Source organism: Spea bombifrons, chromosome 3, assembly GCF_027358695.1.
Source record: "Spea bombifrons isolate aSpeBom1 chromosome 3, aSpeBom1.2.pri, whole genome shotgun sequence".
Classification (NCBI taxonomy): domain Eukaryota; kingdom Metazoa; phylum Chordata; class Amphibia; order Anura; family Pelobatidae; genus Spea; species Spea bombifrons.
Window position 1 is genome coordinate 114458874 of NC_071089.1, and position 121896 is coordinate 114580769.

General features: G+C 44.8%; 7 protein-coding genes across 12 annotated transcripts; 4 read left to right on the forward strand and 3 right to left on the reverse strand.

The window, feature by feature from the left end:
- Positions 1-7027: 7027 nt before the first annotated feature.
- PLA2G7 (phospholipase A2 group VII) lies at positions 7028-17009 on the reverse strand. Of its 4 annotated transcripts, none has more exons than XM_053461238.1 (11): positions 16856-17009; positions 16201-16341; positions 15598-15748; positions 14912-15005; positions 14191-14259; positions 13158-13305; positions 11492-11605; positions 11222-11313; positions 9445-9615; positions 8480-8628; positions 7028-7943 (listed from the first exon to the last, which is right to left on the reverse strand). In XM_053461238.1, the coding sequence occupies exons 2-11, from the start codon at positions 16297-16299 to the stop codon at positions 7828-7830; spliced, it is 1203 nt and encodes a 400-aa protein (XP_053317213.1). In that variant the 5' UTR covers positions 16300-16341; positions 16856-17009; the 3' UTR covers positions 7028-7827. The 4 variants fall into 4 exon arrangements, with proteins under 4 accessions (XP_053317213.1, XP_053317212.1, XP_053317211.1 ...); XM_053461237.1 differs by having other exon boundaries at positions 16201-16338; positions 16824-17008; XM_053461236.1 differs by having other exon boundaries at positions 16824-17007.
- A 6712-nt stretch (positions 17010-23721) lies between these two features.
- Positions 23722-26331, forward strand: ANKRD66 (ankyrin repeat domain 66). Its single transcript, XM_053461245.1, has 4 exons — positions 23722-23781; positions 24464-24626; positions 25175-25403; positions 25809-26331. Exons 2-4 carry the CDS (start codon positions 24479-24481, stop codon positions 26017-26019), a joined length of 588 nt encoding a protein of 195 aa, XP_053317220.1. The 5' UTR covers positions 23722-23781; positions 24464-24478; the 3' UTR covers positions 26020-26331.
- A 457-nt stretch (positions 26332-26788) lies between these two features.
- SLC25A27 (solute carrier family 25 member 27) lies at positions 26789-35033 on the reverse strand. Its single transcript, XM_053461241.1, has 10 exons — positions 34833-35033; positions 34091-34276; positions 33318-33402; positions 32847-32969; positions 30575-30687; positions 30072-30156; positions 29161-29253; positions 28748-28850; positions 27763-27841; positions 26789-27089 (listed from the first exon to the last, which is right to left on the reverse strand). The coding sequence occupies exons 1-9, from the start codon at positions 34921-34923 to the stop codon at positions 27770-27772; spliced, it is 951 nt and encodes a 316-aa protein (XP_053317216.1). The 5' UTR covers positions 34924-35033; the 3' UTR covers positions 26789-27089; positions 27763-27769.
- An 801-nt stretch (positions 35034-35834) lies between these two features.
- Positions 35835-57284, forward strand: LOC128484725 (24-hydroxycholesterol 7-alpha-hydroxylase). Of its 2 annotated transcripts, XM_053461234.1 has the most exons (12): positions 35835-36101; positions 36849-36984; positions 37524-37698; positions 37867-38016; positions 38876-38969; positions 39618-39713; positions 40326-40416; positions 42341-42471; positions 42864-42959; positions 47257-47345; positions 51090-51177; positions 57181-57284. In XM_053461234.1, exons 1-12 carry the CDS (start codon positions 35889-35891, stop codon positions 57250-57252), a joined length of 1431 nt encoding a protein of 476 aa, XP_053317209.1. In that variant the 5' UTR covers positions 35835-35888; the 3' UTR covers positions 57253-57284. The 2 variants fall into 2 exon arrangements, with proteins under 2 accessions (XP_053317209.1, XP_053317210.1); XM_053461235.1 differs by lacking the exon at positions 47257-47345 and having other exon boundaries at positions 57181-57271.
- Positions 57285-61411: 4127 nt separating this feature from the next.
- On the forward strand, positions 61412-99640 carry RCAN2 (regulator of calcineurin 2). Of its 2 annotated transcripts, XM_053461242.1 has the most exons (5): positions 61412-61475; positions 69091-69317; positions 85392-85565; positions 85654-85825; positions 99312-99640. In XM_053461242.1, the coding sequence occupies exons 2-5, from the start codon at positions 69093-69095 to the stop codon at positions 99470-99472; spliced, it is 732 nt and encodes a 243-aa protein (XP_053317217.1). In that variant the 5' UTR covers positions 61412-61475; positions 69091-69092; the 3' UTR covers positions 99473-99640. The 2 variants fall into 2 exon arrangements, with proteins under 2 accessions (XP_053317217.1, XP_053317218.1); XM_053461243.1 differs by lacking the exons at positions 61412-61475; positions 69091-69317 and adding an exon at positions 80902-81153.
- Positions 99641-108186: 8546 nt separating this feature from the next.
- On the forward strand, positions 108187-111559 carry ENPP5 (ectonucleotide pyrophosphatase/phosphodiesterase family member 5). The gene is made up of 4 exons (XM_053461244.1): positions 108187-108998; positions 109730-109906; positions 110898-111122; positions 111205-111559. The coding sequence occupies exons 1-4, from the start codon at positions 108455-108457 to the stop codon at positions 111210-111212; spliced, it is 954 nt and encodes a 317-aa protein (XP_053317219.1). The 5' UTR covers positions 108187-108454; the 3' UTR covers positions 111213-111559.
- A 3838-nt stretch (positions 111560-115397) lies between these two features.
- Positions 115398-121645, reverse strand: ENPP4 (ectonucleotide pyrophosphatase/phosphodiesterase 4). Its single transcript, XM_053459908.1, has 4 exons — positions 121587-121645; positions 118046-118896; positions 117551-117721; positions 115398-116051 (listed from the first exon to the last, which is right to left on the reverse strand). The coding sequence occupies exons 2-4, from the start codon at positions 118872-118874 to the stop codon at positions 115690-115692; spliced, it is 1362 nt and encodes a 453-aa protein (XP_053315883.1). The 5' UTR covers positions 118875-118896; positions 121587-121645; the 3' UTR covers positions 115398-115689.
- Between the last annotated feature and the right edge of the window lie 251 nt (positions 121646-121896).

The window sequence follows — 121896 nt, forward strand, 5'->3', positions numbered from 1 at the left end:
AGATAGCCGAGTGGTCCCTTTAAATGTTCATGTTGCCCCCTTTCCAAACGCACACAATGTACAATAACGTGGCTTACACTCTCCTGTTCGGGCTGACAATAGGATTGTTTGGCTTTGGGACATCAGAACTTAAAAATAAAAATCTGAATAACTTAATAACAAAACTAAAGTAATAAAATGAATTCCGTATCCAAAGTGTATGCAAAGTGTATCTATGTGCGTTGGTTTGACCTCCCACTGTGTCTGTACTTTGTTGCACTTGTCAAGCAAACTCCGTGGGTTAATCTAATTCCAGGCTTAGCCGGGTGTACAGAGAGCGAAGCGCCATCCGACAGCCCCGACAGCGTCCTCGTGATCCGTGAGCCAGAGTCCGGTGACCCGGAGAGCATTAAAACTCAAGGTGAGTGCAGTTTGTACGCCCTCAGCAGCGAAGGTGATTAGTTACGCTTCTTCATCCTTACACAGAATTGTTATGTGAGCTATTGATTTTGTTTCCTAGCATGGGATTTATTCAATATGGCAGGCTTTTGCAGTTATGATGTCAACTATATGACATCACTATGCATGAACCGGCCCTATTGAGCTGCTCCTACCAGCAGGACTGAGCTTAGCCCTAGATAACGCATAGGTAAATCAGTAATCGCCCCAAATAGACGTACCGGGTCAGCTCAGACCCTTGTGCAGCAGAAGCATGTATAGCGAGGTTATGGAGTTAAAAGCCCAACTTTAATGCAATCCCCTGCTTTAGTGAATAATTCCCTAATTGAAAAATGTTTTGTTGTATACTGTCAAAGACGCGTAACAGGCAGCAAGCAATGCTAAGTATTTCCACTCAAAATGAAAGATGCTCAAACTTAAATATACTTTCCCCAGAGGTGCCAGTGTATCCAGAACACCCGGCAGCTGGTAGTACTGTCGGCGTATTCACGAGTGATGTCTACGAGCCAGAATCTGGTGATTTAGAACAGGTGGAAAGTCAAGGTGAGTCTAATCTGATACAGCACGCTTCTCTATCCCACCCCGCTACAGTCAATTTAATGGATGCCATGGAACCTGCTGCATTCAAATATAATGCATGGAATATGTAGCGCTGATAAATATTGTGATGCATTAGAAGTGATCTCCTGAAAACACATTAAAACTAAAAAGCAACACATGTGTCCTTGGGGCAAGTAGCCTGCAGCTGCGTTATGTGAGCGTTCATTAGTATTTTATACCCAATGTGCGTCTCAGTGCCTTTTATTTAATGCCATAAAAATAATAAATGTGCTTACTTGCAGACGCAGCAGTTTGTGCTGAGAGTCCTGCACCAGTCAGTACCACTAATGCTGTGTACATGAGTGATGAATGCGAGCCTGAGGCTGCGGTTCTAGAAAGAGAGGATAACCGAGGTGAGTCCCGAGAGGGATTACAGAAAGTGAATTGATTACTTTGACCTTCTCTGCGATCGGTGATTCCCCCATCAGGGTAACAATTGCCGAATTCTCCAACAATTGTGTTTTCTTCCAGAATTATTGTACACGGAGACCCCGGCAGCAGTTGATTTCACTGACAGGGCGGCTGCAAGTCCTATCTGTGATCTGGAAAGAGGTGATGATCAAGGTGGGTATGAGGCAGGTTTGCCCGGGGCACATTTCTTCACAAGCTATCCATAAAAATGTCGGGGTACACGGCTACGTCCGGCTTTACCTTAATTTACTGGCTCTGTGCACTCCTTCCATTACCCTCCGTGTAACACCCTCTGCGTCTTATTAAAAGAAAAGGAAAAAACATCCTAAATTAGTGCACTAATATACAGCACCGTATACAGTAATGTAGGGCGGCATCGTCAAAAAAGGGTTTTCTTTCCTTTTGCTCCAATAAACTTCCTTTTCTCTGGAGAGTTGGAGGCGGCCATATTTGGGATGACTCCCCGTACAAACACCTCACTGAGCTGATTCTTTATGGCAGTGCTAATGAAGTCTGTTGCTTCATAGATTGTCATTAGTCAGAGTATTCAGCAGGGTTGTTGAGGCTGAGCCATTCTATTATTCCCCACAGGCAGCATGATAAGGAGTCAAGGATGATAAGGGTGTTTTTTCTTGTAGATTGGGCTCAGATAACAGCCAGAATGCATACAAACAGCTTAAATGCATCTGCCTGGAAGCGTGATATTATGGAAAAACTAAAACTGATTTTTAAAAAGCTGAATATTTTTGAATATGTATTTTTAATCTGGAACTAGTGTAATAAATTGGGGTGTTTGTCTTTAATCTAACCAGTCAGCTGGCCTCCATGAATTAGCCATTTGCTTGGTTTCCAGATTTGTTAGTACACTCAGAGAATCCTGCGCCGGTGGAAGCCGCTGATGATGTAATCGCAGATGATGTAATCGCTGATGATGTAATTGCAGATGATGTATACACCTGTGATGTCTATGAATGGGAAAGTGGTGATCCGGAAAGAGCAGAAAGTCCAGGTAATTGCTTCTAATCACTTTCCATGTGACTAGTCTGACAGGAGAGGTTTTAGTGATGTCATCAAATGAGCGGAGGTGGATTGCTAAAATAAGTGAATAAAATACTACAAGCAAAAATAGCGGGATCTGCAAAAATCATCTTCTAGGACCGTCCCCATCCTTTGGATTACCCTATCCCAGTTTATCACATTTCCCAGCCTCGCTCCTGCCGTACCCTCGTCATATTGCAGATGTGACGCTTATGCCTCGTTGCACAATACGATGTATAAATAATAATCATTAGCGCTTCACAGCGTTCATTTACTGCGGCGTTCGGGAATATCGGCCAGCTAAAAGAAATACTGAATATAATTGTTTTCTGGGTCTCTTTACATCAGTTTCGCCGAGCTTTCGTGCCATTATTATACTTTTTGGGGATTTCCTTTCAGACGCAGCACTTTACACAGAGGCTCCGGCATCGGCCGGTATAATGTGCGTGGAAGATGTCGGTGAGCCGGACTCAGAGACTCTACAAGAAGGAGATGATCGGGGTGAGTTCCGTGCCGTAGCTTTCCCAATTCTCCCAGCAGCACGGGCCTTAAAACGTCGACAGTAACTGAAAGCGGGCGTTTAAAGGTTCTGTTCCACCTGATCTGCGAAATTACAGAGAGGCAGGGAATCAAATATACGTTTAGCGAAGCACACGGGTATGATATCGGGCAAAATGTAAAAATAGTATGAAATCAGAAAAACATGCTGGATCCCGACTCTGACGTCTCTGACGTGTTTCTTGTGTCGTCACACTTAGTTCTAGGCTCTGCCGCCCCATCTCTGCTGGAACCGAATGCAGCATTAGTAACATCTGTTCTAGAACGCTCAAACCTTTCCAAGAAATAATTTGTTAATCGAGTCAAACTTTCCCTCTTTTAGGAAACGCCTTTAGAGGAAAGTAACCGATCTGCCCGGATTTATTTGCTCAGTGTATGAGAGACTGCATTTTAAGATAGATCAGCAACTTTTAAAGCAAAGCGTGTAACTTGGGAACCGCTGGCATTATGTACAGTGCGAAGTTACAAAGAAATGACGTCTCTGGAGCTTTTAATAATAGCTCTGCATGCGCCGCTCATTCCCCCCTATGTTCTGCCATTTCGGTCTGTATACATCTCTCTAATTCTGAATTACACTGAATTCTCCGGAAAAGGTAGATATCTGCAGGCCTGGGGTGTACTTTTTAGTCCCGCTGAGGCCTTTTCCGTGAGAGGCAGCTGAATTCCACGTACCGCGAGCCACCGCTCGCTTACTCCATATGACGGTGCAAAGGAGAATTTTAAGGCCGTTACAATCTCCGTGATCCTGCCCTTAGAACCGGGATCTCATTATGTGTTTCATTCCTTCCAGATTGTTCCGCGTTTAAAGAGGACTCGCATCCGGGCGACGGCGCCAGCCAGCTGCACGAGGGAGACGCGGAGGAGACAGAATTGCAAAGTGTCGATAATTTTGGTGGGTTTTTCCCTCCATCCTGATCTAACGAGCCGATGCGTTTTACTCTTCAGTACAGGCGATGGCACGATGTCATAGCGCTTGCAGGTTCAAATAAGAAATGTTTATGTATTAACCCCTTATGTGTATACCGTGGCTGTGTTTTCAGCCGTCTGTGATACACAGATAGCCTTTAACCTCCAGCTCAGTGTTAAAGGCTTTTGTACACAGGCGGCGATTATCTCAGAGCCCGGTGCCAAAGACGGCATCTTGCGGTTACACGCGTCGCGCATGGATCGTGTTGTGTAGTGAATGCTGGGTGCATGCCGTGTCCGGGAGGTGCACGGGATTCATGGCTGACTCGTTACCGGCCGGCATTCTTTGTTACCGTCTCTCTCTCTCTCTTTAGGTCTCTCTCCGAGTTGTGACCCGTCATCTCTTGCATAGACGGCCGGGCCGGTCTCCGGGTAAGATCCGTCTGTATGCGGTTGTTTATCCGTCAGTTACTATAATATATCCGTTGTCTATGCGTAGGTATGGATTTTTTTCCCCGCTCCCTTGCAGGCTGCTGTCGAGATGTTCTTGGTCGGCGGATGACGTTTATTATGTATCGTCGTGGATTCACACGAGCAGCGGATCGGAAAAGAAAATGCAATTTGACATGTTGGCGACGTCTGCCTTTTTCATGTTTTTTTTTCTTGCAATTTTGTGATATCTAATGCCTTGTTTTTCAGAGATCATCGGTAATTATACCCGTAAACACTTAATTTCTGCATCGTTTATATAATAGCACTTACGTTTTGTTTTCTATTGTGTAATTATGAATAAATGTGTGTTTTTGTGGCAAACCTGCATCAGCCGTGATTACTGTCTGTATGAGTATTCCCCGACAGCAATCAGCAATTCCCCGTCAGCAATTCTTTAGGGACTTGGAAATCCATCATCAACATATGTGTTACACGTGTCCGTGTCCTAAATATGTGTAAATAATACACGGTGTAAAGAAATGCATTTACTTTAATAATAATAACTGGAAAAAAGTGACTTTTATCATCCCTTGGTCTTGTATCAGATTCAGGAAAGCTTTATGCCCGTCCCATGCATGTTTAAATATTCCCTGGTCGTGCTGCCTCTACCATTTCTGCTGGGAGGATGCTTCATTTATCTACCACCCTCTCATTACATTCTATCTAAGCCTCCAACCCTCTAGTTTAAGACTATAACCTCTCGTTTTAACATTCCCCTTTTTAAATATAAACTTCTGTACTGTAAATCCCTTTGAGTATTTAAATGCTTCTATCGCATCCCATCTCTGTTCTTTCCTCCAATCGGTCTTTTCTGATCGTTTAGATCCTGCAAACCATTCACCGGTTTAATTGCCCTCCTCTGAACTCTCTCCAGTATGTCAATGTCCTTCTGGAGATGGGGGTCTCTAGAACTGTCCCCAACACTCTAGGTGAGGTCTGACCAGAGATCTGTGAAGTGGGAGAACCACCTCTCTCGTCATGCTATTAATGCCACCGGCCATACACCCCAGCACCCCGCGACGCTTTTTCGGAAACCTTTGTTACCATAAATAATTACTCCTAAATGCTTTATTCTGCGTGGGGATCAACATTAAACTGCAGTTGCCCCGCTCTCAACCGTTCTACTAATTGATTTAAATCACATTCGCCATTTGGTTAATCTTCATCTCCAGATTACAGAAACACCCCACACGCATAGGTTTTATATAGTTTTTTTTTTTTTTTACTCGACAGGGGTCACTACGTGACACGCAACAGAATAGGGCAGGGTAGGCACATAGAAAATACAGGGTTAAGCGATAATACACTATACAAACACAAAAGCAGGAATTGTTGGGGGGGGTGACTGGCTGAGCTGGAATGTCTGATCCCTGCATGATTGTTTTTTAAGCGGGCACAAAAAAAAAAGAAAAGGTGTGATCAGCAGCACTCGCTACACATGAACGGAGCTTCGCGTTCATTGAGAACGTGGTGCTTCACTCATAATGAAAGTGTTGTGCGATTGCGGCGCACGGAGGGTTAAGGGGGTTCCGAGGGCTGCCTTGGGGTACCAGGCAGGCCCCTGCACCAGGATTTGTGCAGCGCCATTCAAACGCTGTAAGAATAATGGCGCTCGCAGGGATCCCCCGAATCTGCCGCCACACAGCCGGCGATGCTGCCAAGGAGGAGTCCCAGCTGTCGGCAGGCAGACTGATCTCCTGTGTCTTGGAAGGGGGATCCTCCCAGTGGTCGTTATTTGGGATGTAACAACATCCTATTAAATGCGTCCAAAACACTTATGTCTGGGCTCTCGTGGTGAAAGGGTTAATGTATGATGCACGTTCTGGACGTATGTAAGCTGTCATTACTTTATTCTATATATTCCGATATATACTTTTGTAGAATTCTGTTTGATATGTTGACACTTTTTCGGTCAACAAAAAACGATTGTAACATAAATGAGTAGAAAATCCTTTATTAGCACCCAGGATACATTTATAAACCATCCGCCCACCCGCATCATGTATGATGTCATAGTTAAGTAATACATGTTTTGTACACCTATTGTGTGCTGTGCTGCAGATCATGATGGCGCCAAATTAAGTAAAAAGTCGCATTTCAGATAAAAGTAATTCTCACAGCATGTTTATCATATTTACCATTCACTGAAATATTATTTTTCTGTTGCGCTGCATACAGGGGCCGCCGTCTTTACCGGTGTATTGGGTTTTTAATGGCTGCCGTTTTGAAATAGTCCTGCCCGGCGGCGGATGCTCATGCGCAGTCTGCTAGAACATTGGGGGCATTTGCATAAAATGCCCCGGCTGTGTCTTCTGTTAAATTATTTAAATCGGTATTTTCCATCCAATCATTAAATAAAAAACGACAAATAATTGATGTGTTTCGCTGACAGATTCGCTGATCTAAGGAAATCTTTAAGAACGAACGAGGCGTCTATCCCCCGCCGGCTTCCTAACATTGTAGAGGGAATTGAGGCAAGAATGAAGTCAGTACTGGGGAGACGGGGAAGATTTTCTATGGGGGAGGGGCTGGTCTTACATTATTCTGCTCATTTTATAGTTTTTTTTTTTTTTTCTTTTCTTAGTTTTCTGTGTCCTGTTCACACGAAACACTTCAGATTAGCAGCACCTTTTTGGAGAGCGCTCTGACTATTCTCCCCAGCGCTGTATACAGTAATACCCTCCCAGTGCTGTATACAGTAATATAACCCCCCACCCAGAGCTGTATACAGTAATGTCGGTCGATATTGACAAAAACCTCTATCTCATTTTGTCTCAATAAGTTCACTTTATCTGCAGACCCAGAGGCCGCCATTGTCAGTCGTGTTCATACACCATACTGAACTGATGCTTTATGGCGATGCTAATGAAGTCTGTTCATCCATAGACTATCATTAGTCAGAGTGTCTGGCTGGGTATTGAGACTGAGCCGTTCTATTGTTCCCCACAGACAGTATGATAAGGAGTCCTGGTGTTGGTCCAGAGGTGTCACTGTGTGACTTGCGGTAGGAGCAAGCGAGCATCCGCAGGAAACACAGAAATCAAAGAGAAAGTTACTATTTACAAGACTTTTTGCGAGCGTCTCATAAATATATATAGTCTCACTTTTGTGTGAGCGAGGCAGCATACAGAGCAGATCGTTTACTCCTCAAATGTGATGTAATAAAAAAGCACCCGCAGTAAAAGAGTGAAAAGTCATGGATTCTGGCTTCTTGGCTTAAAATCCCTGAGGAAGGAAGAGTTTAATAGTAACGATGAGGTCCGTTCGCTGCCCGGGATCGCAGAGCTCTCCGCGCGGGTAATAATAATAATAGTTTGTGGCACGTCAGAGGTATTGGTGGTGCGATGGTGGCCGTCCAGGGCCAGGCCGTGTTCTCGTAGCGTGTCACGGGGCAGCCTGTGTCTGCGCGGTCGGAGGTAGATCTAGGTTTGTTCCAGGAATCACGTGTTCCCCGTCTCCTTCTATAAGAGAGTCCCACTGATTGAAATCTTTCTGAAGACCTGGATGATAGGATTCATAGTGAATGCACGTTACGAGGACAGCAAGAAATAACATTATTTACAAACAGACATAGCGAGCGTCCCGACGACCTCTGCGACAACCTTGCAGGCTCAGTATGTACATAAAGTACAGCAGCAGCCCAGGGGTTATAAGCAGATAAATGCGTTGGACACGTTGCACATCGTCCAGTTTGGGCCCACAGTGCTCTTATTTAATATTTTTTGTCTTGGACCCTTTAACGACATTATTATTTTATATAGCGACATCATATAGGCAATAGGATGTAATAAGTAGTATATAACATAACAATTACACTTACAGAAACAACAGGTAAGGAGCGCCCTGATCAGAGGAGCTTACAATCTAAAGGGTCTTGTTCACTTTAATTCATGTGATGGCTGAATGAACCCGGTAAACGCACGGATTCCACCTAAATCAATACTTCTGTTCAGGGGTTACAGAGGGGGGTGGCTGGGGGGGGCCCCACATGGCTCAAATCCACGGGACCCGACGCCATTCGCCCAAAGTTACTCACCCAGATGTCTCTGGAGGAAGGCCAGAGTCACGTTAATAATGATGTCCATGCAGATGTACGGATCGATTTCGCCTTTCAGCTTAAATATTTTCCCCACCAGGTAGCCGGTCAAGAAAGTGAAGTCTGGAAAACTCTGGTGTACGGAGCCCCTGCGGGGAGGAAAAAGATAACCCCTCAATTTACAAATCAACTTCATGATAAACTCGCTATTCGGCTCCTAAATATTATATTAAACTAGTCTGCTGGTGATGCGGAGGGTGGATGGTAATAAATAAGGGGACCCTGTAAATGTGGAGCCCGTTTCTCCTGCTGTAAAGACTCTTAATCAGTAGTTGGTCCGGTCTTAGATTCAGGAGCCATAAGCCGATCCCATGCATTTTTAAATGCCCTCACTGTATTACCCTCTGCTACTTCTGCTGGGAGACAGTTCTGCTTATCTACCACCCTTTGAGTAAAGTAAAGCTTCCTTATATCTAAACCTCTGACCCTCTAGTTTTAGATGTTGGTCTCTTCTCCAAGCATTTCTCCTCCTTTGAAATAGCTTTCCCTCCTGTACTGTTTGAGGTTCCCTCCTGCTCTAGAACTATAGTAACTGTATATGAGATCTGCATTCTGGGTCCATCGTCCTCTTTTTCTTCCTTTTTTTCTTCTCTCTATCATCTCCATAAAAGGGGCACCTTTGACTTAACATTAAGGTCTGGTGTTTAATTATCGGTTTAGTCTTATAATATAGTATATTATAAGTAAAGGGGGGTTAAACTCACACTTAATTATTACATGCGATGCTATAATTGGGCAGATGACCGAATGGGCTGCACACCTACCAGTACTTACCAGTACTTACCAGTACTGCCGCTCCAACACACGGCACAGGGCTGCGTGTACCCAGACGGCCGATCGGTCACCCCCCAGTCTACATGTAATAACTGGGATTACAGACAGCAATAATATCCCGGATCACTCACTTAATGGTGATCATCTTTCTCTCCGCACTCGATGAGTCCATCTTCTTCATGATTAATATGTTCTCCACCCACTGGAACTTCTCTGAGTTCACAAATAACACCGGCTGCTGGATGGCGGAGAAAACCTCATTCTTTAGGGAAAACATCCAGGCGTCCAGCGCAATCCCGCACCTAGAAACCAACGAGAGCGTCACGGAGTGTGGGGTCCGGTGATTCTGCCGCGTTACCTGTGTGCGGGGGACTTATACAATAATATAACCCCCCCCAGCGCTGTATACAGTAATAACCCCCCCAGCACTTTATACAGTAATATAACCCCCAGCGCTGTATACAGTAATATAACCCCCAGCGCTGTATACAGTAATATAACCCCCAGTGCTGTATACAGTAATATAACCCCCAGCGCTGTATACAGTAATATAACCCCCCAGCACTTTATACAGTAATAACCCCCCAGCACTGTATACAGTAATATAACCCCCAGTGCTGTATACAATAATATAACCCCCAGCGCTGTATACAGTAATATAACCTCCAGCGCTGTATACAGTAATATAACCCCCAGCGCTGTATACAGTAATATAACCCCCAGCGCTGTATACAGTAATATAACCCCCAGCGCTGTATACAGTAATATAACCCCCAGCGCTGTATACAGTAATATAACACCCAGCACTGTATATAGTAATATAACCCCCCAGTGCTGTATACAGTAATATAACCCCCAGTGCTGTATACAGTAATATAACCCCCCAGTGCTGTATACAGTAATATAACCCCCAGTGCTGTATACAATAATATAACCCCTCAGCACTGTGTACAGTAATAACCCCCCAGTGCTGTATACAATAATATAACCCCCCAGTGCTGTATACAGTAATATAACACCCAGCGCTGTATACAGTAATATAACCCCCCAGCGCTGTATACAGTAATATAACCCCCCAGCGCTGTATACAGTAATATAACCCCCCAGCGCTGTATACAGTAATATAACCCCCCAGCGCTGTATACAGTAATATAACCCCCCAGCGCTGTATACAGTAATATAACCCCCAGCGCTGTATACAGTAATATAACCCCCAGTGCTGTATACAGTAATAACCCCCCAGCACTGTATACAGTAATATAACCCCCCAATGCTGTATACAGTAATATAACCCCCAGTGCTGTATACAGTAATAACCCCCAGCGCTGTCTACAGTAATAACCCCCCAGTGATGTATACATCAATATAACCCCCCAGTGCTGTATGTATACAGTAATATAACCCCAGCACTGTATACAGTAATATAACCCCCAGTGCTGTATACAGTAATAACCCCCCAGCACTGTATACAGTAATATAACCCCCCAATGCTGTATACAGTAATATAACCCCCAGTGCTGTATACAGTAATAAGCCCCCAGCGCTGTGTACAGTAATAACCCCCCAGTGATGTATACATCAATATAACCCCCCAGTGCTGTATGTATACAGTAATATACCCCCAACACTGTGTATAGTAATGTAGGTCGGCATTGACAAAAACCTGGTTTTATCTCATTTTGTTCCAATAAACTACGCCATGTAGCTAATCTCGTTACACAGTGAACGTCATTTACATTCAGTTTGTATAAATGTCGGGGTCTTACAGCAATTTCTGCGTTGAAGTTGGGGCCCGGGGCAGGCAGGCTCCACCGGTGAAGTCTGGGGTTTGCAGACATATACTAACCATATTATCAACCTTAATAAATAGATTTTTGCATTAAAAGAACAAGAAGTCTGGATTCCTACCTGAATCGGGCGTCTCTGCCAAGAGCTTTGATTGCCGTAGCCGCCCCAAACGAGTGTCCGGCTACAGAGATCCTTCCGACGTCAAGCGAGTCCTTGGGAAGAACACGTGAGGTCGTTTTGTATTAATAACAGAACATAAAAACACAAAACACTTGAAAATATTACTCAGAGGTGTATGAAGGTTATAATAATAATAATTCCCTGATACTCCGGGAAGGAATAGAATGGACGTGTCCGTCCGTCGGTGGAGCACCGTGACTCTTTACGTACCTTTAATAAACGCCAGTCAAACGGTGACGGTAATGAGTTGGTAACACTTTTTCCAGCATTGATGTCAAGCAAGAGATCTAAGGCCCTTATACACTCGTCTGCTCTCTTCTGCACCTGAAAGATACATTCACCAGTGTCAGTGATCAGGACTGAATAAAAAAATAAATGATGAATAGATTTTATGGTATTGCAGTTCACCGTTAATCATTATACGGAACCAGACACAGACCGTGGTGCAGAATGACTCCTATTACTATTATATAGTGATTCCTGACACTGAGGGTGGTACGGGATAATTCCTATCATTATATAGTGATCCAGACACCGATATGGTACAGCATGACTGCAAGCCAGACACAGGGTGTGGTACGCGATAACTCCCATCACTATATACTGAGTCAGACATTGATGGTGGTACAGCATAACTCCCATTACTATATTCTTCATACATCACAGCTCACTCCCTCAAACCAACTAAACCTCGCTTAGATCACACCTCACACCCATCATAACCCACTAACATAACACACCACTCCTATGAAACCCAGACATCACAAATAACACCCATTACACCTAGCCATCACACCTCACACCCATCATACCCAGCTATCATCTCCAGAGCGACTTGAGGGAGCTATTGGTGCTGGCAGCTGAAGAGGGAGCGACGCCATTTTGAAAAGGCAAGTCCCCCCCCACATTGGTTTCGCATTGTCAGCATTTGCTTCAAAGGGCTGATTACTGGCTATGAAGGTAAGATACTGGCCAGGTGGCAACCCTAACCCCGACACATCTCAGCACTTACCGATTTATTTATTTTGCTGTTTGATTTGATGATGAGCATTATTTTTGGTGAATTGCAGGTCACAGTGCAACGAACATACACAACGAAGAGGCAATAAATATTAAGACAAATAAATGATTACGGTATGTCTCAATACAGCAACACTACACTGCTGATGGGATCCGGTAGTCTCAGGCTTTGTATCTCCTTTACCTGCCAATAGGTGTCCATCTACCAATGGCTAAACCGGGAATTACCCACAATCCCGTGTGGCTATATTTGTAGGCAAGCACATGCAGACAAGGAAGCCCGTGTTCCAGCCGTTCGGGAATCAAAGCGTGACAGTCACATACCGCGTCTCCCTATTTACATGTTTCTGCTTGGATTCCCTACAGCTGTTTGGAAACGTTGTACTTTTTTAACTTTGAGCAGGATGTTTACACGTAAAAATATTAACGCAACAGACAGCTGAACAAATGTAAGTTAAATGGAAAATTAGCGTTTATTAACACTTCTTCCCCATGGATATTTCAGGAAACCAGATACAATGCCTTCAGATTTCCATCTCAAGAAGAGACCTCTGAGGTTCCAAAAAGCTTATGTAACTTTACATATTTTTCTTCCATCTCTTAGACTGTGGGGATCAGACATTTCTCTACAGTGTTTTACCAATTTATTTATTATTCAGCTACATACTGCCCACCCTTACGACCCCACATTTCCAGCTCTAGGTATAGTATTTCTGTGCTGGGGGTATAAATCGTTATTTTGTTTTAGTCTCACAGAACGCTAATCCCGCTTAGAAAAACATTATTATTATTATTATACCCAATCAAAGAAGGTTATTTCTAGTGTTTGCTGATCTCTGGGTTCATTGGTGGCTACCTGTTCAAATCGGAGGGGGAATTCATCGGAACCCGCTTTGGGTGTCTTATTGTACAGCCAGACCTCCTCCAGACCCCCGCAGTCCCCGTCGCACGGGCCGTCAGTGGACTTCTCTCGGAAATAAAATGTCGCGGAGGCGGATTCATCTCTGAAAGAAAGAGTGAGGACTTATCTGTGGGGAACGGAGATCTAAAGCATCAAACAATATTACTGGGTCAAGCTTTATAAGCCGGGTCAGGTGGGTACACGTTACCGGTATGGCAGCTACACTACAACGAAAAGGTCCTTGATGAAAAAGCTACGTTTGATACAATGAATGACTGCCGTTTAACTAGGTAATGATAATAACACTGATTTTGCTGTTGCTGTGAAGCTAACCATCCTCAGTAACTAATCACGGCTAATCACTCCATGGACGTCTGGGATAGGCAGAGATGGTGGAGGCCGGTCCATGTAGTTGGAAAAAAAACAACTCTCTTTCTCTGCGAATCTGTCTCCAATATTCTGGCTTCTTGGAGTACTTCTGCAAATGGGCGGAGCCACAGCTCGCACCTCGGGGGTGGCCTCTCCTCTGTTCCTCCAATCAGGGGAGAGTGTGTGTGCGGAGGCCCCGCCTTTTTGCAGAAGTACCTAGATACGGAAAAAAAAGACAGAATGAAGAGAGCTGTGGAAAAGGAGACACTGAAGTGGTCGGTGGAGAAGGTGGGGAGACATTGAGAGAAGCGTGAATGACAGTGTGAGAGATTGCGCAAGAGTGTGAGAGCAACTAAATACAAACGTTAAGATTGGTATGAATCCGAATGCACGAGTCTAGTAATTACTGTTGGCGGATGATCAGGGACATCACAGGCCCAAGATCCTAGGCAGCAGGAAAAAGGGAGCAAAGAAGAGGATATAGCTGCTAGACTATCACAAAAGGCGCCCACTGGTAAAATAAGATGGACGTTTCACTGAGAAGGAAAGAGACCATTCAGTAAGTTAGAATAACTTGCGCTTCCCATCTGTTGGTAGATGAAGATGCGGTGTCACCTACCTGTGCTCAACAGCAGCCACTACAAATCCCTGAGAAGCCAGCCCGATGCAGACGGCAGAATACAGGGTCCTGCAGAGGAGCACAGTCTGTGTTAGATAAATGGACACGTGTGCCACTAATAATGTGGCTGCTCCCCATGAGTCTGATTTCTGCAAATAAAGTATATAAACAATTCAGTCTGCCCCAAAAGGCCACGTATCCCTGTCTAAAACTCATCAGCTCCTTTCCGTATCACCCCTTGGTCACATGGGTGGTCCACGTAGCCCCTATCATGTTACCCCACTCTTGCTGCAGACATCTGTATGGCATCTGCCCTTTCTATTTGTATCCTTAGGTAGTCAGGCCTGTGCCCCTGACTCTACAGCAAAGGCTCCTAACCCGCTCCCGGCCTCCCTGTTGGAATATAATGAGGTAAGAATAGAACACAGAATGTGACGGCAGATAAGACCCATTCGGCCCATCTAGTCTGCGCATTCTGGCCTGTTTGGCGCACTTCGAGGAACCTGACAATCCAAAGAATTTTATGATCCTTTGAGTGGACCATTGTTCATCGAGAAAGATGTCGAGTAACATATGATGTCATAAGATGACCTCAGAGCTGAAGAAGGGATCTCTGAAGTCTTGGAAGCTCACATCTTACACTATGAACGTTAGACCACAAACTTCTCTGGACCTTCCCTGTTGCCGATATGATAATATCCCTATTTTTTGTGTTTAATACCTGAAAGCTCCGAGTCCGTGTGAGAAGATAACCAGCGGATATTTCTCCCCGGGTTTGAAAGGTGCATTCCACTTAGCCGGACACGTCACGGAACCTAAAGGCGGGACAGGTTCTCAGTACGAGGATTCTGGGCAGTGGTATGTTCTGTATGTCTCCTATGGGGGGGGGTTTATTTTTTACATATAGGAGCACATCACACATTTTAGAGGACAGAGCTCCTTAAAAAACACCGTCATCAAAATATATTTATATGAATATAATAATTATAATAAGATTTAATATTATTTAATATTTATCTTACAATAATTATTATTAATACGCAGATCCAACATGTCACTGCTAATGGATTCACTTTTTGTTCTTATACTGTATCCCCCCGCTATTCCTGTACAGTTATTCATGGTTCTCTGAAATGTAATAATAAATATCGTTTAAAAAAAATAAAAAAACTCATGGTGCGAAGCAAATCGTTACTTTAGGAGCATCGACCAAATTTGGATAGCCAATGTTTGCAAACAACGTATAGATCAATGTATAGGTCGAGAGAATGTTTTTGTGCCTGAGCTTTAAACCACCGGCTCTACTCGGACCGCTGTAATATTTGATGTGATTACGTTCCACCGAGCTTTAAATAAATCTCTGAAAGAGGAGCGATGGTGGCACTTGGAATGCGTTTGGTATCTTACCGAAATAGTAGCTGAATATAACATCCATCACGGTGCGGTTTAGTTTGAGGGTGTCAGCCAGGCCAAGGTAATACTCCCTCTTGGGAATCCATACTGCGTTCTCATGTTGGCCGTTGTCGGAACACGGGTAGAAGAGGCGCAGGAAGCTCCCCTGTAAGTAATAATTATTCTATGTTATGCCGCTGTATGAAGATCCGCCAGTCTGACCCGCAGGAGCTACAGCTTCATATCCCATCATGCTCTACAATGATATGATATAGGAGCGGAGGTCCGCGTTATTACCCCCCGGCTGGGGCCACATCCAGCTACCAGTCCAGGTAGTACAGATTGTGCACCTACACGTCTGTTCAAAAGTTTAGGGTCACTTAGAACTTTCCTTGTTTTTGAACGAAAAGCACATTTTATCCATTGAAATAACACATTCCTATATTAGGTAATATTCACTACCTCTTACTGAAATAATGTCACACTTTAAAGGGACAATTTACTGTCCCATGCATACTCCGCTTAGTAGAAGCTGCAGCTCCAGAGAATTGCGACAATATCGAAGCCTGCAGAACGTCAGAGCGATCCGGCTTTCTTAGTCGCTTCATCTCTAGATACCTGAGTTGTGTGATCGCTCATGAGGTCTGCGCAGCCGACGCTGTGGGGTCCTCTGCCTGCAGGGACGCCGCGGAACTGGATGCTGCTGTAACTGCCCATGCCTGCCGACGCGTCCAAGCCCCCGGGGCACAGAGTCTTCTTCTGGGTATAGAAAACACATCAGTTATTGGTGTCTTCGCACATAAACACTTCACAGAAAGGGCATCAAACTGCAACTCTGCAGCTGTGTATCTACCCCGGGGCATACGCACTAAAGCGTGAGCTGAGTTGTGATGCTGGCCCTGTATGATGTATAGTTAAATCAGGAGATACCGAACGTGTTCCTCATTCCCCTGGGACGGGGTACGGCGTTCCCAGCTGTTAGGAAAAATGACATCTTGCCATACTGGTCGTAGAGAAGACAGTACAAGGGATACGTGGGGCCCAAACATTCAGACAGTGAGATGTGGGGTTAGGTGGGCTTCCAAGACCCCAGAGGTCTCGCTATATTGGGGGGGACCCCTGAGGCTATTTGTATTCTTCTCGCTCGGGGGGTGTTGAAAGGTATCGAGATTCTAAGCAGGTGAAGCCGTGTGTTGAGTACAGGTGAGGGGTATCAGGATAGAGACGGAAACGTTCCTCACCCAATGCAGAAGGCGGCTCAGACTCAACAAACCTCTTGGTAAACGAGTCCAACGGCTCATCACAGCTCCGGCCTCTTAGGTTGATGGCCGCGTCGCCATCGGTGGTCCGGTGACTTTGGGTTGTCCGCCCAGGGGAGATCTGGAAAGAGTTTTAATGCAGGATCTTAGCAGCTGTTGCATTTTATGTATAGTTTATCGCAGTGAATGAGTGTCTCGGAATTCTGAAGGTCAGCTGATTAGTAGTAACGTGAAGCCGTGCTTTACAAGGACCTACAACTTCCCACAACACGTCACGTCAATTGTCACTAACTGGATGTTTGTGCATGACGTGCCCAGACTGTCAATTGGGGTTAATTGGGGTTAATCAGTCATTGGTCTCATCTTATATACAGGAGTCATATGTCTATCCCATGCATGTTTAAATACCCCCACTGTATTAACCTCTACTGCTTCTGCCGGGAGGCTGTTCCATTTCTCCACCACCCATTCAGTAACGTAAAACTTCTTTACATTACAAACATTGCATATAAATAATAATGTATTAAACACATTTAGCGATACATCGAGATGACAGACTTTGCTGACAAAGCACCGATGGAGATAAAAACCTCCCGCCTCCGCGCCCTACGAGCCGTCCAAATAAATATACATTTTACCGGAAAGCTCGGGAGGCTTTGGAAGCCCTCGTTCTTTTGTGAGGCCCCACGGGACAAAGTGCCCTTTCCAGCTGATTACGGCAAATCATTATGTGCAAACTCCAGAGGCTGCAATGTTCCCTCGCGGCCCCCGCCACTGCCGAACGAATGCACACGTGATTAATGAACTTAGATTTATTCCGCCCCGTGGTATACTGATTTGGTTTTCTATAGGCTGATATGGGGTGGTTTATTGCAGGCATATTAATGTACTATATGGGTACTTTAATAGAAATTCGTAAATTCCTTTCTGAGGTAGAAGCTGCAGCTTCCCTCCTTCTCCACGATCTAATGATTCTTGCCAGTGATTGGCAGTTAAAAAGGCCAATGAAAGCAATGGAAGAAATTTAAATGCACGGCGGTCCGAAAATGGCAGCGAAGGGCTACCGAGCCCTGCTTACTGATCACAGTGTGATGATCAGCACAGATCCGGGGGAGGGGAAGCCATGAAGACGTTTCTCCCTTTCCAAAAAAAAAAAAAGAACAGGGAAAAAGGAAATAAATAAAACAAATAACTAAAATTCACCATGACATCACATCACTCGCATACAAAATGTATGAGAATTCTTAAAACGGGTCTAGAGCCATACTGCACTTGGAAAAGTCCGAAAAAATAAAATAAAATATATATTTTTTTAAATTCCAAAAAAAAAAAAAACTGCCATTAAACCCTGCCACTAGGAGTAAAAAAATCACTACCCCCAAACCCCTATTACACCAATAATTTTATTACATAAAAAAATGTAATATGGGGTAATATGTGAAGCTTTACGTAAAAATTTGTACGTGGGGTAGGACTGTAATCCGGAGATGCCACTGAACATTGACTGGGGTCGTTGCTCATCTGCGGCGTTTACAGTATAGCAGAAAGTAAGATTGCAAAAATGTGATTTTTTAAAAATATTTTTTATCTATTTTCACTAATAATTATAATCACTAATAACGAATAATAATAATAATAAAGTAAATCCAGCACAGCACCGCTGCTATGTCTGTGTAATATTACAAAGCAATTAGACTTTTTATTAGATCATTTATTAGATAATTAGCAGCCTATCAGTGTCAGATAATTAATTAGCACTCAGTCATTAGCAGTCTAACTGTCTCTGCTAATTAGCTTAGCAGCATCACAGGACTAACCGCGCATGCGCTTTAACCCAGGCCCAGCAGCGCTGTCACCCCCCCAGTCACCTGATTAGACCCTTGACCCCGTCACGCGATAGCCTATAGCGTTTGGTTGCCTAGCAACCCCCGGTCGCCGTCCCAGCCGGTATCATCTTCCCGTGCCTGCCAGGCCGCCCTGCGAAGAAAAGGGGGCTGTCCGTGATTACAGGTCAGTGCAGACCCCCGGGAGCAAAAACAAAGGGGGGAAGAGTATGTGTGATGCGCTTCCGGTTTCCGGGAGCCCCCCCTCCCTGTATGATTCTTGTCAGTGGCAGGTAGTCCCGTCAGTGTGTTATTCTGCCCCAAACTACCCCAATATCTACGTCCTCTTAACCCAACGTGTGCCATGCCCTAGTGCAATGCCCCGCAATACTATGCGCTCGCATGATCTTCAAAGGGTTAAACAAGGGGACATTAAATCAATTATATATTTAGTGGAATTTATATTCAGTTTATATTTACAGGAGTCCAGCAGCTGTTCGGTAACATGAATAATAACAACATAATACTTATTGTTAATTTGATTCTAAAACATGTTACGTAAGGAAGCTTTACTTTGAGAGGGTGGTAGATAACTGGAACAGACTCCCAGCAGAGGTGGGACAGGCATATGGCTACTGAATCTAAGACGAGCCCAACTACTTATGAAGGTCTTTACAGCGGGAGAAACGGGCGACTAGATGGCCTCACGAGTCACGACGTGTGTAACTTATATAATTAATATATGTCGCGCTTTTAAATGCCCTGCTAATTTACATAAGACACGCCCCACATGGATCCGGCGTCAGCCACGGATTCCGCGTCAGATTAGAAATTATTTGGATTCTGCAAATAAATTTAAATGACCCCCCAAGTCTTATTACCCAAAAATAATCCGCAACCGCAATTCTCATTAATCCCCCATTTGTAAAATATTTCCACGCGCCATAAAGACACCCAAAGACACACATCCCAGCAGAAGTGGTAGAGGGTAATACAGTGAGGGGAGAGCCGTATGGCTCCTGAATCCAGGTGGAGACCAGCGTCTGTGTGCCTGCCCTGCCGCCAAATTCTATATTTCTGCGTTGCCACCTAGATGGGAGAACCCCTGATCTCTCACGTGAGTGAGTGCCTGAAAAACGGGACTGCCAAGCTTAAATAAAGACAGCTGGGGTGTGTGACTCACTGCCTCTGTGATGGTAGAGGGGGGGTCTCCTCTGTGTTGGTAGAGGGGGGGTCTCCTCTGTGTTGGTAGAGGGGGGGTCTCCTCTGTGTTGGTAGAGGGGGGGTCTCCTCTGTGTTGGTAGAGGGGGTCTCCTCTGGGAGGGTAGAGGGGGGGGTCTCCTCTGGGAGGGTAGAGGGGGGGTCTCCTCTGGGAGGGTAGAGGGGTTTCCTCTGTGTTTCCGGTGCGCCCTCTAGTGGCCACGCAGTAATGATTGCTAGGGTATGACTTCATATTCCAGGTGAAGGAGGTTTGTGCCATAGGGGCTACCCCATCATCAGTGCCCTGCTGTCCGAGGGGCCTGAGTTCATGCAGGAATCCTTCACATGCGACATCATCCATAAACATTCAAATTATCTGGACGGCCATCGAGAGGAACTTTAAACGCATTCCACTCCACAATAAAACTGCAACTCCATTATTCCCGCGCCGACATCAGCTTCCCGGACACAACGATCAGCGTCAACGGCCCAAAGAATCTATAACCTACAGCCACGCCATAAAAGCATCCCAGGACAAGGATACTCCTGAAAAATGGAACGAGCCCGTAGCGGTCACCTACTAGCCGCAGCTTAACGTCCTACATGAACATACCTGCTTCTCGGGGTCACCACCGGAAAACTCCGGCTATACTTCACACTAACACTCTAAGGAAGTCGTATATTTGCATTTCTCTCTGACATCACTATGATGTAATCACGACCCCTAATCTACGTATTATGCTGTATACGTTTTATAAGCAGGTTCCGGTTCAAACGATAGTCTCGAAATCTTACGATCTAATAAACTTCAGTTGGCTGAGCAGGGAGTTCTAACCAGCGTTACCTGCTGATGCCCGGCTCAGACCCCCGAGAGACCCCCTCAGAATGTCGCCTCTGGAAATAGTTTGGGTGCCACCGTATATTCTCAGGTATCGGTGATCGCAGAGCACAATATCTCGTTCAACCAAAGCTCCGTATTCAAAGTTGTAGGAACCGGGGAGGAATAATCAATAAACCTCAAATTGCTCCAAAAAGAGAACCAGCAACAAACACGCATTGTGTTCTCAGCCGGGAGCCGAACGGGAATTTCTACCTCCTAGTGTTGGCTTGGAGTGGGATGAGGGGTTTGGAGTGCACTCGACCGACTGGATCTCTGCCGCTCACCCAGTCCGACAGCTTGCTATATAAAACAAGAGAGTGATTGCGGCGCCCCCTACCAGCCCCGTGCCTTAGGCAGCCACCTACTTTGCCGATATGCCAGCCTTGGCTCTGAAGCTTACACTCTAATACAATTCGCATATATAAAGTAAGCGCTCATTCACCCCAGTCTGTTTCTTGTATGGCTCCGAAAGTTTAAGGGACCCCGGGGGCTCCTGAGGGCCACATTTGGCAGCCAGGTAGCGGTGAAGCGTGTACTCACCTGCCTGTTCACCTGCGATCCGGTGTGCACTGTGTGCGGCCGGCACCTACCATGGCACTCAGCTGATCCCCGCGGCTACCGTTTGCCTTCACGTCACGAGGGAGGGGACGGAGTCTTTTTTTCCTGACTTTTGTGTCGAGTCCGCGGGGAGGAGCTGAACTTTACCTTCCAGTAAAACCTGCTGATACACAGTACAGTCGCCTGTTAACCCCTTACTAGCCCGTCTCTGGATAGAAAAAGGGTTTCAAGGGGTTTCAAACTAAAAGCTCTGCATTAAGTAAGGCTGGTTTAACGGCCGTCGGGGTGAAAACAGAAGGCAGCCGTTTGTTACTTCTCCTAAACCTCTGTGGTTGGTGTGGTGACATCAGGAAATGTTTTCAAGAAAAAAAAACGTTTAACTCCTTGAAACATCAGAATCACCCAATTGTGTCTACCGCGAGTTATATGAGAGTAATGGGAGTTATGGTGCAGCACGTGGATGGTTGGCTATTCTGATGGAATGTTATAGGCAGACCGCGGCTACGATGTACTTTAATGTATATGATAGCCGAGAGGTCCCTTTAAATTTACTACGGGTAAAGAATGTGTACAGAAGTGCGTTATCTGTTGGCAAGGTGTGCACGGAATCACGCTTACCGTTCCACGCTAGCCGAGCTTTAACATTCCTCAACCTCAAAAGCATAATTCTAATACCCCAACTCCTGTAACTCACTTACCTCCTTCCCCTGCAGGTATCTGGATGGCTATCACTGCCTACTACCATTTAGATTGTAAGCTTTACAGGACAGGGACGTATTAATACCTATTGTAACTAGTGTATGAATATATTACATTATAATATATATTATATTATTATATAATATTATAATATAACAATATATTATTAATATATTATTATTATATCCCCTTATTATACTGTAGTTTCCACTTAAGCACAATATATATACACAAAGTACAGTATCTATATATATATATAATGTATGTATATATATATATAATATACTGTATATACACACACTTATAAATCGGGTTAGATGCAATACAGGGCAGTTTTCTTTTACAGAGAAGGTAGTAGATCTTCTCTGATGTCATACTCTATGTTTATATACATTGAGGTCAGACACGCTGATTAATTCTGATGCGGATGAGGAGTCAGGATTAATCGGAATGGAAATAAAGAAACAAACGCGTGGCTCTTATACTTCCTGATCGTTACACACACATTACTGTAAGTGCGGTTTCATGACATCATAAACAATGTAGTAATTTCCCCAAAGTCTAAAACCGTGTATTAAAAATGCATATTTTGATTGATCTCTGCGTATTACGCAACCTCATTACTTGTCAGAGTTGACTATAGTTTTGATTAACCCCTTCATGGCCGGGCTGTTTTTTAAACATTGTATCCTTTTCTTCTTTCTCATTTACCGTGCCCACACAAATTGTATATTGTTTCTTTCAGGAAAAGAAGGACTTTCTTTAGATGCCATTATTTTGATCACATACTGTATATAAAAAAAAATAGAAAATATAGAATATATATATATATTCTAATATTTATTAGAACTACCCTTTTTTTTGTTGCAAGTTATAGGGCAAGTACAAATAGCGTATTGCTAACAAAATAACAGTTTCTTACATTATGACCTCTTGTGCTAACATTTTCCTCCTTTGACCCAAACTTCCCTCATATACTCTGTATCCCTTTCCCAGCGTGACTCCGAGACCTAGAGAAGGTATGTTGGCACATATCCAGTCCCGCAGTACAGGACACTGAATTTCCCCCCCAAAAATCAGAAAAATATTTAAAGAATTGGTCCCTCAGAGTAAGGAAGGAGATTGCACTGCAGGCACTGGCAGACACACTAAATCCCACCCATAGGACAGAATAAAGAACAACAATTGACCCCCAGAGTAAGGAAGGAAGGACATTGAGGGGCAGGGTACAGGGCAGGCACTGGCAGGCAGACACATCCAGCCACAAGACTGATTCCCATTCCCTATATTAGAAAAAAAGAAACGATCCCCTAGAAGAAGGAAGGGACTTGATGCACAGGTCAGGGCACATGGCAGGTCTGGCACATGGCAGGTCAGGCACATCCCGCTACATGACTGACCCCCCCCATATTAGAAAAAATAAGAACGGATTCTCCAGAGTAACGAACGCATCGGCCGAGGCAAGACAGGGCCAGGCTAAAGGCTAACGCAGTCGATGTTTTGTGTAAGTGGAACGGCACCTTTAATGATTAAATATCCGGCTGTTCCCTTCAGCTGACGGGAGACCCCCTAACCCAGATAACTAACTCGGGCCATTTAATACCTTATAGGAGAACCAAGGGGAGGGGCCTGTTTCCATGGCAGCCAGTATCAACAAAACTCTGAATTCTGCCCTGCAGCTTTCTCTGCCCCCTCCTGCCCCGAGTCATGACGTGGGACGCAGCGAGATGTTCCTAGGGGAACCCAAGCTGCAATTCTGCACCTCTAGGACAAGGCGCATGTAAGAACCTGTATTTACTTTTCTATATTTTGGTGGAAATACAGCAAACAAGGGAGCCCATGTAACCATGGATACGGACTCTTAATGAACATATCAGACCCATTCGGCCCCATCTAGTCCATACTTCTTCCTGCTGTAAAGATCCTCATCTTGGATTCAAAGCCATATACCTATCCCTGTTCCCTCGCTGTATTACCCTCTACCACGTCTGCTTGGAGGCCGTTCCGTATACCTACTGCCCTCTCAGTAAAGTAAAGCTTGCTGTGTACGGTGGCGGAATTATGTGCCTTTTGACCCACCATAATCATTCCGCGCGTACGAAATGTTACCCCGTAATGTGATTGAAGTCCAACCTGCCACTGGGGCACCACAAAATTAAATATTTTTCCAAAGTATTGTTTTTTATTATTATTTTAATAGAATTTGGATTCAGCATTGCGGAACTAGTGCTTCACGTAATCTTTGCTTTAATTTCTTTCTTTTGTGTTCATCACAAAAAAACCTGCGTTCCAGAATTCCCAGAAGTTATTATTGTTATTATATTATTTATTGATTTATATAGCACCATATACCGCAGAGATGTACAATAGTAGCGCATCACATAACAATTGGAATTACAGAAACAAAAGGTAAGGAGGATCCTGCCCAAAGGAGCTTACACTTTAACCCCATATTCTTATAGCATCGAAGTCACGCTATGGCCGACACGACAGAGCTCCATCAAGCAGCTGCTTTGGGGGATTACGATTTGGTGTCCGTTATACTAAAGAAGGGGCTCCACGATCCAAATTACAAAGACATGGACTGGAACGACAGAACGGCCCTGCACTGGGCGGCAACCAAAGGTACCGGGATTGCGGGTGGGCTGGAGGGCTGATCAATTTTACTGCAATCCCACCTGTAGCCACAAGGTGTCTCTACTCATTTGCAGACACGTTTTGCAAGAGTTTCTAGCCTGACCAGATCATTTCTGTGCTCCCTACATCAGATTTTCACATCACACTGCAGACGCTACGGCTGTAGATGCATATGTTAGAATTATGGGATTGCGGTTAGGGGTACTCCAATTCAAGATCCTTACCTAATAATGTGGCATCGGTTGAGAAATTGTTTTGCTTGATCAATTAATTTGGTTTTGGGCCAAAAACCTATTGGCGCACCAAACTATTCCAACAAGCCATACTAACATTGGAGAGGTCTGTCTCGTACACACAGTGGAAAGTTCTACTTTATAGAAAGGGTAGTAGGTACATAGACTAGACGTCAGGTGGACAACAGGCAGACTAGATGGCCGAATGGTCTGCAGTCCACGTAAAAAAAAAAAAAAAATTGGGTTGATATCGAATGTGATAAAGAATGCCAGAAGGTCATTCTTTATGTTTTTATCGTGCAGGACAGTCGGATACGGTCAAGCTGTTAATTGAATACGGCGCCCGGCCCTGCCTGAGGACAGACATCGGGTGGACCCCGGCACATTTTGCTGCGGAGTCCGGGAAGCTGAGCGTTCTCCGAGCCCTGCATTCTCTACACGCTCCTATCGACATGGCAGACATACACGGGGACACCCCGAGGAGGATAGCGGAGATATACGGCCACAAAGAGTGCATGAAGTTCCTGGAGTCGTAAGTACATCACCCAGGAGAGCGCGGATGAAAAGCCGAGCGTTAAGGGTCTTTTGCACCATAAATCAGCACCTCATTTACACTGGGTAACGTCACAAGCAGCGCCATGCCACCCAACAGCCCTGGGCAACTGCCCCACTGTCCTGCCTTTGGAGGCAGGAGGGAACACAGGCCTATTGTAAAGATCCTCTGATCTCTCAACTGGCCCAGATCTCCCTTGTAACCAGCCCATTGAGCAACAAGACACTGGGGGGCCAGATTGGACCATCTGCCCCTCGGATTTGCAGCGGGGAACTGCCGCCCCTAGGCCAGGCTACGTCTTACAATGTCTTTTAATACGCATTCCTCATTGCTAATGCTGTCCCTTACAAGATATTACAAACGAGCCCTCTTTTTGTTCCGCAGCGCAGAGGTAGAGTGCCGGGATCACCGACGGGCGGCGGAGTTGGCGGGGGACCCCTTGGATGAGCGGGATGAGGACTGGGAATCTAAACGGAGCGAATTACAAAAAGCCCAACGAAATTCTAAAAGGGACGTCAAAGCGATGAACAAAAATTTCCTCCAGCCGCTGCTGAGCCGCAGGTCCTCGAAAACCGGAAATAAATCCCAGAAGTAAATTTGTTGTCCGGGAAGGAAAAGGAGATTAACAGAGAGACGTCTGATAGAGCGACCCTCATCGGATATTCCTTACCCCCTCTTACTACGGTAATCGTAAGCATTGAATGGAACGTGGATAAAGGGAGGCTATAACCAGCAACAAAGCAATAGAATTTGTTTCTTACATGACCACTGGTCTGGCATGACAAGCATGTGACAAGGCAGTGGTGGATAAGTAGAGCAGCTGTCCAGCAGAGGTGGTAGAGGTTAATACAGTGAGGGGATATAAACATGCATTGGATAAACATATGGCTTTTGAATACAAGACAAGGCCAACGACTGATTAGGGTCTGAGTCTTTTGTGGAGGCTGGGGGTGTTACATTTAAGGGACTCCTCCAAAACATCATGGTTTTATTGTGGTTTTGACCCAAGTCACAGGGTAGCTTGCATTTGAGATTTAAGGTCAAAAACACCAAATCAGGTAGTTGGAGCACAAGGCGCTGCAAGAGAAGGGTCTGCCAAGCCTGTTTCAGAAAGGAGGCCATCGTCTGAGCCCCCGGACCCCGCTAGACGGGGAGAATAGGTCTGATCTGCCGTCACGTTCTATGTTCCCCAACCAGCTACAAATACAATGATATAAGGAGAAAATCTGTGCATCTGTATTATGCAATTAAGCATTTTTTTACATATTTTTGTCCCTTTCAGTCTCAGGACTTCCACCAAATTACACTTGACGGGGAGCAAGGCTTTTGAATGTAAATAAGACGAGCACCATATAAAATACATATTTAATATATAGAAATCATTTATTACCGATAATAAACAGGGAAATCCTGCAGTTTAAGTGTAATAAATAATCCATTGTCAGTAATATATATTCAATAAAATGGTAAAAAGGCACCTTTTTGAGTGTCCTCTACCATTTGCCTCCAAACAGGTTTACCGTTTAATGAGGGTTGTTCAAAAATAAAAAATTCCCGTCTTTTCTTTAATTTAAGTGTAAAACGGCAAAGATTTCTCTTCAACAATCAATCCCAATCCTGGAGCTGATGAGCGCAGTCCCTCCGATGCGCTTTCTTTCTCTGACACTGTAAAGCACATTTAGAAACGTATAAAGTCACGTGACCAGGTTTACATTATAACAGGCAACCTCAAAGAAATTAATAATATTAAATATATAATAATATAAATACATATTAAAATGCACTCGTTAAAAGTCAGTAAATAAATCATTACTTTAGGGAGACGTTGCAGCCCCCCACCTACCCGGTGGTCCGAGGATTCTCGCCACTGGTGCTTGAAGCAGGAAAGTACTCCCGCTAAAATCAAAGGGTCCGCAAAGCACAGACTCCCCCCTACAATGTCTGCAAGGCCAGCACCGGAGCGGACTGGCGGTAAATATATTCCACGCATGGCAAGTAGCTGGGTGGTGGGGAGAAGAGCAAATGGTGTGTGTGAGTGTGTTGGTGTGTGTGAGTGTGTTGGATGTTGGTGTGTGGGTTTCTGCAGAATGCCCCCATGTGTTTGTAAAGGGGACAATAATGCCATCATATGCATTAATGTGCATACGATAGCTGATTGTCCCTTTAAGTTGACACATCACTTCTTGCCAAGAAATAGATCATTTGCGGGAAACTAAATGAATATGGTATGAAAGATAAGTAAAGAGGATTTCAGATCTTCTCGCCACATCCCTCATTTAAAAGGAAAAGTTAGAGCTTCCATCTAGTGTATACAGTCTGTAACCGGAGCGTCACTCACCAGAGTATCAAAAGGAGCTCACTCCCGTCAGCCGCCTGATCTGCTCGTACGTCAGCCAGAAAACCAGCGACCAGGGAGCCTGCAGCCAACAAACGGAACATTTTATATCCGCGATCATCATCACCGGGGATCCGAGTACAGAAGCCGCCAGCAACTCACAATTACATTCTGTTTTAAATCTAAATCTTATCATTTCATTTTTCTGAACACAGAAGATGTAAAAAATAATTCTTTAAAAAAAAAAAAAAATCTACAAATAAGTATGAATTTTAACTCCTAACCGAACTGGCTCTTCTATAGCTGTTCAAGCACATCTAGAATAGTATAATATATAAATACCTACGCAGAGTAGGATATAACTATTTTAGCTTAAAATTCGAAGGAATTATGTACATATTCACTACCATTCAAAAGTTTGGGGTCACTCAGCTGTTTTCATGGAAAACAAGGACATTTCTGGCTGTAACAATAATTACAAAAGGGTTTCTAACCATCAATCAGCCTTTTAAACTTAAACTTGGATCAGCGAACACAACGTGCCATTAGAACACAGGAGTGATGGGAGTGATAAAGGACCTCTGTACACCTACGAAGAGATTCCATTAAAATCAGCCGTTTCCAGCTACAATAGTCATTTACATCATTAACCCCATTTGTGCTGGATTATTCATCAATTTCATGTTTTTTTAATAGACATTTTTCCTGTCAAAAACAAGGATATCTAAACTTTTGAACGGTAGTGGGTACGACATGCAGAACACATAAAACAAGATCATAAGGCGTGTACAGAACATTCACCGGTAAAGCTGCTGTACATAGCTAGAACTGTTTAGCAGTTAGACTCCTTTTAGTAGCTGAATTTATAATCTAAACATACCGTGCGCGCCCCCCCATAAAACAAAAAAAGAAAAAAAAAGCACACACTAAAATATTTAACTGTCGCCTATAACGGGAACGTGTTATTCTTCCATGATAGTAATGTTACCATTCTCATCCAGGTTGGAATGAATCCTTTGTAGAGGGACATGAAGCCTTCGCCCCTCACTGCCTGCATGAAGCAGTCTAGGGAGGATTTGTACAGAATTCCCCTGGAAAACAGACAAATTGTCACGAGAATTTGTATTAACGCAGATTCATCAGCCACATTAGTAATTATATATATATATATATATATATATATATATATATATATATATATATATATATATATATATACACACACACACACACTTCATGTAACATTTGGCCCCGTTCATATTTTTTCTGGGCATGCTTAATTGTCACATGGAAAAAAAACTCAGGCACTGATAGGTCGTTGCTATAGAAACTGAAAAGGCTTTTCATGAGAGGTATTCCCATTGAGTACCCGTGGTTCATTATAAATAAAATCAAACATACCGTCCGTTCTTATCTCTCGGTTGATTCATTATCCTGGTTTTGATGACATCAGCAGGGGTTCCTAGCGAAGCGGCCACCAGACCAGAACATATACTTCAAAAGAAGAAAAAAATAACCAGATAGAGAGAGATGATAGATATAGATATATATATATATACACACACACACACACACACACACACTGGAAGCTATTCCACACCCCAATACTTCAGTCTATTAGTAAACCGATACATAATATATGAATACTGAAGGTCAGGCTTATTGGCAAACACTTTGCAGGTTAATTTTTGATAGTTTGGCTGGACTGTCCGAGAATAACCCCCATCTGCTACCTTTGATCTTTAGAAAGGCCTTGAGGAAAGCAACTCACGGCACAACTATTTCCAAACATTTCGTTTAAACGCACTACCGTTCAAAAGTTTCTTTGTTTTTGAAAGAAAAGCAAATTTTGCCTATTAAAATAACATGAAAAGGATCAGAAATCCAGCGCAGACGGGGTTAATGTTGTAAATGACTATTGTAGTTGGAAACGGCTGATTTTTCATGGAATCTATAGGCGTACAGAGGTCCTTTATCACTCCCATCACTCCTTTATCACTCCCATCACTCCTTTATCACTCCCATCACTCCTTTATCACTCCCATCACTCCTTTATCACTCCCATCACTCCTGTGTTCCAGCGGCACGTTGTGTTCGCTGATCCAAGTTTAAGTTTAAAAGGCTGATTGATCGTTAGAAACCCCTTTTTGTAATCATGTTACAGCCAGAAATGTTCTTGTTTTCCATGAAAACAGCAGTGACCCCAAACTTTTGGGGTAGCGTAAATGCAGTCGATGAACGCGCTGCTGAGAATTCTGTATGAAATATACGCTTGTCTTGAAATTGGGGATAAATAAGTAAAACGTGGCTACCTGGAGAGACTGTGGCATAACATACTATCTTTTAGCTGCGTGTTGGAAAGTAGGAAGCGTTTCACGGTGTCGTACGTCGTCAAATCTGACAAACACATTCAGAGAAGAAAGAAAAAAAGAAGGGTTACGGTAAAAAAAAAATCCACTGCAGCATTGAAATGGTTAAACATAAAGAACGCCCATTGTATATCGTTAACGGGGAGAATGTGGATTCAGTAACATGGAGTCTCCATTCTCACAGGATTCTTCTCTGCTGGATGTCTAATTGGCTTTGGGGTAACGACCGGAATATGCGAGGTCGCTATATACTATTATATACTATTATATACTACCGTATATTCACACCGCATGCGGGGTTTATTTAAGACGGTACAATAACTATGGAGTCCAACGAAAGACGTGATAACTAATGGGAACACAAAGAGCGCGGATTCCGTGTCCGTGGCGGGCGACGCGAAGAGTGCGGATAGGACGCTTTCAGCCGCTCTCTCTAGAAGAATTACCTCCCATGTTTACCAGAGCGGCCCTCTGAACGTTCGGCACGCAGCCGGCCCACAGCCCACGTATTCCTCCTTTGGAGACGATGGTCAGGAACGCGTGATACACGCCTCGCACCCTGTAACAACACACGCACCTGTATCATCACACGTCTCAAGTGCAGCGCCGTGGAATACGATGGCGCTATATAGACAATAATTTATAATAATAAGCAGCAGCGAAAGGGTGATCCGGGTCTTCAGGACTATATTCCTGCTAAAGAATAGAATGTGCGTTCAGGGGGCTTCTAAATACCCAGTGATGGTTAATAGAGTGTAAGCTCACGAGGGCAGAGCGCTGATCTCCTTCTCCCCCTTGTCAGATATTTTATGATAGAAAACATGTATTCCATATATTCTGTACTTTACATGAACACAAAATGGAGTCAGAGCCATTTTATTTTACTTAATTATGTAGTGATTATTTCTTTTTGTCCTTGTTCCCTCTATAATTGAGAACAAAGGAGTATTCATGTATAATGATGTTTCAGTGTATATATGATACAATTAATGTTATCTTCCATGAGAAAGTTAAGGAGTAGACACTGCATATCCTGAGAAATGTAATTTAGAATGGGGGATACATGGGAAGACTACCAAGACCTGAGTTACTATCTAGGAAGTAACATTTGGCGATTAGGGTGACCAAGGATAAATTCCAAAGACATATGTAATGGTTTTAAGTTAATTCTTAGACCAGAGCGTCTCTCACAGGTAAATTAAGAAATTACAACGGTGTAAATATGAGTAGAAATCCTAATTATAATGGGTAAAACCCACCGTTATGATTGGAGAATTCCAATCAAAAGGTGGAGGCTATGATAATAAGACCTGTCTTTAAAAGCTTATGTCTTTAATAAAAAAAAAAAAAAAAAAAAAAAAGAGGAGACCTTAAAAAGATCGCACCCTGAAATGGACAGACCCTGACGGACTTATTCACCATATTTCACTCTTGGAGTTACTTTGAGTTCTAACCTATAAAACTGGTAGAAAGTTATATTCTTTTCCACTTAATTTCTTGCCAATGAACCTGGATTAATTTCTACAAAGATCGCTGGGACAACAGCAACAAGTGGTGGTAAATATAATTGTTTCATTATTCTGAATAGAGATGAATTTTGTCTTCTTCGTATAGAATTCCCTGTTTCTGGGAAGTACTATATTGCATTATTGTATATGACGGCTTGTGAGACTGCAGCTTATAACCCGTGATAATGACAATAATGAAAAGGTATTTTTACCTATAGATGAAGTTTGACATTATTTGCATCTATTAGGAACTTCACTAATACTCTTAGACACAATTAAATTATTTTTAATTTGTTATATTAGTTGAACTAATATTAGAGAGATAGTGATATCTTTATTACTGCCCTGATTACTATCAATTTTTGGTTGCTGAGTGGGATGGAAATTAATTGTGTTTTAGACTCATAAAGTATTAATTCATATTGATAACTATCCATAATATACTGTATTTGAATTGATTCATTTTGACATGTTTTAAGAACTTTGTGTTTTATATTATGCACTGTTTGACTCATATATAGATTTTATAAATTGTATTTACAATAAATATTTTTGATTGACTATCTTGGTGATATCTATCTGATTTGAATTATAATTTTCGGCGATCTGAAAGGATTTAGGATCGGAGATAAAATATAGGGTATCTCCTTAAATTCATATTGTGGATGTGGTACTACAATATTTGGTAGCGTCGTTATTTTGCGTGTGTGATAAAATATTGGTTTTGCCTATTTTGTCTCATTAATATCCCTAACACCCTTGATGTCCTAACGTGTGTAATTCTTAACGTCCTCAGATTGGAATCGTCCCCTATGGATCCTGCTGGAGCTCCATAGTTAGATAGACCAGCATCAGATTCAATTTACAACCCTGTTAACCCTTTAATGGCCCATTGTGAAGATTGTATGGTTGTAATGTCATGCAAACCTCCACTTGTCTTTATCTAAAGATACACTTAATAGTCACCTGCCTTCAAGCAGGAATATAACCGCTTGGCCCTGAGATTCAGGGTCACCCCACCCCCCAAGAGTTCCCAAGTATGCTTTACACATACAGGGGACCAGTGTGATAATACTAACTAGATGACTTGTGGCTATGAATAAAGTCCCGATCTTCCTCTTTCTGCTGTCTGTTCCAGTAAACCGGACTTTAAGAGCAACCAGGGAACACGGTAACTCCCTACGGCGTTTACATAAGAAGTAGGACTCACCGGGGCGGCTTCCCTTCCAGTCTCCGCTTTCCTTCCATCTGCATCAGGACTTTCACTAGGTCCGTCGGACTGGCAAAAAACTGCCCGATGGCCCCGGCCGTCATCCCGCCGATCACAGCCTTCCTGTGGAATCGGGCACAGGACACGACCGTAAAACAATGCTGTCTACTCATCGCGTTAACGGCCACGACAAATACAAACCAGGCTGTCTGTGATAGTGACCCGGTAGGACGCGGGTAATGAAACCAACTCACCACCAACCCGGGGAAGGGTCAATGCCCTAGGAAGGCAGCGTATAGGGGGTTAATATTAAAAAGCCCAACAGAGCTCTTGGGAACTGTCATTCCGATTCATTGATCTCCAATTACATCTGAAGAAGGGACCTCTGAGTTACTCTACGTTTCACTGGAACCTCAGCCCACCAAGCGGTATCTCAAGCTTCTCTGCTCCGCGGGGATGTTTGGCACTTACCACAGAGGAAAGTTTCCGCCGTCTCCTTTTCCAAGTTTGGAGTCTCGAAGATGCTCGTAAACCACCATCCGCACTCCTGAGTATACTGTCAGCGAGATAACAGAAGTTTGGTTCTCAAAAGAGGGCCCCGTGGCTAATAAAACCACCAGAAAGCAACCAACAGAGGTCAGCAAGCAGAAGGTGGCACCCATCACATACCCCCCCCGTCCAAAAATATCTCCCCACTCATACACAAGATTTATGTAGCTTGTTGAGGATGATGGGAATTGTAGTCTAAAGAGGTGGAATGTTACAGCTTTGGAATTGCTTGCAGGCGGTCATCAGGGACTCTTCTCCAAGGACCAGCGTGATAACCTTATCCAAGCAATGAATAGACGCCTCGGGGCCAACTCACCATCACACCTCCAGGAGAATCTCTCAGCCCACCCAGTCATTCTACGTTCTGCATTCAACGGCCAAGTTCTACGGAGGCTCCGGAGGATTGGCCAGTAATGAGGAGACACTAATGGCCTTCAGAATCCACGCAGGAGAAGCTCATCCTATATCAGGGAGTACGTGGGAAACACGCAGAACCTCTCAGGTTATAGCGGAGGAACAGAGCAGGTAACATTCCGAATGAGCGTTACCTACACGGTCCCACCGTTATACCCGAGAGGTTCTGGAACCTGAGCGGGGTGCCTTTACCCCATTTACCTCCTGATATAGGAGGAGTTGGGTCCTGGTGGACGTAAAGCCATTTTCATTGGGTTTGGTCGGTTATAGAAACATATTACCGACGTGCCGATACACCGCTGGCGTGGCTCCTTGCCAAAGCTTCGGCAAGCCTTCCTCTCGGACAATCCCAAGGGCCGTACGGACCATCCCCCTGTACGGCACGGCCGGCGCCGCTTCGTGTCTTCTCAGAGCCGCTTCCCCCTGAATCTGCAGGCGGGTTTTGGTGAGATCGAGCGGGAATGTCACTGAAAAGAGACCGTAAAAGAGACAGTTTGGTTAAATACCGACCGTTATCACAGAGAGCTTAATGTGACGGCCATTAGAACGGAGTGAAAAGAGCCATTAAAGCCGACAGAAAATGTGAAAGTGAAAGGTTTAATAAGCGTCTGTCTTCTGTGTCCCGCGGGTTGAGGGGATTATAAAAATATTTATTAATGATTTAGGGGCCGGTGCGTTTAAGCGGTGTGAATGCGAAGTAGTGAAACACAGAATGTGAGGGCATTAAGACCCATTCCACCCGCTATTCTTCCTGCTGTAAAGACTTGTCGGCCTCGTCTTAAATTCAGGAACCATCTGTCTACCCCATGCATGTTTAAATCCCCTCGCTGTATTACCCTCTACCCCTTCTGCTGGGAGACTGTTCTACTACCCTCTGATAGGTAACTTTTATAACATAGCTTCTTATGTTTACTGAGTGTCACTCACATTCACAGTGATATACAATATGACAATCAATGCCACACTCACTAGGAGTAGGGTCGGTGTCACACTCAGTCAGTGTATCTCACTCACTCACAGTACCTAGCTCGGCCACCGAGGCAGCACATGCGGACAGGATGAACTTGCTGACCCGGGGCCACCTGTCCGGCAGGGCGCTCTCCTTGGACACCATGGTCCGGGCAGCAGCCGCGGGACTCCACGGGTAGGAGAAGGACAGACACTCAAACCCCGCACCCCACCATCTCCTCCGGGGACGCTTCGAACTTCGGCCAGTCCGCGCTGACCTACGCGTCACCCCCACCGGCCACCGTACTCCTGTATCGAGGCATGACGGGAAATGTAGTTTCCACCATCACTAACTACAGGCGCGTACTCTATATAATGTATCCGAGCGAGAGATAACTGATTTGTGCGAATCATAGAACCTCCCCACAATCATTACTCTCAGCCAGCAATGTCCATAGTCCACTAGGAGTTCATATCGATAATGCATTTCCACTCTGTGCGGTGCCGGTCACACGCCAGCAGAGATGCGAGGAGTTCACTGTTAAGAAAATATATACAGCGGAATACATATCGCCTATCAATTATTATTAATACTATTATTATTATTATTATTAACAAGCTTATCTAGCCCATGGTTTCCCGCTCATAGCACTGCGTTGTATTATGACACATATATACGACTGTTAACCCATCATATATGGCGTCACTCCGCAATAACCAAATTGCCACAATACAGACGTTTCCTTATAATAAGCATGAGCATTCGGTTTGCTACTAATCCTTTGACAATGTAATGGGTTAAATAGATTCCATTCTGCCCTTTGATCCGGATTCACACACACATCAAGGATAGAAAAAGCGCTAAACGCGCTGCTATCAGCGATACCGTTTATTGGTAACTATGGCAACATCCGCCCCTCACGTGTAGCGCTCTGCACAGAATCACATCCACCGTCCGCAATCAAGATATTGCGCGCTCCATCCCCGCCCGCTCCTGTGATTGGCTAGCTGTCTACCTTCCTGAGAACGGGCGGCTTCCATTGGCTTGTGTCCCATTCCGTGTCCTTGGCTGTTGTACTGACTGGCGACTGCAGGTGTCAGTCGGCCGGTGACTGGCCTGCTGCTGGTAACATGGGTGATGTGCTGCTGACTGTGTCCGAGTTCCCTGCAGTCTCCGCGGGGCTGCTCCTGGTGCTTCTGACCGGGCTGCTAGTGCGTTATTTGCTGCCCAGGTCCTCGGACAGCCCCCCACCGCCATGCATTCGCGGGTGGATCCCCTGGTTTGGGGCGGCTTTCGAAATGGGAAAAGCCCCCTTGGAGTTCATCGAGAGAGCCAGAGAGAAGGTAAACCTACCCCCTGACCCGGCACAGAGGCTGCCCCCCTGAGATCGGTGCCAACCGGGCCATGCCTGCGCTCGCCCTGCTGCTTTATATCCCTTACATTCTGTTAATGTAGCTTTTGTGCCTTTATTTGGAACTATTTGCCCTAAAATAATGTGCAAGATGAAAGAATTTCCCCCCCAAAACCCAGGGGTAAAAACATCAGGTCACCTCATGTACCCCATGGGAGCTTTAGAGGAAAGCTGATTGGACTTTTGATAAACAAATCAATTAATAAAACCTTAAATAATAAAAAAAAAAAACACTAGAAAAATGAATAATTATATATTTTTTTGCATTTCCAACATTCTTTTTTGGGTCGCTCCGTACATGTTGTGTACGTTTGGGCGTGTCATCCTCTGCCCGCGTTACCTTCCCAAAATACTTGATTTTGTTTCCAATTCCGCCTGACGTTCTATTTATTGCGTTCAAAATATGTTTGGCCTTTAAAGCGAAAGCGTGAATTATGGTTAAGAGGATTTTAAGGGCCATTTTGGGGAACAAATAAAAACCGAGGCAAAAAAAAAAAAAAACAATCTGTGAATTTGTTACTTCGTATCTTCTGATGATAGCGTTGTGTTTGTAGATCTGTGTTATGAGGATTGAGTGAGGATTTTTTGTATTTGCGCCCCGTGACTTTTATAGAATGAAATCCTCTGTTTTAATGGAAGTTCGGTGTGTAATCTCTATTGCTTATGGCTCTTTTGGCAGTACGGGCCAGTGTTCACCGTCGTGGCAGCCGGTAACAGACTGACGTTTGTGAGCGGGGCGGAAGGACTGGACACTTTTTTCACGTCCAAGAAAGTGAGTTTCCCGCAGGCGGTGCAGAAGCCCGTTCAGCGCGCCGGTAAGGACTGACGGTTTTATTCGTTCGTTTGCCGTAAGAGCCGTTTATGAAGCTGAATAATGCGGATAAAAGACAAAGAATATATTTTATTTATACGATACTGTGATACGCTCAAAACTCGGCAAACATTCTGACGCCAGGGGATGAGAGGGACTGTGCCAGGTAAAAAAAAAAGGACACTTGGGAGGTATGACGCTATACTTCTACCTCTTTAGTTAAAGGAACACCCCCCCCAACTACTTACTCACTGATGGACTCTTCACCTATATATTAAAGAGTTAATCCTTCATCTCAGTAATGTGATTATAATTAACTCTTTCATACCTGAGGGAGTCTGTGCTGCCGCCTGACGTATATATACGTCCTTCCAGTCTAATGAGGGCTGATGGTGCATTGAAGGAATTGTAGTGATGGGTGGTGATACACCAGCGGCTCTTAGAGCCCGATTGATTACAACCATGAATGTGAGGTTAGCTTCCCGCCGGAATTCCGTTGAATGTACCGGGACCGGTCCTAACTGCCTCTACGTCTCTCTGTAGCTTCCATTGGAAAGGAGAACTTCTACAAAAACCACACAGCCATCCACGAGACGATAAAGCTCCACCTGTCCCGGAAACGGCTGCAGCCGCACGTCGCCCGTCTGTGTGGGGAGTTCTGGGGGCATTTAGAGCGACTTGCCCCACGTGGAACGGAGGAGCTGTACGGTCTGGTACGGTAAGAGGATTGCACCCATGTAACCTTTTAGGTTTTTTGCCCCAATATTCTTCTGCTCGTCCCATTAGGTGACCCGCGTTCGGTGAAGTGCCGCGAGACGTCGCTGACCGTGGAGACATCTGGGGCAGTTGTGATAAAAGTCCGTGTCTTCTATTTGTTCTCTCGCAGACGGGTCATGTACCCCGCCGTTGTGGACACGTTGTTTGGGAAGGGGGTTTGCCCCACGAGCGAGGACACGCTGGAGGAGTTTGAAGAGCACTTCCGGAGGTTCGATGAAGGCTTCGAGTACGGCTCGCAGTTACCGGAGTGCTTTTTAAGGCGAGTACATCGGATCTGACCCGGCGACCTGGTCGATTACGTCTCTCGCGTTTACCTCCATCCTAAGCGCCGTAAAACCCTTTAAACGTTCTGTTTGTGTGAAGCCAGGTATTAAGGGGCTTTAGGTCATCCGGTTACATTTTTCTCTTATGACCCGGGGGTCCGTGGCGGGTAACAGGACGCTTGCACACGTGGAGCCATGAAGAGTTCCCCCAAGCAGAATGATACGTTGTGTGGTCTCATTACAAGTGGCCCCCCAGGTATGACTAGAGAACAGCCTCCTCCAGCCGTAATGCATGTCAGACCACGAAGAGTGACACTGTGGTCCCTGGATAACAAAGCAGAGTGGGGGAAACGGGGAACGCGGCTGAGGATGATGAGTGTGGAGCAGGCAGAGGTCGGCAGTAGCAGCGCAGAAGACAGATGTTTAGTTGGACTAGTCAGAGGTACGGAAATGTAGCAAAATCAGGAGGCGCAGTCAAGGTCAGATGTTGCCAAGGTCAAAGCGGACATTTCCACGAGATTCCAAACATTCATCATAGTCAGATGGTCCAGGAGTCGGCAGAAGATTAGACAGGGAACGGACTGAGGCGCAGGCAGGCAGGCAGACAGACGGGAAGGAATCTTTGATGGATGGTTGTGAACAGCAAAACCGAGCACCTGCAGTCAATAAATAAATACATTTAAAAAGGGGCTTATGGGCCGCTGAAGGTATCTGAACTCAGACAGACTAACGGTCGAATGAGCGAGGCTCTACCCGGGCTGCCGCTCGTCGCGTGATCGAGTGCTCTGTAATATTAGTAAATATGATTACGGATTGCTCGCTAGCGGACGCTCACTGTGTTTTGTGCTCTTGCAGAAGCTGGTCTCAGTCCAAGCAATGGCTCCTGAAGTTATTCAAAAGTATCGTAACGGAAATGGAATCAAAGGAACCAGAGGAAGGCGACTCAAAGGTAAAACTACCCTTCCTGATCCCGCGGGCAGCCGTATGGAGGGGCGTCGGGTCCTGCGGGCAGCTGTATGGAGATTGAGATATCGGAGCCTGAGATTGGCACATACCGAACTTGGGTGCTACAGTGTATCAGGGTAATGAGTCTCGGGGAGGGTAAGCACAAATTAATTGTGAGCCTGAATGAGTGAAGTTCGCTGTTCTTACTCGGCTGGTGTAAGAACTATAGAAATTCATTCACTGCGATGGTATTTGCCCCAGGAGGGCAACAGTTTTACTTTATGAATCAGTATTTTACTTATAAACTCTTAACGCTGGGATAGGGTCCTGCAGCTTATTCTTTAACCTCTCCTAAAGTTAATTGGCTCGGTGAGACTTTGGGCACCAGCTGTGTTGCGTGTCGAGTCCATTCTTGCGCTTCCTGTATCTAACATTTTACTATATTAAGAGGAGATCCTCCCAGCAGAGGTGGTAGAGGTGAATGCAGTGAGGGAATGTAAACATGCATGGGATAGACATATGGCTCCAGAATCTAATCTGTGGCATTCTACGTTTCTCTGAATAAAGCGTGATGATGAAAAGTTTATTTGTAGCATCATTTGGGGGATGCGTTGTCTTCACTTTTCTTTCTGCCTCGTTTAATCTCGCGCAGACTTTATTGGAACATCTTCTGGACACCGTTAAAGGGGTCGCCACCTACAACAACAGCTTGTTACTGCTCTGGGCGTCTCAAGCCAACGCAAACCCTGTAAGTACTGACGGAGCCATCGGCGTATGATCGTGCGGAGATATATATATTATATAGTGTGTGTACGTGCTGCGTGTGTCGATCACTACTGCAAAGGTCATACATGAAACTGTGGAGCTCCTACCGTCTAATAAAATGTGATCAGAAATGCGTTGGTTAGGAAACTGAAGAGATTGGAAAAGACGCAGAGAGATTATTCTGATGTATGGCTGGCTATATATATATATATATATATACTTGTTACATCGTAGAACCGTTTGTTGGGAGATGGGTAATATATGGACATCCCGGTAAAGAAAAATAAAAGTGTGTGTGTGTGTGTGTGTATGTATGTATGTATATATATATATATATATATATATATATATATATATATATATATATATATATATATATATATATATATATATATATATATATATATAATAAAAATGATTTACATTTTTTTTAATGGAGGTAAGTATCCAACTCCTGATGTTTTGTACCCTTATGTCTGTCTGTGACGGGGTTAAGACTATAATGTCAAATTTTCAGCTATTTTTTGACTGATTTGGGATGATGGAAGAGGGGAAAAAAAATTGTTTAATCATCGATTTTTGTTTTGTTTCCAAGATAACGTTTTGGACGCTCGCTTTTATTATTTCGGATCCTCTTGTTTACAAAAACGCCATGGATGAAATTTCTTCTGTGTTTGGTGAAGCGGGTAGGTCTTAGATCATTTTTTTTTTTTTTGGGGTGTTCCTTTGTTCAAAACACAACAAAAAAAGTCAATTTCAAGTTTTTGATTCCGTTCGGCAACTTAAAAATAAGTCTACAATTGTCCTTATCTCAAAATCACTCTTTTTCAGATCATGGAAAAAATGACTGTTACTAACATATTTAGTGGAAAATCAACGAATTCTATAAGCTAGGGGCCGTATGAATATATTTTCCCCGATATTTACAAAATGCAGTTTGTGTAAATCCTTCCGTTGCATAAAAGAAACAACTTATTTTTCAGTCTTGAGCATTGATATATGACTACAGTTTCTAGAACACAAGTTTTGTTTGTTTTTAATGGATACATTTGGATTTTTCCGGTAAGTAAACTAAAGGCGCTGGAACATGGTTTATCTATACATCAAACAAAACTTAAAAAGAAAGTTGTGTGCTGTCCGATGCCACTGTTAACGTTATGCGGATTCATATTCTTCCCGCAGGGGGTAGTGTTTCACGTTATGAGGATTCATTTTCTTCCAGCAGGGGGCAGTGTTTCACGTTATGCAGTTTCATTTTCTTCCAGCAGGGGGCAGTGCTTCACGTTATGCAGTTTCATTTTCTTGAATTCTATGATTTGCACGGATCAGTTATCTCGCTCGGATACAGTATATAGAAAATGACGGCTTTGTATTGGATATTTTCTGCACTCTGTTGTGTACGAGCCGCGGTACATCAAACAACTTGTTCAAGAAAATTCACCCCCCCCCATCTGTGAATTTGTTACTTTGTATCTTCTGATGATGGCGTTGTGTTTGTAGATCTGTGTTATGAGGCTTGAGTGAGGATTTTTTTGTACATGAACCTTTTTGTATTTGCGCCCCGTGACTTTTATAGAATGAAATACTCTGTTTTAATGGAAGTTCGGTGTTTCCGGATTGGGTCCGTTGAGTTTGGGGAACTGGGGCTCTGCCGGCCCCCAGGGGCACACTTGGACGCGCGCCCTTGCGAGGTGCACTGTCTTAGAAACAGCCTCAACTGTTAAAACGGGTCACATGCTCAATTCAACTCTCAGGACACAAAGCCGAACAATATACAAGCTTAGCGAGCGCTGCGTCCAAGTCTATCCACTGCTGGTCTGCTGCCTGATTAACGTCAATGCTGTTTACAAATTAAGTTTCATTAAGTTAATCGAGCCCTACGAGTGTGTAGAGATCCTCGTTATAAAATGTCGGGATCCCTGGGGGACAAAATAATCCCGGTTGTTATGCCGGTAATATTACACCGGCACTGAAGGAGTTAAATCTGAACATTTTGCCGTTTCATTTTCTTCCAGCAGGGGGCAGTGTTTGCCAGCAGGGAGAGTTGGACTGAAAATGGGTCGAAGCATTTAGACAGCTAATGCTTTTCAATAATAATAATATATATTCTATAAAGTAAACGGTAATACCCCCTATTAAGTGTAATACTTTGGGGTAACAATAAACACAAAGCTGTCTGCACCGTTCTAATGCAAGATCTCCGAATTTTATATACTTTCCGTACTTTAAGTTCTGTGGGTTAGGTTCCTCTTACCCAACGTTTTCTTGGCTGATCACCTACCTACCCTACCCCTTTTGTCTGCCGTATGGCAGGGAGCGCGCCCGTTAATGCTTTATATGAATGTTTGTTGGTAGAACTTATTGACGGAGCAGACGGGCCATGCGGTTGCGATCTGCTCTTTGTTTTCCTGCCTGTTAGAAGAACCCACATTTTTTTTACCTGTTTTAGTTAAATAAAGGAAAACAAGCGCTTTATGCTGATAGCCGCACACAATATATTTTTGCCAGAGGGCACAAGGTGGTGATCGTTGGGGAGATCCCCTGGTAAGAGCTGTAACGGTTCTGCTGTTTTTTACGCCCTGGTAAAGTCCCGTTTTTTTATCCGAACAGGCAAAAAGTTTTGTTTAACCGAAGCTGATCTGACGAGGCTTCCGTACATCAAGAACTGTATGCTGGAGGCAATCAGGCTTCGCTCTCCAGGGGCTGTCACGAGAAAAGTGCTGGAACCGCTGAAAATCTACGTAAGTGCTTTATTTGCCGTTATTCTGCTCACTTTTCTTAATTCTCTGAAGGTTAAAAACATTTTTTAAATCACTTTAACTCTTTACGATATGTAAGAAACAGGCAGGGCTTCTGTCACCTCTTTCTGCAATAATATACCTGAACGAGAGACCTCAGTGGTCCCAAATGCTTGCAATCTAACCCAATTTATATAGCCGATAAAGCTCTCATCTTCACCGCATTCTCTTCAGCGTTCCCCTCTGTTACTTTTGCCCCGTTGGGGTAAATCATGGGTCGTCTCTACTCCTCCAGCAACAGCGCAGGGAGAACCTCGTCTGTATGTAGTTTATGGGATTGGTTTTGTTTTCTTGACTCTTTTTAAGTGACACGTTGGTCTCGTTTTAACCCTTAGAATTACCGGGTTCCTGCGGGAGACATGTTAATGCTGTCGCCTTTTTGGCTTCATCGAGATCCACAGCGATTTCCTGATCCTGATGCCTTTCGACCTGTAAGTTCTAAAACATGTTAATGTTAGAGTGATGTGATGAGTAACGCCTGCCAAAGAATTCATGGATTCTGCGCATGTTCTGTCAAATGCCATTGTCTGTTTTACCAACCGCTGCGCTGCGAAATGATTGGTCCAGAGCGGTAGAACCTCTTCTCTGGGGATAACTTCCTTCTACACATTCTAAAAAAAGCATTTTTGTCCAGAAAAAACCCCCGGGGGTAGAGTTTCAGCGCTGGTCCGCTGTGTTGAAAGTATGTCTGTCTTTATGAGTTGGTAACTGATTGTGTGAATGGAAAGGTGACTACCTGACACGCTAACGCTAGAGACGCTGTCACTCCAGGTTACGCGTCTTAGCTGCCCCTACATAAAGCAAAAAGCACATCCTTTTGTGGTCATTAGTGTACCAGGTACATACCGAAAAGATGTCCCTACAGGACCCAATGACGTACCTGTTACATCATTGGTTAAAAGCCCTGTCATGTGTTTGCAATTGCATGGTCGCCGCTTGTTCTGACCATTCCATGACTAGAGAGTCTGGTCTAAAGCCAATCGCTGCCTTTGTTAATAATAATAATAATAAATATATATATTATATAGCGATCAGCCATAACATGTGAGCTCTGACAGGATCTGTGGGGGGGGGTCAAAAGTGGTAGAGGGAAGCACTATAGGAGAACTCCCTGATTGTTGTGCTGGGAATCCCAAGAGTGACATCACAGGGTTTCCCCGGTGCTAATAGAGATCTCTGGGTCCTAAAAGACCCCAAATGGGATCTCAGTACATAGAAAAAAAAAAGTACTATCATATATAGCCCTATAAGACATTTTTAACACCATTTCAGCCCCTCTACGGCACTCTCCGGTTACTTTGCGGGGAAACTGCAGAAAATAAGTAATCTAAATAGTTTTCTGCAGTCACTAATTTTCTGGGCAAGAAAGGAAAAACATGCAATGTGTGAAAAACACCCAAATAATAGCCATCGATAAACTCGGAAGAGATTGGAGACAAAAGGCTGCCTGGAAAGGTTTGTCTTGTTTTTAGTAACTTTTTTTGGGGTGGTTTTGTTGTCTCTGGGCGGGTTCACCGATCATCGTATTATTATATACCGAACCGGCACTCCCGGCAGCCAGCTGTCGGCAGCTCTTGTTTTCAATAGACCTTTATTTCCGTATTTATGGATTTCGCTCATCTGTAGCATTCAAGAAAATTTAAGCAAGATTGCAAAAATTAGAATTTTGTTCTATTTTAGCACAGGTTTTTGTTTTATCTGTTATCATTAATACATTTTTTAATGTATTTTCTATGATTTTAAAAGAAGGGCCTACGGCTTCTAGACAACTTGTGCGCGTTCATCGAAAATAATATCGTGTTAATGGACATATGGTAATAATGACGAAACAATAATATTTTGGTTAAAAAAGTATTAAGCTTATTTAAAATGCATTCTAAATTAGTACCAAATAATATAAAAATCTAGGTAGGTTGGAGAATAAAAACCTCATTGTGGATCTGGCCCGGTAGAGATTTGCTCCTCGTAGAAATGCTTGCTATTGAGCCGTTCTTCTAACCACGTTCCCTCTCGTTTTATTAAAATATGAACAAAGCATTAAAACAAAGATTCGTAACGATTTCAACTGAAAACTATTTATTATCTAATAAATAACTCAGAATAACAACATTTCCGGCGCGGCGTCCGGTCTTCATATTATGCGCCGTCGGGCTCGCTGTCGGCAGCTCCTGTCTTCTCCATCGCAGGACAGCAAAAAAAGCAGCAAATAAACATGGGTGAAGAAAACCGCCTATGATGTCACTCATTGTACTGTGATGTCACACCAGTGTCACGGCGGGAATGCATGCTGCGGAGTTCAATCACACAAAATACAGTTTTATTTCCAGTAATATAATATATTGTTTCATTATAAGAGTTTGTCCAAATGTCCAAGGAATTGGTATAAAAAATAACATTTACAATAAAAGCATCCGTTTAATTTAAAATCGAATGTATCCTTATAAACACAAACTGGTGCGAACCTCTCAAGAGGGCCAGCCTCGGATACTTGCATTTCCCCTGCCTGAGAACAGGTTGATTTTCAATTTGGATTATAAAAGCAGTACCTGCAGAAATATCCGGTCTCCGTATTATGGGCCGTCGGGCTTGCTGTCGGCGGCTCCTGTGTTCTCCGTATTATGGGCCATCGGGCTTGCTGTCGGCGGCTCCTGTGTTCTCTGTCGCGCGTTTCTTATTATATATAATGAAGAGGACAACAAAACAGCAGCATAACAGTCCGAAACAAGCGATCATCGGTGCCACTACGGTAATGCCCCACGCAGCGGGGGCCGGGGGGGGTCTGTCCGGGTTCGGAAGCCGCTGTCTTCTCCCGGGTCACGTCGCCGTCTCCTTTACCCCGTGTAGCCGGGAGCGGAGCAGCGAATAGTTCGCACATCAGCAGGAATGAGAGGAAAATCACAGGCAACATGTTTCTTCTCCAGTGAAGGCCAACAAGTGAATGTCTGAGCCTACGCTCTGTGCTCTCTCCCAGCTGTGCCTTTATTGCATCACTGGGCTATGATGTCACTCGCTGTGCTGTTACCGCGGGAAGGCTCGCTGCTGAGTTTAAGTACACGGAGTTTGTTATATCGGCTTCCGTGTGTTACGCTGTAATCGTTTGTATTTTCACCCTCTGGTTTCTGTTGGATGTTTATTGAGAATGACCGTACCTGGAAACCGGCGGGGTATGAGCCAGATTCTCCGGGTTTTTACCCCAGTTTCGGGGTGAAGGGGCAGATTCTCCGGGTTGTTACCCCAGTTTCGGGGTGAAGGGGCAGATTCTCTGGGTTTTTACCCCAGTTTCGGGGATGAAGGGGCAGATTCTCCGGGTTTTTACCCCAGTTTCGGGGTGAAGGGGCAGATTCTCCGGGTTGTTACCCCAGTTTCGGGGTGAAGGGGCAGATTCTCTGGGTTTTTACCCCAGTTTCGGGGATGAAGGGGCAGATTCTCCGGGTTTTTACCCCAGTTTCGGGGGTGAAGGGGCAGATTCTCTGGGTTTTTACCCCAGTTTCGGGTATGAAGGGGCAGATTCTCCGGGTTTTTACCCCAGTTTCGGGGTGAGGGGGCAGATTCTCTGGGTTTTTACCCCAGTTGCGGGGTGAAGGGGCAGATTCTCGGGCTCACACAGTCTGGACGCTATTTCTTCCTCCTGTACACCGATTGGATAGAAGACTCTCAGTTGGTGCTTTTGCTTTTCATATGATATACCTGCTTGAATGCAGGTGACTCTGTTAAATGTATTGTTACAGGTCAGGGTTTCCATGAGGGCCGGGATTAGAGCCATTTGGTTAATGCGTTTGTCGAGTCTCACAACGGGCTATTAAAGGGTTAATATGCAGGGTTTCGGAGTTGGTTCTGTATGTGATCAGCTCATATCTACTAAACATCGCAGAGTCCTTTATCGTACCGTCTTATTCACCCGGATGGATGAGAGAGAGAGAGCGTTTAATTGGGGGATACGATAGAAACGTTTAAATAGTTAAAGTGATTCAGCACGATAAAGGGAGAGAGTTTATTTAAAAGGAGAAATACGACTGCAACAAGAGGACATAGTCATAAGCTAGAGGGGCAAAGGTTTAATGGTAACATCAGGTAATAGTACTTTACGGAAAGGGTAGTGGATGCATGGAATAGCCTTCCAGCAGAGGTGGTAGAGGTGTTAATACAGTGAAGACATTTAAGCAAGCATGGGATAGGCATAGGGAGGTAGGATATAAGATAAGGCCGGGGACTAAGGAAAGTACGTAGAGGTTGGGCAGGCTGGACGGGCCGAATGGTTCTTGTCTGCCGTCGCTTTCTATTTAATTAGTAAATAGGACTTCATTAGCGTCGCCATAAAGCGTCAGCTCAGTGTGGTGACTGAGCCGGGAAAGTCACGAAAAATATCACATGACTGACAGCAACGGCGGCTCCAGGTCTGCAGATAAAGGGGCTTTATTGGGGCAAAATGAGATAAAGGCAGGCAATCTTCTCTGCTTTGCAGCGTAATACTAACGCTGTATTAAACGCTTCAAGGACTCTTTATTCCGCGGGACGGCGTTTTCCTCGCAAGCAATCGATGGTTTAGTGACTTCGGGACATTCAGAGGTGGACTGTTTTATGGGGAATTAACGGTTATTTTTGTCCGAAATGTAAGAATCTGAGTCCGGTCAGGATTCGCTTATTTTCCTCCAACCCCCCTCACCCCCCGAAAGCCACGATTATTTATTTAAGGCCTCGTTGGAAAAATAAATATTTTTCTTCCCACAGGAACGTTGGAAAAAAGCAAATTTAGAGAAGAATGTTTTCTTGGAGGGTTTCGTGGCGTTTGGCGGAGGGAAATATCAGTGTCCGGGGAGGTCGGTGGACGCTCTTTATTCCTTTTTTCCTCCGTTTTGTACACTAATTGTCTCGTTTTCCGTGTTAATATTATCAATTTATGGATCACATTTGGGTGACTTATAGCTCCCTGGGTTCTATACTGTCCTCTACCCACAACGGATGCCTGAGGATGATGTGATCTGTAATCCAAAAAAGCGATGGGATTCTTTAACCCTTTAGCCGTTAACAGGACGAGTTAAATCATAAATACCACATTTAAGGCGATCCATGCGGCCGATCACATGATATAAGCTGTTAAAAAAAAAAATGTTATCCAAAAAAGCCCACATTTCTTTCTCCACCATATATAGTAAAAATAGTGAAAGTGGATATTTTGGTGCTCACAAAAAAAAAAGGATCGGAGGTGGAGGCTGCAGCTGCCCTCCACCTGCTTTAAGCAGCCAATTGGTGGCAGGCAAACTCACATTGAGGAAATATGATCGCTTGCCGCGCATGTGCACGGGGGGTCTGTGCAGGGATAGGCGAGCCAGCACTGCTGGTAATTATATCACATGCAGAGAGATGAGTCCGTCCTGCAGAGAATTCCTCTCCTGCTCCACAAATAACCAGAGGACTGAGTCGTATGGGGGGGATTATGGGGGGTCACCATGAAAATGCACCACACGGTGATCATATTCATTAAAGTGTCTATTTGAAGGCCCCCGATCCCATCAGTGTGTCTGATATATATAATATAATATTGCGCACGCTAGCAGTTGGTTGTACGACGCGTATGCGGGGAATGGGCATATAAGAGGTTAAATTCCAAAATTATGCCAAAGAAACTAAATGTGGGCAAAAAATAAACACCTTCCGTGACACCTTCTGCTACAAACACAATCACCCCGAACCCTCTTACCCGAAACAAATCCCTAATATTCTATAATTTGAGTGGGAAAGGGAGCCGGTATTTCAGCCACAATGGGGACAATAAAAATAGAGGGCTTTTAGTGGAAAAAAAAATCCTACTTGATGCCGCAAAACATTACTGATTTTACTTGCTGAGGGTGATGGGAGCTGTAGGCACAGAAATTCATCAGCCCTTTTTTTTTTTTTTTTTTTTTTTGTGTTATTTCTAGAAAGAAGATAAAATTATTGTGCCTTCCGTTTTATTTTTATGGGGGGGGAGGCGGTGACATCGTAGTTGCTGCTCCCTGCATGTTAGCGGCCTCCCCCAAACACACAGCCGTTCCTTCTTTCCCAGGCTCTGGATGGCAGGGCATGGCTCCGCTGTGAAGCTGTTTTTAGTAGACGAGGGGGTGAGGGGTTCAGAGGACTAAGACTGATATAGTGAACGTGATGTTGTTGTGTTCCGCTTGTATACGTCTCTTTATTTCATACATATGGCAGGGCCCTCAATTTTTTAGGATCCCTTTGATCTTTGGGGGCCCTGCCATATGTATGAAATAAAGAGGCGTAGCATATTAAGAACGGCGCTGTTACCTCCTTGTTTGATCAGACGTTGTTCGCAGTCTTGGTGTTGGTTTAATGTGTTGTTGTACAGTATGTGTGCCTCGCCTGTCATAGACATTACACCAGGGCTTGACAAATTTGTTGTGAATCTAGGCGCCAGGTAAAAAAGTTAGGAGCCAGGATTTTTTTAAACTAACAGTTGGTCAGGAGTGATCTGATCATCATCAGCCCACTTACCTGGAAGCACCCTGGACTTTCAGGTCAGTGCTGTTTGTTTTTTAAATACATTTTTTTCATTTTTTTAACTCTTTCGATGCTGATGTTCCATTGGAGCACAGCATTGACAGATATTTAGTCCCCACAAGCTTGTGGGGACAAATGTTAACCCCTGCAATGCCACGAATGTGTCATACACAATTGTGGCATTAAAGGGGTTAACGCTGCACTGTCGCTCTCATGGAGTGATCAGGCAGCAGGGGGCTGTTGGGGCTGGTCTCCACACTCATGGCGAGACCAAAGAACCCTCTCACCCTGTCCCTGAAGCTGCCTCTGGCAGCTGGGAAGCAATTGCTGGTCTATAGACCAGCCACTGCAGGGGGGAGTCTATGATGACTGCTGTAGGCTTCTATGCCTACAGGAATCATCAAAGGGCTTGTGGGGGCTCGTTTTTTTGCTGTTGCTGGTCTGCCTGGGCTTCCAGGCAGACCACCGGCAGCAGAGCCCCTTACAAAACAGGAGTTTACCCCTAAAACGCCGCGATCGCGGCATTGAAGGGGTTAACGCTGCACTGTCGCTCTCAGGGAGCGATCAGGCAGCAGGGGGGTGTTGGGGCTGGTCTCCACACTCATGTGGAGACCGAAGAACCCTCTCCCCTGTCCCTGAAGCTGCCTCTGGCAGCTGGGACTCAATTGCTGGTCTATGGACCAGCCATTGCAGAGGGAGTCTCTTTGATGACTGCTGTAGGCTTCCATACCTACAGGAGTCATCAAAGGGCTTGTGGGGGCTCGTTTTTGCTGTTGCAGGACTGCCTGGGCTTCCAGGCAGACCACCAGCAGCAAAGCCCCCAAAACGGGAATTAACCCCTAAATGCCGCGATCGCGGCATTGAAGGGGTTAACGCTGCGCTGTCGCTCCCATGGAGCGATCAGGCAGCTGGGGGGTGTTGGGTGAGGTCCCCAGACTTGTGTGGGGACCCAATCAACACACAAACCCCCTTCCCTGAGGCTGCCTGTGGCAGCTGAAAACACGATCGCTGCTTTTCCAGCAACTGCGTTTTCAGCCTACAGGATCACTCCGTGGGAGGGATCTCAGGCTCGGGGGCGGGCTCGGAGTGGCTGTGCTGTCTGCCCAGACTTCTGGGCAGACAGGAACAGCGCCCCCATGTGGTGACAGCCTCTTACATCCACAATTTTTTCTGGATGTAAGAGGCTGACAAAACCTAGGCGCCAGGACAAAATTCTCTGTCGCCATGGCGACCTGGCGCCTGGGATTTGTCGAGCCCTGCATTACACAGGTTTTTGTGTGAAATCTACATGTATGTACCACTACATATGTACGATACATTTTATTAAAGGGTGAGTTGGGGGCTTTTAATAAAATATTTAGATTTCATTACTTTTACAATTTGATTTGGCACTTTTTTTGGTGGGGGGGGGTTATATTTTTACCGCTATATCATGTGAGCGGGTGTAATGTAACTAGCTGTGAATAGCTTAACTCGTCCCAGGTGTCTGGATCTGTTTCTCCAAGCAGGGGAGAGACTTGTGGCTGCGCCCACTCCCCGCCCACTAAGGGCTGACTGGGTCTAGCCACGCCCAATGTTTGATTAACTCTACATGCATGGTTAGCCCCACCCCTTAAAGAAGCTCTCCCCCCAAAGAGCGGGAGCCTCTGCGCAGGCTGCCTTTGGAAGTGCAGCCTTATGAAGGGTGAAAAGTATTTATTTCAGGTAAAAAAAATGTTTTGTCCCACATGTCAACAAACCTAGCTTTACCAAGGAAAAATAGTCCCTTTTTAGCCAGTATTTCCCAAACAAATACTATTATTAAAAAAATCATCCAAAGAGAGAGTCTGTGAACCATAAACTAACTTACATTTCCTGTTTTTTGTGTTTTTATCAGATAAATATTTAATTGCAGCCACAAATCGCTTTACCTGTCCTGAAATATAATTCTATACATGACAGCTAATTATTCTGAATGTGGAATCTCATTGGCTAATGATCTTATGATATAATATATATAAAATATTTCTGATTAACCGACCAATGAGGTGTTTTGATACCGTCTTTTTGTGCTTTATTTGATACAGGTGGTTCGCTTTAATGGAAATCCATATGCTGGTTACCTTAATGCTTTATCGATATGAATTTCACCTTCTGGACCCAGTTCCAAAGCAGGTACCCGTTCATGTACTATACATACATACACACATACACACGGCCACAGCCACACATACACACACTCATACATTTGTGGTGTTGGTGGGGAAGTTATATTTTTTGGATATATTAAAATAATCGAGGAGAGAATAAAATCCAGAACTCTCGACAAACTCAAAAAAAACAATTATACCGCGCTCACGCTGTGAAAAAGTATTTGCCTCCTTGCTAATTTCTTTAATTATTTTCATTTGTCTCAATTAAATGTTTCAGATCCTCAAACCAAATTACCGTATTGGCTCGGATATAGGCCGCCCCCGTATATAGGCCGCACCCTAAAAGTTTGGTGCTTTTTTAAAGAAAAAGTTTTTTTTCTTTAAAAAAGCACCAAAAAAAACATGCTGCCACTGTCCTCCCTCCCCGCGATCCGCTGCCGCTGTCCTCCCTCCCCGCGATCCGCTGCCGCTGTCCTCCCTCCCCGCGATCCGCTGCCGCTGTCCTCCCTCCCCGCGATCCGCTGCCGCTGTCCTCCCTCCCCGCGATACGCTGCCGCTGTCCTCCTCTGCCCCCCCCTCCTCGACTTACCGGAGCAGACTCCCGGGTGTCTTGCGGGGCCGGCGAGGGACATCTACGCAATACGCGTATGCAACTTCCGGTACCGGAAGTTGCATACGCGTATTGCGTAGATGTCTCCCGCCGGCCCCGCAAGACACCCGGGAGTCTGCTCCGGTAAGTCGGGGGTGGGCAGAGGTAAAACGCTTAGATAACCTCCCGTGCCGGCAACCCCCCCCCCCCCGTGGGAAGTGCTGGCAGGGGAGGCTGTCTGAGCGTATCGGGGAGAAGGATGCAGGTCCCCTGCACCGCTGCGGGGGATCTGTATCTTAACCCCGCTGCCTGCCCGGCGCCCGGGACTGCATGTCCCGGGCGTCGGGCGCTAGACCCCGAATATAGGCCGCACCCCCACTTTAAAAACTTAAAGTGGGGGAAAAAAGTGCGGCCTATATTCGAGCCAATACGGTATATTATAAAACAAAGATAACCCAATTAAACACAGAATGCCGTTTTAAAATGATGATTTCATGTATAGAAGGAAAACGCTTTCCACCCCCACCTGGCCCTGTGTGAGAAACTAATGGCCCCCTTAGTTACTAAATTAACCAAATAAATAGAATCTGTCTTGCATAGCGAAGTCGGTGAAAAGGACCCAAAAAGCGGGCTAATGGGTCAAAAGTGTTACTTTTTGGAAGACGTGCGTCCCGTTCCATCTGGTGTAAAACGAAAACATTTTATAATAACCGGTTATTAGGTGTGGGGGGCGATTACTTTTTCACACGGGTGATATAGGTTTTGATGAACTCTTTACCTTCGATGAATGATCATTTAAAAGCTGCATTTTATGTTGTCTTTGTCTTAAAATTAGTTTGATGATCTGAAGCATTAAAATGTGGCAAATAAGCAAAAATAGAACAAATCGGAAATGAGCAAATAATTTATAAAATAAGGCGTAATCTGAGGGTACATCGCAACGTCCGGCCCCCCACCAAAAGTATTTTTATTACGATTCAGAAATTGGTTAGATTTTACCAGCTTTGTTGCCCTGAATCTGGGATTAGAAATGGCGCTCCGGCCGTTCATCCTCATCCATGTCCATTAGCATTTGGATTCTTGGACGTGCTGGTGTCAGTGGAACATTCTTTTCGGATGACATCTCTTTGATACTCGTTATTTCCCTGCATCGAGTTCTTATCTGGAAGGAGGGTTGCCAGCTGATGCGTCGTGTTAATATTTAGGAACGAGAAAAGCTATAGAGACATATTAAGTAGATTAGTAGAGAAAAGAGACTGAAGTAAAAAATGGCTATTTCTTCTAACTCTCAGTTTTGTGTTAAATAGTTTGTTCTCCACTGGCATGCAATGTTTCTACAAAAAGAGCATTTAACGCTGGGGCTAGCATCCGAGAGCTGTTAGTGGGTGGGGAGTGGGAGCAATGTGGGTGGGTGGTGGGCGGGGAGTGGGTGTGACCAAACACCACACCCCTACGCAGAGAAGAGAAGAAACTGACACGGAGATCCAGGAATGCAACCCTTCACCTGGAGACTCCGAGTCATAAACTAAAGGAATTATATTCTTTTTTACATTGTTAATTTTTTTTGTTTTATTTTTTAACAAATCTAAACATCCACCCCACGTATCTTTTCAATACTTCAAACACTGCAGCTGTAGTTGCTCTCCTCCTTCGTGGTTTGATGATTCTTGCCACTGATTGGTCGCTTCAAGTAGCCAGTAAGTGGCAAGAAAGTGCTCCCATTTCAATGAATGTCTGAATAACCCCCCACCTGCAGCCATCAGATGCATGCAGGGATATTTGATGGCTGTAATGTTCCTTTCAAGTAGCAACCATAGATTCTGCACTACAAATACAAAAACCCCCCCCAAAAAATCAGTGATGTGCAGCTTGAATGTATCCCCCCCATCCCCCCCCCATGTATATTCTGGACCATAAAAACCTCCAGACAGATCGGAATCCCCAAGACATCTCTACTCACCATAGGTGAACCAAACTCACTTCTCATGCGCTCAAAGTATACCCGTTTAATCCGTTCAGTGCCACCACGTGATTACAAAAAAGCCAAAATATACTACTGCTCCCCCGAAATGTTAGTTCATTCTTTAACGGGGACTTACATGTCCCTTGACATCTTTATCACCCCCCCATCTCCATAACATCTCCATAACATCTCCATAACATCATATACATGAAGGACAGGTGTCCCCTAACCGGCAACAGCATACACCCCACCCGCCATGTTTCCTGTGAGCTTATTGAGGGAACACGGGTACGCGATTCACGAAGGATGTTCAGCCCTGACAGGCGGACTCCTCGGCCCGGTGACCACGTGTTATGGTCATCCAGTAGCCACAGGTGCTAGCTGGGCCTGAGATAAAAGAAATAGACAAAGGGCCAGACCCTAACATGTATATCTACCCACCAGGTGTAAGAGGTCTTATATGAGGACAAAAACCCACAAGCTCACGGTGACTATTCCATCATCATCATGCGCCAAACACGTCACGGCATCTGCATCGTTCCATAACACGACCATAACACGGTCATCTAACTAGTAATGCCCCCAGTACCTTCCTGCCAGGGGATGCACGCCGTAGCTCTTAATACCTTTTGCCTGCCGAGAGACCCCTCACCTACCACAGGTAGAGGACCTTTGGCCACCCCACAACCAAGTGAACCGTCTACAACCCGACACGAAAAACATGTCATCATCGCGGCGTGTGCGTTTCTGTGTAACGCTGCTGTGGACGTCTTTGAGGATGGAGAACGCCTTGAACATGCGCCGGTTACTATGGGGTAGAGCGGGATATGCAAGAAGGTACTGAAATGGACAGCCTCATCTGTGACTTCTTCACGTGTAAATAAATACATTAATAGATTGCAAGCTCTTAGGAGCCTCTTCTGCCCCAGTATGTAAGTTAACCATAGAATAGAACATTTTAGAACCATTAACTTGGCCGATCCCCGCGGATGTATTACTGGAAATGGTAACGATGGAGGGATGTAATCCTGGAGTAAGAGGGATGATAAAATGCGCATGCACGATAGCTTCGCTCTTATTACTGTCTAACACTTATCATAGCCAAATCGAAGCACGGCTGAGGGTGATGGGAGTTAGTGCGGTTCCAGTGCTTGTTACAAAGTATTCGCTGGGGACGTTTTATACGAAATCATCATGACTTGTTTTTCAAAGAGGTTCCGTCGGCGCTCCGGGGATAAAACCGGATTCTCGGTCCGGATGGACGTGTACAGGGGCTTAATTGCGAGGAGGACTCGGCGCTCGTTAACGCGGTCAGTGTTCCAGTGGAAAGTATTGTGATGCGATGGCATTCTCCGGCTTACATTCCTGCCATTGTTGTTGGGATGAATCACAGATTGAAAGCGGAGAGACGAGTGCTGATAGCGTTCTACGTGCCGTCTGACAGAACGCTGACCTTGAGCCCCGTCGCTACGGCTGTGTATCAGGTGACGCTGACATTCTACCTGCTCGCTGTAATTCTCTACCGACGCTTACCGAGAATTTCTGTTGCCGTTAAGAAATGTAACCGTTTTGGCCCCGATTACACTTCTCGATCGATACGTTCTTTGAGTGGTCACCACCTGCCAAATGACCAATAATTTAATTCACTGCTAAATGAAATGTTAATATGGATTTTGAGTGTTTGTCCCGATAAATATACATTGTTTATACCCTCTCACTGTCTCGGGATAGATGCCGCTAGAAGTTCTCATTTTACTGCCCGCTGTACTGAGTGACAGTATGATGTCACCCCTACACCATACCTCGGAACTTCCTGGCTCAGGCTACCGGGAGCCCTCCCACTTAGGGGCAGGCATAGCCATGCTGGGGCGGGGCTTGTCATCTATAAGAGGTGGGGATAACTCCAGACAGACTCCCGGTCAATCCCGGGTCTGCCCCGCACCCTATCTTGCATTCTGTTATTTATGGTGACCAGGTCCCAGGGAGTAAAGTGAGGTGGAAGTGCTGTGCTGCCATACCTGGGGGGGGGCAGTTAATGCGCTAAAATATCCCAAAATGGCAGCACACAGGTGTGTGAATAAAATAAAGTATTGTAGTAAACTATCATTGTTGATAGCGCCGTCACAAGAGCCGGTAGCCGGAACGTGGGTGCGTTTTTGGTCGTCCTCCTCCGTTGGCTTTAGTGCTGAGCTTTGGGTGTCAGAGAAGGAATTGTCCCTGAAGTTCGGCCTCTCGCAGCCTCGATCTAAGGGGTTTTATTGAGTGATGGTTACTTCTCAGGAGTCAGGACCCTAAACAGGTCTTGCTTCACAAATAAGTAAGAAATTGCATGCTGGTTTCAGGGTTCGTCCATACTACCAAACTGGGTTGGAACTGGTGCGAGGGGGGCGACCGCTTGATCTATCCCAGTGCCCAGACTGGCCACCGGTGCCACACACTCACCCACTCTGTCGCTCCAGTGGCAGATCGGGTGACAGAGGCTGGATGTGCCCCGCCGCGCGCTTCATGTATATCCAGCCGTCAGCCGCACTTCCATCATAAAGTGGCCACTTGCCTTGAAGCGCCACGGCCGCCCCATCTTCGACCCTGGTCTCTCCTATGTTAGAAAGCGTATGACGGGGGCACCTGGAGCTGTAGTTTGCCTAGGGAGCTAGAAACACTGGCCCTGGGTCACCTGTGGAAAATAAACTCGTACATTCGGTAGCACAATGTATGGATCAAGGTCCATTCTTTCCAAACATGCGGGCAGAAGATGAGGAGACTGCAGAGAGGGAAACGTCCTCGTTGTGTTTACGAGGTGACAGAGCCATAAAAATTTCAGCGTCCTGAAACCGCAGCTTCCTTCTCGGGTTCCATTTTCTTGGCATGGAAACGGTAACGCTCGTTTCACCGAACACGGTGGGAGTTACGCTCATCGAGTAGACTTAAAGGGACGCTCCAGCCATCACGCGGGCCTTTTAAATATACGCGGTGCAGAATCTGTAAGCATTTGCCCCGTTCCTCAACCCTCCGCTAGTTGCCAACATATGATGCTGACGCATGGTATACTCACCGCTAGCTACGGCGGCGTGTTGTGGGGGGTCTAACGAGACGCTGTATGCGTAGTAAACGCTCTCATTGAGTGACGGTCACTGTATGAAGCATACACGTCATCGTGCCGCTAGATGGAGGGTAACATTTTCACCCATGCATTATGCTGGCCATTTTGTAGCAAATGTGTAGGTATAATGTGTAGGTATAATGTAGACGTGCTTTGAACCTACAAAGTTAGGTGAAATTAATCAAAAGTAATTAAAGGTGTATTAAACCAAAGAAGGCGCATCTTTTTTTTAGGGATGTTATTCTGGTGCACAGTTTAAAAAGTTGTCTTATTGCCATAGCAGCAGAATTGTATAATGTATATTTATTTAAGATCTGGTACTTGGGTGGCTTATCCACCATATTGAATCTTCTTGATTACGATTGTTTTGAAGAGCAACCTTCACTTGGTGGGCACGCAGCAGCCGGACGGTCCTTGCCGGGTCCGATTTAAACAGAGGGGATGAAGTCCGGCTCTACGGAAAGCGGAGGAAACCGCTGAAAGGTAAAATATGGTTATTTGTCCTTGTTTTATATGTTTTTGTTTTCTTCTCTCGTGAATAAACACTAACAATCGGCTGTTGGGGTTTCTCTTTTTAGATCTCCGGGTTAACGTTGACCAGGAGGAGACTTCTCCACTCCCTGTCTAGCTGGGCCGTACCTTAGCTTGGAGTACTGTACTCACCAGAAGAGATCCCGGATCGGGCGGTGTTGAGGACATTTAACTACCGACTTTTGGAAACTTTGGCGTGACCCAGAGCGGCTCCCTCAGCCACCCCCTCCCCAGCCGGCATCGTCTCTGTGTCACGCAAAGATATGATGTCATATCCTGGTGCTCTGTTTAAATTCCCTCACTGTATTAAATGCTACCACCTCTGCTGGGAGGCTGTTCCATTTTTCTACCACCACCCCCCGTGGCTCCTTGTCTAAGAATGCATATAAAGTCCTGATTTTAGGGAGCACCCTAGAGTCTGTAGCTACTGTTCTGCGCTCATAGCTGAGGCTCGCCCTCGTCCCACGATCTGTAATACCGGGTTTATTATTATTTCATATTTCTGACATTTTTACTGTTTAATCTGCGCAGCGCCGGCCGTTTTCAGCGTTTCCAAATGCAAAAGTCTACATTTACAGGGACTGTATAATTACTGTGACCTATCCGAGCTCTGGCGATACCCGGCGATATCCAGAAATATGTAAATGAGAAGCCCTTCAAAGACAGAGTAACGAATTCATAGGAATAAAGCCCTAAACAGTGCACTAAATCAATCAAATCCTGCCCGGCATTTACCATTAATCCCGGGATTAGCATAAAAAACGTGAACTAGAATGGTGAGATGCACAATATTTTGTGTATGTATATAAATATATATATATAGAACCCCCACCTAGGGGTTGGCGTACATTATTTTTGTGATATGATGTCATCGCAGGGTAGCTTTACATAGCACGGGGGCAGCAAAGGGTTCAGCATACCTTCTGTAGTCTCTAATGGAAACAGAGGGGCACCTTGGCTCTGGGGGCACGGTTACAGACTGTGACATGTATAGCGCTATATATAGATATATATATATATATATATATATACATATATACAGACATACAATTTAATGTATAGACACACAATATGCTGCTGTTATGTATACGTAGTATTGGTCATACAGAAAAGCAGGACTGGCTCGGCGGAAGGGACAGCTGGCAGGTATGTAACATAGAATCCGACAGCAGGTGCCCATAACATTATACGTTGGTGGGTTGGGAGTCATATGCCGCGACTTACTGGCCCTAGGCATGCTTATACCTCCATGTGAGGAGCTTCTAGCCCCCCTGGTGCATGGACAGGGAGAGCTCTTTGCTTTTAGGGGGACCATACCTCCCAACACTTCCATTTTCTGCCGGACAGTCCTGATTTTCGGGGCACTGTCGTGTTTTTTGCAGGCAGTGGGGATCATGGGCCAGTTGAGATCCTCTGGTTTGCCCTCACTGACCCGGGCCCCTGTGGTTTCTAGTTACCCCCTGCCAACAACCCCCCCATAGCAAACAAATAGGTGCTACGAGATTTGGGCTCGCTATACAGCATTTCAGAAAACGTATTGAACCCCCGTTTGTGCTGAACGTTTTACTGATCTTATAAATACCCCCCCCCCGTCACAGGCTGCCTTAGCTACTCCCATCATGCTCAGCAGGCCTCTGGCATGGCAGCCCAAACCCCATCCAATTGTATTGTCCCTGACTTTTATCAAGAGCGATACAAATGCAAACTTCTGCAAGTGGTCTTATCACCGTAGCAGCCAGTGGGATACCGATTGCATCATACCATTTGTTGCCATAGCAACAGGAACACGTTTTTCAGTTTTGCACCAGAATTGCTCTTTTTTTAGTGTAAATAAGGTATTTGTATACATTTCTTTTCCTAAACCCGGGATTAACGTGGCGTCACGGCATTAGATTAAAAGATCTTTCTCCTGCGGGGTCTCAGCTGAGACGGTGTCGTTAAACTCGCCCTTTCCCTAGGCTGCCATCGGCTGTGTTTTCAGCGTGTATTTGACCTTTCTGAAATATTAAGGACCTCCCGCAGACCGATCGCTGAACGTGAACTGAATACCGAATCGCTTTCTACAAACAGAGCGAAGAATTAGACATTCTGCTGGAACGCTGGTCCATTTATCTACTACTACCGTTTCTCCGCCTTTGAAATCAGCATCCCGCCTGTACTTTGTTGAAACATTGCAGTTTAGACAGGAGGCGTCACATGACCACATAATGCATTTTAGTTATAATGTATATAAATTATAAAAGCAAAATAAAAACATGGAAAAGTATAAATAAAACAGTATTTGGGTTTATCAGAGGGGTAAAACAGAGCGGAGAGGCCCCTTAAAGGACCCCCGGGGTATTTAATTGCAATTCCACCTAATGCCACTAGGGTGTGTAGCGTGCCAAAGATTAACGCCACTATGTAACCCAACTGGGTCCTTTCTGTGCTCTGTTTTTTTTTGTAGTGCATTAGTTTTGGTGAGATTTGTCTGTCATGTACCCCAGCCGAGTGCACAAAACATGAGGAATTATTTAATGGGGAGGAATAATCGTTCAAATCCCGAGTAAGACCAAGAACCAAGTAAGGTCTGAGGTCTTAAAGCGGGTAGAGAAAGGGTAGGATCGGTGGGCCAAACTGTTCTTTATTGGATAAAAAGTGAATCTGATGAAAAGTGGTCTTGTCACCATAGCAACCAATGGAATGGTCCAGTCAGCAGGAAGGTTCCATGGGTTGCTATAGAAATACCTGTATCTCATTTTGCTCATAACGCTTCTAATGCTATTCCCTGACAGACCGGACACCCCCTGCAGTCCGTTCAGATGGTCTTATAACGCAGTGTATCGGACCCCTTTATAACGCAGTCTATTAGACCCCTTATAACGCTGTCAGAGAGCCAGAACTTTCTGGAAGATCAGAGCCAATCAGTCCGTCTACTCTTAGATTCTGGATAACTTTATGTTTATCCCGTGAATTTTAAATCCCCTTACTGCGTAAGCCTTTACCACTTCTGCTGGGAGATTGTTCTACTTATTTACTACCATCTCAGCAAAGCCTATACTATGGCTACAGAATCCTCCAATTCGTTACTGGTATGATGTTTGTAACTTTCTGGAGATTGTCATCCTTAAATTATAAAGAAACTGAATAAAAGGTTATTAGTAAAACCCAAAAGCAGGCCTGCTGTCTAACGACACATATACCCCAAACCAATAGATCGTAAGCTCACAAGGTCAGGGCTCTCTCCTCCTCCTCTTCCACTATACCTTAACATTTACACTGTCCCCGATTATAACAGCGCTACGGAATCTGCCGGTGCTATAGCAATAAATGCAATGTAAACTCCCACCCCAAATTCCACTGATATTCCAATACTGGTGCTTGGGAGATCCGTCGTGGTTTGAGAGCTTTGTAATAATAATAATAATAATAATAATAATAATATAATAGTAAAATATAATTATTAGAACAAAGAGCTCAAATCATGAAGGCTATTATTATTATATTTTATTTGTATTATAATTATTACTATTATATGTTATTTGTATTATTATTATTGTTATTGTATTTTATTAGTATTAGTAGTATTATTTCTGAAAATTATGGTACTGGTCACATGACACAGACAGACAGACAGACAGACAGACAGACAGACAGACACATGACACAGACAGACAGACACATGCCCCCTCACTATTCAACCAGCAGGGATTTAAAGGGTTATTTAAAGAAGCAGCCAGAGGCTTTGCATCCCTTATATAAACTGTAATAAAAGTAATAGCCCAGCTAGGTCAGCTTTAACCCATTTGTAAATGTGGCTGAGCATAGTGGGAGTTGTGGTGTCCAAAGCAGGTTTCCTTCCTATTTCTATAAAGTGAGCCTCCTGTCCGCCCCCCCGCTGCACATAAATGGTTACCAGGCATGTGTATGTATGTATGTTTGTATGTATGTATGTATACATACATGTGTAGCAGATACTGTGTATGTTGCACAGAGACCACTGACAGCTGTCTGTGATCGTGATTGGCTGCGGAGGGTGCCACTCAAGGGGGTGGGCGGGGCTTGCAGGAGTAGTGAGCGCTGACACCGAGCAGGGGAGGGGAGGCAGAGAGGACACCAGTCTCCTGCACTCAGTGAGGACTGGAGCGGCTGCAGCAGGTAGGGGAGACCCAGGGGGCTGCAGGGGGCAGGCTGGGTGGGAGCCGGGCACAGAGGGCACATGGTACCCAGGGGAGGGCAGGAGAGCTGGGATGTGGGGGGCTGCTGGATCAGGGAGGGATGCTGGATGGGGCAGAAAGGCATGATGGAAGGGGAAGGCTGGACAGTGCGGTGCAGCAGCGCCGGGGGTGATCTGCTGCAGGATGTGGAGCTGGGGCAGTTGGTCACAGGGCTTGGGGTATAGGGCAAATGAGGCAGGGTACCTGGAGGAGGTACGTGGACCTCAGAGGTCCCTTTCTCAGTTGTAATGCAAGGGGTCTTTGGGGATGGAGAAATGGTCCAGCAGCAAGAGAGTTAATATAATGTATATAGTAAATACCCGGCCCAGCGCAGCAGATAGGGCAAGTTTAGGAGAGGGGGGGAGAGTTTAGTGTTGTGGAGAGAGGGGGGCTACATGAGCTGGGTATGGAGCAGGGCTGTATATATAACATACAGGCTATAGGTGATAACCTATTTAAAGGGATAGAGCGGATAATATTTCTGTAGGGTACGTGAAGCGGATCCGGTTATTCTATAGACGCAGAGATGCTGACAGAGAGTAGATGTGGAGCAAAGTACCAAATGTGGACCAATCAGCAGGAGCCTAATTATTACCATTATTATTATTATTATTATTACCGTTATTATCATTATTATTATTACCGTTATTATCATTATTATTATTACCATTATTATTATTATTATTACCGTTATTATCATTATTATTATTACCGTTATTATTATCATTATTATTTTTATCGTTATTATTGCCGCTATTATTATTATCATCATTATTATTATTATCATTTTTATTATTTGTATCGTTATTATAGTGATTTTTAGCGGCGTCATGTTCCGCAGTGCTGTACTTATGTTGTTTTTCATGGCGACTGCTACACATTTAGAACTTCACCCAAGAACTCCTCTTTAATAATCTGAGGCACTGTGGTGCTGCTCCTGCTGACTGAACCATTCTGCCGGTTGCTATGGTGATAAATCCACATTTCAAACTTTCCATCAGAATCTGTTTATGAGGCAGAACCCTCACTGGGTGTCTGCGTTGTTACAGTCTGCTTAGGTCATTGATCTAGAGGGTCAGAGGCATAGGCGCAAAGAAGTTTTACTTTACTGAGAGGGTGGTAGAAAAGTGGAACAGCCTCCCAGCAGAAGTGGTAGAGGGTAATACAGTGAGGGAATGTAAACAGGCGTGGGAAAGCCATATGGCTAAGGTTTGAGTCTTTACATCAGGAATAACGGATGGGCCAAATGGGGCCGATCTGACAATATCTGATGATAAATTCTATCTGGCAGTACAGCTTGGTAATGACTCCTATCACTCCAAGTAACAGCTCAGAAGGTAAATGACAGAGAGGGGGACTAACAGGCGGTCCAATCCAATCTCAAGGAAAATACTTTACATGAAGAAGTAAGTCGTCCAAAGTAATCAGAGGAATAGAATGACTTCTTTATTTACAGCCCGGGGAGCAAATCGACTAACCCCCTCCATGTTTGGATAAGAAGTAAATGGGGTGAAAAAACTAAATATCCAGCAATAGAGGGGGTCACGCTGTGATCTGTACCTTTGGTGGCCACCGGCGGGCTGCTGGCCGACGGCTCTACACATCGGCAGTGGGCGGCCGGCGGCTGGATAAACCCGGCTGCACGCTGTGTGAGTATAAAAGCGTGGCGTAGTGTAATTTATTGCCGCCTGTATGGGAACGAGAAAGCTTATAATCCCAACATAAAAAATCCCGAATCGCAGCCGGGCTCCTGGCACGTTCTGCATCAAGTTCACCTTCGACGGTAAAATTAACTTTATTTTTATAGCGCCAACAGAGTCTGTGGCAATGTTACAATAGGGGACTGGGAGGATGAGGGTCCCAGTATATGCTGAACGCCTGGACCCCCGTGTCCGTACCACTGTCCCACCCGTTACGCCCCCCATCACTCCCCCCTTACCAGTAGCATTAGTAGCAACCCTGTACTCACCCCTAACACTCTAACACCATACACTGACGCACAAACTCACAATGACATCATACGCTGACACTCACACACACATTGCGAACACCAAATACTAACACGCATACACTCATACTAACACCACACACTTACACAATCTAACACCATACACTAATGATGATTGGTGCTCTGATCGCTTTTGAGTGTATAGAAAGATTTGGTCTTCGGCAGCACCCATTTATAATCAATGCTGGTTCAGGTGAGTGCTTCCCTTTTGGACCTGTATGTGCGTGTATATATATATATATGTGTGTGTGTGTGTGTGTGTGTGTGTGTGTGTGTGTGTGTACTGCATATATAGTGTTGTGTTATATATAATACAAACACTGACTCTAACACAACAGTACCTACACACACAGTAACATACTGACATACTTGCACATACATACAGTAACATATCTACACACACAGCATCATACTTACACACCCACAATAACATACTTACACACACTAACACACTTATATATTCATATAGATACTTACACACACTAACATCCCTACTTACACACACACACACACACACACACATACTAACATACTAATTTACACACACACACATACAACCGACCTTTGTTGCCCCAGGAGGGGGTAGGCTGGTGCCAGCGCTTCTGCTCCCTCTGTGTCTTATCGTCAGGGAATGTCGGGCCTGCAGCGCCAGCCTAGCACTATGTCCGGGGGGCCGTTGGGGCAGGTGGCACTGGTGGTAGGGGCCCATAGGTGCTCCCTTTAAGCATATGTCTCTACTACCCCGGGGTCATGTAATGCCACGTGTTCTGTTGGGCGCTTTACTGGGGCGGACCAGGCCTCCCTGCTCTCCCAGGTGAGAGAGGAGGGCGGCTGGGCCAGGTACAGTAGTGCGATTATACAAACCCCCCCCCCGATGGCGGTCCTGGTGAAAATATTTAACATGAACAATATAAAATCCAGACTCACTTTTACACGTGTTAGGACCTATTGGTGCAGAAGGGTCTTAGGAGCTTACAATCTATTTCAGGAACGCTGATGAAGGTGGCCTTTTATTCATAAATAGTCGAAGGGCAAAAAGCCGGATATTTCCGAAAATACTTTGTTAATGGAGGAAAGGACTCCCCCGAGACGTCCGGCTGCTCACCCATCTGCTGTTTGTGAAGAAAGGCTTGGTGTGGGCCCCGCACTCTGCGTTCTACATTATTTATAAATCTAGATTATCTGCATTTAGACTGTAAGCTCCATGGGACAGGAACCTTTTCCAAATGTATATAATATGTAATATTCCCCCCATGAACATAGAACAGCAGATCAGACCCATTCATCTAGTTTTTTCCTGCTGTAAAGACTCAAACGTTAATCAGTCGTTGGTCTCGTCTTAGATTCAGGATCCGTACGCCTGTCCCATGCATGTTTAAATATTCCTGGGAAGGATGGGGGGTATTCAGCAATGCTAGGAAATATGGCTCTAATATTACATTTAATTATGAAAGTGTATAATTATAGTAGCGGAATCTTGTTTTACTACTATTTTTTTTAGTATTGAACGCATATCTCCCAAGAGTCACGGTTTTCCAGGGACAGTCCCGATTTTCAGGCAATGCCCCGGGTAGCGGCAGGTTGGGGGGAATCCTCTGACCTACCCTGCCAGGGAGCTGTAAAACCACAACAAAGGATGACCGCATCAGTCCCATCTGCTTCTGGCACTCCCTTCCCTGTCTCCTGCCGCACCCCCCCCCCCAACACAGGTAGGTGTCCCAATCTGGAATTGGGGGGGGGGGTAGGTGAATATTTCAAGCAGTGCATTAATACAGTGAGCTGAGCTGCAGGTAGATGAAAAACTTCATCTCACCAAGTTCTCCAGCTTAATGACCCACTTGGCCCTCATAAGAGAGGAAAGTCATCGGGGTCTCTACCACCTTTACCTGCTTTATAATGGGGGCGCGTTCACAACTCCTCATGGGCCAACCTGGCCAGCTTCTCCTACTAGAGGAACCAGGTTGGCCATTGACTTTAGAATATCATTAACCCATAACCCAATTACAAAGATAATAGTAACAAAGTATCAGTGGTATTCTGCGGATGATATGTTTCCGGGAGTTATGCATCTAAGCCTAGAAGGAGGCCTGAAGAAGAACGCTTTGAGGCTTTATGCTCGTGGTAGCCCACGGATAAGAATACCGGCCATATCAGAGCTTCAATGGAGATAAGGTTTGACACGGGCTGAGGAGCACCTGTGCTTTATTTGCCATGAATGTGAGATATAGCGATTAGCAAAGCCAAAGAGCTGAACACTTGGTGGCTCCTCATGTTGGTAATGTGTCTTCTTCTCAGTCATGTTGACCACCTCGGGCTCTTAGCTGGCCATGAGGACCTTATGGCTCCCCATGTTGTAAATGGGTTTTCTCCTAGATATAGTAATGGCTCTATTTGTCACGATTGTCTCGTGTATCAAGATGGCCCAGGGGCAACATTGGTTCCGCCGCGTATGTCTTCTCCTGCGTGGGTCATCCCTTAGACGGTTTTATCGCGAGACCCCCCCCCCGAGGCCGTGAGCACTGGCCCTCAGTACCGCGCGGCTTAGGCGCTGTGGCTTTTAAGTAGCTGATTTAGGTGTCAGGTTTATCACAATGGCGACTGTTCCTTTGCTAACAAAACAGGGCTTAGACACCTAATACCCCGAGGAATGGCCGCGGCGCAGCGCTGGTATTTTAATAAGGTTAAACCTTTATAGACGGAATGAAACTCCTATTCATGTCTCCGAGGTCACGGCTCTTTGTAAATAGGGATTATTCACCGGGATTAGAACCTCGCTGCCCGTTCTGCTTTGGGTTTGTATGGAAAGCGTGCTGTGCCGTCTGCATTTTAACCCATTACCAGTCAACGTTAAACAAATCGGTTTTCGCCTGAAAATAGTTTGGAAAATTAATTATAGCTGACTTTTCCGTTTACACAATTACATCGTCATATAGTATATACGGTATATATATATATTAAATATGTACAAAAGTAGATCATTTAATGTTTTCAGGCTGCTACATATTAGCCATTTGTTTGAGTTCTCACTCCATTGGTTCATGCTAGAGGAGGCTCCTGCAGGTGACCAATAGAGTCGCTCGCACGGCCCTTTAACTCCTGACGGCGGAACTTGGCCTGGGGAGACCATGGTCCAATAGTTAAAGGTCCATACGAGCGACTCTATTGGCCGCCAGCAGGGGGCTCATCTGCCATCAACCAATGAAGTGCAGGTGCACTTCATTGGTTGATGTCAGAGGAGGCCCCTGGCGGCGACCAATAGAGTCGCTCGTATGGACCTTTAACTATTGGAGCAGGGAGACCAGTCAGAGGAGGCCCCTGCCGGCGACCAATATATTACTGTATACAGCAGTGTTGTATTACTATATACAGTGCTGTGTGTTATATTACTGTATACAGCGCTGGGGGTTATATTACTGTATACAGCGCTGGGTGTTATATTACTGTATACAGCGCTGGGGGTTATATTACTGTATACAGCGCTGGGGGTTATATTACTGTATACAGCGCTGGGGGTTATATTACTGTATACAGCGCTGGGTGTTATATTACTGGATACAGCGTTGGGGGTTATATTACTGTATACAGTGCTGGGGGTTATATTACTGTATACAGCGCTGGGGGGTTATATTACTGTATACAGTGCTGGGGGTTATATTACTGTATACAGTGCTGGGGGTTATATTACTGTATACAGTGCTGGGGGGTTATATTACTGTATACAGTGCTGGGGGTTATATTACTGTATACAGTGCTGGGGGTTATTACTGTATACAGTGCTGGGGGTTATATAACTGTATACAGTGCTGGGGTTATATTACTGTATACAGCGCTGGGGGTTATATTACTGTATACAGCGCTGGGGGTTATATTACTGTATACAGTGCTGGGGGGTTATATTACTGTATACAGTGCTGGGGGGTTATATTACTGTATACAGCGCTGGGGGTTATATTACTGTATACAGCGCTGGGAGGTTATATTACTGTATACAGCGCTGGGGGTTATATTACTGTATACAGCGCTGGGGGTTATATTACTGTATACAGCGCTGGGGGTTATATTACTGTATACAGCGCTGGGGGGGTTATTACTGTATACAGCGCTGGGGGTTATATTACTGTATACAGTGCTGGGGGGTTATATTACTGTATACAGTGCTGGGGGGTTATATTACTGTATACAGCGCTGGGGGGTTATATTACTGTATACAGTGCTGGGGGTTATATTACTGTATACAGTGCTGGGGGTTATATTACTGTATACAGCGCTGGGGGTTATATTACTGTATACAGTGCTGGGGTTTATATTACTGTATACAGCGCTGGGGGTTATATTACTGTATACAGCGCTGGGGGTTATATTACTGTATACAGCGCTGGGGGGTTATATTACTGTATACAGCGCTGGGGGGGTTATTACTGTATACAGTGCTGGGGGTTATATTACTGTATACAGTGCTGGGGGGTTATATTACTGTATACAGTGCTGGGGGTTATTACTGTATACAGCGCTGGGGGTTATATTACTGTATACAGCGCTGGGGGGTTATATTACTGTATACAGTGCTGGGGGTTATATTACTGTATACAGTGCTGGGGGTTATATTACTGTATACAGCGCTGGGGGTTATATTACTGTATACAGTGCTGGGGGTTATATTACTGTATACAGTGCTGGGGGGTTATATTACTGTATACAGCGCTGGGGGTTATATTACTGTATACAGCGCTGGGGGTTATATTACTGTATACAGTGCTGGGGGTTATATTACTGTATACAGTGCTGGGGGGTTATATTACTGTATACAGCGCTGGGGGTTATATTACTGTATACAGCGCTGGGGGGTTATATTACTGTATACAGCGCTGGGGGTTATATTACTGTATACAGTGCTGGGGGTTGTTGATACTGTTTACAGAGCTGAGTTTTTTATACAAAAATAATAATTTAATATCCTCCCCTATTCCCATAATCAGCATGTATTGATTGGTGATCAGCTACGGATTTATTGTAAGTTAATTAGTTAAGTCCGATGCTCAGTGGATGGCGTGGATCATTGCTCCGCGCGTCTTTCGTTGGGTGCGCAGTTCTTTCCACTCACTAAATATACCGCGTACAGAATAAACGTGGGAAAGAATTCTGTGTGCGCTGGAGCCGAAAACCAGCATACCCTGTGAGCGGCGGCAGCAATACCGATCCTATCCGGGTTTAACCAAAACCACATGTGAATCCTAAAATACATGGCGGGATCATGCGGCGAGAGAGGAGGCCACCCCTCCAACATGCGCCCCGGGAACCGTGCGCTCCTAAGGGGGGGTTTAATGTGCCTGCGCCTTTAAATGACAGTTTTAAGACTAGTTGGCACTTATTAAAGGAGGGGTCGTTCCCATCAATTTTCTGTCCATTGGGCAACAAATCCCACCGAAATATGTGTCCAACTAACTCAAAATGGACCATTAATGGATAATAATATCTGAAGCGATAGATGGTTTTCTGTGTTGGGTTCAATTCTTTCTCAGACTGTTTCTTCTGTTTCTTCCTGTTCTAGGCATGCGCGGATCGCCTTTCTTCATCGGGATGAGGGAGACGGGTTACTTCGCTTGCGTGTGGGGTGGAGCAGAGCTGCTCTTTCTCTGCCCCATGCACCGAGACAAGGACTTATCCAGATATCTCACAGAAGAAGACTTTCAGGGGATCACGGACTTCAATGACCTCCCCACATCACTGTTCGCCTGCAACGTCCACCAGTCCGTATTTGAAGATGAAGGAAGCAAGGTAGGGGAGCGGTGGCTTCAGAACTTCATTGGTAGATCGCTGGTCATCCAGAAGACTTTTATTATGTGTAATGACAGAAATGTGCTTTCAGATTAAAATAAATCAGCGTAATTTCCCTTAAAAGTGTTTGATTGGCTTCACCTGTTTCCCTACAATTTCTTGCTTCGATTCTCGGTCATTTCTTCTTCATGCTTTCTTCTCCTTTTCACTTTCCCCATTCCCACTCTTCTTCTCCTTCCCATTCCTATTCTCTATCATTCATTCCATATGAAGAATTGTGGTCGCTTCCTTGACCGTGCAATTCCACTTACAGCCACTAGGGTGCCTAACATATGAAATGTAGTCACTAGTTACACTGTTGACTGTTGTTTTGTTTTTTTTATATGTTTTGGTTCATGTGTGTTGGACATGATTGAATAATCTGAAGAAACCGTGTCTATCAAACACGTTTAGAGACATTTCTCCCAGTCTCAGTGTTGTCCTCCTTAGACGTCCGCATGGGGACGGGGAAACCAATAAAGCCCTGAGCGCCTCGTTAAGATAGAATATTAAAAACATTTTCAATCAGTCTCCTGCGCATATTTAATAAATAGCGTTGGGTAAATGTCCTGCATTAATAATATATTGGAATACGGCAGTTATGTAGGGAAGTGATATATACACCCGATACATTGCTATAAAAAATATGTACTTGGCAAGGAAGGGGTTAATGAATCTGTTCTCACACCGGGCTCTGGAGTATCTAGAGAATGTGCTTTCTAGGAATGGCTGGAAGGCTACTGTGGACAAGAGGGATCGTCCAGTTCACAATGAACTCATACAAGCCCTAGAGGTTCCAGGCAGGCTGTCCATGAGCGACTGTTAACCCTTGCATTGGAGGAAAAAGAAGGGTCGGGCTAGGTTGATGTTTTCCTCTTCTGCTGAGGAAAAAGTCTAAAGTAATGAAATTTACAATGAAATCAGGGCCACGGGATTGCTGTCCCGAATCCCAAGTGGGATAGAAATAGAGCTCGGCAGGATAGAGTGGCAAAATCAGGACTGCCCCACGAAAATCGAGGCAGTTGGGAGGCATTCCTCCTGCAGATATTACGTGGTGAAATCGCACAAGAGGAGCCAACATTTTTATTTTAAAAAAAAGATCCTTTTTCTCTCACATTTGCTTGAAATTCTTCCAGCGCTGTTTATAGAAATGATACACCTGTCCCAAACTCTGCTCAGGGGTCCGGCGTGTGGGACGTCACCCCTTTATTCCCAAAGTTCTAGGAGATTTGGGAAAATTCCATCGGTAAGAGAAGAGGCTTCCTCCACGTTCTTTAAATTATAGCTCATTCCTTCTGCCGGAGCGATCCGAGCTGCTGGTATTTTTAGGACACCGGACACTTTTGCCCATTTTGTTCTATTCTTAGCTCTTGGCCAGAGCGCGGTGGAAAAAGGGCCTCAGCGTTCGTGATAAAGTCATGGCCCCCGCTCCGGCGTGGAATGCGTGTCCCGTAACTGGATTCTCGGTCCGCTTTCCGATAACCGGCCTTATCAGCGCCTGTCTACCTTTTAAGGATGACATTGCTGTGAGACGTACAACAAACACTCTTACAGGAGAACTAACCGTATCCGACGAATGTTTTCAGGCAGCCGCATATCAGCTGTTTGTATGAGTTCTTTCTCAATCTACTAGACAAACACCCCGACTCCTAATCATACTGCTTGTGGGAAACAATAGAATGGCTCAGTCTCAATCACCCAGCCGGACTCTCTGACTAATGAAAGTCTATGGAGGAAGGACTTCATTAGCATCGCCATAAAGAATAGCCTCAGTGCTGTGATAGCCCTTTTGTGTTGTGAGTTTAATTTGCGTTGTGAAATGTATAGGCAATTAACCCTTTGGTAACAGGTCTGAAACCCAGAATAATCAGGGCAGCTGTGTGATGGAAACCCTTTCGTGTTGACTCCGCTAGATAGATCAGTACGGTAGTGGCTAATAGTCTTTTTTTATTTGGTGGAATCTAAGCTGAAAAACATCGTATTTCCACAAAGATATTTTTATCCACGTGTATTTGTAAAAGGCTTTGTTTTGTGGTTATTTTCATGGCTGTCTCTTTTTCCACCTCGGATAATGGACAGTATCCAGGCCGGAGAATAACACATTAACACTTTAATGACAATATTTGGACCTACGGGTCACATCAATGACTCCACAGTTCTGGAATAAAGAGCTTAATCCGGTGGCCGCATTCTGCAGGGGGCAACTGGGTAGACAAGTGGCTCTCTCTTTGTTCTCTACCTTGTCCTCTTCTTTCTGTCTTCTTTTCTGACCTTTCTCTTTGTTGTCTCCCTTCACCCATTTTTTCTCCTCTCTTTACTCTCTTTTCTTCTTGCTATCTGTTCTCTAATTTATCTTTTCTTGTCTCTCTTCTTTTTTTGTATCTCTTTCCCCTTCTCTCACTTCTTTCTCTCTTTTCTTGCGTCTCCTATCTCTCTACCCAACCAAACATGACCGGCATGGTCACCCCAGCTCGTAATGACTTCCAATACGCCACAGCATAGTCTTTATATGAGAAGGACACAGTAGCCGTATGCCGTGTGGCACAGATGGAGGATCGCTGGGCTCATCGTCGAACCCAACTTCAAGAGCAAAATTCATTGGGAGCCCATGATTGTTTAAACTTTATGCCTGCATGAGTTTCAGTGGCCCTACTTTACTACCAGGCTAACCTGGCTTTTCTTGTCCCATTAGTAATCGGGTTGGTATATTTTGGCCATTTTTCCAGAATACATACACATTTCCCTTTTTACCTACGGACGCATGTAACGTGTCCAGGTGCTGATATCGCATCCCTAGTTGACTTGGCAACACTAATGTACCCCCCCCCCCCCAAAAAAAAAGCTTATTTTGTAGTAACTTCAGAATGTTACAAATATGAGTATTTTAAGAAAAATCAGAAGAAACACAGGACAAAGAGCGTGGCTACAGGGTGAGAAGTTTGAGATTTGCATCTGGTGCTAACAAAGTGCTCCTCTCTCCATACTAACCAGTGCAACAATCATCAGGAATTGTATTGGTTGCTATGGTGATAAGATCCTTTTTGAATCACTTTTTTTTTTTTATACATTGTCCTCATGGAGTTATTGTTGGCTGTAGCAATGGCGCCACCTGTCTTCCAACAGTGGTATTGCGGCTAAATAAATGTAGCTCATTGATATTCTTCTATTACATGTTTTATGTTTATTATATAGGTGGATTAGATAAGGAATGTTAATGAAACGTTCCTTCGCACTCTGCTTCCTATAACTTGCCTTTGCTCTGTTGATTTGGGTAGAACCGGTGGTGACACTATAGGTGCAGGCAATGTCCATATGGGGTGTCGGATAGTCAAAAGGCATGCTCGGAAAAAGTAGGCATTTATTGAAAACTTTTGCTTCTTTTGTTCATGGAGCATCCTAATGTGCTGTATTCTTAGTACGGTTTTACTTTACTGGGGGGGGGGTGGTAGGTAAGTGGAACAGCCTCCCAGCAGAAGTGGTAGAGATTAATACAGTAAGGGAATGTAAACATGCATGGGATAGGAATAAGGCTCCTGAATGTAAGACGAGGCCAACGACTGATTTAGGTTTGAGTCTTTATAGGAGGCAACATGGGCAGAGTAAATGGGTTGAATATTAGCTGTATATGTAATATATTATCAATCGGTAGTTACTTTCATTAACCAGGAGGTGGCGACAGAGTTTAATATTACCGGTATCTGTAGTATTAGAATATAAGAACCAACACAAATATTATATAAATAATAATTTATAATAAACACCGACATTGCACTGCATGGTGGGAGTTGCGGTTACAGCTGCTCCTGTAGCAGAAGAGGCTTCTATATGATAATAAATATCTCCACTTATTCTTTCCCGCAAAAATATTCCCCGCAATAATAAAGGCTGTCTGAACCAATCAACTACTTAATATTAGGTGAGAGATAACATAATGGGGAGGAAGTGTATTATCTTGTCCATCTGTAAGCACAATGACATAGTTTTTGTTAATGATACTGAACTGTAAACCGCATTGTTTGGGATCGGTCAATAACACTCAAATACACTTTCATGCAAAAGGTGTTTTTCTTGATTAAAAAAAAAAGCTCTTGGATCGACGTCAAGGTTGTTGGCTTTAAGAAACGATCTGATACCGATGCCTCCAGTGCACAGTTTATTGTCTGGACCGTTCCCTTTGATTAATAACACCGTTACTCACGCTAACCCTTACTGTTCGGAGAATTTCCACGCGCCATTCATAAGTAATAAATGTTTGTGGTCAATAACGTTTTTTTTTTTTTAAATTAACTATTTATCGAAGATGTTGTAGATGGAACTAGAAATGACCCAGGGCGGATAGCCCAGCCACCCACCCCACGGCCGCCATCTATGACGTCATATCCCTACGTTCTGTGTCTTAAATCCCGAGCTTCTGTTTGTGGATTAGATCGGTGATTTCCGAGACATGATTCACAGCAGATCTCATGAGTGTCAGCCGGAAAGATGCCCTTGTGCACCAAGAAGCTTTGCTTGTCCCCCCCCAACACCAAAACTCCAGCATCACAGGCGCCTGCGTTATCCCCCCTGGCACCGCTTGTAGTCCTCACGCCTCCGAAGGGCACTTATTCTCTAAAGATCAGTAGATAGCATTCACAGGGAGAGTCCATCCATCAATTGCGTCAAAGATTAGAATCTTCATTGCCTGGACGTTTTCAATTATTTTTCCGCAGCCCGGCCATTATCTGGCGTTGTGCGCGAAGCACAAAGGCTTTTCAAGGGACGACAATCGTATCCCTTTGGAATCAATGACGTCAAAGCTGTGTTCTTCAGCCCAGACGGCGGATGGAACCGATTGGGATCCTGCCCTGTCGATACCCATCGTAACACGTCTCGGTACATCTCTAGGACGAGGTCTTCTCATCGCGCTGGTGCCGTCAGGACGTAGAAATGTAGAAGCCCCAGAGCTATTACACACGCACCACAGCAGGTACAGAACCCCAGGGTAATTTCTCACATCGCATTTATCTTTATAATTGCCCTATAGCTGCGTATTCAGAAAAAAGATAATCATTTTCTTATTTTAGGAAAAAAACATTTTACGGGAAGTTAATCGGAGACGCCAATTACATTTATTTTTCTAACCGCCTAATACTGGTAATGAGGTGGAAAAACAAAACATCTGCTGCCCTCTAGTGGTGATGAACTTACAGCAGCCAGAAGCCTCACCTGCTGCCCTCTAGTGGCGGGGAACTACAGCTCCCAGAAGCCTCACCTGCTGCCCTCTAGTGGTGATGAACTTACAGCAGCCAGAAGCCTCACCTGCTGCCCTCTAGTGGCGGGGAACTACAGCTCCCAGAAGCCTCACCTGCTGCCCTCTAGTGGCGGGGAACTACAGCTCCCAGAAGCCTCACCTGCTGCCCTCTAGTGGCGGGGAACTACAGCTCCCAGAAGCCTCACCTGCTGCCCTCTAGTGGCGGGGAACTACAGCTCCCAGAAGCCTCACCTGCTGCCCTCTAGTGGCGGGGAACTACAGCTCCCAGAAGCCTCACCTGCTGCCCTCTAGTGGCGGGGAACTACAGCTCCCAGAAGTCTCACCTGCTGCCCTCTAGTGGCGGGGAACTACAGCTCCCAGAAGCCTCACCTGCTGCCCTCTAGTGGCGGGGAACTACAGCTCCCAGAAGCCTCACCTGCTGCCCTCCAGTGGCGGGGAACTACAGCTCCCAGAAGCCTCACCTGCTGCCCTCCAGTGGCGGGGAACTACAGCTCCCAGAAGCCTCACCTGCTGCCCTCCAGTGGCAGGGAACTACAGCTCCCAGAAGCCTCACCTGTTTTATAGTTCCAAGTCAGCATCTTAACATTGTTTAAGTGTCACTTCTAAGTCTCATCTGTTCGCAATGTTCTCTCTACAGGAAAGAAATAGCTCTTGATGCATTTATGTGTAAATGGAGCGACTGCTCTTTAGGTGATGATGCTGGGAAATGCGCCAAAAGCCAACGTCATGACTCCGTTCCTGTATAATATGTTATGCGTTTTCCGTAACGTACCCGATTTAGTTCGGAGCGTTTCCCAGCTGATTTATGTCCAGCGCTTAATATTCCACGGCCTTCCTGAGTGATCGATAAACGCGAGCTATTTATTAATGCCAGATAATGCGCACCGATGATGCGTTAAAAGGTCCGGACTCTACGGGGACGACGGAGAGCAGAGCGCTCGCCAATTTATGGCAACATCAGGGGCTACATAGGTGGCCTGGAGCTCACGTTAATTGCCCTGCCAGAATATTTATTGCTCCTTATGCTCAGATTCGATTAGCGAGCCCCTATTGTTCGTGTATTCGGGATGCTCAGCTTTACCCAAGCGTCTCCGCTTAACTCTTCTTGTGCCAAGGGACAGCAATGCATTGCGTGGTCTATACACTGGAGAGCTTTATAATACATTGGAGCAAAGCTCAAGGGCGTGGAAGGTGTTTGTATTCTTTGAGAAAAGTGCTGTCCAAAGCCGGCCCCTTTCGGGCAACCCAAATCTCCAAATCTGGATTCTCCTTTTTTTTTTTTTGGTTTTTTTTTTCCATTTTCCCTGAAGAGTACATAGCATGATATGAAATATTCTGTTTATTACCATTTGATAATGGTTTGGCAGCTTTTCACTTATTTGGAGTTCATTTCTACAAGGCATCTATCGCACACACGCAACTAGCTAGCAGCTAACATGCCCTTTACCAAATGCCCCCCCCCCCCGAGAGTTTTCTCAATGCTTTGGTAGTCTTTGGTGCCCTATTAGGGGCTGAAAAAGGCAAAAATCAATTGCTTCTCTCAATTTAGTCAATAAAGCCTTATCTCAGTAGCAGTGTTAGACCTCTATATAATTATATATATTATTATATACCGTATTGGCTCGGATATAGGCCGCACCCGAATATAAGCCGCACCCTAAAAGTTAGGTGCTTTTCTAAGGAAAAATTTTTCTTAGTTAAAAAAAAAACCTAGAATAGATCTGCTGCCACTCTGCCCTCCACCCGATATATATACTGCCCTCCACCCGATATATATACTGCCATTCTGCCCCCCCGAGATATGCTGCCACTCTGCCCTCCACCCGATATATATACTGCCACTCTGCCCCCCCGAGATATGCTGCCACTCTCCCCTCCACCCGATATATATACTGCCACTCTGCCCCCCCCGAGATATGCTGCCACTCTGCCCTCCACCCGATATATACTGCCACTCTGTCCCCCCAAGATACGCTGCCACTCTGCCCTCCCCCCCGAGATACGTTGCCACTCTGCCCCCCCCGAGATACGCTGCCACTCTGCCCTCAGGATGTGCCCCCCCCCACGACTTACCAAAGACTTACCCGTGTGTCTTGTGGGGCCGGCAGGGGACACCTACGCAATACGCGTAAACGACCTCCGCTGCCGGCACGTCTGCACGATGTGCTTTAACAATCTCCCTTGCCGGGACTCCCCCCGTGGGAAGTGCTGGCACGGGAGGCTGTCTGAGCGTATCAGACAGTAGGATGCAGGTCCCCTGCACCGCTGCGGGGGATCTGTATCCTAACCCCGCTGCCTGCCCGGCGCCCGGGAACTGCATGTCCCGGGCGTCGGGCGCTAGACCCCGAATATAGGCCGCACCCCCACTTTAAAGACTTAAAGTGGGGGGAAAAAGTGCGGCCTATATTCGGGCCAATACGTTATATATAAAACCATTACTGACATACCCATCACAGCACAAAATATATAAAATAGTCTAGATATCTGTTTAATATGCAATTCGCGCATTAATGGCTAAATTCATTAATTCATTAATGGCTAAATTAAGGTAATTAATGGCTAAATTACTACAAATTAAACAGCGGAGAAATATACATTTTTTATTTGACTTTTTAATGATTATTTTTCTCCTTTTTGTAACGTTCGTCTAACAGTGGTAACATTTTTTAAAGCGACTTGTATCTTTTAACTCCTGTTGAATGGAGGGTGCAGACCTTCAATACGAACATGTGGTTTGTTTTATAAATAGAGAGCAGATAATATGTAAATATAGCATGTGTAAAATATGAACATTTTAGACCTGTGTAAAACCAGCGACCATAACCACTCATCTCAAGTATGAAATATTATACGGGAGAAGGCTGGCCGTTCGCATACAGAATTCAGAAACGCCGCTGGCTTGTTTGTTACTCTTTTAAGGTTTAAGACGATGGAAGAAACAAGTGTTTTATTTTGCCTTTTTTCATTATTTCATAGCAAACATTTCCGTGCAGACTGGCTTTTTGCAATATATATATTTTTGTTAAGGAAATATAATATTTTTGCTTAAAATCAAAGAGGTCATAATCTAAAACCAGACGGTCGGAGACTACGTTCCGCGGGGTCAACTCACCAAACCTGGCCCTGCAAGGATAGCGTTCGATTTTATTGGACTTTAGGACTTTAGTTTATCTTTTTAATAATGTTAATGCCCCCCAAAAAAGTGTCTGATAATTCCAAATCCAATCATATAGCTGCACATTTTTCCTTAATTTTTAGCTTTATAAACATTTTTTTTTATTCTTGCTGACAGCAAAGGTTACAAGCTGCTCAAAAAAAAAAGAGACGTACTGCAATTTAAATTTCTCGAGTATTTCAGGACACCAAGAAAAACCCTTTCACTGCTGGTTTGGTGGCGCCGGGGTTCTAAGTGGTTAAACACGCAGCGCCCCCTTGATCGGGTCTCTGTCACCGTGTTCCAGCACAACGACCGTCTGGATAAATACATTTTATATAAAGTATAATCATCTCGGAGCTGGAAGCCTGCCGAGGATCTTCTTGTCATCAGACGTTTAGTTCTGAATCCCTGGAAGGAAAAAAAAGGTAATTTTCAGTGTCCAAGGAAACAAATCGACTATCGCAGGTTTCACCGGAACATCGGAAACAAAGTGCGCTTTTTTTACGGGGCCCCTGCAGAGCCTGGAAGGGCCACAAGATTTATTTTCAATAAAAAAAAATCTTGTATGATTTTATCTACCAAAAAATAACTTTCCATCTATATAAATATTTTAGAATTCTATAGCCAAATGTATGGACTCAATGCTTCATTCCTCTGGTTTCCATGGTGACTGCTCACCTTTTCGAACTTTGCCTGATAACGAGGTATGTGTCCCAATGTGGGTTGCTATGGTGCTTGCACTGCTTTTAACACTTTATTCCCCTCAGCGTCAGGTCCGCCATCAGTATTTTTTCGGCTCGATACCACAGATGTCACAGATAGTCGTGTTAATGGTCCCCACCTTGAATGCGCACCAATTCCGGCCCCAGGACTCCTCTAGGATTTAGTGTAATCCATAACATAAATGAATCGAATCCACAGACGCTTCCTGCAGTCCCAGCCTCCTAATGAGGTGGATTCTGGAGCTTCGCAGCCCTCACTGTAACAAATGTCCTCCACCACAAGCTCTAATCGTAACTTCTAGCCAATCAGTGTTAAGCAGGGGCTCGGTCTCTGTACTGGTGCTGATGGTGGTAGTTCCAGCTAAGTATCTACTACTACAAAGAAAATCCTGTCTTCTCCTCCACAGCCTTTGTAGCAAAAGAACATTAAAATGTTGTATAAATGGAGAACACGAGGGTCAGGGTGACTATCATGACGGCTATCGCCCCCGGCACTGCAAATAGTAACGGTACAGGAGTCACCCCGACACAACCTGTCTGGTGCAGAATGACCTCCTCTGCTAATCCGGGCCGTATCTTATCTCTTGTTGAATCATTGTCAGCAAATTAGTTACGAACGCAAATTCATTCCGACCTAAGATGATGTTTTAGATGCAATCAAGCCCCCTCCAGCAATCAGTGACCCAGAGACGGGGAGGAGAGAGCATTACTAATCATATCAGAGCCCGCTGGTGTAAGCGCGCCGTGAAGAGCAAGGGTATTATGTTATAAATAATTCATTCAGGGGGATACAAGGCACGCTACAACAAAGCCCAACAGCTCTGCGTCATCACATCGAGTAAACTATGCATGAAGACAAATGCCGTGAGATAGTGGTGGGTCCAGGGAGAGGGCTTCTAGCACCGGGCATAATGGAGAAGCCCATGATGGCACCACCACCATACAACATCCTGGCCAGCCATGGCAAATGTTAAGAGACAGTGGTGGATCCAGATCCAGAGCCCCAGACACCCTTTGTCTGGCAACTCTGTATGTACTCCTTCTTGTGGGCATAATGGAGAACCCCATGATGGCGCCACCACCATACAACATCCTAGCTAGCCATAGCTAATGCCAGAAGACAGTGGTGGATCCAGGGACAGAGCACCGTAGGTAAACCTTCTGCCTGGCAACTCTTTATGTACTCCTGCCTTCGAGCATAATGGAGAAGCCCATGATGGTGCCACCACCATACATCATCCTGGCTGGCTATGCCAAATGCCATGAGATACTGGTGGGTGCAGGGAGAGGGATTCTATCACCCTACCTCTCTTTATGTACTTCTGTTTTTAACCATAATGGAGAAGCCCGTGATGGCACCACTACCATACAGCATCCTGGCCAGCTATGGCAAATGCCATGAGATAGTGGTGCCTTTGCCTGGCACCTCTTTATGTACACCTGGTGCCGGCACCATACAGCACCCTGGTCAGCTGCCTAGGTCTCGTTCTACTAGAGGGCTGGACTTGGGCGCATGAGAGAGCCTTCCCGGTACATTATAGTTAAACATGGACTCAACCTTGTCTTTTATTATCAATACTACCGCTGGAAACAAGCATGGGGTGGGGACGGCTATCCCCCATTGCACAAGAACTTAGGGCAGGGGGTCACGGAACTCCCCATTTTTTAAAAAAAAGCAAGATGGCGGCTCTCTGCTTATTTTCATAATTTATTAAAGCGCTAGAGCTATTTAGATAATAAAATATATTTTTAGGAGAGAAAACACACGCCCCTTTTACATTTCGCAACGTCCAACACATTTAATTCAGCACATCAAAAATTCTACATATATTTGTATTAATATAAATGAATATGAATTATTTTAATGACGTTCAAAGTCTACCTAATCCCTTGTATTTCAGCTAAGTGTCTTTTTGGTAATTTAGTCACTAAAATTATTATTTTTTTCAATAGTGTCCCTATATGTATTATTATTATTTTTATTTAATATTGTAATTTTTTTCCTCACTGTCCCCTATTGTGACAGGGCTACAGAATGTGCTGGCGCTACATAAATAAATGCGATGTATTTTAATATAATTATTATTATTTTTGGTATATGACATTTTTGGCATTGTAAAAGCTCTGATTCCCAGTTTTTTGTGTGCCTGTGGGAATATTGCAGTCTAGCGAGGTGAGAGCTGTGGTCGCATTGGCGGTTGCCGGGTCCAGAATAGATTGAGGCAGGGTTTAGATTTAGTACATAATCATTTCCAATTTGCTACGATGCACAGCCTGCAGATAAAAGGCTTGGGAGAGAAAGGAAAAAAAAACTAGATTTAGCTCATGTCAGTGTCGGCGGTGATGTCATCGCTACGAGAGGCAGCCGAGAGCTGTTACTATGCTGCGCTTGTTCAGTGTGAAAGCACACAAGGAGGAGCACGGCTCGGCACTGCTGGATCCGACAGATACCGCAGCCGTCTCTCGGATGGTGGGGTGCCAGGGGAGCTGAGGAAGAGCTGCCGAAAGCTTGGTGAATATTGTGGTTTACAACCCCGCTTTTATCTTTAGAAGTTGTTTAGATACATTGTAGCAGAGAGAATGCCTTCCCGCAGCGTGGACTTTGATGTCTCCTCTCTGGTGGCTTGCCTTGTAGATGTTGAGGTGTTCAACAATCAGGATGTCAAGGTAAGGAGAAGGGGGATTGGGAACCATGAATTACTTTCCGCCAGATCGTCAAACCCATAGGTCTTGTTGGGGAGGGCGAGCCGTGATTCTTTGGAAGGTGTAGCGCATTGTTACTAGACGTACGAGGGTGAGAAGGGCTGGTTGGAGATAATGCAGATACTTCAGGCTTTCAGAAGCTTCTCGGTGTGTAGGCATAATGTTCTCCACTCATCATTGAATGATTCCACCAGAAAGACATGAACTAATTCAGCGAATATCGCCTTAACAGGGGCTTTATGTGGAGCCCGCATAAGATTCATTACAGGAACACCCAATTTAATAAATATTTTAAGAATTAATTAACATTTAATGGGTATTCAAATTACGAGGACGCTCTGCTGCTAGTCTTTTTATTAATAAAAAATCTTTGATAAAATTACCAGATTTTTACCAGAATATGTGGCCAGACCTGAACCCCTGGAACCTTGTGTCATACAAAGAATGTTATTGTCCAATCCGATTTGAGGTCATGTTCGTCGGGGGAGAGTCAGTTCTGCAGGTTAATTCCAATTCAAGATCCAATTTGTTGCAAACCTTGAGGGGTCTTCAGTGCTTGTTAAGAGGTAGAGGTTCGGGGCTGTCACCGGCTATAGAATAATCTGAATCCTGCGTCATGCTGCTGGTTTATAGACATATACCTTGTTAACTAAGAGGGTGGTAGATCAGTGGAACAGCCTCCCAGCAGAGGCCAACACGGTAAGGGAAGATACATAGCTCGAGATCAATGGCTGAATACCGTATAAGGTTTATAAAGCATGAGGAATGGGCAGACCAGATAGACCGGTTCTTAAATGCTGCCAAATTAAATGTTTGCACATAATAGAATGATTGACCATGAACACATTGCCATCTTGGCTCCTTTGTTTCTGCGACACCCTTCCGCCACCAGCTCCTGTCCGGCTGAGAGTGATGAGTGTTATAGACCCAGCAGAATAAGTAGAGGGCAGCTACTGAATATACCACTCTCTGGGTTCTAATTAACCAAACTATTGACGGGGGAAACGTATCGACTAATTAATTTTCCGACATTTAATAAAGAAAACCAATAGTTTTTTACACCTGTTCGCATGAATGGTTCCAGTGTGCGTTGGTAGCGTCACTTCCTGCACCTATAGATCATAATAATAAGGTATTGATTTGGAGCTTAGATGACTTTTTTCCACTGTGTAACACTTTCAGTGCCGGAAAGGCTCAGCCACACAAAGCGATGTGTTTTGTCCGTCGGAGGTGCTGACGACCCGGCGGCGTCTCCTGATAGGGGCGATTGAGAACCTTTATTACCAAACATCCTTCATGACGCGGTCATGTATGTAATTAACTGCTTTTGATATCGGTCACGTGATGTTACGTGCAATTCACGAGCAACATGGCTCACACAGAATTATCACAAGTGGACAGAGGCAGGAGAACCCTGACCCTCCGACGTCAGTTGCCCATCTCTGTTCTCAGTTCTGCCGTGTTCCGAAGGTTCCTCAAGGTTCCGGTGACCCGTATTCTTTTCCATTCACAAGGTGGCAGCTGTGATGGGTGTTTCTGTGTCCATTTACCATGAAAATGACCCCATTCACCAGCTTTACATCATCTGTCTCGTTGAGTAGTAGATGGCATGGCAGATGTATAGCTGGTACAAAAGGTTAGTCAACTTTTGACACTCCAGCATTGACTATAATTCCCATCATGCCCTGCCACCTTATAACATTTGGGTCTGTGTTGCTTGTTTAGAAACGGTTTACTGAATCTATGTCCATAGCGGGAATGGAGACCCCTCTTTGTCGCTCTCCAGCGGGCTGCCCCCCGTGACACACAGGGTCCTGCTAGTCAACAGCTACAAATATTTACTCCCTGGAGCCTTTACCTCGTGTTCCTTGACGGCTCTTTCCCAGGCGTGAAGGGAGTGTAGCTGTTGATCCCCTTTCTAAGCTGAGGATCAATACTTTCTCATATATCTACCTGATCCCATTCACTAAATCTGGCAGATATGTCCGTATCAGTGTTCCGCATACTGAGATTGGCCCTGGAGCCGGCTGCATTGGCGACTTCACGTCTCGGATCACCCTACATCATCATATTATAGAAGGAGACTGCTCCTGGTGCGAGAGGGAGTGCTTCTCGAGTCAGGAGACTGAGGGAGGTGGCTGGCTCATTGGAGTGTGCGTTGCTGAGTGTGGCGTGTATGTCTGAAAGTGATGTGTGTTTGCGTGACCTCCCATAGGGGAAAAAAAACTGCAAGGAACCTTAAACTGAAGGACGACATGCAAAATGAAATAACCCCCCCCGCCCCCATCCTTAAATAATACATTGTAGACAGAAAGGCGATGGCCAGGCGGCCCTGGCTCTTTAAGGTGGCAGCCATCTGAGGGCGTCGGTGCGGCCGTCAGCCGGATATCCGTTCTGCTCCTTTCTGCTCAGGTAGCGGCCGCTGGCGGCACACTGCAGTAAGTATGTGGTGGTGTCCGCCAGTGGCCCGCATGTAAAAAAACAGAAAAAGATTCCCTGGACCTCTTTAGACCAAAGATGGGCCGCCAGTCATCTTCTAGGGGCATGTTTGATCACTATGAACGTGTGCATCATCATGCCCAGGCACTGTATGAGTTATTCTGCTGGCCTCCACTCCCAGCACTCTCAGCATGCGGGTTAATGCGGCACCTGCGGCTCCCAAACACCGGGAACGTTATCCGACCCGTTACTCCTCCGTGTCCTTCGCCAGCGTCCGGACGAATCTTTCCCATTTGTTGCTTCTCGCAGCCAATCACACGCTAATAAACTCGATTACCTCATTGCGCCCATCTCCCTTCTGTTGACACAAGCGACAGGAAGTAAACAATATTAACCTCTTCCTGGATGTCCTGTCAATAATTTCATACGGGGGTGGGGTTGAACCTGGGTTTGTGTATCAGGCGCAGGGAGAAAGGTCATTGGTTTTAAAGGATCTTTCATCAGTTAGACTTCTTTAGGATGTGTTCTTGGTACTTTGTTACCTTGTTAATATGGTAACCATGGTAACACAACATTAAGCGGTAGTTTGAAACATTGAAACAAAGAACTTGACGGCAGATCAGAACCATTCGGCCCCAGTGGGACCTTAATCAGTCCTCGGTCTGGTGCATGTTTGAATTCCCTCACTGCGTGAGCTTCTGCCACTTCTGCTGGGAGGCTGTTCTACTTATCTACCTCTCCGTAAAGTAAAACTGCCTTACGTTACATCAAAGCCCTCTGACTCTGGCAGTTTATATAGACTTTGGATTAAAAAGTCATCCAAGCTCCCCGTGTAATCTTGTCTCATATATCTTGATTTATTCTGGTTATATTTTTAGTGTAAGTTTCCGTCGCCCAGGGACGTCCAGAGAATTCTTTTGCAATGAATGGAGGTGAATGTTTCTCCGTTCGGAAAGAACTCTGAATATGGCAGCAAAAACCTATTATTTTAAATCATTTTTCACTTTCACGCCGTTTTCGATTTATTACTCGGTGCCAGAAAAGTGCGTATTTGACCGTGGTGGTTATTTTAGGAAAAATGAGGTAACGGATCGGTGAGCGTTCCAAGGTTCTGAGTTCCGTTTCATTTAATGTAGAACTCTTTAAAGGGACCGTAGTGCTTCACTAATGCAGCCTCCGAATTCAATAAAGAAAGTTTGGATTTACTGAGGGGTGGGGGAAAATAAGTGGAACAGTCTCCCAGCAGAAGTGGTAGAGGCTAATACAGTGAGGAAACATGCCTGGGCCACGTATGAGGCCTTGAATTATGGACAGACTGGATGGGCCGAATGGGTCGTATCTGACGTTGGGTCTGATGTTTCTATTTAATCTGACCGTTACCCCTAACACTGTGCCCCCTATATCTCCGCTCTATTCTCCAAATACCCTCTTAATTATCCTCAGCACGTGGCCGGTGGGCTGCTGCTCCTCCACCGGCCACGTTGGCCTCTATAGACCACATTACATGAAATCGTATCCCGGTGCCCCGTTTTAAAGATGGCGGCTGCGGAAGGGGCATCTGTTGGTGCTACATTGGATCAGGCCTGGGTGGGCGCCAAAGGAAAATACACCGCAGAACCCCACCATCTACTTTCTCCATCTCTTCTTCCCATCTCTCTTTTCCTCCTGCTTCTCCTGTCGTTCTGTAGAAGGTTTGGTGACGTGTTCTGAGAATTCGTTCTCGCGTTGCGATGTCTCACGGGAGGTTTTTTTTTCTTTTCCAGGAGAAGTTTGAGGGCTTATTCCGGGCGTACGACGACTGCGTCTCTCTACAGCTCTTCAAGAGCTTCAGGAGGGTCCGGATCAATTTCAGCAACCCCAAGGCGGCAGCCAGGGCGAGGATAGAGCTCCACGAAACTCAGTTCAGAGGAAAGAAGTTAAAGTTATACTTTGCGCAGGTAGGAAAGATATTGGAATCCTCCGCCGGTTCGCTGCGACACGTTGTGGTAGAGTGTACTAAACATGGCCATTGCTCCTTGTGCACAGGTCCAGACCCCCGAGACAGATGGAGACAAGCTCCACTTGGCCCCTCCGCAGCCCGCTAAACAGTTCCTCATCTCACCTCCGGTCTCGCCTCCTGTCGGCTGGCAGCCGATGGACGATGCAACGCCCGTTATCAACTACGACCTTCTGTACGCCGTGGCCAAGCTGGGACCAGGTAAGGAGCGAAGACGTTGTCTGTTCCCAATGGCTGAGCGGAATATTAACACGCGAGCCGACTCTGTGTCTGTTCTGATTATTAACCCTTTAATATTGTATTGTGGTGACATGTGGTGGCAGCCAAAGAACAGTTCATAGGAAAACCACAAGTTGTGGAAAGGTATAGATAATCTGAACTAAATCACCTGTATTCAAGCAGGGGGGTCATTATTGTATGCAGCGCTAGGGGTTATTACTGTATACAGCACTGGGGGGGGTTATTACTGTATACAGTGCTGGGGGTTATTACTGTATACAGCGCTGGGGGGTTATTACTGTATACAGTGCTGGGGGTTATATTACTGTATACAGCGCTGGGGTTATATTACTGTATACAGCACTGGGGGGTTATTACTGTATACAGTGCTGGGGGTTATATTACTGTATACAGCGCTGGGGTTATATTACTGTATACAGCGCTGGGGGGTTATATTACTGTATACAGCTCTGGGGGTTATATTACTGTATACAGCGCTGGGGGGTTATATTACTGTATACAGTGCTGTGTGTTATATTACTGTATACAGTGCTGGGGGTTATTACTGTATACAGCGCTGGGGGGTTATTACTGTATACAGCACTGGGGGTTATATTACTGTATACAGCGCTGGGGGTTATATTACTGTATACAGCGCTGGGGGGTTATTACTGTATACAGTGCTGGGGGTTATATTACTGTATACAGCGCTGGGGTTATATTACTGTATACAGCGCTGGGGGGTTATATTACTGTATACAGCTCTGGGAGTTATATTACTGTATACAGTGCTGGGGGGTTATATTACTGTATACAGCGCTGGGGGTTATTACTGTATACAGTGCTGGGGGGTTATTACTGTATACAGTGCTGGGGGTTATATTACTGTATACAGCACTGGAGGGTATATTACTGTATACAGCGCTGGGGGGTTATATTATTGTATACAGTGCTGGGGGATTATTACTGTATACAGCGCTGGGGGTTATATTATTGTATACAGTGCTGGGGGATTATTACTGTATACAGCGCTGGGGGTTATTACTGTATACAGCACTGGGGGTTATATTACTGTATACAGCACTGGGGGGTTATATTACTGTATACAGCGCTGGGGGGTTATTACTAGGGCTGCAACTAACGATTATTTTAATAATCGATTAGTTGGCCGATTATTTTTTCGATTAATCGATTAATCGGATAAAAAAAATGAATGTAAATTTTTCATTTATTTAAAATAATTTACTAAACAAATGATGTTAAATACAAACAGCAGAATAAAAAAACTTTGATAATAAATTTCTTGTCTTTATTTCCCAACCAGCCCCCCAATATATGCACATTTGAGCCCAGGCTTGCTACGCTGCCTCCCAGACATGCCATGCTGCCCCCCCACATATGCCACGCTGCCTACCACAGCACTCCACGCTGCCTCCCACATATACCACACCACGCTGCCTCCCACATCTGCCACTCCACGCTGCCTCCCACATCTGCCACGCCACGCTGCCTCCCACATCTGCCACGCCACGCTGCCTCCCACATCTGCCACGCCACGCTGCCTCCCACATCTGCCACTCCACGCTGCCTCCCACATCTGCCACGCCATGCTGCCTCCCACATATGCCACGCTGCCTCCCACATCTGCCACTCCACAATGCCTCCCACATATGCCACGCTGCCTCCCACATCTGCCACTCCACGCTGCCTCCCACATCTGCCACTGTGCCTGATACGCCTTATATCCCCTGATACCCCACTCCATCCTCCCCAGACATGCCACCCTGCCTCCCAGACATGCCACTTCTCTACCCCCAGATATGCCTTATACACCCTGATACACCACTCCGTCCTCCCCAGACATGCCACACTGCCCTCCCCACATATGCCACGCCATGCTGCCTCCCACATCTGCCACTCCACAATGCCTCCCACATATGCCACGCTGCCTCCCACATCTGCCACTCCACGCTGCCTCCCACATCTGCCACTGTGCCTGATACGCCTTATATCCCCTGATACCCCACTCCATCCTCCCCAGACATGCCCCCCTGCCTCCCAGACATGCCACTTCTCTACCCCCAGATATGCCACTCTACCCCCAGATATGCCTTATACACCCTGATACACCACTCCCTCCTCCCCAGACATGCCACACTGCGCTCCCCACATATGCCTTATATACTGTATATGCCTTATACCCCCAGATATGTCACGTCACTGCCCCCAGGATTTAGATTCCCCTAAATTAACCCTAAACTCCCCATTAACCATAACTGCCCCTAAATTAACCCTTAACACCCCCTTAACCACAGCATCCCCTAAATTAACCCTAAAGACCCCATCAACCACAGCATCCCCTAAATTAACCCTAAACACACCATTAACCACAACTGCCTCAAATTAACCCCAAACACCCCATTAACCACAACTGCTCCTAAATTAACCCTAAACACCCTATTAACATAACTGCCCCTAAATTAACCCTAAACACCCAATTAACCATAACTGCCCCTAAATTAACCCTAAACACCCCACTAACCATAACTGCCCCTAAATTAACCCCCACCTCCCCTAACTTTCAGTAGCCCAAATATATATATATATATATATTACATACATATATATATATATATATATATATATATATATATATATACACACACATACACATTATATATATATATATACACATTATATATATATATATATATATATGTGTGTGTATATATATATATATATATATATATATATATATATGTACATATACTTACAGTTAGATGAGTGTCACAGCCATGTGGTTCTGGCCTGGAGAAGGGGCGGGGCCAGTTGTCACAGTGATTACAGGGAGGGGGAGTAAGTAGGAGCTGCTGCTGTGAGACGGTGAGTCAGACTAAACGGATTATATAATGAGGGGGATTTTTCAGAGCGTTTGCTCTGAAAAAACCCTCATTTTATAATCGATAATAATCGATTCAACTAATCGATAATGAAATTCGTTGCCAACGAATTTCATTATCGATTATTATCGATTTTATCGATTAGTTGTTGCAGCCCTAGTTATTACTGTATACAGTGCTGGGGGGTATATTACTATATATAGTGCTGGGGGTTATATTACTGTATACAGCACTGGGGGGGTTATTACTGTATACAGTGCTGCGGTTATTACTGTATAGTGCACTGGGGGGTTATATTACTGTATACAGCGCTGGGGGTTATATTACTGTATACAGTGCTGGGGGTTATATTACTGTATACAGTGCTGGGGGTTATATTACTGTATAAAGCGCTGGGAGTTATATTACTGTATACAGCGCTGGGGGGTTATATTACTGTATACAGCACTGGGGGGGTTATTACTGTATACAGTGCTGGGGGGTTATATTACTGTATACAGTGCTGGGGGTTATATTACTGTATAAAGCGCTGGGAGTTATATTACTGTATACAGCGCTAGGGGGTTATATTACTGTATACAGCGCTGGGGGTTATATTACTGTATACAGCACTGGGGGGGTTATTACTGTATACAGTGCTGGGGGGTTATATTACTGTATACAGTGCTGGGGGTTATATTACTGTATAAAGCGCTGGGAGTTATATTACTGTATACAGCGCTGGGGGGTTATATTACTGTATACAGCACTGGGGGGTTATACTGTATACAGCGCTGGGGGGTTATATTACTGTATACAGTGCTGGGGGGTTATATTACTGTATACAGTGCTGGGGGGTTATATTACTGTATACAGTGCTGGGGGTTATATTACTGTATAAAGCGCTGGGAGTTATATTACTGTATACAGCGCTGGAGGGGTTATTATTGTTTAGACCTAATAATTGGATTAATATTTATTAATTTACAGTGAATTCACTAAAAAGCATAAAGCAACTATGCACACAATGTAAAAGCATTGCTACTGAAACATAAAGTTTTAGGCAGGTGTGAAAAAATGCTGTAAAGTAAGAATGCTTTCCAAAATAGACGCATTAATAGTTAAATTTTATCACTGAACAAAATGCAAAGTGAGGGAACAAAAGAAAATTCCAAGTCAAAACAACGTTCGGGGCGACCACCCTTTGCCTTCAAAACAGAATCGGCTCTTCTAGGTACACAAAGTCAGGGATATCGCAGGCATATTTTTGGTGTATGATTAAACAATTGTACCAAACAGGTGCTAATAATCATCAGTTTAATATATAGGCGAAAGCAAAAGCATTAACTGAAACAGAAACCGCTGTGTGGGAGGAATAAAACTGGGTGAGGAGCAGCGAAACTCCCTGACAAGGTGAGGCTGCTGAAGACGGTTTAATGTCAAAGGTCATACACCATGCCAAGACCGAGCACAACAACAACACACAAGGTAGGTATACCGCGTCAGCAACGTCTCTCCAGGCAGACATTTAGAGGCAGACAAGGCAGGGTTTCCAGATGTTCTGTGAAGAAGCACGAAGAAACCGGCAATGTTGAGGACCATGGACGTAGTGGTCAGCTGGATGAAAGCCAGATCGTGATTACTTCCCTTCACAGGCGGAAGATGTCCAGCAGCGCCATCAACTCAGCATTGACAAAAAGACGACGGGACCCTGGTACACCCATTTACTGTCTGGAGAAGTCTGGTCAGAAGTGGTCTTCATGGAAGACCTGTGGCCAAACATGGAATTCAAGGCCTAGAGACTCAACTATTCACGGACGCCTGGGAACTGGGGTGCAGAAAAAAATGGGTGCTCTGAACTGATAAGCCAACGTTTTAAATATTTGTCAGAACATTTAAGCAGAAGGCAGCGTGTTTGCCGAAGGGCTGGAGAGCGGGACAAGAATGGGTGTTTGCAGGCAACAGTGAAGCCTGGTGGAGGCTCCTGGCACGTTTGGCTCCGCATTTCTGCAAATGGAGTTGGGGATTTGTTCAGAATTATTGGTCTCAATGCTGAGAATTACAGGCAGATACTTATCCATCATGTGATACCATCAGGAAGACATCTGATTGGCCCCAAATTTATTGTGTAATATGACAATGACCCCAAACATACAGCCATTAAGGACTATCTTCAGCGAGGAATCCTGGAAGAGATGGTATGGCCCACCAAAGAGCCCGATCTCAACATAACGGAATTTGCCGGGGATTACACGAAGAGAGAGAAGCAACGGGGGTGCCGAGATCCACAGAACGTAACATTTTATTACTTCACATTTCAGATTTTTTTTCTATATTTCTCACTCGTGTAAATTTTGCTTAACACACAACCTGTGAAGGCTAACAATTTTAAAAAGTTATTATTTTTTTCCCTTATTTTTTAATGTTTTAATCCTTAAGTACTCATTAATCCTTAGAAATAACATTTTATAATAAAAATGAAATTAAATTTATAAACTAAAATATAATATTAAATTAACAAAAATACCTATAGTCTTTAAAATCATTATTTTTAAAATATTATTTTATAATAGCGCCTACCCTGTTTTAATTAGTCATAATTAAGTGTTAAATTAAGTGATCCTGCTTTGAATATTGTATGTATATATATATATATATATATATATATATATATCTCGGTATTTTCTCCACAGCCGCTTTAGTTTATAGCCAGGGATTGTCGATCTCGGGCATTCCATTTTTATACACGATTTACATTCTCCAGAAATCGCTTTTTTTAACCGAAAGCCGAGTTTCTGCAATGCATCAACTACGCAGAGGGGCAAAGCAATTAAATCCCAAAAATTAATTACATTTTTTGTGTCCGCAACATTGTAAACACGACAAAGGAGCTGCGATGTAGGAAGCCTTTATGGCGAATCGACATAAGCTGATGTCATATCCACCTGCAGCACATTACTGATCTAATTACACAGGTAATAAAGTGCATTTATTCCAAATATAAACGTGAGGTATTACCTCTTTTATCACTCTTACAACTAAAAGCAGCATTATTAACACCCTTCTCGTTACCGTTAACTGCCCAAATCATTTTTCAGGAATAATTCTTTACTGATGTAAATGTTTCGCTTATTCGTATTTTTTCGGGGAATACTTAAATGACATGTGACACAAAAGCAACCATAGAAACAAAACAAAAAAAAACAAGTTTCAGATAAAAGATACAAAATGTGGCCAACCTGCTCTTTCCACAAGAGATTGCAATGAATGTGTCGTCTAAGTGGGACAGCACCCTTAAAAGTAAAATAAAACGGAGACATTACTCCAAGCTTTCACACATTCCAAAATATGTGTGTTACAAATTTGGAATTTAGGCTTTTTTTTTCCAGCTTTCCTTAATCCCGTTGCCCAATCTCTCTTTCTTTATGGTAACGAGAGGGGCTTTCACCGCTATTGAAATGATTTTTATTTTGCCCTTTTTAGAAGTGGCACCGGCGCTTTAATTAAAGAAGAATTACGTTTGTTATATACCTTTTTTTTTATTTTTTTTTTTTAAGTAGATTATAAGGATGTTTGTTGGTCGGAGGCTTAAAAAACTAAAAGGAAAAATCCAGTAGCCTTCGGTTTTTTAAAATATTGAAAACCTGATTCCCAAAAACCTCATAAAAGTCGTCAGATCTGCGACTCAGAAGCGGGTTCGCGTCAATGACAGCGGGAGCCGTGGAAGGGGGGTTTTGTGCGACTCGGCTCTCTCAGGGTTTGTCTCTCAAATGTATCCTGGGTTATGAAGACTCGATGAAGAGCTTTAGTGGATGGGAGAGTTACGTAGCCACCTCTGCACCAGGAGAAGCCGTCTCGAAGCAAGGCAGGAGGGCACATAACAGACGCTGATAAGAAGGGGGCATGGTATGGACCTCTTCACCGGTAGAAAGAATAAACACCCGGAATGAGACTGTCCCCGAAACGCCGCGCCTAGGACCTTAGATAGAAACAGAGAGTATGACGGCAGATAAAACCTTCTTCCTGCTGTAAAACATTACCGGTTTCACCAAATCTTTCATTATTTTTCATATGACAAAGCCAGCCCACCACAGAATGTAATTAATGATTATTATTATTATTAAGATGTCACACCCTTGTATACCAGTTTCGTTTATTTAACCCTTGCATAGAAGTTCTGGGCTCGCGCTCTTAATGCCGGCTTAGTATTTATCAAAAAGCCTCCAAAAGCCCCCAAAAACCGGTTCCGTCACAGCACTTAACATAGAATGTCGCTGATGGATATGCGTATAATGCATCGATGCTCCTTCGGCCTCTAGAGAATGAATGCCCGGCCGATCATTGCTGCGCACTACGGCGTACCCTAATTAAATGGTCTTTCTCCTTTTATTATGGGCTGTGTGCATAGCGACGCCGGGGTCTCTGTGTCCTCGATCTTTATATCTCTATAGTGCTTTTCATTTGGATTTGCTTTTCAATGCAGAGAAAAGTCGCCCTGGGCACAAGAGACAAAATTTTATTTTATTCGCATTTAAAGGGGAACGAGATAAAACCTTAACAGAATGTGGCAGTGACCGTCATCGGTATCCCTGTTTAATGAGAATTATAATCTGTAATTACTGTTCTTGCTGTTATTACTGTTACCTCGTAGTTGCAGGACATATTACGAGCTTTCTATAATAAGGTTTGCTTTTTTGTGTAAAAAAAAAAAAGAATATATTTTATACTTTGTATCATTCTATATACGTCAGAGCTCGAGGCATGGGAGCTCGAGGACTCCGACGCCGTGTCACTTTAATCACTTATTACCCATGGCTATGACTCAAAGAACAAATAAACCGGCTTACACATGACTGTGTGCTCACGCTCGGTATATATATATATATATATTTATATATATATGTACGGTATATACCACATGGCCGATGAATACACTGTTACTGGATTTCATTCTTGTTTGATATGAAATTTGTGTGTGTGTATATGTATTTATATATGTATATATATATATATATATATATATATATATGTATATATATGTATGTGTGTATGTATATATATATATATATATGTGTGTGTGTGTGTGTGTATGTATATATATTTATACAAAAGATATGCGTGCTAAACTGGTAGTGTTACATCTGTTATATTACACCCTGTGATTGGATTTATGTGGATATATTTTGTTTGGGAACCTGTTAACATTACACTCAAATTCTAAGCTTTTTTGCCCAGATCATTGCTGGTTCCTTCAAGACAAACATAAAATTTGGCAGCAGATAAGCCTCATTCGTCCCATCCCAGACTCATACCTTAATCCCATGCCTGTCCCATGCATGTTTAAATCCCTTCACTTTATTAGCCTCTACCACTTCTGCTGGGAGGCTATTGCACTTGTCTACTACCCTAATGAATATTAGATACCCTTTTTAATAAAGGTCGCTTTTTTTGCCTGTTGTATGGTTCAGTGACACTTTTGATGTTTTATGCTAAACGCACATTTTATTTTTTATGGGTATCTCAGTATTTTGGGGAATCTCAATTGATTTTTGGAATGCGTTGTTTGCCGCTCTTGTTATTTGAAGACACCGAAGAGGTGTAAATTGTAAATATATTATTTATATAGCTGTGCTGCTCATAAAATAAATCCCGTCCGGAATGAATTTTACTGAAGCATAAAATGCCTGGAACTATTAAATAAATGTCACCCAGGGATGCGTTCTGTCCGCGTAACTTTCCACTACAAGGTTATTTATTGAAATATTCAGCTTACAAATAGCAAGAATATAGAATAATTTGTATGTGTGTATAAGGGGTATAGAATAAGTTGTATGTGTGTTTAAAGGGGTATAGAATAAGTTGTATGTGTGTTTAAAGGGATATATAATAAGCTGTATGTGTGTTTAAAGGGATATAGAATAAGTTGTGTGTTTAAAGGGATATAGAATAAGATGTATGTGTGTTTAAAGGGATATAGAATAAGCTGTGTGTTTAAAGGGATATAGAATAAGATGTACGTGTGTTTAAAGGGATATAGAATAAGTTGTGTGTGTGTTTAAAGGGATATAGAATAAGCTGTATGTGTGTTTAAAGGGATATAGAATAAGCTGTATGTGTGTTTAAAGGGATATAGAATAAGATGTATGTGTGTTTAAAGGGATATAGAATAAGCTGTATGTGTGTTTAAAGGGATATAGAATAAGCTGTGTGTGTGTTTAAAGGGGTATAGAATAAGTTGTATGTGTGTTTAAAGGGGTATAGAATAAGCTGTATGTGTGTTTAAAGGGATATAGAATAAGATGTATGTGTGTTTAAAGGGTGTGACAAGCCTCCCTTTTCCTTGGGACTTTTGTCAAGGATCTTGGCTGTAACCACAGTCTTCTAGGGTAAATGAAGTCCAGGACACATCCAGCTCAGCTTCAACGTTTATTTTCAAGGAACAAACAGCAGCAGTTGTAAGCAGAATAACAGTCTTCGCTTAGAACAAAACAGGTCACAATTTACCATCAATATGGCTTTGCAGAGAGAAACCACCCCTCAGTTTATCAGCTCTCTTAGCTGGCATAACAGTGGTTTCCTCTCTGAATCAGGCTCAAACCCTTTTACCTTCTGCCTGCTAATTAATCAGCCACAGGTGAGCTGCTGCTTACCCCACACCTGTGGAGCTCCTGTCCAGAACGCAGGCTCTGGACTGGATCAATACAGCAATTAGTGCTGTTGGAGCGCTGGCCCACCCTGCTCTTCCAGATGCTCCGCCCCAGGGACCCTTACCATGTTTTGCAAACTGCCAGTAGTGCAGTTTGTAGTCAAACATCTTTCCCTGGGACATATTTTAAGGCAGACTACTATTGACCAAGGCTGGTCTAATATACCTGCCATCTACCACTTTACCAGACCTTGTGTCACATATCCTCCCCCCCAGCTCAGACCTAAGGGGTTGAGCGACCATGGACATCAGAGCATGTACCCTGGAAAGGCCATCAGCATTTCCCTGTTTGAGGCCTGCCCTGTGTTCCACTGTGAAATTAAAGGATTGCAAACTTAAAAACCATCTGGTAATTCTGGAGTTTTTCTCTTTGTTTTGACACATCCAAGTCAAAGGTGCGTGATCTGTTATCAACCGGAATTTCCGACCTAGCAGGTAGTATTTAAGTGACTCTAATGCCCATTTAATAGCGAGACACTCCTTTTCTACAATAGAGTAGTTTTTCTCTTGTGGATTTAGTTTCCTGCTCAAAAAGAACACAGGATGTTCTTCACCCTGATATTCCTGGGAAAGGACAGCTCCTAAGCCCACATCAGAAGCATCTGTCTGAACTATGAAGCTTCTGGAGAAGTCCGGAGTTACTAAGACTGGCTGGGCACAGATAGCCTCCTTCAGTCTTTTAAAAGCTTTGTCTGCTTCAGGGCTCCACTTAACCATAACTGGGTACCTCGCCTTAGTAAGGTCAGTTAGAGGAGCAGCAATGGTAGCAAAATCTGGAATAAACCTCCTATAGTAACCAGTCAAACCCAAAAATGCCCTTACTTGTTTTTTCGTAAGTGGCTGTGGCCATTTTTGTATGGCTTCCACTTTTGCAGTTTGCGGTTTAACCAATCCCCCGATTGAATATATATAGAATAAGATGTATGTGTGTTTAAAGGGATATAGAATAAGCTGTATGTGTGTTTAAAGGGATATAGAATAAGATGTATGTGTTTAAAGGGATATAGAATAAGATGTATGTGTGTTTAAAGGGATATAGAATAAGATGTGTATGTGTTTAAAGGGATATAGAATAAGATGTATGTGTTTAAAGGGATATAGAATAAGATGTATGTGTGTTTAAAGGGGTATAGAATAAGCTGTATGTGTGTTTAAAGGGATATATAATAAGTTGTGTGTGTGTTTAAAGGGGTATAGAATAAGCTGTATGTGTGTTTAAAGGGATATAGAATAAGATGTATGTGTGTTTAAAGGGGTATAGAATAAGTTGTATGTGTGTTTAAAGGGATATAGAATAAGATGTATGTGTGTTTAAAGGGATATAGAATAAGCTGTACGTGTGTTTAAAGGGATATAGAATAAGTTGTGTGTGTGTTTAAAGGGATATATAATAAGCTGTATGTGTGTTTAAAGGGATATAGAATAAGATGTATGTGTTTAAAGGGATATAGAATAAGATGTATGTGTTTAAAGGGATATAGAATAAGATGTATGTGTGTTTAAAGGGATATAGAATAAGATGTGTATGTGTTTAAAGGGATATAGAATAAGATGTATGTGTGTTTAAAGGGGTATAGAATAAGCTGTATGTGTGTTTAAAGGGATATAGAATAAGATGTATGTGTGTTTAAAGGGGTATAGAATAAGCTGTATGTGTGTTTAAAGGGATATAGAATAAGCTGTATGTGTGTTTAAAGGGATATAGAATAAGATGTATGTGTGTTTAAAGGGGTATAGAATAAGTTGTATGTGTGTTTAAAGGGATATAGAATAAGATGTATGTGTGTTTAAAGGGATATAGAATAAGCTGTGTGTTTAAAGGGGTATAGAATAAGATGTGTGTGTGTTTAAAGGGATATAGAATAAGCTGTATGTGTGTTTAAAGGGATATAGAATAAGCTGTATGTGTGTTTAAAGGGATATAGAATAAGCTGTATGTGTGTTTAAAGGGGTATAGAATAAGTTGTATGTTTAAAGGGGTATAGAATAAGATGTATGTGGGTTTGTTTTCTGTGGCAGACGATGGCACAATAGTCACCAATGAAGGGCATTGAAATGAGTTGTATTTGTTCGTACGGCCCCCGGATATCTATCTACCCTTAAAGTTGAAACAGAAAGTCTGTCATGATACCCCCCCCACCTCATCCAAGCCTTATTGTTTACTTGCAAGTTGCGTTTCGCTGTGAAGCGAGCAGGGCGCATGCATAGCCAATTAAGAAACTGCTCTAGTGACTGCCTTGATCAAATCTGGATAGTTGGCAACTATGGGGTCTCTTGTGGTAAGACATTCTTAGCCCTGATGTAGTTGGAGACTAAGGGGGCACTCATAGATTTAAAGGGACCCCTCAGCTATCATATGCATTAAAGTCCTATGATGGCTGAAGTGTCCCTTTAAGGGTTAAAGCCACCTGAGACCATTCCTGATAGCTTCTCGTCATGCTAGGGGGGCAGATGGGTAATTGCAATGTGAAAAGTGGCTCGGAAATGTCATTTATTTCTCCCCAGTGCCCTGTATTGATCCAAGTTAAAATCTGATTTACTGTAGGAAGGAATATATGTTTATGTTTGTGGGGTATGTTTGATTTTCTACAGTTTGCCAATAGAAATATGTCACATATTATTTTAGTTTAACCCTTGCTGGAGTGACGGGTGCCATCAAAGAGTTAAATAGTAGGATTTTAGGGAATTGCCTGCTTTTGCTTCTAAAGAATATCCGGTCCTAAAGCCTTGCGAAGGCTGCCTGACTCAATCAAGAACAATCAGCGGCTTAACGGTGGGGGGGAGTTAACATAATGGGGAGGAATAATCATGCAGATCGTGAGTACAGGAAGATGTATACACGTAACGCGGGGCTCTAACACATAGATATCGCTTATACGAGGATTCCTTTAATATATAGAACTGCAAATCGTAGCTTAGGATAAAAAAGTGGCAAAATGCTGCACTCCTTTATTGTATATTATATTTATTATATATAAATTATTAAACGTTTGTTATATTTATCAGATTTATTATTATTGATTTGTATAGCGCCATCGTATGCTGCAGCGCTGTACAATGTAGAATCGGGAGTCTTGGGTGCTACTGGCCTCAGTAAAGTCACCGCTTGACTTGGACTTTCTCAGTGCAGCCGAGCTACGGAACCGTTCTCCAGAACAAAGAGCTAAGAACTCCGATCTCGTCATGAGATTTACTTGGTGTGCAGAGAACGCACGCAGCCGCTTGCCTGCGACTGGCAGGGAGCGCTTGCCTCTCGGCGCTCTGATCGTTGACGTCAGCCGGCGACTGAGAAATTGGCTGGAACCCCGGGGTCAGCGGCAAAGAGAGACATCGGGCCGTTTTCTGCTCTTTTTCTCTCTTTATCTCTCGCTTCCGGAGGCTTCGGGTCGCAGATTGCTGCTTGTTCTCAGAAGTGTCTCCTAAACCTGTATTCCACCAACTGAATTTAACACTTCGCGGTATTGTTCCGTGCACTATTCTGTGACCGTTCGGCTAACAAATTCAATGTTTTCTTTATAAACAGCACCTTTAACCCTTTCAGTACCAACCAAGTAGATGACGGTTCCATCCGATTTTATATTTGGAGGAGAATGCTGGGATAATAGTTTATTTGTTATCAGAACGCTGGGATAATAGTTTATTTTTTATCAGAACGCTGGGATAATAGTTTATTTTTTATCAGAACGCTGGGATAATAGTTTATTTTTTATCAGAATGTTGGTATAATAATGTATTTTTAATTGGAACACTGGGATATTAGTTTATTTTTTATTGATGGAGCAGATTATAGACTCTTTTTGGAGTGTGAGTAGGGGTTAATTTGAAGGGGGTTAAGTTGGGGTGTATCTGCAGTCCTGATTGACGTCGTGTCGTCCTCCCGCAGGTCAGAAGTACGAGCTGCACGCGGGCACGGAGTCCACCCCCAGCGTTGTAGTCCACGTCTGCGACAGTGACCTGGAGGAAGAAGAAGACCCAAAGAATTCACCAAAGCCCAAAATCATCCCAACGAGACGCCCCGGCTTCCCCCCAACCCAACCTAACTGACCGGTCCCTCCAGTGCTGTGTCATCACCCGTCATTTTAATACAGGTTTTCTATTCTTTCCTCTTCCTTTAGAAAGTAGAATTTTCTCATTTTTATAGGGAGGTTTTTTGGCACACTGTGACGTAATGCATGGGGCAATACAGAAGCCGTAGCCAAGCTCTCATTGATGATGAAGGGTCTCGACTCCAAAGTCCCCTGGGTACCAAAATAGTCTAATAAAAAGCTAAACCGTGTTCTTTATTCTGAATAAAGGGCCCGTCTGGCCCAGAAGAAACATGGCAGCGTGCATCAGATTCCCGATGAGTGGATGGTTTGGGTGGCATTTGTTGAGGAGCCCAACAAGAGGCAGTAGACCATGGCTTCAACACAACCCGGTTTAGACAGTTCTCTGCCCTCCTCCTGTCCATGCGCTATCTTCAAAGACTTTTCTATGCCTTGTGGAACTCCGGTGGTCTTCAAGTCTAGAACCATCTGGTCCTGATGAGGGAAAAGGTCTAGACTGTAAAGCAGACCAAGAAGGATGACTCTGGAGTTAAAGTATTTCTGGTTCTTGAGTGAAAAACATTCTTTTCCGACCAGCTCTCGTTAAATGCGTCAGGCGGACTCGGTTTTATGTAAGATTCTGGCGGGGGCTGTTCTTTCTGTTCTATGTTCTCTTATCATTTGTCTTTTAGCTCTTGTTATCTCTCTGTCTGTGTTTTTTGTTAATAACTTTTCCTCCTGTGGGGTCATTTTCGAGGTTGCGACCTTCTTTAGTATCTCGGTTCTTCGTCTTGAGTCCGTGTCCTCTCCACATCTTGTCCTCGGTGGTCCTCTCCCGTGTTCCTCTTCCCCTATTCCTGATGTCTATCCCTTTCTCCCACATTGTGTTCTCCATCTAAATAAATGCCCCGATGCATGTGTGAAATTAATTACACGTCAGCAATAACCAGTCTGATCAGATAGTCCTAGTGAATGAATACTTTTAGGACTCCTTTCAGGAAGCAGTAGGCCTCCTTAGTTACGTTCTGCCCTTTATACCGGCTTTACACCGGCTTTTAAGTTTCCAGGCCAGAAATCCGGACGTTGCTGGGACTAAACCCAGTTTCTTTTGGTGCCTGCGGAGCCACGGTAAATTCCCCCGGTTGGTTTAGTAAGAATGCTGCCAACCTGGACACGCCGAGGTCCCTTAAGTTAATGGCTGCCGTAAGCCGGGCTGCCAAGCCACCAGCAACTTTTGTAGTAGGAACTCTCAACACGTGTGGAAAATCTCAGGTTCTAGTGAGTGGAGCCCGTAGTTTAAATACCGTTCTGGATTTCATCAATGAAAACCATAAAGGTTGACTCGGTGAACCCGAATTAATACGGTTTTCCAACTGGCGGCCTTTGTTCTTGATGCAGTCGTTTTGTGCGTTCTAAAGCATTGGCTGTTGTGAAGTCAATAGCATTTTTCCACCCCAGGCCTCGAGCCTATGCGTGTGAATGAGAAGGACTGATATAATACACGGGACCTCATAGTTGGTCCTCACCCTGGGAAAACGCAATAGAGCAGGTTTTTAGACACATCTTACACAATCACACAAAGGTGCCCGGTGGCACGGGCTGCCAGGACCACCCGAGGACGTCTGGTGGCTCCCAAGGACCACCTCGAAAACATATGATAGGGGGCATACGGTGACTGGCGGGGTCCAGCACTGTGTCACGACCCACTTCCCGGGACATTGGCGGGACCACCCTCCGACGTCAGCGGGACCTCCTACCCTCAGGGGGACCTTGTGTTTCCGGAGCCAGAAAGTTCCTAGTTATGCCCAGCGGTCATTTGCCCCGCTTTGCCAGATGGCCACTCCGGGCCGACTCTCTGGTCTGGGCAGTTTTAAGCACATATGGGGGTTTCCTAACAAATATAAGCACATTGGGCTGCAACAATTGGCTATTGTATTTGTCTTTTACGTATGTGTTAAAGATGAAGTTCCACTAATGCAAAGGTACGCTCCAGCCTTAATAATTGCCAAGCAGGAAGGCGCTGCCGCTGGACTTCTCCTCGAACATCTAACCGGAGATGGAGACGCACAACTGGCCTTCAACAATATCTCGTATTACGACTGCGCTAGACGCGATGTTTCGAAGCATTGTTATTATAAGCATGATGTTACGTGTTATTCGGTCCGGGGTTCCCTGTCGGAAATAAAATCTTCGTTTAATGTTATAAAACGTAACAATGAGAAGAGAAATGAGCAAACCAACGCGTTTCGCGTGGAAACAGACCCGAGATTATTAATAGGCAAAAAACAGGGTTTAATGCAGAATCTCCTTTTTGTACATTTGTATAATTGTCTCAATATGTTTTTTTTTTGTTCCCAAAAAAATGAGTAGGATATTAAACTGTGATTATTCCTGTTGTCGACGTCATTTGAATGCCTGTGCGTTTTATAACCCGGTGAGCAAAAAAAAATAAAAAATGGCGGAAGTAAAATTCCCGCGCATGAGGAGACGACATGCACACATGTACCTTTTTCACTTGTTATGAATTGAAACATGTTGTAAATATCTGTAAGACTCTATAAAACGGAGGCACTTCCGATATTTGAACCCCTGCACTCTACCGCTGTGTTTATTTACCTTATTAACAGAAAAGACGCGGCGGCAACCGATCAGAAAACAAAAGAAATCTCTGAAATGACTGTTGTAGCTAGAAACGGCTGATTTTTAATGGGATCTCTTCATAGGCGTACAGAGGCCCGTCATCACTCCCATCATTCCTCTATCACTCCCATCACTCCTGTGCTCCAATGGCCCTTTATCACTCCCATCACCCCTGTGTTCCAATGGCCCTTTATCACTCCCATCACGCCTGTGTTCCAATGGCCCTTTATCACTCCCATCACTCCTCTATCACTCCCATCACTCCTGGGTTCCAATGGCCCTTTATCACTCCCATCACTCCTGTGTTCCAGTGGCACGTTGTGTTCCCTGATCCAAGTTTAAATTTAAAAGGATAATTGATGGTTAGAAAACTCTTTTGTAATTATTGTTACAGACAGAAATGTCCTTGTTTTCAATGAAAACAGCTAAGTGACCCCAAACTTTTGAACGCGTGTCTGTCTGTCTGTCTGCACATGCTGCCTGTATGTTCCTTTAATCAACTTCCGAAGCAGAGGCTCTTGATTATATGCTGACATGGAGTATGAAAAAGCCCAAAAAACAGTAAAATACGCGTTCCGGGCTCTGCACGGCGTCTGCACAGATTTATAGAGGATTCGTCTATTAAACGGAATATTTGGTGAGTTTTTTAAACCTTTTGTATATAAACATGACTCTGGCATTCAAAGGGTTACACAAGGCAAATTATTTGTGGGAACATTTAAAGTGCCAATAAACTTCAACCCCCAGCGCTGTATACAGTGATATAACCCCCCAGCGCTATATACAGTAATATAACCCCCAGCGCTGTATACAGTAATATAACCCCCCAGCGCTGTATACAGTAATATAACCCCCCAGCGCTATATACAGTAATATAACCCCCAGCGCTGTATACAGTAATATAACCCCCCAGCGCTGTATACAGTAATATAACCCCCAGCGCTGTATACAGGAATATAACCCCTAGCGCTGTATACAGTAATATAACCACCAGCGCTGTATACAGTAATAAACCCCCCAGCGCTGTATACAGTAATAATCCCCCAAGCGCTGTATACAGTAATATAACCCCCAGCGCTGTATACAGTAATATAACCCCCAGCGCTGTATACAGTAATATAACCCCAGCGCTGTATACAGTAATATAACCCCCAGCGCTGTATATAGTAATATAACCCCAAGCACTGTATACAGTAATATAACCCCCAGCGCTGTATACAGTACAGTAATAACCCCCCCAGTGCTGTATACAGTAATAACCCCCCAGTTCTGTATACAATAATATAACCCCCAGCGCTGTATACAGTAATATAACCCCAGCACTGTATACAGTAATATAACCCCCAGTGCTGTATACAGTAATAACCCCCCAGCACTGTATACAGTAACAACCCCCAGCGCTGTATACAGTAATATAACCCCCAGCGCTGTATACAGTAATATAACCCCCAGCGCTGTATACAGTAATATAACCCCCAGCGCTGTATACAGTAATATAACCCCCAGCGCTGTATACAGTAATATAACCCCCAGCGCTGTATACAGTAATATAACCCCCAGCACTGTATACAGTAATATAACCCCCGAGCGCCATATACAGTAATATAACCCCCAGCGCTGTATACAGTAATATAACCCCCAGCGCTGTATACAGTAATATAACCCCCAGCGCTGTATACAGTAATATAACACCCAGCGCTGTATACAGTAATATAACCACCAGCGCTGTATACAGTAATAAACCCCCCAGCGCTGTATACAGTGATATAACCCCCAGCGCTATATACAGTAATATAACCCCCAGCGCTGTATACAGTAATATAACCCCCAGCGCTGTATACAGTGATATAACCCCCAGCGCTGTATACAGTAATATAACCCCCAGCGCTGTATACAGTAATATAACCCCCCAGCGCTGTATACAGTAATATAACCACCCAGCGCTGTATACAGTAATATAACACCCAGCGCTGTATACAGTAATATAACCACCAGCGCTGTATACAGTAATAAACCCCCCAGCGCTGTATACAGTGATATAACCCCCAGCGCTATATACAGTAATATAACCCCCAGCGCTGTATACAGTAATATAACCCCCCAGGGCTGTATACAGTAATATAACAACCAGCGCTATATACAGTAATAACCCCCCAGCGCTGTATACAGTAATATAACCCCCAGAGCTGTATACAGTAATAATCTGAGGGCGGCCATTTCTGTCAGTCATGTGATATTTTGGGTGACTTTCAGACACCGCACTGAGCTGATGCTTTATGGCGATGCTAATGAAGTCCGTCTTTCCATAGACTTTCTTTAGAGTGAGTCTCAGAGAGTCCGACAGGGTGATAAAGACCGAGTCATTCTATAGCTTTAGTTCAACACACTGGATCCGAAGATCTGGATTGTTCCAGCGCAGCAGAAAGACCTCACAAACCAGAGAGAAGAAATCCCTCCAACTGACAAAAATCAACGGGGGCTGGCGGGAGAGCTTTGTGATTCTCTGGAACGAGGCGTGGAAAGCTCGGGAATCTGAACGGTTCCATGATCTCCGTTATCTCTCCCCCCCCCCGACCCAACTCAACCCTGACTGCTCTCAGCACTCCTGTCCGGAGACAAGCGTGACCTCATTAGATAAGTGGAACAGCCTCCCAGCAAACATGGTAGAGGTAAATACAGTAAGGAAACTTCAGACAGGGACAGGACAGATGAATGGCCGGTTTGCGTGTTGTGAGATTGTGGTTTTTTTTACTGCGATTTAACACATTCTTCGCTTAATATTTATATAAATTTATACAAAATCAATCAAAACGACCAAAAATAAATCTATGAATGTAATTGGATGATGGCCGTCTTCTCCCCGCGTGAGAGCGCTGCCTCCGGTCCTGGAGAAGGCTGTGGGAGGCGCCGGCGAGACGTTTAGCGGAGCGTGCCCCACGCGTCATGTGACTGTTCGCGTATTCCGGGGCGCACAGCTCACAGCCGCTCCTCCCCTTCACTATACATTATGGCGGCCCTTCTGCTGCAGGAAGAGCCCTGTATAATGTATGGCTAATTCAGAAAGATTTCTCCAGTCTCCTCGCCCATATAGTTATACATTATCCGGGGCCAGTGTCGGCCCTTCTTAATGAATAAAGCCAGAACTCTCCAGTTAGTGAATAAAGCCTTTTGCTGGTGATTTGCAGAGACAGCGCTGCCCTCTAGTGGCTCTAAATCCTTCAGCAGCTCTTGTCAGCCGTCCAAACCACCTCCCCCTGGGGTAGAGTCACTGTATCCTGAGATAACTTGGGAAAGTCAGCTGTCGGTTTATCCTGGAAGGACCTCTCGTCAACCGGGAGCCGCGGGTTTCAGGTACGTCTGCGGAAGAACGGGGGCTGCAGCTGCACATTTCGGGGGCCGCCGAGGCTCTCTCCTTCCTGCTGTAGAGACCTCATACTTTCTGTTGTTCCTTCACTGTATTAACCTCTACCACCTCCGCTGGGAGGCTACTCCATGTGTGTTCTTCATGTATACCTGCAGGTAGTAGCACAGAGCTGTATATACCTGCATTTAGTGGCACAGAGCTGTGTATACCGACAGACACTGGCACAGAGCTGTGTATATCTGCATTTAGTGGCACAGAGCTGCGTATACCGGCAGACAACGGCACAGAGCTGCGTATACCGGCAGACAACGGCACAGAGCTGTGTATATCTGGAGGTAGCGACACGGGGTTGTGTATAAGAGCCGCGTATACTTTCAGGCACAGCGCTAACACACTGCCAAAAGCAGCAACCCGGTCATTCGCGCCGTCAGAAGCCAGCCTGATTGGCATTCCTTTGGTCCAATTAGCGACAACTTGTTACTTTAGCGATGGAATTCTGTCCAATCGGGCTCAGGGGGCGGGGTTAGTGGCTGATTCTGCGACACAGAGGAGAGAGAGGGGTCGCGACAGGTGAGAGAGAAGCGAGCAGCCCGCGGTGCACAACGACTCCACGTGACTGCCGTACAACGCGACCGGCCCCGGTCTGTACCGCACGGGACCCTGACAGCTACACGACACAACCGAGGTATTACCGCACGGCAAGCGTGTACAGGGCCGAGTACACGGGGGGCTAATACCGTGAAGTAATAATACCTCCGCAGGGGCAGTCAGAAGGGCAATTTATCTTACAGGAGCCCCATAAATGATTGACATTTACAAATATCCCATAATAATCGAGTGGGGGCTAACACGCGTTCTACAAGGTACAGAAAGGTACAGAAGCCTTTGGGACCTCAGAGGTCTCTTCTTCAGGTGTCTTTCCACAGATATATTTATTTTTTTATTTTATTGCCGCAATCTGATGTGTGTTTTTCACTTGCGCTTTTTGTATGTTTGTTTGTGTTTTTTGTATGATGTTTGCGTTTTTTTGCATGATGTTTGTTTGCGTGTGGAATAAGTTCACGCGTGACGGGGGTGTTGGATCACGCGCTGCGCAGGTGGGGTCCGGGGCGTGGCGTACGACTTCCTGCTTGGGCCGGCGCCAAAGGATGATTAATATCTTTATGCTGGCAAGATCACAAAGGGGCTTTATTCACTAAAGGGCGAGCTGCTAGACGTCACTATACATTACGAAGGTCCGACCCCAGGGAGCTTCTGCTGCAGGAAGAGCTCGGCCGGCCCCCTATAATGTATCGTTAAATCAGGTTTCTTCAGGCTCCTCACCTGTTAAGTCATACATTGTACAGGGCCAGCTCGGCCCTTCTGACTAAAGGAAACCGCTAGTCCTGATGTTCCTTAGTGAATAGCGAAGTGAGGGAGTTGGAGCCGCGTATTATGGCTTCTGGCGCGTTAATGTGCGTGGCCCCTAATGAACTCTCTGCATTCTGATGTCGGAATGCCGGGTCGTGTGATGCCGGCTGGTGTAATAAGCTGGGCTTGAAGAGGAGACTCGTTAAGTAGGGACGTAACTGTATTGCGCGCGTTACGGGTTTAACCTCGTTGTGCCCCTTAGGGTGTACAGGTACGTCCTGAAAAGCTGCGGCAAGAAACCCAATAGGACCTGCGTTCCGGTGCTCGGTGAGCACGCTGGTACCCCGGTATATGATGAATGTCCGATCACTCGATCAGGCTTTCCCTCCCGGGACGAGTCGCTGCTGACAAACACAAGAAGTTCAACCGAGGACAGGAGAGCAGAGCAACGGCTCCCCCTGCCGGGTGAACGCAACCACAACGCAGGGCTACGGAGTCCTGTTTACTGATCACAGCCAGATCAGCGCAGACAGATCAGGAGAGGGGGGGGAGTCCCCCCTCAAAAAAAAAAAAAATTTTTACATTTATAGGCAGCCCAGTGATGTCACCATGACATCACGGCATACAAAATGTGTAACGGATAGGGATAATGCCATAGCGCCCTAAATAAAATATTGAAAATATGTAATATGGGAAGTAGGGATGTTTCAATAAAATATGTACGGGGGGGTATGACTGCGATCAGGAGATGTCGCTGAATGCTTACAGCCATGCCCCCCCCCCCCGGTACTGAAAGTGCCGAAGGGACATGGAGATGCCAAGAGTCTTAAATCAATCCTCGCTCTCGTCCTGAAGAGACCGGCTGGTTCCTGCGCCGATGACCTTTATATGCAGAAGCCAGCCGGCCAAGTTATGAAATAGAAGATTTATTTAGCGCTCGAGGTATCTGCCGGCTGGCTGGGCTTCCTGAGGTCATCCAATCATATATAGGCTGCCGTCGCTTACAAGACGGCGTCTCTCTCCGGGTATCACGGGGGGCGGCTGGATGAAGAACCCGTAGCAGGGGCTGTTTGGTTTGCCGAGCTCGTGGAGGTCTCTCTTTCAGACGGTAGACGAGACCTCGGACAGCTTGTGTGACTTTAGCTTAAAAAGGTATTAAATGGCCTTAAAATCTGGAGAAAACCAATAGAATGTTAGAAGTTCTGAATTATGTTTCTATGGCGACCGGCGACTACAGTCGCACTTGTGTATCATTCCGTGTAGACAAGCTCTGTGCATCGTTTTTCCTTATAAAAACCAGAATAATGGTGAAAATAGTTTTTTAATGTTTTTATCTGGCGTTTTGTTCTTTTTGTAGATTTCGGGATGGGGGCCGACGTCTTCTGGAGAACGATATCCGTCTTGGCGCTGATTCACTCAGCAGCTGAGTGCCTGAAGCTCGATCAGCGGAAGGTTTTGGTGGTCTCCTTCGATGGCTTTCGGTGGGATTACATCAATAAGTTTCCAACCCCAAACTTCAAGAGTTTGATAGAGAAAGGGGCCCACGTGACGCAGGTCCACAACATATTCATCACGAAGACCTACCCCAACCATTACACCTTGGTGACGGGGCTTTACGCCGAGAGCCACGGCGTGGTGGCCAACGAGATGTTCGATCCTGTCCTCAACGAGTCGTTCTCCATGACCGCCTTGGACGTGTACAAGCCGGAGTTTTGGGAAGACGCGGTCCCCATTTGGGTGACGAACCAGCTAGAGGGTCACAAAAGCGCGGCCGCCATGTGGCCCGGCACCGACGTGAAGATCCACGACGTCTTGCCCTCCTGCTACTTGCGGTACGACGAGTCCGTCCCGTTTGAGTTCCGCGTCGACAGGATCATAGAGTGCTTCAACGGAGAGCTGACCAACCTCGGCTTGCTCTACTGGGAAGAGCCGGACAATTCGGGACACCACCTGGGGCCCGATCACCCGCTGATGGAGAAGGTGATTGCGGACGTGGATGCCATGCTGGGCTATCTGGTGGACCAACTCAAAAAGGCCAAGTTATGGGGCTCCTTGAACCTCATCGTGACGAGCGACCACGGCATGGCCCAGTCTTCTCTGGATAGGGTCATTCTGCTGGATGACTATGTTGACAGGCAGCTCTACAGGCTGATAGACCACTCCCCGACGGTAGCCATTTTGCCAAAAGCAGGTAAAAATCAACCTATATATATAATGATATATGTAATGATTTAATACATATTACCACTGTGCTTTTTGATGCCATCACAGCTTGGTTACTGAGTAATGATGACAGCAGAATCCTAATGCAGTGGGGCTTATCTACTAAAGGGAGAGTTGAGTCTCTGGTATTCTCCTGCGGACTGCATGCGCTGAAAGCCAGTAATTGCAGAATTTGTATATCTTTGATGTTTCGCTGATTAGGTTTTATCCCTTTTGGGCCGGTGCAGCTAAGCAGCTGTTTCATCTTTATAATAGGCGCTTCTCGGCATTGATTGATTCCTGCGCTGTTAACGCTTCCCAATAACCCGTAATCCTTTCGCTTCTCATCGCTTTTATCCGTTCTAATCCTGTAAAGGGATCGGACTTTGTGCCGCGTCTCGTCCGCGTAGGCTCGGAATATCCCGAGGAGGCTGTGTGATTCAGCGAAGCTGCCTCTTTCTTTCATTCATCTGTATAAAACGTGTGTGTGTGTGTACGTGTGTGTGTGTGTGTGTGTGTGTATTCATCTGGGAATCCACAAGCAGCCAGGCAGTGCTGCAAGCTGTAGCTTCTCCGTAAGGTAGAATTCGTTGACTGTTTAAAGGGCTTCCCGGGACTGGAGTGTCCCTTTAAATTCAGCCGTGTAAGTGGAAAAGCACCTTTAAACTCACACGTTGTGGTTTTTTTTTTTTTTTTTTTTTCTCCCCTATTTTCCTCCAGGTAAGCTTGATGAAGTGTACCAGGCCTTGGCCAACGCGCACCCCAACATGACTGTGTACAAAAAGGAGCGGATCCCGGACCGCTTCCACTACAGAGAGAACGTCCGCGTTCAGCCCATCCTTCTTCTTGCTGATATCGGTTGGACCATCCTGCGAAACCGGTCCGACATCTTTAACTGTACGTAAATCCGCAACAAATCCAAGCTTTGGAGGTAGTGCTCCGTATGTCATGGCATAGGTTTAATACAAACGTGTATACTCGGAGAATTAGGGGCTATTCACTAAGGAGGGAGTTGGTCGATTATTTTTTTTCAATTAATTGGATAAAAAAAATGTAAATTTAAAATAATTTAAATAATTAATTTAATAAACAAACAGGATGTTAAAAATAAACAGCAGGATAAAAAACTTTGATAAAAATGCATTTCTTGTTTTTATTTCCCAACCTGCCCCCCCCCAGTTATGCACATCTGAGCCCAGGCTTCCCACACTGCCTCCCAGATATGCCACATACCCCCCGACATGCTACTCCGCCCTCCCCAGATATGCCACATACCCCTGATATGCCACTGTGCCCCCTGATATGCCTTATACCCCCAGATATGTCACTCCGTCCTCCCCAGATATGCCATAGTGCCCTCATGGATTCACAGACCCGTTCACAGCGCACTGACACAATACTTTTATAAATAAATACAGGGTTAATCTTCACTGCCCCCAGGACTTAGATTCCCCTAAGTTTGCCTCCCTTTACCTCTAACTGCACCTTAAGGTAACCTTATTAAATTAATTAAATTAACCCTTAAGACCCAATAACCATAACTGCCCCTAAATTAACCCTAACGACCCCATCAACCATAACAAAATCGTGTTTTTGAAACCCATTCAATTATTATTATTATTATTATTATTATTTTATTGTTTGGATTATTATTTTTTATTGTTTGTATTATTATTTTATTGTGTTATTATTATTTTTTTATTGTGTTTGTATTATTATTTTATTGTGTTTGTATTATTGTTTGTATTATTATTAGTTTTTTATTGTGTTTGTATTTATTATTATTATTATTTTATTGTGTTTGTATTTTTTTTTATTGTTTGTATTTTTTTATTGTTTGTATTTATTATTATTCTTATTTTATTGTTTGTATTTTTTTTTTTTTTAGGGGGTGACCATGGCTATGACAATCTTCACCCTGACATGTACCCTCTGCTTATTGCCAGTGGCCCTGCCTTCAAAAAGAACTTCACTCAAGATGCCCTAAACTCCACCGACGTGTACCCTCTTCTTTGCCACCTACTCGACATCAAACCCTTGCCGAACAACGGCTCCCTGACCAACGCGATGGACCTGCTTGTCCGCCACCCCCAACAATGCCCTGCATACGGAGGTAACCCACAATCATATGCAAACGTCCTAGGAGTCTGTCTCGGATTTGCAGTAGTAATCTCGTTCCTCCTGGTTTTTCTCAGGCGCCTAAACCGCATCCGGACGCGCGTGGTCCACGAGAGACACGTCGAGATCACTCAGCCGCTGTTAAGTTAATTAAAGCCGCGGTTCTAAGTATTGCACGATGCTGCTGGAAGTGCCTGCTTCGCTTTACTGGGGATATCTCTCAGGGTATGTTAGATTTCTGTGGGGGGGGAATATTTACAGGTTGAAGAAATCTATCCTCAAAAAGATAATGTGTTAAAGCTTCTGAAGCCACGCAAGCCGAAACGCAGCTACGGAGCAGTGCCAAGTATTTAGATGTTAATGCCCAGCGCCGTATACCGCTATACAGCCGATAAGTCTTATGCTATAAGAGTTCCAAGGCTTGTTTTGGAGCTTGCAAGGCTAATGCTGTTTGAACCCTGGCATCCTTAGGAAAGTTTACTTTAAAGTTGGTGAACTTCCTAATACTTGAATATTTATTTCTGCAACGGGATTAAGGCTGCCGTTCCACTTGCACGAAATATTCATTTTGTCGGTTTTATTCTGAAAAGGGACGTTCCGGCCATCAAATGCGCTTTAATGCATATGATAGCTGAGGTGCCTTTTAAATTTCTGTAGCGTCCTCTCTTGCGCATGCATGGAGGGATTCTTCAGTAGTTGCCTTCATTAAAATAAGGTTCAATCACACAAACTATTTAGAAATGTAAAGCTGTATATTGTCAGGGATACTAGATTTTAAGGTTCTATAAGCAATATGCATTAGAAACCACCCTCTGGCTATGCATGGGAGCGGCCATCTTAACTGCCTGCTCCTAGTACCTCCACAATTATTCCTCCCCATTAAGATATTTCTGTCCTAATGTAAGGTTGTTGGTTTGTAAAGGTGGGGGGGGACTTCAGGACAGGGAATCGATTATATAATGCTGGCTATTTCTAAATGCAACTGAAAGACAAGCAAAAAACATGTTATCAGCACTTTTATGTATTCATTTTGTTATGCTAAAAGATAAGGCCTCAGTTCCCTTTTTTGTGTATCTGTTTTCTGCCTGCTTTTGTGTCACATGATGATTAAGCATTCCCTGAAAAATTTAGAATGAAGCACAATTTTACACACTGGAAAAAGTACTAGACATTGTTTAAGTTGTTAATGCACATTTTAGTTATAAAAGTGTTACATTCAACAGAGTAGGTGGAACTGCACCTTTAAAGCTTGTTTGATTAACATCTCGGTTAAAAAAATAAATAAAAAGACAACCACTAAGACAAAGGAGGTGACGGAAAGCACTGACCCGCCACAAGGACACCCAAACCTATAATGACACGCAAGGTAAGATATCTTCTCCTTGAGCATTAAATCCAGCGCTCTATACGGTAATCTGTCGCCGTTGACAGAAAAACCTGCTTTTATCTCGTTTTGTTACAATAAACTTCCTTTGTCTGCACACCTGGAGGCCGCCATTGTTGTCAGTTGTGTGATATTTTGGGTGACGCTTCCTGTTCAAACACCAGACTGAGCTGATAAAAACATAAATAAATAAATGGTGGGACACCCCCCTTGAAGAGTATCTCAAACTTTAAAACGCGTGTTCGCCCCCTCCATGTCATGACGTTAAATGAGCTTAGCAGGCAATCAAAGATCACTTTCTTTGCTCAAGCGGTGTTGCTGAAATGCCTCGAAATCGAGATGTCGCTGAACGCATATCGGGTGTTGTTTGCCCTGTGATGTGTGTTAGAAGCTGTAAACTCATACCCGAAGTGCAGTGTGTGTGATAATTTACATACAAAAAGTTGACAAAGGCTGGTGGTAGAATTAGTGCATGGAAAGAGTTAAAATACAAGCACATCATTGGTGTGATGGAGGTAAATTCAACTGACTGGCTTCAAAGATATCCCAAATAGGACATGGGGGGCAGGATGATCAGATTTGGGAAAACACTTTTATACACAAACGGCAGAGTTTGCAGGAGAGTTGTGGTTTCAATTCCCTCAAACGTTAATATTCGTTATGAAAGGCCAACACCTGGCAGGTTGGTCCAGCAAGAAGAGCTGAGCCCTGTCTAATGTATAATTAAATGTAAAGCAATCTCACTGAGTTAATGATACATTGCACAGGGCCAGCCAAGCTCTTCCTGCAGGAAATGCTCACTGAGGTTGGCCCTTCATAATGTATAACGGAATCACAGAGCTGAAATCCAACAGACGAGCTGCTGTAGCTCCCATTGCTGAAAACGTTAATGCCGGTTCTGATAGAAAGGTGTCTGACCCCTCTGCATGAAGTGGCGGTGATGTCGCGGTGGGGCATGGATTTACCCGGAAGGTATGGTAGGTGTAATATTTTAATACGTATCTTTATGACGTGTGATCGTTCTTCTGTAAGTAAGAGCAGCGCATGTACAAAGTGTGCTCAAAAAAATCATTAACGTCGGCATTAGTTGGTTAATAAAGGATTTTTATTAAAAAAAAAAAACACACAGGAAAAAAGATAGAAAAATATTATTGATTATGTTCATTTTCTATTAAAGCTCTCAAAAATAAAATTTTTCAAGAAAATAGTTTTCTTTTCCCGATAATGGCGTTCAGGTCAGAGACACAGAACTGTTAAGGAGAACCCACGTCTCTGATGCAATGTCAAATATGGAGCAATCGGCATGTTTTACTGGTTGCCATGGTAACTGCTCAATAAATCACAGGACAATTATTTTTTTTCTCCCTTTTATATTATTCTGATTATTAAAATATATATTATATACATTTTCAGATCAGTAATAAATAATCTTTAAATAATAGGAACTAATAATCTCTAAAACCACTTCAAGCTTTTTCAAGGTCAGTTCGTCAGTGTTCTGTAATCAGAGCCGTCTATTCTAGCTCTTGAGGGCCACAGCGGTACCTGGCCGCCCAGTAGAGCTCATCTGAGGCTTATTTACCCCCTGGGGGCAGGTAGTCTGGAGCCCCTGGCTCTCCTTGCCCCTTCCTAAAAAAAAGAAAAAAAAAAAGGACTTTGGTTTGAAGCCTGTGCCAACTTTCATTTTTGGCTGGAGGGGGAAAGTCTGTATTTAGTTTAGATTAAGCATAAAAGTATTAATTTTTTTAATTATTATTAGGTAAATTATTATTGCGGTGATGACGCCGTAACCGAGCGCCCGGAAGGGGTATCAAGGCGAGATGGGAAAATAAGATTTCACATCTATACCAATAATTATTCCGCTCGCACTCAGAATACGCGTTTCAATCCCGGGCTGAAAAGGTACTAAGTTCTTAAAGCGTTTAGCTTCGCTTCTATACACTAGAAAGAAGTCTAATGTCTCGCTTCATCACAAAGCGTATCCGAGGTCAGCGGTTCTTGTGTAAAAACGCGTCGGGCTCGGCGTCTCCTGTTGCGTAATGTCATTGCCAGAGACGTGAGCGCCTAGCGGCAAGACAGTGAGCAGCTAGCCTAGTAATATCACAAGAGAGATCACAAAGCCTCCTGAGAAACACGGATTATATATAAAATCTGATCGGTATAAAAAATGTTACCGTGCGCCAGATCCCCTTCTATACGCAACCCAGCATTGTATTCTGCCTAGGACGGGGGTCTGGTGGGGACAGTAGCCCCACCGCCCTGTTACCCGTGGCAAATCATCCTATATATTGATCAGGCTGCCCGGTGCACTCAGGCTCAATGGGGTAATTAGGAAGACCAGAGACCTTATTTACCCGTAGCTGCCATAATATCCATCCCCCATCTAATAAATAGAAAGGAAGTCGCTATGTACAATTATTAACATTACAGCAGCTCCGATATAAGCCGTATCTCTGGTGTAAAAAGGTGTTTTAAATAGTTTAGCGGCTCTTTACGGGGAGAAGAAGGAACCAACATCCCGACTTTTAATGCACGGCTCGTTTTTGTTATAGGGGTCAATGTTAGAATCGCAGGGATACTTTTTTCACTGCAAGTAGCCTCTAAATTAAAAAAAAAAGAATTAAAACCTGCCGAAATCTCTGCACTCCGTGAGCCAGTGATGGAAGTATCTCAGGTGTCCGCACCGCAGAGCAGGAGATAAGCAGTTAATGACCCCCATACCGTTAACAAGACGACGACTGCACCCCTCCGGTTACTAAACAACAGTGTAAACAGAAAAAAAAAATCATTATGTTCTAATATCACTTCATACGGACTGAGTTCAGACCAGGACTGGCCCGGTGGGCCACCAGCCAAGGTCGCCAAGAAAACACAGCCGCTAATAAAAAGCCAAGCTCAACATCAGCAGAGCTTTCCATCGGGAAGAAGCAGCGGAGAACATGCACGATCGACGTGTGCACATCACCCCGAGCTGCTTCTCCAATAAATAGGTAAAGCTGAAGGCCACCCTTTGAAGATAATAAAAAGGGGGCTTTAAGGAAAACATTAGAAAGAAACATTGAAATCGACAAGTAAAATAAAGTTAAAATCCCGCGTTGGATCTCTCATTGGCTGTCACTGCGTCAGGATTCCCACCTCGATCAAAGGAGTGCTTTGTGGTGCTTTGCGCATGTTTCATCTACCCTATTAACGGGTCGTCGTCATCGTCAAACTGCAGCCTTGAGAACTGGCGCGGGGACGGCGTCTTCTTCCTCAGCAGGATTATGAGGCACGTCAGGGTGGTGAGAACCATCACCGCTCCCAGGACGATCCCGACGGCCTCCGGGACGCGGACGCACCACTCGCCGGCCAGCAGGCACCTGGTGCTGGACAGAGAGCCGTTGTTGGCTTCCGCCGGTAACCCGAGGATGCGGCACATCATGGGATAGATGTCCACGCTGTTTATGGTGTTTATTTTGGAATTCTTCTGGAAGGCCGGGCCCCGGGCAGCCAGGAAGGGATGCATGCTGGGAAGGCTGTTGTCGTAACCGTGATTTCCCACTGCAATGAGAAGAGAATGTACATTCCTTATAGATTCTAAGCATCCATCACCATAACCATCCTGTTATAATCAGTGGCGCATTCTAGCCAAGGCCGACTAGTCTCTATTGGGAGATCCGGCTACCGAGTGCTGCAATCCGGCTACCGAGTGCTTCAATCCGGCTACCGAGTGCTTCAATCCTCCATGGGCTGGCTGGGAAGGTCAGAGATCTCCCATAGAACCAACCCCTACACACTATGTAGGACTGTGCCTAATACATCACAGCTGAACGTCCCTTAAAAGGTGGCATGATGTCATATCCCGGCACCCCCCCCTTGTATATCACTGCGGAATATGATGGCGCTATATTAATTAAAACTTAAAAGGCAGATCCATATCCAAATGAAGCCAATGATCTGAGCTAGATGTTGTTTTAATTATTACCTCCCGGTACCGCACGGCATTTTCTAAAACGCACTATACTGAACTGGTTTTTCCAGTTTTGCCGGAAAGCGGACGTATTGCCAAACCTGGGACATCAGGCGGCCATCAGAATGTACGTGCGCCGGCAGCAATTCTTATCACAGGTCATGGATATGGTGCCAGCGGCTTCCATACAGCAGGGGATTGTGAAAATATTTAACAACTCATTAAGAAGGAGAAGAGGGCCCTGATCTTGTGAGCTTACAATCTAATAGGATGTTAAAGGTAAATGGTGTGGAAGGATATGACTGTAGTGCGGTTGATCTGGAGATGGGGAGGACAGATGGTGTTTATTTTTTTTCAAGGAAGCAGGTTTTGGGTATCAGGAGGATAGATTGTAAGCTTCTGTGAACAGGCGGGTTTTTAATGGGGGTTTAAAATGAGAATAAGCAGGGGGGGTTCTGACAAAAAGGGGTATAGAATAGCTACGGGACGAGTAAAAACGAGTGGAAAAGTTTGGAACGGTACAAAGAGAGCCGCAATTCGTGGGAAGAAAGCCGAGAAACGACGTACCTCCCAACAGTCCCACTATTGACGGGACAGTCCCTGTTTTTTTCTGGGCAGCTGCCCCATTATAGTGATCAAGGGCCGGTTTGGGAGATATTTTGGTGCGTGTGGCCACCTTGTGACGCTCTGCAGCCGAGAGTCACAAGGCGGCTCCTCCGAGAAAGTGGGCGGGTACCACATTTATAGCTCTGCCCCTTCCCCGCCTCCTGCCACACCCCTCAAAAAAGTCAGGGCGTCTTAATAGAGCATTCAATTAAAACAAATTATTTCTGCAGATCACTGAGAGAAGCAGGGATTCAGCGCCTCGTCACTTCTTTTCCCGCGAGAAGATCTGCACATTATTAATTATTATTATCGTTTCTATTGTGATTTTTTTGAGTCGTAGTATCCGTTATGTTTGCCGTAGAACGTTTATTTCTTACGATGAGATATAAAAAAAAATAAAATAAAAAAAATTTATCATATATTTTATTTAAAAAATAAATAAAAATCAGGAAAGGACGAAAAAAATAAATAAATAAATCCTTACGTGTGGGCAGCGATCCGTTCTGCACGATAAACCAGCCCTCGTCTGCCACCAGGAGGATGGGTGGGATGCGGCTGTTGTGCTTGTAGTGATAACGCTCAGGAATATCCTCTTTCATGTAAACCTTCAGATTTTTATGGCAGTTTTTTAACAGTTTATAAACATAGTCCGCGTCTGTGGACAAAAGGATTTGAAACATTAAACTCTCTAGGATTTGTAGCAGATGTCATTTTTAGTTTCTATGGTAACAAACGATCAGTCCCTCCTGGTTCTTTGTCACATGACGATTAAGTGCTCCCGACAAAAATATAAATTACGATTAAAGATGGCTTCTGGGATAATCAGTCCCTGGTCCCGTCTGAGATTCAGGAGCCATATCCCTATCCCATGCAGGTTTACATTCCCTCTCTGTATTAACCTCTACCACTTCTGCTAGGAGGCTGTTCCGCTTATCTACCACCTTCTCAGTAAAGAACTACCTTCTAAAACGTTACAAACCTCCGATAGGAAATATCGCTCCGATGGCGCTTGCTTCGACCAGGGTGTAGTTTCCAGGGCCGACGCACGCGTCCAGTCTGATGAGCCTCTTCTCGGAGCACTGAGCCATCCCGTGGTCGCTGGTAATGATCACGTTGATCGTGTCCCAGAGCTTCAGCTCCTTCAGCTTTTTCACTAAGTAGCCGACGTTTTCGTCCACCGCGCTCATCACCTCCGACATGTTTGCGTAGTCGTCGGGTCCGTAGCGGTGGCCGCCGCGGTCGGGCTCCTCGTAGTAAAGGGCTGCGAAGTTGATGGGATCGTCGGGTCTGGTAAACCAGCCGGTGACGTTATCCACCCTCTGAGCGAAGCTCACGTCGCGGTCGTAGTCCAGATAGTACGTGGGGGTGGAATTATGAATGCGCACGTCCGAGCCGGGCCACATGGCGCCCCCGCTTCGGTAGCCATGGAGTTGGTTTGTCACCCAAATGGGAGTTGCTTCCTCCCACCAGAAGGACTCTCTGTAGCTGGACACGTTAAAGACCCGCCGGGTTTCCGAATCATACATGACGTTGGACACGATCCCGTGGCTCTCGGCGTACAGGCCGGTCACAATCGAGTAATGATTGGGGAGAGTTTTGGTGATAAACACGTTTTTCACCTCTTCCACTAGGACTCCGTCTTCCATAAACCCCCTGAGGTTAGGCAGGGGGTATTTGGTCAAGTAATCCGCCCTGAAGCCATCAAAAGACACCAGAAGTAGCTTGGAAGTCGCGTTGCTCTTTGACTGATCCGCCGCACAGAATACGAGCCCGTGCAGGACAGCTAAAGTGAGTATTAATTGAGACATGTCCACATCCGCCCGAACGTACCTGGAAATGCGAGCAGACAGTTTTAATATGAGAGAGAGGAAAGAGGACAGAGGAGAGAGAACAAAGGAGAGGAGAGAGAGAGAACAAAAGAGAGGAGAGGAGAGAGAACAGAGAAGAGAAAGGAAAGGAGAGGAGAGAAAGGAAAGGAGAGGAGAGAAGAGAAAGGCACATTTTAAATTAATCTCTTGCTCATGCGCAATTCCAGCTGAAAATATGGAACACTGGCACTAAAGGGGTTAATTGGAGAGGAATGGTTTAGAGAATACAGTTCAGCTACAAAATGTACTGTTATCCAGATTTGTTACACATTTAAAATACACTCAGCAAAGCAGAACTCCAAAAGGTACTTTTTTAACCCCTTAAGGACAGAGGATGTAATATTACGTCCTCACAGAACAGGCATTTAAACCCGAGGAATAGCTCCCTGTTACATTAAACTGTCCCTTTAAATAACATCTTTAAAACCACGTGCTGTTTCTTTTGCACCTGTCACGCCACAAATACATGCCGCGGATCAGAAAGCTGCATCTGCCCCTTTTTACGGCTCGGCATCCAGGCACGGTGTGAGGTCATGCCGGATGACATCATGTTACATGTCTCCCATGACCCTACACTGACATGTACACCTAGGGGGAGGCCGGGAGAACCGGTAACCGCGACGTGTGCTTATATGTGATTATAGGGGATCTCTCCGAAGTAACCTTATGATTGATTTCTATGCTTCACGCAAGTTCTCGGCCGCCCCCCCCAGCCCCCGGCGTTACCCACAGCTACATATGTTGGCTCTGCACGTCTGATGTAATAGATCATCCAGCAGCCAATCACACGAAGGAACGGAAGCTGCGGTTATCATGAACAGACATGATTCCCCTTGTATTGTGGCGCTCGGCGTGTGCCATTAATATTTAACTGCGCTGCAAACGTCCGAACAATGGCTGAATTCCGCCGTTACCCAGATATGGATTTCTCACCTACAGGCGGCCAGTTAACTCTCTGAGTGCCAGGTTGCCCTGTAGCCCACACTACCTGTCGCACCTAAGGGGCTAAAGCGGCCAACCGGGCTGACGTTGGGGCAGTAACGATGCCCGCTATTCCAGAAGCTTCCACGTGACTCACATGCCGGCGGCCTACTCTTTCCCAGCCCGTCACCTGCCTCGGCTCCATCTTTTGGCACTGGCGCTGCGCCAGGTGTACGGCGGGCAGCAAGAAGAACGGCAGGCCCCAATCCGACCTCCCATCCCACCGGCCGCGCTCTCACAGACGGAGCAAGACGGGGGAGAGCCGTAGTCTCCAGGTGCCACTGATTTGACTTGCTGCGTTACCCAGTTACCCAAGTCTGTCTTATTCTAGAGATTTGAGTTGATATGAGCAGCCCCTGGGTGGGGGTCCGCAGTCCGTCGTCTTCATGAAGCGTAAAGGACAACGCACTTGTCTCTGTACTATCTCTTTATCTACCTCGCGTCTCCCACACAGGAAGGAAACGGTTACCGGCTTCTGCTATTCTTCAAGCCTCTATTTCAGAAGAGACGCTGCAGCACAAACACCTTACATCAGCTCTGTTACATCTGCCTACACACCCCACATCCCTATCTCATGCATGTTTAAATTCCCCTCACTGTATTAGTCTCTACCACCTCTGCTGGGAGGCTGATCCACCCTCTAAGTAAAGTAAAACTTCCTTACATTCCATCTAAGCCTCTGAGCCGTTAGTGTTAGATTCTGGCCTCTCGTTCTAACGTTTCTCCTCCTCCTGTATATCAGTACTAAGGCTGTTTCTAAGGCTGCGTTTAATTACCCAGCCAATGGAACTGCACCTTTAAACCAGAAAACAAATTCCACGTCAGCCGCGGCTCCCAGATTATCCCATCCGACTACTAAAAACTACCAAGGAGGTTCCAAGATCTTTTATTTATATAGCGCCAACATTTCCTGTAGCACTCCTCACAGTCCCCACATTCAAAGGGTCTGACAGAACTAGAACCGACAGACTAAGGGAAACCGATACATAGGGAAAGAGGGCCCGGATCGCAAGAGCTTACAATCTAGAGACTATGGGGGGAAATGACTCTAAAAGTCAAGGTGACAAAGAGTAAAACGAAAACCCTTTTGAGGGAACCTGGTGAGGTCATTCGACTCCTGCGGCTGCCAAACTCCACCCCGGGCTTTTATTTACTGTCAACACCGGGGCTTTTCCCGACAATGTATCGCCACGGAAACCGCATTCAGGTAAACGCAGGTATAGGCAGATCCTACAACTCCCATCCGGCCCGCCAACCACAACACCGAACAGGCGACAAATAGTTGTGACACTTTGTTAACTGACGTATAACTCCCATCATGCACAGCTAACCTACGCATCATTCAAATGACCAGCATGCCCCAGGGCACGAAACAACTCCTATCACGCCCAGGTTACCCCCAGGTAAAACGTCTTCCACTCTAGTTCTAGGAAGCCACACAACGCCCATCATGCTCAGGCAGCCAAATTTCAACTCTAATCATCTAAGCCCTCCAGAAGTAGAAGAGCCTATCTGTAACATGGCAGATCTGGCTGAGCGTGATGTGAGTGGGGCTGCCCAGCAGTTAAATGTCAGAATGTCATGAAAGCAAAAGGAAACTCATAGAAAACACCCCATGTCAGTGTCTATAAGCCATTGGGGACTGAGCTAAGGAGATAATAATAAACTCACCCAGAGCAGACAGGGCACCGGCTGGACTACTACCTGCACTTCCTCCTTCCAAGCCCTGGACCCTGTGACGTCTGGGGGCGGGCATTGATTGTAGGGGCGGAGACGATTGCAGGGATGATGCGGCGATGATTGGCAGAGAGAGCGATTACCTCGCCCACCTGTTAAAAGGCATGATTTAAAGCCCCGCACGCAGTGTACCTAACGGGGGGGGGTGTCTCGTGGATGCCTGGTCGGGGGTGAAGGGGCGCCAGCCCTGTAGCATTTACCGCTCTGTACACTGTGTTATACAATGGGAATTATTCATTGAGCT

What these genes read in the sequence shown, in the direction of transcription:
- PLA2G7 (XM_053461236.1), bottom strand. Translation starts at nt 16,883, where the DNA reads ATGAGCCGTTGGACTCGTTTACCAAGAGGTTTGTTGAGTCTGAGCCGC. An exon ending in TGAGCCGCCTTCTGCATTGG is followed by an intron (nt 16,342 to 16,823) that starts GTGAGGAACGTT and finishes TTCTATACCCAG; the next exon opens with AAGAAGACTCTGTGCCCCGG. An exon ending in AGAAAGATGATCACCATTAA is followed by an intron (nt 8,629 to 9,444) that starts GTGAGTGATCCG and finishes TCCTCCCCGCAG; the next exon opens with GGGCTCCGTACACCAGAGTT.
- ANKRD66 (XM_053461245.1), top strand. Translation starts at nt 24,479, where the DNA reads ATGGCCGACACGACAGAGCTCCATCAAGCAGCTGCTTTGGGGGATTAC. An exon ending in GCACTGGGCGGCAACCAAAG is followed by an intron (nt 24,627 to 25,174) that starts GTACCGGGATTG and finishes TTTATCGTGCAG; the next exon opens with GACAGTCGGATACGGTCAAG. An exon ending in TGCATGAAGTTCCTGGAGTC is followed by an intron (nt 25,404 to 25,808) that starts GTAAGTACATCA and finishes TTTGTTCCGCAG; the next exon opens with CGCAGAGGTAGAGTGCCGGG.
- SLC25A27 (XM_053461241.1), bottom strand. Translation starts at nt 34,923, where the DNA reads ATGGTGTCCAAGGAGAGCGCCCTGCCGGACAGGTGGCCCCGGGTCAGC. An exon ending in CGCTCTGGTAAACATGGGAG is followed by an intron (nt 30,157 to 30,574) that starts GTAATTCTTCTA and finishes TGTGTTTGTCAG; the next exon opens with ATTTGACGACGTACGACACC. An exon ending in TTATGCCACAGTCTCTCCAG is followed by an intron (nt 29,254 to 30,071) that starts GTAGCCACGTTT and finishes CTTCTTTTGAAG; the next exon opens with TATATGTTCTGGTCTGGTGG.
- LOC128484725 (XM_053461234.1), top strand. Translation starts at nt 35,889, where the DNA reads ATGGGTGATGTGCTGCTGACTGTGTCCGAGTTCCCTGCAGTCTCCGCG. An exon ending in TTCTGTGTTTGGTGAAGCGG is followed by an intron (nt 40,417 to 42,340) that starts GTAGGTCTTAGA and finishes TTATCCGAACAG; the next exon opens with GCAAAAAGTTTTGTTTAACC. An exon ending in TGGAACCGCTGAAAATCTAC is followed by an intron (nt 42,472 to 42,863) that starts GTAAGTGCTTTA and finishes TTTAACCCTTAG; the next exon opens with AATTACCGGGTTCCTGCGGG.
- RCAN2 (XM_053461242.1), top strand. Translation starts at nt 69,093, where the DNA reads ATGCGCGGATCGCCTTTCTTCATCGGGATGAGGGAGACGGGTTACTTC. An exon ending in TTGAAGATGAAGGAAGCAAG is followed by an intron (nt 69,318 to 85,391) that starts GTAGGGGAGCGG and finishes TTTCTTTTCCAG; the next exon opens with GAGAAGTTTGAGGGCTTATT. An exon ending in TAAAGTTATACTTTGCGCAG is followed by an intron (nt 85,566 to 85,653) that starts GTAGGAAAGATA and finishes CCTTGTGCACAG; the next exon opens with GTCCAGACCCCCGAGACAGA.
- ENPP5 (XM_053461244.1), top strand. Translation starts at nt 108,455, where the DNA reads ATGTTCGATCCTGTCCTCAACGAGTCGTTCTCCATGACCGCCTTGGAC. An exon ending in AGCCATTTTGCCAAAAGCAG is followed by an intron (nt 108,999 to 109,729) that starts GTAAAAATCAAC and finishes ATTTTCCTCCAG; the next exon opens with GTAAGCTTGATGAAGTGTAC. An exon ending in CCGGTCCGACATCTTTAACT is followed by an intron (nt 109,907 to 110,897) that starts GTACGTAAATCC and finishes TTTTTTTTTTAG; the next exon opens with GGGGTGACCATGGCTATGAC.
- ENPP4 (XM_053459908.1), bottom strand. Translation starts at nt 118,874, where the DNA reads ATGTCTCAATTAATACTCACTTTAGCTGTCCTGCACGGGCTCGTATTC. An exon ending in AGCGATATTTCCTATCGGAG is followed by an intron (nt 117,722 to 118,045) that starts GTTTGTAACGTT and finishes TTTTGTCCACAG; the next exon opens with ACGCGGACTATGTTTATAAA. An exon ending in GAACGGATCGCTGCCCACAC is followed by an intron (nt 116,052 to 117,550) that starts GTAAGGATTTAT and finishes TTCTCATTGCAG; the next exon opens with TGGGAAATCACGGTTACGAC.